This window comes from Populus nigra, chromosome 7, assembly GCF_951802175.1.
Source record: "Populus nigra chromosome 7, ddPopNigr1.1, whole genome shotgun sequence".
Classification (NCBI taxonomy): domain Eukaryota; kingdom Viridiplantae; phylum Streptophyta; class Magnoliopsida; order Malpighiales; family Salicaceae; genus Populus; species Populus nigra.
In genome coordinates, this window is record NC_084858.1 from 11,186,592 (window position 1) to 11,295,949 (window position 109,358).

General features: G+C 34.3%; 7 protein-coding genes, 1 long non-coding RNA gene and 1 pseudogene across 22 annotated transcripts in view; 5 read left to right on the forward strand and 4 right to left on the reverse strand.

The window, feature by feature from the left end:
- LOC133699890 (probable mitochondrial saccharopine dehydrogenase-like oxidoreductase At5g39410) overlaps positions 1-1,240 on the reverse strand; it is a 3,726-nt gene extending 2,486 nt beyond the window's left edge. Inside the window, exons 1-2 of the mRNA XM_062123397.1 lie at positions 833-1,240; positions 358-682 (exon numbers count right to left, since the gene is read on the reverse strand). Coding sequence (XP_061979381.1) covers positions 358-682; positions 833-1,194 — 687 coding nt within the window. The 5' untranslated portion in view covers positions 1,195-1,240. The remainder of the gene's footprint in view (positions 1-357; positions 683-832) is intronic.
- A 32,775-nt stretch (positions 1,241-34,015) lies between these two features.
- On the forward strand, positions 34,016-35,333 carry LOC133699558 (UDP-glycosyltransferase 13-like; annotated as a pseudogene).
- Positions 35,334-35,963: 630 nt separating this feature from the next.
- Positions 35,964-44,201, reverse strand: LOC133699556 (uncharacterized). Of its 5 annotated transcripts, XR_009843295.1 has the most exons (8): positions 43,849-44,200; positions 43,530-43,621; positions 42,841-43,132; positions 41,990-42,219; positions 41,022-41,823; positions 37,971-40,195; positions 36,532-36,583; positions 35,964-36,432 (listed from the first exon to the last, which is right to left on the reverse strand). XR_009843295.1 is itself a non-coding variant. In XM_062122849.1 (6 exons), exons 4-6 carry the CDS (start codon positions 42,215-42,217, stop codon positions 38,094-38,096), a joined length of 3,132 nt encoding a protein of 1,043 aa, XP_061978833.1. In that variant the 5' UTR covers positions 42,218-42,229; positions 42,841-43,132; positions 43,530-43,621; positions 43,849-44,201; the 3' UTR covers positions 37,793-38,093. The 5 variants fall into 5 exon arrangements, 3 of the variants coding, with proteins under 3 accessions (XP_061978833.1, XP_061978834.1, XP_061978832.1); XR_009843294.1 differs by having other exon boundaries at positions 35,964-36,583; XM_062122849.1 differs by lacking the exons at positions 35,964-36,432; positions 36,532-36,583 and having other exon boundaries at positions 37,793-40,195; positions 41,990-42,229; positions 43,849-44,201.
- A 2,157-nt stretch (positions 44,202-46,358) lies between these two features.
- LOC133700024 (uncharacterized) lies at positions 46,359-47,534 on the reverse strand. Its single transcript, XM_062123586.1, has 2 exons — positions 47,390-47,534; positions 46,359-47,204 (listed from the first exon to the last, which is right to left on the reverse strand). The coding sequence occupies exons 1-2, from the start codon at positions 47,532-47,534 to the stop codon at positions 46,438-46,440; spliced, it is 912 nt and encodes a 303-aa protein (XP_061979570.1). The 3' UTR covers positions 46,359-46,437.
- Positions 46,359-53,461, reverse strand: LOC133700022 (pentatricopeptide repeat-containing protein At3g29230). Of its 3 annotated transcripts, XM_062123584.1 has the most exons (4): positions 50,231-53,461; positions 48,481-48,782; positions 47,390-48,288; positions 46,359-47,204 (listed from the first exon to the last, which is right to left on the reverse strand). In XM_062123584.1, exon 1 carries the CDS (start codon positions 53,312-53,314, stop codon positions 51,500-51,502), a length of 1,815 nt encoding a protein of 604 aa, XP_061979568.1. In that variant the 5' UTR covers positions 53,315-53,461; the 3' UTR covers positions 46,359-47,204; positions 47,390-48,288; positions 48,481-48,782; positions 50,231-51,499. The 3 variants fall into 3 exon arrangements, with proteins under 3 accessions (XP_061979568.1, XP_061979569.1, XP_061979567.1); XM_062123585.1 differs by having other exon boundaries at positions 48,591-53,461; XM_062123583.1 differs by having other exon boundaries at positions 48,481-53,461.
- A 26,192-nt stretch (positions 53,462-79,653) lies between these two features.
- Positions 79,654-82,864, forward strand: LOC133699857 (uncharacterized). Of its 5 annotated transcripts, none has more exons than XM_062123352.1 (3): positions 79,654-79,910; positions 80,787-80,844; positions 81,571-82,864. In XM_062123352.1, exon 3 carries the CDS (start codon positions 81,706-81,708, stop codon positions 82,504-82,506), a length of 801 nt encoding a protein of 266 aa, XP_061979336.1. In that variant the 5' UTR covers positions 79,654-79,910; positions 80,787-80,844; positions 81,571-81,705; the 3' UTR covers positions 82,507-82,864. The 5 variants fall into 5 exon arrangements, with proteins under 5 accessions (XP_061979336.1, XP_061979337.1, XP_061979339.1 ...); XM_062123353.1 differs by having other exon boundaries at positions 79,654-79,905; XM_062123355.1 differs by lacking the exon at positions 80,787-80,844.
- Positions 82,865-83,009: 145 nt separating this feature from the next.
- On the forward strand, positions 83,010-86,667 carry LOC133699859 (uncharacterized). Of its 3 annotated transcripts, XM_062123358.1 has the most exons (3): positions 83,010-83,892; positions 85,183-85,332; positions 86,138-86,607. In XM_062123358.1, exons 2-3 carry the CDS (start codon positions 85,258-85,260, stop codon positions 86,441-86,443), a joined length of 381 nt encoding a protein of 126 aa, XP_061979342.1. In that variant the 5' UTR covers positions 83,010-83,892; positions 85,183-85,257; the 3' UTR covers positions 86,444-86,607. The 3 variants fall into 3 exon arrangements, 2 of the variants coding, with proteins under 2 accessions (XP_061979342.1, XP_061979341.1); XM_062123357.1 differs by lacking the exon at positions 83,010-83,892 and having other exon boundaries at positions 83,900-85,332; XR_009843331.1 differs by lacking the exons at positions 83,010-83,892; positions 85,183-85,332 and adding an exon at positions 85,339-86,007 and having other exon boundaries at positions 86,138-86,667.
- A 2,294-nt stretch (positions 86,668-88,961) lies between these two features.
- LOC133698310 (uncharacterized) lies at positions 88,962-90,035 on the forward strand. The gene is made up of 3 exons (XR_009843058.1): positions 88,962-89,316; positions 89,450-89,550; positions 89,647-90,035. It is a non-coding gene; the product is annotated as an uncharacterized LOC133698310 (long non-coding RNA).
- A 16,199-nt stretch (positions 90,036-106,234) lies between these two features.
- Positions 106,235-108,865, forward strand: LOC133699856 (EID1-like F-box protein 2). Of its 3 annotated transcripts, XR_009843330.1 has the most exons (5): positions 106,235-106,393; positions 106,503-106,543; positions 107,260-108,021; positions 108,409-108,459; positions 108,533-108,865. XR_009843330.1 is itself a non-coding variant. In XM_062123350.1 (4 exons), the coding sequence occupies exon 3, from the start codon at positions 107,269-107,271 to the stop codon at positions 108,013-108,015; it is 747 nt and encodes a 248-aa protein (XP_061979334.1). In that variant the 5' UTR covers positions 106,236-106,393; positions 106,503-106,543; positions 107,260-107,268; the 3' UTR covers positions 108,016-108,021; positions 108,533-108,865. The 3 variants fall into 3 exon arrangements, 2 of the variants coding, with proteins under 2 accessions (XP_061979334.1, XP_061979335.1); XM_062123350.1 differs by lacking the exon at positions 108,409-108,459 and having other exon boundaries at positions 106,236-106,393; XM_062123351.1 differs by lacking the exon at positions 108,409-108,459 and having other exon boundaries at positions 106,249-106,393; positions 106,489-106,543.
- Positions 108,866-109,358: the final 493 nt, after the last annotated feature.

Genomic DNA, 109,358 nt, shown 5'->3' on the forward strand with positions numbered 1-109,358 from the left:
ATGTTTCTTCTAGTGAAAATAAACCAACTTAATTCAAAGATTGAAAATGGAAACACGAACTAGACAATTACTTGAAAAATGGTTATAATTTACGAGACTTATTAAAGTGATTTCATTAGACAGGATTACAGTTTAGCATATTATCACAGTGTGAAGTGCAACCAAAGTTAAGAGCATTATTAGCGTGTTCTCGATGCCAACCTACCAATAATTAACATATCATAACATAGTTACGTGCAAACAAACAACATAAACCACAATTGATTTATAATAATGTTCACAATCAGAGGGATTGACCTACACTTTTGTTTTGCTTTCATTAAAAGGAAATCATAAGACAAACAACAAAGTTCTTACAGCTGGCCTTGCTCTTTTGGGCCTTGATCGCCTCAGCTCCACCAACTGCTCGACATTGGCAACCCCCAGAACCGCGGATTCATATGTGCCAAAATTCCCAACAATCCTTTTCTCCGACTCCAGACTCAAATAGGCCTCAATTTGGTTTGGTGCAGCCGGACCCACCCAATGCCTGGAATTAAACATCCATCCCAATTCAGCCGGAACCGAATCAAACCCACAAGCAGAAACCACTAAAGAACCTGTCTCCATCGCCTTCTCATGGTACTTCACCTCCATTCTCTCCATAAACTCAGGCTCCCCACATATATCCAAGTAATCACAGCTAGCATTATTTTCAACAAACAAAAAACCCCATAAAAAACTAAACAAAAAAAATCCAATTTACAAGCATCATTCTCTTCATTTAAGTTACAACACCAATTATCCATAAGAGCACAGAGACATATCATAGAGAAAAAATAAAAAAGGGTACCCAGTTTCTGCACAGGCAGCGACAACAGGCTCGCCAAGGAGGCGAAAGGGACCGACACAATTGAGGATGAGCTTGGATTGGGAGCAGAGGTGGTGAAGAGAAGCAGGGTTGGTGGTGTCAGCGGTGAGGATAGGAATTGGAGGAGGGTGGTCGGGGTGGGAGGCCCATTTGAGGGTTTGAGCTAATTTGGTGGGATTGCGACCAGCAAGGGCAAGAGATTTAAGAGGAGAAGAAGGGACATTGAGGAACTTGAGGGCTTCTTTGACAACATATTTTCCAGTGAAACCAGAAGCTCCTAAGATTATTAGATCATAGAGAGGTGGTTGTGAGACTGGTTGAGACTGGTATGAGTTAGCTTCCATGTTTTTGGTTGAATCTCTCGGGAGATTTTGGTTTGCTACCGTATATAGAATTTTTGAAGTGTTTTTTATTTAAGAAAATCCTTTAATTAAATAAGAATTTATGCATTTATTTAATTAAATAAATTAAAATTATTTTTATTAATAAATACAAAATAACTATTAACAATAATTTAAAATTGAACTAAAAAAATCAAGAAATAGATATAATCAAGATATTTAACGCAATCCATGTACCCTATTGTTTTGCTTATTAGAATTATTATTTTATTTAATCTAATGATAATAGAAATAAACATACAAGATTAAATAAAATCAAAGAAAAAAAAATTTTTATGCTAAAACCAAGTAAAAATTAAACGATATATAACAAAAAAAAATTGAAAAGTTGAGAATGGATGTGAATGTAGACATCTGATCTCAAAACACAAGATATAGATTCGATTGTATTTAATAATTTTGTTTCTTGAAACCAATTTTTTATTCGATAAAACAATAAAAAAAAAACTCATAGAAAAGTGATTGAATAAAATTAAAAAGAAAAAAAATTAAATAGAGCTAACACAAAAAGAATACTTCTAAATATAAAAAAAATGGTGAAATCTTCTTCGTAAACTAAGTAAAAATTCTATTCTATTATATTAAAAAAATCATAAATTTTTGCTAAAATTGAAAAATAAAACAATCAATAAAAAAAATCAACAAAAACCTAATATTGAATTATGAAATTAAAAAAAAACTAAAGAATAAAAAAATCAATAGACAAAAAAAAAAAAGAAGCCTAGATAACTTAACACGCCTTGGCTTAATAAACTCCAAGCCCACATGCCTGGGCAAACTAACTTTTTAAAAGGCAGACAACCTGAAAACCCTTTATTTGTTTGAAAAAAATAAAGAAGCGACACATCATCTATTTTGGTTGACGATGTGTCGCATGCTAGCCTACTTTCAAGCTATTGAAGGGAGGGCCATTGGTCTTTTTGTCTAAAAAACTTTATTCTCAACCATTTCTTTAATTGAAAACACTTAGAAAACACTTTACACATCTCACTAAACCCATTATTGCCCTAAATAACCTTTAAAATAGCCAAAACCACCAAAATCAACTAAAAAAAAAAGATGTTTCAACTCATATCTATCATCTTGGGTGATGGGAAGGGAAAATAACATATAAGCAAAAACTCCCCTCATTAAATGGATCTTGTTAACACTAAAATTGACTTCTTTCATGGTCATAATCGATGTTAACCGAGAATTTCTCTATTTCACCAAATTTCAGCCATTCTTTATCTCTTCTCTCAAAGGTCTATAAACACTCCAAATTTAAGCAAAAAACGATGTCATATGAGGGAGATATGATTTTTCAAAGATGAAACTGAATTCTGCCAGCAAACAGGTTTCATGAAGAAACGAGTCCAAATTATGTTCTGAAGAATCTAAACTGATTTCCAGGTTTTTATTTCAGCAATTTAGCTCTTCTAAGTCAAATCTTGAAGATTTCATGCAAGACTATTTCTTCTTTTTTAGGAAAATAGTTATTGAAGCACTTAAATATAAACAGTCTACTTAAGGGAGGACTATTTTGTAAAATAGAGACTAGGGTTTCCTAGGATATAAAAAGAATGAGAGAAGAGAAGGGGGGCAGCCAGCCAAGAGGAGAAAAATGCCCCCCTCCTCTAAGAAACTTGAAATTATGCATTCTTCTTTCTTTTTGATTAGTTGTTCAACAAACATGCAAGGCTAAATACTTTTTCTTGGTTGCAAAGACACGGAAACCTTCGGATTTCAAGAACTGTGAGATTTATTTTACCTTTTCTTTTCAGTTTATATGATGAATATGTTTGTTCTCCTATGCTTATTTTTCCTATGATTGTTTATTTTAATTGCTAGAGCGGACTCTAAGTTATTATTGTAGACAATCTATTGTTAAGTTTGATATCAAAACCGAAGTTGTGGTATATGAACTTGTGAAGCAACTGAGTTTAATAATTGTGGCGAATCTACATTATTAATCTTAGGGAGAACATTCAATCAAATCAAAGATAGACTGCGAACAATTATGTTTTCTTGATTAATCAACTTATCTAATTCTTAAGGCTGCCATTGAACTGAATTACTAGTGCGGACACCGTGGTTGTCTGATGGTTAGAGTTAGTTATACGGCAGATCCATTAACTAACCAATGTTAAGAAGAAATAAATATTCAGAATATAAATTGATGTTTCATTTCCATGATCAGTTCTGATTTCTGTAGGTGGATGTGTGCTTGCAACCAAGGTTTATTCTCTTGATAATTTTCTGATTTTATTAATTTTCGTTTGATAGTTTTCTATTTTCTTTTGCTTTAGCCTAGATAACATCCGAACCCTCCCAAATTGCATATCATCTAGCATAAAAATTTGACTTGAACCTTTCTCGTGGGATCGACCCCTTGCTTACTCTATATTATCTTGTGTGTTGTGTTTTAAGCTAGGGTAATTAATTTGTGCGACCGCGACATCACAACAAATTTTGGCGCCACTGCTGGGGAAGTAACTTTAGTTAATTCTTATGTTATTATTTTTATTTGCTATGATTGTTATTTATTTTTAGAGAAACAGAATTTTTGCTTACTGCAGTACTGTTCATTTACGGCAGTGGTATTGTTCAAAACAGATTTTTTTGTGGAATTAGGTATCAGTCTTTTGTTTCCTAAAGGGAAACGACGTACAAGACTGGTGGTAAAACCACTAGCCCCACCTTATCGAGGCCAAATTCCTCTGTTTTCTAGGGTTTTTAGGCAGTTTTAGTTTTTTAGTGTAGGATTTTCGTACAATTTGCATTGTTTTCGATCTCTTATGTGGTTGGTTTCTTTTGAGTTTTCTTAAAAATTTATGCATGTAACCTATTCTATTAATCATATTCAAGTGTAGGTGGATCCCGAAATAGAAAACACTTTACGCAAGTTACGAAAGGATGCTCGCGTCAACACCATGGCTGTTGAATGACAACAAACACTCAAGGAGCTTACTGCTCCTAACGTGGAAAATCAACCATTGTGCATTAACATCGATAATAATGTAAACTTCGAGCTCAAATCTGGTTTTACACATTTGCTACCAACATTCAATGGTCTTGCAGGTGAAGATCCTCATACTCATCTTAAGGAGTTCCATATGATTTGTGTTGGCATGATACCAATGGAGTTGACGAATAACATGTTAAGTTGAAAGCTTTCCCTTTCTCTTTAAAAGGGGCAGCAAATGCATGGTTTTTCTCTATTCTCCTAGGTTCCATTGGAACTTGGAATGCCATGAAGAAGATTTTCCTTGAAAAGTATTTCCCAACATCTCGAGTTGCCAACATAAGGAAAGAAATATGTAGGATTCGACAATCTCATAGAGAAACACTTTCCAAGTATTAGGAAGATTTGAACAACTGTGCATTCAATGCCCTCATCATCAAATACCTGATCAGCTGCTCATTCAATAGTTCTATGAAGGATTGATGCCTACTGTCCGTAGTATCATTGATGTTGCAAGTGAAGGGGCATTGGTAGATAAGATACCCGAGGCTGCACGCCAATTGATCTCAAACATGGCAGCCAACTCGAAATAATTTGGCATGCATGGAGACTTCGCAAACAAATGAGTAAATGAGGTAAATATTTCTAACCTTGAAAATAAAGTTAATGATCTTACTTCTCTTGTGCGTTCTTTGGCTTGTGGAAATATACAACAGGTGAAAGTTTGTAGCATATGTTCCTTACAAGGACATACCTCAGATATATGCCCAACAATGCAAGAAGATTACATTGAACAGGTTCATGCAGTTGATGGAGAATTCAACGGACAGTCCTAACGTAAATATGATCCCTTTTCCAACACGTACAATCCTGGATTGAGAGATCATCCAAACTTATGTTATAGGAACCCACCTCAACAAGGCAATCAAGGCCGACAATTCCATCCTCATGAATTTCAGCCCCAACAAAATTATCAAGCAAGACAACCCCCTCCATTCACAAACTCCATGTTATGGGGTCGTCATCCAATGATGATCTTCGTGAGATGATGAAAAATTTGGCTTCTAACACTGTGACCTTGCAACAAAATGTCATGTCTTTTCAACAGGAAACAAGGTCAAGTATTCACAACTTGGAGAATCAAATGGGGCAAGTAGCTTCAAGTATGGGGAAATTGGAAGCACAAATGAATAAAAAATCACCCTTTTAAGTATTGAATCCAATAGAGAATGTTAGTGTGATCATGCCGCGAAATGGAAAAGAACTTGAAGAGAAAAGGTCGAAACAAATTGAGATGGAGGAAGAAGAAGAGATAGAAACCGAATTGAGTACAAATAAGGAACATCGTCCTGCTCTACAAACTGAAACATCAACCAACACTCCAAAGGTAACTCATCACTTAATGAATTCCATTTTTAAAACAATTCCACCCTTTCCTGTGAGTTCTTCTAGGTCAAAGAAAGATGACAAAGAAAAAGAGATTTTAGAGGTTTTCAAAAAAGTAGAACTCAACATTCCTTTGCTTGATGCCATCAAGCAAATTCCCAAGTATGCCAAATTCTTGAAGGAGTTATGTACTACCAAAAGAGCTTTCAAACTGAAAGGTCATGAAATGGTAAGTATGGGTGAAGTTGTATCTGCTGTTGTTCAAAAGAATATGCCTTTGAAGTAAAAAGACCCAGGTGCGTTTACTGTCCCATGTGTTATTGTAATGTTACATTCAAAATGGCCTTGTACGATTTAGGTGCATCCATTAGTATTATGCCTAAACATGTTTATGATTCTCTTAGTCTTAAGCCTTTGAATAAAACTAGCATTGTAATACAACTTGCGGGTCGTAGTTTTGTTTACCTATTTGGTGTGATAGAAGATGTCCTAGTCAAGATTGATAGTTTGGTCATTCCATGCGACTTTTATATTCTTGATATGGAACATGATTCTTGTGATTCATCAAACAACAATCCTATATTGTTTGGGAGACCATTCTTGAAAACTCCCAATACAAAAATTGATTGTGGTAAGGATACTTTGTCTATGGAGGTAAGAGATGAAAAAATTGAATTTAATTTTCATGATGCAATGACATATCCTTATAGCAATGTTTATTCTATCACATGTTATGACCAAGTTGATAAATGTGTGCAGCAAGTTTGTGATTTTGATAGTGAGGATGGATTAAGCGTAGCTTTGAGCCATATCTATGATTTTACCAAGATAGAAGAGATGGAGAGGCATATATGTGTTCCCCGAAATGTGCATGACTCAACATTGGATTTGCAAGCTTTGAAAATTATCCTCCATGATGCAAGAGTCATTTACCCCATCACGGACAGTGAATGGGTGGCGCCTATCCTTTTGGTGCCAAAAAAGATTGGAATTACGTTGGAAGAAATACAAAATGAATGAGAATGCAAGGATTTACAAAGAAAAGACTAAGAGTCTTCATGACCGAATGATTACAAGAAAAGAGTTTAATGTTGGAGACAAAGTCCTTCTTTATCATTCGCGTTTGAAACTTTTTCCTGGAAAGTTGCGCTCTCTGTGGATTGGACCCTTTGTTGTTTCTAATGTTTTTCCTTATGGTGCAGTTGAAATTACAAGTTTAGAAACCAGCAAAGTACTCAAGGTCAATGGGCATCGCTTGAAACCTTTCTATAAGGATTAGTATAGCATATACTTATGATATCTCATGGAATTATGGTTGGAAATTATGTGAAAAGAAAGAAGAAGTGATGCTTGATGAAAAGATGGGCAAAGTTGCCAAAGGTAAAAAAAAAAAGTGTTCGTTTATGTTCTTAAGATTTTATGTTGAAAAAGCTTGAAATCAAAAGAAGTTAAGCATTGGTGATTAAAGATGGAAAATTTATGTGCTTTGATGGAATATCTTGTTTGAAATATTATTTTTCAGAATGCTCTACTTTCTTTGATTTGAACCTTTTCTTTTACTCTATTTTACCTCACCTTAACCTTAGCCCTATTACAACTAGAAAATAAGACCTTTTGATTCATGCATTGTTTGTAATATGTTAGTAATGGAGATAAGATTGAAGAGCAAGCTTATGGTAGAACATATTCATTGATTGAATTTGAGAGATTTAAACATAAAAGCCTTAAACACATGAGTGTTGGAGTGTATATCAATGAAAGGACCTATCACTTTGGCATGGCATAGATTTCATTTAAATCCTGACGATTAATTGAGTTTCGAAGTTTGCATGTAAATAAATTCATGAAAATTTATACTCTTTATCCTTCTTAATTGTGTTCTTGTTTATAATGCATATATTCTTGGATATTGATGAGAGATTAGAAGATTAGTCATAATGATTTAATTTAATTTAACTTCAATTTGATTTTACCTATCCTTTCTTGAGTATGAGCAAGAGCTAAGTGTGGGGGTGTTTTGACTATGTTTTATATATAAAATGCCTCGATATTCTTTATTTTATGTTTTGAAGGCATTTTTAGATGAAAGATGCAAAAAGGAGTAAATTGGAGATAATTGGCAGATTTGACCTTCAATTGATGTTTTGTGCAAAACCTAAGCTCTAGAGGTTGAATGAAGTGATTCTAGTGGCATTAAAAAGCTAACATCCATACCTTTCTAAACATTTAAGGCAAGAAAATAAAATAAGGAAGAGCATGGAAATCACAGCCTTCAAAGTCAAATCTCGCAATCTGTTAGTGTTGACCTTCGACCATTCCAACTTGAATATCTAGAGCTAAAGAAGTCTAATTAATGCAAACTAAATTTTATTGGATTCCTTATCAAAGGTCTATCAACGCTCCAAATTTTAGCCACAAAAGATGTCATATGAGGGAGATATGATTTCTCAAAGATGACAACTGAATACTGCTAGCAAACAGGTTTCATGAAGAAACGAGTCCAAATTACGTTTCGAAGCATCTAAACCGATATCCAAGTTTTTATTTCAGCAATTTAGCTCTCTAAGTCAAAGCTTGAAGATTTCATGTAAGACTATTTCTCCTTTTTTAGGAAAATAGTTATTGAAGTACTTAAATGTAAACAGTCTACTTAAGAGAGGACTATTTTGTAAAATAGAGAATAGGGTTTCCTAAGATATAAAAAGAATGGGAGAAGAGAAGGGGGGCAGCCAGCCAAGAGAAGAAAAATGCCCCCTCCTCTAAGAAACTTGAAATTATGCATTCTTCCTTCTTTTTGATTAGTTGTTCAACAAATATACAAGGCTAAACACTTTTTCTTGGTTACAAGGACATGGAAACCTTTGGATTTCAAGAACTGTGAATTTATTTTACCTTCTCTTTTCAGTTTATATGATGAATATGTTTGTTCTCCTATGCTTATTTTTCCTATGATTGTTTATTTTAATTGCTAGAACAGACTCTAAGTTATTATTGTAGACAATCTATTGCTAAGTTTGATATCAAAACCGAAGTTGTGGTATATGAACTTGTGAAGCAACTGAGTTTAATAATTGTGGCAAATCTATGTTATTAATCTTAGGGAGAACATTCAATCAAATCAAACATAGACTGCGGACAATTATGTTTTCTTGATTAATCAACTTATCTAGTTCTTAAGGCTGCTATTGAATTGAATTACTAGTGCGGACACTGTGGTTGTTTGATGGTTAGGGTTAGTTATGCGGTGGATCCGTTAACTAATCAATGTTAAAAAGAGAAAATATTCAGAATATAAATTGATGTTTCGTTTCCATGATTAGTTCTGATTTCTGTAGGTGGATGTGTGCTTGTGACCAAGGTTTTTTCTTTTAATAATTTTCTGATTTTATTAAATTTCATTTGATAGTTTTCTGTTTTCTTTTGCTTTAGCCTAGATAATGTCCAAACCCCCCCAAATTGTATATCATCTAGTATAAAAATTTGACTTGAACCTTCCTCATGGGATCGACCTCTTGTTTGCTCTATATTATCTTGTGTGTTGTGTTTTAAGCTAGGGTAATTAATTTGTGCGATCACGACATCGCAACAGAACTCATTGAAGATTAAGGGTTTATAGATGGGATAAACACTTATATGCAAGGGATTAACAAGAAAATTGACCAAGAAGAAAAGAAAGGGGGGAGTTGAAAATCTTCAACTAGTTAAAGATCAAAATCTTAATTCGTACCGGGTAAGGTGTTCTAAACATGATCTTAAAAATTCTTTTCAAATTCGATAATGAATTTACTTGCATGAAGGATTGCCGGGAAATGAATTACAAGATTAGACTTTGTAAGGTCACCTAGTTCATGCAAGTAAAAAAGAGTATTCAAATAAGAATATGCAAATAAGTGTTAATTGGGTTTAAAAGATTTACAAGCAAAATATAAGTTCTTTGTTAGAATTCTTATGGATTCGATAGAAAATTAATACTTATTTCGTGTACATTACATGAGCATATATATATGTACACACACCACACACACACACATCTTTATCAACATAATGATGTGTTTATTTATGTAACAGGTCCATCAAATATCCAGGGAGATCATTAGTTTAGGACTCAACTTTGTCAAGTTTATGTAAATATTTAACTTAAACAAAAAGAAATTAACGTGTTTATGTAGTATACTTTTCTGTAAACCTTGATGTATTTATACAAATTCAGCTTAACATGTAGTATTTTAGTTATCTTGTAATTAACACTTTTGAAATGTTTAAGAACACTTATTATGTTGTAAATGCTTTCTTTACATGTTATTATTCCTTTTCTTTTAAATTTTATGATATGATATGTGGACTATGTTCATATTTAACTTACTCGTATATATATATATATATATATATATATATATATTGTATGGATTGTATAAGGTGTTGAAATTATGATGTTTGATATAAGGTCCGAAATTATGAGACCTTGTGATGATGGGTTAATTGAATAAATTGATAGTAGTCGATAACTTGAGATGTCCTAAATGTAAACAAAACTCTGCCAAATTTTTGGTAAATTAAAAAAATTACCCTCAAATTAAGAGGATGTGTTGGGATCTTTTAACATTGATCAAGTCGTACAGTCGGACAGTTATAGTTGGTATCAAAGCCCTGGCATGGGTTTTGGGAAGATTTCAAAAGAGGTTGTTGATGTTCATTAATTTATTATAGGATGGTACGTACCCGTCAAGAGATTAGAACATATCTAACATCTGCAGGGAGGGGGAATAGAGATATAAACTTTCTGAGGGGCAAGAAGAGAGCCTTTTGGAAGATACTACTTCACATACACCAGTAGTATCGATGACTCAAACAGGGCATGAAGAATCGATGGGGCTAGACAGGCACCATGGCAAACTAGGGATGTTCGGCTGACCATATCAGCCCTACGGGAACGAGTAAAGGAGTCCCCTCAGATTACACCTGCATGGCCATTTGTTTCTTATGTTGATCCAATGCTCCTGGCCCAGCTAGTCAAAGCAATAATAGAAGGTATGATTAATGCTGCCACTCCTATGCCAGCACCCCCACTCGCACCCATCATACCAACCATTTCACAAGCAGCTAACCATTTCACCCCCACTAATGATGTGATACATCTAGTTCGTTTGGTGAAAAGTATGAGAGGAATGGGTTGTGAACCCTACTCAGGTGAACAGGATGCTGAAGTGGCAGGAAGGTGATTTAGAAAGGTGGAGAAAATAATGATTCAAATTAAGATACTGATTACTACTTAAAAGTGCATTTTTATCAAGGTTTTATATCATCATTTTGCACTTGAAGTATGAATAACTCCTTAACTAAAGCATGTTTTATAATAACAAGTCTGATACTATAAGATACCTTAAATTTATGGTAAATGTTCATCTTAAATACAGGCCTATCACATAAATCAAAGGATTGATTGATGAGTTTAACTATTGAAATTGAGAAGACAAAGAGAGGGTTAAGCTTAGAAAAGAGATGATGGTTCAGTCCAAACTGGAACAATATTCAATCATTGGGTCATATCTGGAGCTGTAGATCTTGGATTTCAATTTGGTTTATATGGCTAGAAAGCTAAGACATAGGCCTAAAACATTTATGGAGTCCAAGATTCAATTCTGTTGTTTGGAAGTCCAAATCTTAGCAACAAAGGAGAAGTTAGAATTTGTCTTGCAGCCTAGACACTGTTCAGTATTCAGCCCATATCTTGAGTTCTAGAAGTCCAAATGCACCGATTCTTTTTTTGTTGGAAAGCTGAGACAATTTCCTAGAACTTTAATCGGGAAAATCTGTTCAAATTTTGACATTAGCAATGACGTTTTGTTCAGACAAAAAGATAAGGATTACCAAGTCAAGATGTGGCCACCCACTCAACAATTAGTCATCAAATCAATAGTTCTAAATTTTTGTCTATAAAAGGAGGCATTTTCCATGCATTTAGGCATCTTGGTTTTTAGATCAAGATTATGTTCTTGCTCTCTCTTTATATTTTTGTAATGCTTAAGTTTTATTTATATTAATCTCTTGTTTATGCTTTTCATTTCCTTTCCTTTACTTAGTTAACTTATATCTTATTTATGTTCTTATCTTTTTTATTTATGTTTCTCTCTTTTATTATGTTTAGCTAAGTTCATTATGTCAAGGTGAAAAGGTTACACTAATGGTGTAAGAATAAGTATAGCATAGCATAAACTCAACATGGACTTTAATGTTTGATACTAACATGGTTTGTATTTGTTATCTTGTTCACTTTTAATACTTTGCTTGTTAAATGGTTAATCTAGATTTATGTTAATACTAACATGTTTGGCACAACAAATACTTGGCATTTTCATAGCCCAAACTGTACGGTATAACTAACACATGTGCTATGAAAGGAACTTGATTTGTTGTTAACATAAGTTATAATAATGAATACCTGACAACATTTACAAGTAGTAGCATTATTCAAATAAGATAACTATTGTAATCATGTTAACAATTTATAATCCGATTAGAACCTCCTTTATGTGTGGTTTATAGTTGAGTAATATGAGTTTATACTATACTTGTTTGAAATACCATTAGTGGATCCTCTAACTTTGACATTTGTTTTTATCCTTGTTTAATCCTCACATTAATATCACACCTCAAAGTCCTCTTTAACTTCTTATTATTGTTGTTGTTGTTGTTATTTATAATTTATATAGTGAACCTCCTTGTGGTTCAACCCCAATCTTGTCGGGTTATTTATTACTTCGACACTCCTGCACTTGGAAGAAGACATTAACTCTTTGGTCGTGTCAGATACCACATGATCTGTGGGTAGATTGTGCTACACAATTACTATCAGACATTGTTATGACTTGGTGGGAGACAGTTCAGTTGAGGAGGGCTACAGAATAGCCTGGGATGATTTCAAGACAGAGTTTGAGAATCAATATTACTCCAAATATCATCGAAAGATGAAGGAACAAGAATTCCTAGCCTTGAGATATGAGGGAATGTTAGTACTCAAATACGAGAGACGATTTCATGATCTTTCACTATTTGTACCACATTATGTCCCATCAGAACAACACATGATAGAAAAGTTAAGGGATGGCTTCAGACAAGAATTGAAGCAGGGGTTGGTTGCTTTACAATTCAAGACAGTAAGGGAATTGGTTGAAGCAACACAAACCTTGGAGGCTTGTATGGAAGAAGGCCAATAGAGTCACGGAGATGTAGGAAAACGAAAGGATATGGAATTTTTAGGCAGGCCACCGCTTCCAAAGAAAGGTAGAGGCGAATAGTTCCTTCAATTTAAAAAGAAAGGGGAGACACCAATTAGCTCCTGACATGATATCGGTGGGAAGTCGGGAAGTGGTCAGACCCGCTCTAGGGCTATAGCTGCGAGGGGCCTAATGAACAGAAGGAAATTGTCTACCTTCGATGTGCTCAGTGTGAACAAAGACACCCCAGGAGTTGCTTGGTTTCTCCTGGACAATGCTATATAAATCGAAGAGAAGGTCATAAGTGGATAACCTGCTAGTACTTGGGAAGAGGATGTCATCATTGTGGTGAGAAGGGTCACTTTAAAAGGGAATGCCCCCAGTTAAACACTGAACAGCCTCAGAGACATAGGCAGCAAAGTCAGAGTCATCAGCAATCCATCACAGTAAACAGATCGGGAAGGTCGACTCAATTAGGAGTTAACTCAAATAGGGGATGACCTAGAGTGCAAAATGAAAAGGATCAAGGAAGGGTTTTCCATATGACTCAGGAGAATGTTAGAGCAGTATCATATGTGGTGGCAGGTATGCTGCAAATGAATAACTATCAAATGCATGTTTTGTTTGATTCTTATGTCACTCACTCCTTTATATCAAATAAAAATGTAACCAAATTAAGTAAGGAAACAAAAAGGGTAGAAAAAGGATTTATTATTGGGTCACCTTTGGGTGGAACTGTGGAAACAAATGTTGTATTTGAAGGGGTGGAAATTAACATTAATAGGTGTGAGCTAGAAGAAGATTTAATACCCCTTGAATTAAGTGATTTTGATATAATTCTAGGTATAAATTGATTGGGTAAAAATAAGGCTAATCTAGACTACTTTACAAAAACAATAACCTTCAAAGGGGTTAAGGGTGAAACAATGGTCTTTAAGGGGGAGAGAATTTCCAACTTTACAAATATAATCTCGGGTATGGTTGTGAGAAAAATAATAAAGAAAGGTTGTACAACATACCTTGCCTATGTGATAAATTCAAAAAAGAGTAAAATAGGATTGTCTGACATTCCAATTATGAGGGAATTTTCGGACGTATTTCTGAAAGAATTGCCACTAAAAAGAGAAGTTGAAGTCACCATTGACATATTGCCTAAGGTGTCTCTTATAACCCAACCACCGTATAGAATGGCCCTAAAAGAATTGGATGAGTTGAAAATTTAATTGCAAGAGCTTTTAGATAAAGGGTTCATATGACCAAGCAACTCACATTGAGGGGCACCCATATTATTTATGAAGAAGAAAGATGGAACGTTGAGGCTTTGCGTAGATTACCGTCAGCTGAATAAATTGACGGTAAAGAACAGATATCCGCTTCCGCGGATAGATGATATGTTCGATCAGTTGAAGGATGCTAAAGTATTCTCAAAGATTGATTTAAGATCGGGATACTACCATATGTGAATCAAAGGGCAAGATGTGCCGAAAACTACCTTCATAACTCCCTACGAACACTTCGAGTTCTTGTTGCTACCCTTTGGATTAACTAATGCTCCAGCACTTTTTATAGATTTAATGAATCGAGTATTCCAACAATACCTTGATAAGTTTGTTGTCGTATTCATCGATGACATCTTGGTTTATGCTCCATCCTATGAGGAGCATGAACAGCACCGAGACAAACACTACAGACTCTGAGGAGCCACCAGTTGTATGCCAAGTTGGATAAATGTGACTTCTGGTTAAAAGAAGTTACCTTTTTGGGGCATGTAGTGTCTTCAAAAGGCATTTTTATGGACCCTCAGAAGGTGGAAGCAGTTTTGAGATGGGAAAGGCCTATTACGGTAACTAAAATTCGTAGTTTTCTCGGATTGGCAGGGTATTATAGAAGGTTTATCAAAAGGTTTTCAACGATAGCAACTGCATTGACATGACTCACCAGGAAGAACAAAAGATGGGAGTGGTCAAAGGAGTGCGATGAGAGCTTTCAAGAATTGAAGAAAAGGCTTACTACTACCCCTGTACTAATCCTTCCATCCGGAACAGAAGGCTTTGTAGTCTACAATGATGCCTTAAGAAAAGGATTGGGTTGTGTCCTAATGCAGCATGGAAAAGTAGTTGCCTATGCATCGAGACAACGAAAGACTCATGAAGTCAACTACCCAGTTCATGACTTAGAATTGACAGCAATAGTTTTTGCTTTATGAGTATGGAGGCACTACTTATATGGATCCCGGGTTCAAATTTTCATGGATCATAAGAGCCTTAAATATCTGATGTCATAGAAGGAATTGAATATGCGACAACAAAGATGGGTGGAATTAATTAAAGACTACGACTGTATTATAGATTATCATCCAAGAAAAGCGAATGTAGTCGTGGATGCTCTCAACCGTAAAAACAAGGTGATTAGGGGTGGACCAGTGACTTGGAATGAGGAAACCATGATTGAGCTAAAAAGATTGGGGGTACTATTAAATGTGAGTCCGGAAGGATCCTTAATAGCTCAACTAAAGGTGAAGTTAGGATATTAAGAGCAAATATTAGAGGCACAACAGCTTGATGATGAAGTGTTAAAAGTAAGAATCAAACTGGAATTGGGGGGTGAAACTCTTTTTCAAATGGGTGATGATGGAATAGTGATGTTGGGGTGACGTATGTATATGCCTGACAACAAAGCCTTTAAAGAAAAGTTACTACGAGAGGCTCACGAGTCTAAGTTCACAGTACATCCAGGTAGTACTAAGATGTACCAGGATCTGAAACAATACTACTGGTGGCCAAATATGAGAAAAGAAGTGGCTGGCTACATGGAAAAATGTAGTATTTGCCAACAAGTAAAAATAGAACATCGAAAACCGGCAGGGCTGTTACAACCATTACCAATCCCTGAGTGGAAGTGGGAGATGATCACAATGGACTTTGTGTCGGGACTACCCAGAGGAAAGATGGGAAATGATGTAATATGGGTCATTGTGGATCGACTAACTAAGTATTTCTTTTTCCTACCTGTAAAGATGACAAATCCAGTTGACAAGTTCGCTAAGATTTATGTGAACAAAGTTGTAAGGCTTCATGGAGTCCAACATCAATTATTTCAGATCGAGATCCAAGATTTACTTAACATCTCTAGCCGAGCATACAACGTGCTTGAGGAACAAATTTGAGTATCAGTACTGCCTTTCATCCGTAAACTGATGGCTAATTTGGGAGAGTTATTCAGATCTTAGAGGATTTACTAAGGGCATGCTTTGGAATTTGGTGGAAACTGGGAGGAGCACCTGTCACTAGTAGAATTCACGTATAATAACAGTTATCAGACAACAATTGGAATGGCCCCATTTGAAGCTTTTTATGGTAGAAAGTGTAGGACACCTTTGTGTTGGGAAGAAGTTAGGGACAAAAAGTTGTATGGGGCAGAATTACTACAAATCACTACTAAAAAAGTGAGGATTATTAAGGATCGAATGAAGGTGGCTCAAGATAGACAGAAGAAGTATACAGATATTCGAAGAAGACCACTTGAATTTTGTCCTGGACAAAGTATTTCTAAAGGTAGCTCCATGGAAGCACATGCTGAGATTCGACATGAAAGGGAAGTTAGCTCCGAGGTTTATCGGACCATTTGAAATCTGAAAACGTATCGGACTTGTAGCATATGAAATAAACTTGCCCTCACAGTTGGCCAAGGTTCACAATGTATTTCATGTTTCTTTGCTGTGAAAAACCGATGTAAACCCTTCGAGAGTGTTACCTCAAGTGCCAGTGGAGGTAAAAGAAGACTTAACACTTAAGGCAAGACCGATAAAAATACTCGATTGGGGCGAGAAAGAACTTTATAATAAAAAAGTTCGCATCATCAGAGTCTTATGGCGAAGCTCACAAATTGAGGAAGAAACATGGGAGAGAGAATAAAAAATGAGACGAAAATTCCCCGAGTTGTTTATAAACTCATGTACATAACTCTAATTTCAAGGACAAAATTTTTATTAGGAGGGGAGAATGTAAACCCCAGGAATAAATAAATAAATAAATAAATAAAAGTGAAGAAATTCATGCATATGGTTAAAAAAATAAGAATTCAGAAATTTTTGAATATAAATTTCGGGGCAAAATAATTCAAGACATTATAATAAATCCAGTACTGTTGAGGGTCAGATGTAATTGAAGAGAATAATACACTTAAAGGAATAGGGGGCCTAAATGCAAATAAGGGAAATTATATAGTATAAATACCCTCTCCTCACCAAAAAATCTGCAAGAACCATAAGGAAAGAAAATAGGAAGTTTTGTATCCATTCTTGCAAAATTAAGAGAGAAACACTAAAATTTCAAGAACTCATCCAAGATTAAGGGTTTATAGATGGGATAAATAATGTAACCATATTATTCGATAGTTTCACCCACATCTACCTAATGTTTTGTCCATGTTTTATATATAAAATGCCTTGATATTCTTTGTTTTATGTTTTGAAGGCATTTTTGGATGAAAGATGCAAAAAGGAGTAAATTGCAGGTAATTAGCAGATTTAACGTTCAGTCGATGTTTTGTGCAGAGCGTGAGTTCTAGAGATCAAAATGAAGTGATTCCAGTGGCACTAAAAAGCTAACATCCATACCTTTCTGGAAATGTAATGCAAGAAAAATAAAAGGAGAAAAATCATGGAAATCACATCCTGCAAAGTTAAATCTCGCATTCTGCCAGTGTTGACCTTTGGCCATTCAAAATTTAATATATGGAGCTACAGAAGTCCAATTGATGCAAACTCAATTTTCTTGGATTTCTAATTCAAAGCCCTATCCACGCTCCCAATTTCAGCCAAAAACGATGTCATATGAGAGAGATATGATTTTCCAAAGATGACAACTGAATTCTGCCAGCAAACAGGTTTCGTGAAGAAACGAGTCCAAATTACATTCCGAAGCATCTAAACCGACATCCAAGTTTTTATATCAGCAATTTAGCTCCTCTAAGTCAGAGTTTGAAGATTTCATGCAAGGCTATTTCTCCTTTTTAGGAAAAATAGTTATTGAAGTACTTAAATGTAAACTGTCAACTTAAGGAAGGATTATTTTGTAAAATAGAGACTAGGGTTTCTTAGCATATAAAAAGAAAAAGAGAAGGGGAAGCAGCCAGCAGAAAAAAGGAAGAGCAGAAGGAGGCAGCAGCCAGCAGAGAATAAACACAAATTCTCTCCTTTACAAACCCAAAAAAAATCATGCTCTTTTTATTCTTTAGAAATAGTTGTTCAATAGTTATGCAAGGCTAAGCTCTTTTCTTGGTTGCAAAGACACAACAAACCTTCGGATTTCAAGAACCGTGAGATTTATTCTTCCTTCTATTTTCAGTTTATGTTATGAATGAGTATGATTGTTTTCATATGCATATTTTCTATGATTGTTGTTGATGATTGCTAGAGCGGACTCTAAGTTATTGTTGTGAACAATCTATTGTTAAGTTTAATATCAAAACCGAAGTTGTGATATATGAACTTGTGAAGCAACTAAGCTTGATAATTGTGGCGGAACTACGTTATTGAACTTAGGGAGAACATTAGAACAAAGTGACACAAGCTGCGGACAGCTTGTATGTTAATCTTGATGAAATTATCTAGTTCTTAAAGCTACTATTAAATTGAATCATTAGTGCGGACACTTTGATTGTTTATTGGTTAGGATTAGTTATACGGCGGATCCGTTAATTAATCAACATTAAAAAAAGATAAAATTTCAGAACATAAACTACAATTTTTGTTTCAAGGATCGGTTCTAATTTCCGTTGGTGGATATGTGTTTGCGACCAAGGTTTGTTTTCTTGATAAGTTTCGGTTTTAATTGATTTTGTTTGCTAGTTTAATTGCTGCCATAGTTTAGATAATCACAAACCAAATCCCCCCAATTACATAGCGTACAACATAAAAATCTGACTTGAAACTTCCTCGTGAGATCGACCCCTTGCTTGCTCTATACTATCTTGTGTGTTTTAAGCTAGAGTAATTAATTTGTGCGACCGCGACATCGCAACAATAAACACTTGTGTGCAAGGGATTACAAGAAAATTGAACAAGAAGAAAAGAAAGGAGAGAGTTGAAAATCTTCAACTGGTTGAAGATCAAAATCTTAATTCGTACCGGATAAGATGTTCTAAACATGATCTTAAAAATTCATTTAAAATTCAATAATGAATTGATGATTTGATATTGAATTATAGGTTAGGGTTCTTATATATGAATTTGAAAAAAAAAGTATTTGTTGTTAAAATTAAGTTAATTCATGTGTGGCATATAGTTTTTGAAAGTATTGTGTGAAGGGAAGGGGGTGACGAATCTGGACAGACTCGTCTTCTAACTTTTGGTGAGATTTCGGATAAGAGGATGAGGGAATTAGGATTGGGTTCCTCATAGAAATTGTAGATTTGGATGTTAGCTAACCAAGGAAACTGATCTTGCTCAATTTGGAGATATAGAACTACAGTTATGAGTTACCAACCGAGACTGAGTCATGACTGATTCTATAGGGCAGTAGGACTGATTAGTTGATGAGCAATTTTGACTATCTTGGAGGCAGAACTGGGTTTTCCTTCCTCAAAGAACTTTTAACCTCGTGTCCTAGCTTTCTAACGAGATCAATCTCACTTAAAATGGAATTCTAGAACTATAGATATAGTTAAAAATCTGATGAGTGTTTAGACAGTAACAGATATAGCGAATGCAATTACAATAAATATCGTGTTCAGCATAAATAAAGTCTAGCATATTTACAAGATTAGCTTCGGCTAATGACATCCGTGTTAGGATTGTCGGGACATGATTTACAAGATTAGCTTCAGCTAATGGCATCCGTGATAGGATTGCCGGGAAATGAATTACAAGATTAGACTTTGTAAGGTCACCTGGTTGATGCAAGTAAATAAGAGTATTCAAATTAAGAATATGCAAATGAGTGTTAATTGGGTTTAAAAGATTTACAAGCAAAATATAAGTTCTCTGTTAGAATTCTTATGAATCTAATAGAAAATTAATACTTCATTCGTATACATTACATGAGAATATATATATATATATATTAACAAGTCCATCAAATATCCAAGGAAATCATTAGTTTAGGACTCTAGTTTGTTAAGCTTATGTAAATATTTAACTAAACAAAAAGGAATTAACATGTTTATGTAGTATACTTTTGTGTAAACCTTGATATATTTATAAAAGTTCAGCTTAGCCTGTAGTATTTTAGTTATCTTGTAATTAACCCTTTTGAAATGTTTAAGAAAACTTATTATGTTGTAAATGCTTTCTTTGCATGTTAGTATTCCTTTTCTTTTAAATTTTATGATATGATATGTGGACTATGTTTATATTGAACTTACTTGTAGGATATATATATTGTGTGGATTGTATGAGGTGTTGAATTATGATGTTTGATATAAAGTCCGAAATTATGGGACCTTGTGATGACGGGTTAATTGAGTAAATTGATAGTAGTCGATAACTTGGGATGTCCTAAATGCAAACAAAACTCTGCTGAATTTTTGGTAAATTAAAAAAAATATTACCCTTAAATTAAGAGGATATGTTGGGATCTTTTAACATTGATCAAGTCGTACAGTCAGACTGTTACAGTAGTCCCCTTTCTTGCAATCTTACCCTTGCTTAACAAATTTGAAGAAGATCTTCAATTTGACCACAAAAAGGATGAAGTTAAAAAGTTTGACCACAAATCTGATAAGATCTTAAAAAACTTTGTGTGAGTCTACATTGAAATGTGGGAAAGGCAAAGGTTATCGTATTTTTCTAGTTTTTTTTATTATAATTATATATCTAATTTAACATTTTAAAATTAATTTATACATTTTTTTCTAGTTTATGTCTTTCCCAATTTCTTTTGTTTTAGAAAATAGAAAGATTTATAAGAAAGGTATTTTTTTTGGGGACAAAATACTACTAAAATAAACACCATCAAATTTAATATATATTTTTTGAAACCACAAAGGTTTTTTTTCATAAATTATAGGGCATAAATTATAAACTAACTTAACAATGATGTTTTGTTCAGATAAAAAGATAAGGATTGCTACCAAGTCAAAAGTTGACCACCCACTCAACAATTAGTCATCAACTTAATAGTTCTGAATTTTAGCCTATAAAAGGAGGCATTTGCCATGCATTTAAGTATCTTTGTTTTTAGATCAAGATCATGTTCTTGCTCTCTTTCTTTTTGTAATGCTTATGTTTTGCTTTCATTAATCTCTTGTTTATGCATTTCATTTCATTTCCTTTACTTAGTTAACTTATACCTTATTTATATTCTTATCTTGTTTATTTATGTTTCTCTCTTTCATTATGTTTAGCTAAGTTTATTATGTCAATGTGAAAAGGTTATATTAATAGTGTAAGAATAAGTATAATATAAAGTCAACATGGACTTTAATGTTTGATACTAACATGTTTTGTATTTGTTATCTTATTCACTCTTAATACTTTGCTTGTTAAATGGTTAATCTAGATTTATGTTATATAACCCTTAGTACAACAAATACTTGGCACTTTCATAGCCCAACTGTATGGTATAACCGACACCTGTGCTATGAAAGGAACTTGATTTGTTGTTAACATAAGTTATAATCATAAATTCCTGATAACATTTACAAGTATTAGCATTATTCGAATAAGATAACTAATGTAATCATGTTAACAATTTATAATCTAATTGGAACCTTCTTTGTGTGTGGTTTCCAGTTGAGTAATAAAAAGAGTTTATACTATACTTGTTTGAAATACCATTAGTGGATCCTCTAACCTTGACAATTATTTTATCTTTGTTTAATCCTTGTATCAATATCACATCTCAAAGCTCTCTTCAACTCCTTTTCTGTTATTATCTATTTCTTTATTTGTAGTTTATACAGTTAACCTCCCTGTGGTTTGACCCCGGTCTTGCCGCATTATTTATTACTTCGACACTCCAGTACTTGGGAGAAGACATCAATCTTTTGATCGTGTCAACATGCAATATTTAATTACGTGATAGCATTAAAATCAATATAGATGCAAATGATTCATGATAATTAAACATATATTGAGAGTTAATTTAATTAATAATTATGTTTTCCAAGTAAGAAATAATCAAATATGGGTTTGAAAATTAGATATTTCTGCTACTTAAGTTAATTAGTCATGAATCTATCATAGACTAATTGCTGGTAATAAATTTAAAACCAAAAACATATATTATGCATTGTATAAAATTGAGGTCATCAATAATCAAGTTTAATCATAGAAAAATATAAGATATTCATGTATCATAATAGGATAATTTTAAGCACAAATCCTCATGATAATTTAAAACCCAAGAATATTAACTTCTTAAAATTATAAACTAAACTTGTCTCAAATTCGGAAAATGAAAAAAGATAAAAAAAATTCTTAAAGAATTATAGAACCTCTCATTCTCTTCTTGTGCATTCTGAATGTGATCTCTCTTTTTTTTAGATTAGGGCTAGTTTTTATGGAATTAAGGAGGTGGAGAAGTTTCTTGGTTAATAATTAATTCCTAATTAAATTACTTTAAGGTCTCTTTATACTAATATAATTTTAATGACTTGTGTATTGACCTTGACCTTCTAGAGAGGTTTTCTAATAATGCGGGATGCTTATCATATCATTAATGAGTTGTCATGTCATCATCCGAACCTGGAAAGATGGGTTGGACTCATGCTAGTTTGTTGAAAGATTTTAGACCCAACTTTAAACATATTGTTCTCTCTCGTCTAGATGATTTAATAAGCCTACCATATATGGATCAAAAGCTTGAGATGTTGATGCGATCCAAGCACCAAAGGATTCATTAAAGGTTCCAGTTGGTCTAGTTATAAGGCTTAGAGCTAAGAGGTTCAAAGAGATCTTCAATGGACTTCTTTAAGATACGTGGGCTAAGGTGGACTTCAAGAGAATATTAAATAACAAGGAGCAAGCCGTTATTAATCTTATTCATGTTCAATAGGGACTTGTTGGTGGAACCAAGACCATTACACAAGGATTGGGAGAAGAAGATTAGATTCGGATGGTTTGACCTTTCGCTACCTTTTTTTTATCATAACTAGAGCTACAGGTCGAATTTTGAGGTGATTATAGTTGGTCTGGAAACTAGACTTCCATATCTTTCCAACAGTATATGGCACAACTTCTAATTTTTTAAAACGACAGAGAACCATCTGTTTGAAGTTGGGTTTTGTTGCTGCTAGACAGAATGCGGAAATAACCAAACTTGTCTTATTAAATTAGTTGGCTATTAAACTTTATTTATTTTGTGAGGAAACACTTGTTTGGGTTTTAGACTTGTTTGTTTTATTTATTTTAATTATTTTTGGCTAGTTTTAGCTTGGTTTTATATGTGACCCATTAAGGAAATTAAGGTTTTTGACTTGGGGTATAAATACTCTTTAGAATAATTTTCAGCACTCTTTTTTGCCTAATAATATTTTGATTTTTGTTGACCTTTAGTTGTCAATCTAGGTTCTTGAGTGAACTTTCAACTCTTCATAGAATTGACCAATATTTCTTGTGAATTTACACTCCTTTTGCTCGTCTCTAGGTGTAGGCGTTGTGATTGAGTTGGTTTATAGTCTTGTTGCCTTAGAGCAGGTCTTCCATTGTGATATAAGCTCATCCTATTTTCATCAAACTTGGATTAGATAGATCTTGAGTTCAAGAATTCTATTAAATTCCGCTAGGGTTTGCATTAGATGTCTAGTTCCCAGCCCAGCTTGATCGTATAACAATTCCATCTAAGTAACTCAAATCATAGTTGGATGTTTTAGGAATCTGAACCTCAACTAAAAGTAATGAGGCAGACCAATAACCCCCCACCTAATTTAGAATTAGGTTTATACTCTCATAATTAAAATGCATGGTGGCATGAATCCATATTCAATGTACTTATGCATAAATAATATATATAAAAAATACATGTTAAAATTAAATCACTAACAAATAAATGAGGCACAATAAAGCAAGGCATAAAAAACAAATAACAATCAACAAAGCTTACTCTAACCAAAAAGGTTCCTAACGGAGTTGTCATTATATCGTGTCATGCACAGTGTCGAATGAAGGGTATGGCTCCTAGGTCAAAAAAAGGTTTTGGAAGTGTTGGGAAATAATAATAAAAATATGATTAATATGGTCCAGGAGTAGCCATCCAGTCTCATGGTCACTAAGAAACCTAATTGTAACATCCCCCATCTTTCATAGGATGTTAAATATGGAATTACAACAATAAGTTCACATTTTTAAACCGAGTACACGTTTAGTCTGTGACTTATTTTCATGGCAATTGTTTTTGTACACATCATCATATTCCTCTTTGATAGTCAATTTTTTTGAAATTTTAGCAAAGTTTCCTTTAAAAAAAGACATACGAAGTTATCGATAATTTTTTTTATTTCATAATTTTTGTAACCATTCATCTTAGAACTCATTCCATATTATCTTAACCATAAATCAATCTCAACCTCATATATATAGAGAGAGAGAGAAAAAGAGAGAGAGAGAGAGAGAGAGAGAGAAGTATAATCTAAACGCACATGGCAATTTATACTGAGGGTAAATAAATATCGTCTTACATAAAGTATTTACTTAAGAACTCCGTTACATAAAACAACATAGATAGGATAACATCATTAAAAAAGGGAAGTAATGGAAAGAGTTTTTAGTTTAGGGAACAAAATTAATTACATGTACAATGAAATTTTTAATTTCCTAGAGTTTGTTGATCGCCTAATTACTTGGTCCACCAATATGCGAAGGTTCTGCAACATTGATTAATTAAGCGTATTTTGTATTTCAAACATAGCTTCACTTTTAAGTGTAAACGATAACAAGAGTACACATTATTCCTATCCAATCTCATAGAAGATTTCATGAATGATGGTTACACTTCCACGATAATACACCCGACATTTACACATGCATCAATAAAATAACTAGAACATGCTCAATCATCGAAATTTTATGGAGACTTTGCTATACTAGTTTTTATAAGTGATTTCAACAACCCATCTCTCCCTTTATTTACTTCTACCAATCTAGTGGAAACATTCTAGACATTAAACTTTCGTATATTTCAAGAACAACCACAATTTCATAATTTTTCCAAAATTTTCGATAGTGGTCCTAAAATTGGCTTTTGCTCATTATGAAGGCGATTTCATTACATTGGTTTTCTGAAACTTCAAAAATAATCCCTAACATTGGCTTTCGCTCATTACGAGAGCCACTCATATTCTTTGGTTTCTGAAAACTTTGGAAACAATCCCAACATTGATTTTTGCTCATTGCAAAAGCAACTCAAATTCATTGGTTTATGAAAACTCCAGAAACAATCCCAAAATTGGCTTTCATTCATTGCGAAAGCAACTTAAATTTATTGGTTTTTCAAAAACTTCAAAAACAATCCCAATATTGGCTTTTGCTCATTGCGAAAGCAACTCAATTATGTTAACTTCACATCATAATTACGATTCATCCACATTACTTTCATGCTTAGCATTTATAATTAATCTAAAATTTAGATTTAACTCCCTGAGTTGTAAGCGAGATTTCACTTACCTGTTTTTCCAGTCGAGTCAACTCCACCGATAGAAGATCTTATTCTCGGTGTTCCCCCTAGACCATAAAAATATTTTCCATTAGTACATTCTTTAAAAATTTACTTATTCATTCTTTATATAAAAAACACTGCTTTTGGCTTCATATTAAAACTCATTATGTTCAACAATACATGAAAATGCACAAGAACACTGTTTAGTGTTTCTCTCCTCACTAGAGTTGTAGAACTCGATTTTATTTGGGGTTTATTTATTTAGTAAGCTAAGTCACAAACACACAACTTTGATGAAGAGGTTAAAACCTAGTTCTTCTATTTACAAGTTTAAATTTGTCGAAATACCATGGCACATAGTTTTGTCTTATAATATACAGTCTGACCCTTCTCTAGTGTTTTATCCATCTGGAGTTACATAACTCCACATGGAGTAAGATCTGTTTCTTGTAAACGTTAACATCATGGACCATATTTTTCATGAATACATCTACCTTAAATTTTTCAATTGTAAACCTAAATTTTCAATTTCAGGTCTAGTGCACATTATGTCTAAATTTTTCCAGTTTGACCTATCTTTGGGTTTCTACCTATATCTAGGGTTGTACAACTCCGATTTGGGTAATTCCAATCCCATTGAAAATTTAACATCCAATTCCATAACTTTTAAAAAGGGTAATATCTTAAATCTGCCTTTAACTAGATCAATTTTTTGTCACAAGTTAGCTAACAACATTGTCCTGATTTTTTATTTGGTATGCCTAACACACAAACAATCATTTTCATGCATTTTTTCCCTTCTTTCTAACATCCTTTGTATACAAAAACAAGTTATTTCCTAGAAATGATCATTCTTAATATTTTACACATTCAAAATTAAACTTGACAAGAGCTTGCACCACATAAATTTGTTTATATGTTCAAGTTTCAACACACCATGGTCTTTTGTATGATCCTACACTTGTTTATTTTAACATGCATACATAATTCAACATGAAAAAATGCCCTCTTTCATCTTCATCATGTCTGGTCGAAGGCTTCAAGCCTTCCATGACTCATTTTGTTCTTCAATATCTTCTAACATTATCAAGCTTTCTTCTCCTCCCTTTTTTACACTCTATTCTCACTTCTATCCACCATAGAAAATTCTTCAAGAACCCTAATCTAAGAGTTAATATTTTGTATAACACTCATCCAATATCTTAAAAATTGGTCTAAGAAGGTTTTGGGTTTGTCTTAGCTGTATTTTCTGCTCCTCAAAACCTCTTCTCCCTCAAATCTTTTGGCCTCTCTTCATCTCCCTTCTACAGCTACCAACCTCCCCTCCTTTTCTTCCTCAATTTGTTTTGTTTTTTTTTATTTAAATCTTCACTTAAACCCCTCATTTTCTCTCATGTGATTTCTCCACTTTTTCTTTGAGAATAGGCGCTGAAGAGAAGAGTGTCTCTTCCTTTTTCTTCCTCTTATTCTATTATCAGCCCTCCTTTTCATCCTAGGGCTGATGGGTTTTTCCCCTTTTTTTTGTGTCCCTCACTTACTCATGCCTTTTCGATTTAGTACTCTCATCTTATCTTTCCCATATTAGGCCCTAATTTCTCCTTACTCACTTATGTATGTTTCATGGTTTGTGCTAAGCTTTGTATTTTTACTAATGGGTTTCTTTTTTATTTATTTAATTTCATGCATTCATTTTCTAGAGGCTTACACTAATGGTCTACAAGAGTCTGGGTAAAGGAGTTTATGCATAAGAAAGATACATCACCCCTAGTGGACCCTACTGATGGTAAACTGCATTGTTGATTGCTTGTTTTTTTTCTAAAGTCGTATTTCTATTTGTTGGTCTGTCTAAGGTTCAAGAAAATTTCCTTTTCGTAAGGAAATACTTATCTTATCAGGCTAAAAACCTAATCATTCTAAAGTTAAAATTTATGAAAAATCATATCCCAAATGTTTTTTTTTTAAATGATATACTACTAGTATCCATGTTGGATAATCGGGACAATTGAATGAGATTAGCATTAATTAATAATGATAACAATAATTGCTTTTTTAAAGTAGTTATTTATAAGCTAAATTAAAAATAATAACATGTCAATTATAATTGCAATTAATGTTTAAAAATCATAAACAAATTGACCATAGTTAGGAAAGAACAATCATTCATGGAAGGATGCCAAAAGTACAAGAGTTTCCAAACCATGATACACATTGTTGATTGATGTTGTATATAGATCAAAGAAAATAATGCAGTGTAAGGTCGCATGAAGATATGAAGTAAAATGTTAAAGACAGGCTTAATAGGAAGTTATTAATGAGAATCTACCTATTTAAATTGTTAATACGATTACAAGTATATGTCCATTATCCAATTATATTATAAGAAATTATTTATACACTTACATTGAATTTGGTTTGTAACAGGGACATCTCATAGCCATGGTGCTTCGAAACTGTCTTAAGTATTTTGTGATAAATTATGTAATAGTATAAATAGGCGACCTGCATTTTATAATAACTATGTAATAGCTACGAATCGTCATTTTGCATTTTTGTAAAAGATTATGATGATAACTTTCAAAGTCGTGGATGTGGATTATGGCGTGTATGAACACTTCATGTTATTAATACAATGAGAATGTGTCTCCTTTTGTAATGCTATTTTACGTTATATGTATGTGTGATGTATTGAATCATTTAATGATGTTTAATGGTTGAAATGATATATGGTATTACACAATGCATCAATGAAACATGATACTATATATAAAAAAATCACCCCATTTCTAGCATGTTATAAATAATCAATATATCATGAATCTATTGAATTTTACGAGACATTAAAAGTACTACTGGGATGTATTGTAAATTTGGACTCATATGCCTTATGCAAGATCTTTTATTTAACAATTTCATTGTTAGGTACATACATGTGTTGTCTCATCATCATCACTTTATCATCTGCAATTCAAAAGGGGGTTTCAATTCTGGAATTCACTATACTTCTCATCTTTGATACCTCATTATCTCATTGTTATGCTTGTAATATATATTCTCGATATATTGGTGGTACCTTTAACTCTGCTATTAATACCCCTTTGGAATTCATGTTCAACCGAGCCTCCAATCTCCTCAACTTTGTTAGTGTTCATTCCTCCCATATTAGTGTTTTGCTCAAAGTCACTTATGTTTTGCGACTAAGAGCATGAGCTACCACGTTCACTATCTAGGATGGTGTTCTATAGTATAATCATAGTCTTTGATGGGTTTTATCCATCTCCTTTTCTGCATATTCAACTCTTTTTGCAACATTAGATAATTCAAACTTTTATGGTCTATGAAGATTTGGACTCGGGATCCATAGAATTTAATGAATCAGTACTCCTAGGAATTTACTAGTTCAACTTTTTTTTTTTTTTGCGGGGTTTTACATGTTTATACAAGAATAATGGTCATATATCAGCCTGGGGTATAGCTAATCCATATCCAACATACATCATCATGCATAATCATATATCCATATGCATTTATGAATTATTGAATTTGCATGAACATACTTGAAATATAGGTCACTCTATCAGAGTCTATAATACTAGGCTTTGAAAAAGAATTAAGAATAAAGAGAGGGCTTAGCTTGAGGCCCACTACCAAAAAGAGCTGGAAGATGTTAAGAATAACATAACTCAGATGGCTAGCTTACTCGAGCAACTCATGCGAGTGTAATCTAGGGAAGGGACACTAAGTCAGCAATCAACTATATTACTGCCTCTAACAGCTCTGGTTATCCTCAGCTCACAAAACTTTGAGCAAATCCCGCTACTGGACTATAAAGAATAGCGAGCATCCCAATTATGATTACATCTGCTCAAATGTCGGCCATAATAAATCTAACAATAGAGGGATTCCACGAGGTTAAATCCTCTTATCATCCCAAACAAGATAAGTGGGTTGCCTATGAGGAAAGATTGATGGTTATTAAGGGATTTGTTGTCTATGACCCGGTTAGAGTAGTTGAGATATGTTTGGTACCAAATGTAGTGATGCCCAAGAAGTTTAAGGTGACAGAATTTGTGAAATACACGGTACTGGAATGCCTTAAGATACACTTGAGGTCATACTACAACAAAATGATAGAAGTCATACACAACAAGAAGTTGCTTATCCGTTTCTTCCAAAACAGCTTAACCGATTCTATGTTAAGCTAGTACATGGCCTTGGATAGCACAAAGGTCAAGAAATGGAGTGATCTTACTAATCATACTTCTAGTAGTGGAGGAGTAAATGTTGTGGAGTTTAGAAGAAAGAAAAAAGGTTTTAAGGGTAACCATGGATAAGTGTTTACCAATAAAAAATGAATCAAGTTCAAGAAACAATGATAGGTTTTGTAGGTTCCACCGAGTAAGGGGATATAACATCAATAAATGTGAAAAGTTTCACTAAAAGGTGATATAAACGATGATTTGTGGTATGTTACAAATATAGGAGGAAAAGGATGATGTCGTAGGCATGATAAGTTTTCAAAGGAAGAAAGCAAAGATGTGTAGGCTTCAACATACTGAGAGCGGTCTGCCGAAGCTCATCCTGATAAGGCATGTCATTACCTACAATGGGAACTATAATGCATTGCCTTACAATTACAAAATTCTCCTAATATTAAAGGTCTTGCTCCTGTGTTTCAGACCGAAATTGATGGATTAACTCAAAATGGCAGATGTTTTATGCCTGAAAAACTAGAAAGACAATGAAAAGCCAAAAGCCAAAAAGGTTGTAGATGTCATCAAAGATATGAAAATAAACAAACCTATGAATAAGGAGGAAGTTGGTGAATTCTTAAAGCTGATGAAGCACAATGAGTATAGCGTGGTAGAGCAGCTAAAGAAAACCACTTTCAAACAAATGAATGTAGAGCTACAGACCTTTAAAATGAGCAAAGATAGATCCAAACAAAAGATATGCTTCTCCTCTACCAAGAACAGGTGGTCTCCAATGATGTGTACATTAGAGTTGCTCCAATAAAGCTTTGAAAATACGTGACTTGGTAGTTGATGATCATGATACACATTTTACAAAACCATTAATCTTATTTGTGTGTCCACATTTCAATCCTTCTTATTGGGTTCTTATCAAAAGTTGGTCAAGTTTCTCTTAAGATCAAAAGGCTAGAAACTAGCTCATTGATCTCCAAGTTTGGAAAACCACCAAAACCTCCAAAAATCAAATTTGTTGTAAAACCATCATTGTAAAACTAGCATAAGTATAGAGCTCACAACTATAAAACATACTCCAGAACCCTCTTATTTTGATAAAAGGACTAAGCTTTGATCAATATATGTTTGAATTCATCGAAAACCCTAGCAAGACACTATAAATACCCCCTTGGAAAATCAGAGTAAAAAGGAGAAAAGATTGATAAAGGAACTCTATATGTGAAGATTTAAGAGTCTAGCACACGAATTTCTTAAGTTTTGAAAGGGAAACAAGCTTGTGGAAGCAAGACTTGACAAAGAAAAGCAAAGAGGGTAGTAGCTACTCTAGGAGCTTGCATGTATTGTTTTCTAATCTAAAAGTGGAGTCCATGTGGCTTGCTAAAGTTTAGAATGCTTGGCAAATGGTGTTATGGTTGCCCTTTTTATTAATATTATAGTCTGATTATGTTTTTTTAAAGCTCTTTTGGATGTTTTAGATAGTAAAGTCTTATAGTTAAATTGTTTCTTCTTGATAAACTAGTGTTGTTTTAGTTTAACTTAAGCAATGCATGTTGAAGCAATGATGTTCATCTTGGTTTTCTTGGTCTGTTCATGACCAAAATGAGTTTAGAAAATTAATTTTGAATCCATATTTAGTGAACAAGTAAACTATTTTAAGTTGATAGTTTTTGGATTTGGTATCTCTTGCATGATTTTGATGATTTGATGTTGTTTGTTAGTTCTTTTAATTCAAATATTCTTAGTTATGGTAATGTGGTTTATTGGAACTAAGGAAGTATTTTTAAGAGGCATAAAAGACCATTTTCCGGGTTTGGCAGCTTGATCTTCATTTCTAGGTTTGTTGGGCAGTGTTCTTCGTGTTCTTGGGAAAAACATTGTCTCAACCCTATAATTTGGACTAGTTTTGGTTCAATTATTTAAATAGAACCCTTCGGGCAACTTGAGTAGTCAATAATCTAGGGTTTATTTGCATTAATAACATATTTTCAATAGGTTTTAATTCTAGGGTTTTGGTTTTGAACCGAAACCTATTTTGACAAAATCATGGTTTTTGAGTGATAATTGAAAGGCATGAATGCTAGATTATTGATCCTTGCATGATTTCTAACATGTTTGTGTCCTTCGTTTGTCTATATCTGGTCTGATTTGAAATCCATGTTGTTAGGTTTATGTTGAATGTTCTTCGGAGTTCTTCATGTTCTTCGTTTTTTTGGGTTTTAATTTGTTTTGATAAAGAGTTTTTTTTTTACAATTTTAGAATTTACAATAAGTTTGTAAAATTCCTTAGGGATTTGACCAATATTTCAATAACCTTAAAAATTTTAATTCCTAAAAATTAATGGTCAACATTATTATATAAATGTTGGACCTACAAACAGGCTGGTATTTAAGAACCAAAAGTTGACTAGAAAATTTTCAAAATCATTTTGGATACTAACCAATTTTAATTTGGAGTATTTTTCACCATAATATATGAGTTGTAAAAAACATTTTCACCTCCCAGGATAGATGAACCCTTGTCAGGGCATTTATATGAATTCTTCATATAAGAATTTATTTAAGCATACGAGCACATAATAAATTCGAAATGCCAGATTTATTCATGAGTGTAAATCTTTGTTCCGAGTTATAGACGGACCACTGGTTAGGAACTCATCAATACTTATAAACCACATTCAAACCACATAATGCAGCTTATCTCAGGTAAGATGCGTTGGGAGTGCTAATACAATCTCTAACCATAATCAATCACTTACCCTAGAATTTCAAATAAGATCAGTATACTCTGGTCTCCTAATGACCCTAAACTAAACAACCAGGTGGCAACCCCTTGACATCCTGCAACGTCGCGCGTCCTACGTGCGTCATTGATAAAGAATATAGTGGTGGTAGTGTGGTCGATAGTGGTGTGGTGGTGGAGTGGTAATAGTGATATTGGTGCTACTAGTGATAGTTGTTGTGGTTAAATGATGATATATTTTGAGTTAACAAGTTAACTGTAATTTATTTTTAATAAATAATTGAATTTGTGTTTAATAGTATGTTTCAATTTTTTAATTGTGTTCACTGTTTCTTATATGTATTTGGATGGCTTAACTACTGAGGATAATAGATTGAGCATTAATACGATCCAAGTAAGGTTATATTCAAATTTTAGCATAAAATTTTCTATTGTCTAGTTTTACACTATCAATCTAACTTTCAACTCAACCGTTGGATCGGGTTGGGATCTTTACAAGAGTTTCTAGACATGTTATACATTGGGTTAAAAATTTAGGTCAATCAGTTTTTGTTAAGGGATTATTTCAGATGGTTGAATTTGTTATACAAATCTTGTCAAATTTATCTGAAACTTCGTTTACTTTTTGGACTAAAACTAAAGCTACAGAAGGAATTCTGCTAAGATTCCGATTAGGTTGGAAAATAGACATTTGTACCTTTCCAGTGATATGTGATAGGCTTGCTAATTTATTCGAATAAGAGAGAACAATGTATTTGAAGTCAAGACTGAAATCTATCAATATTGTGTGAAAATTGAAGTAACATTGTTTTCTTGTGTATTATAGATTTCAGTCAATACAAGAATTCCTTAATGCACTTGGAAACATGTATGGTAGATATTGACTTACCTCTTCTACAATGATTTCATGTCAAACAAGGAGACATTTATGACAACAACTATTATCCATAGTTTGCAAGAATTCCATATCCATTATGGAATGTATATAGTGGCAAAGATGCTTGATATTCTTTTTTTATTCTTTTCCTTATTTTATAGTACTTGCTTATTCAAAAAGGAAATTATGGGAGGCTATTTAAATGAGATATTTCAGTTATTTTTCCTTTTTTTCTAATAGTTGAAAAAATAAAGAAATTTTAGCATTCAAACATCTTTCAAGCAAGAAAAAAGGATTAATGAACGGCACAAGGGGATACTCATTCTTCTACAAGTTTCAAATTTGGCTACAAGGGATCCAATACAAAGAGATAGGTTTTGGGGTTGTTTTGATAACTTGTATTAATTTGAATATTTCTTAAGGTTTATTTATTGTTTTAATTAATGTTTTGGATAATTATATTCTAGTTTTAGCAATTTTATTTTTGTTGGGTTTATTTTAGCCTAAAATCAATGTTTAAGCTTGTTTTAGGCATTAGGCTTGTGTTTAACTAAGTTTTAGTTATGGACCATTGGTTTGCAACCCAATATACGACTATTATGATTATTATTCTAGAACTATATTATGTTTTATTTTACTATGAGTTTGGGTAATCTTTAGACATTAAAGAAATTCAATTTTACTTAAGCAAACTTCTTTTTTTTTTTGTAAAGACAAAAAGTAAATCCGATTTATTAAGATATAACTAACCTATAAACTAACCTTGTAGCTCCTTCATTCACAATAACTAACCTTTCCTCAAATCAAGCACCAGCAGTTTCATCTCCTTCCACTTGAAAACCCTTCGAATGAACCTTTTTTCGAACATTTCCAACTCATCAAGAACTCCTCTCACCTTCTTTCCCCACTTCTGTCTGCACTAAATCCACCCCTTTCTGTTTTTATCACGGACATGAGCTTGGCTTCGACGGTTATTCCCATCACTGAAGCTATTAGCCGTCCTAATTATGTTCTCTTCACGTCATCTGCTAAAATGCTGACATTTTTTCTATGTTACCCCACTTTAGCCGACTCAAAAGCTATGGATGAATTAGATGAGATGGATGTCAACAAGATTCGGGGCCTGGAATTGATGCCCAAATCATGGATTCCCCCACCACTTCTGAAAAAAGGCAATAATATCCTAAAGACCAGTTTCATAGAGGATAGTAGAAAAGTCGCAGAATCAAGTGGAATTCTAGTTAACACGTTCGAAAGTTTTGAGCAAGAACCACTCAGAAAGCTAAATGATTGCCAACTACTCCTGGAAAGGCTACCTTCAGTTGTCGCCATTGGACCACTCCCACCCATGTGATTTTGAGAAGAGCCAGTTACAGCTAACTTGGCTTGATGATCAACCAGCTGGATCAGTTGTGTATGTTAGCTTTGATAGTAGGACTGCTTTGTCGAGGGATCAAGTCAGAGAGTTGGGTGAAGGGCTGGTAAGGAGTAGTAGCAGGTTTGTCTGGGTGGTGAAGGATAAAAAAGTTGACAGAGAAGATAATGAAGGATTGGAAGGGGTAATTGGAGATGAATTGATGGAGAGGATGAAAGAAGAGGGATTAGTTGTTAGGAATTGGGTAAACCAGGAGGATGTATTAAGCCACCCAGCAGTCGGAGGATTTTTCAGTGATTGTGGTTGGAATTCAGTGATGGAGGCTGCATGGCATGGAGTGACGATCTTACCTTGGCCCCAACATGGGGACCAGAAAGTCAACGCATAAATTGTGGAGAGGATTGGACTAGGGACCTGGGTGAAGAGTTGGGGATGGGGTGAGGAGATGATAGTGAATAGAGCAGAAATTGCAGAAAAGATTGGAGAAATTATGGGGAATGAATCATTAAGAATTCAGGCATTGGGCATCAAAGAAGAAGCGAGGAAAACAGTGGGAGTTGGTGGGTGTTCTAACAAAGGTTGTCTGAACTCATCAACATGTGGAGGAAGTTCTGAAGTTACGAGAATATCCTGTATCTATGTTTTGTATCTTGATTTGTCTGTGTCCAGATAAATGAAAACGCAAAATTAAAGAGAAACGAAATCCAACCATGCCACAATCACATCAAAGCTAGAATAATTTCAAGGAAGCATAAACTCCCCCCTTTTGTTTTGGGTTCTTTCTGTTTTTTTTTTTTTTCAAACAAAAAAGTTTCAACAGATGAACTTGTCAATTTATTACTGATCAGGGGCTTCAGTTGCAGCTTTTCCCACAACACTCATAACCAAAACGCATCAAACAAATTACATCTTGAACGAAGCACTTCTCACCTCATCCTAAGAGCGATCCTTCTTCCTGAACCAACCAAGGCTAAAGAATGAAGAAAATGTTACGAGAAACCACCTCCCATTTGCATTTCTACCCAAGAGCTAGTCCAAAGAAATTAAATTCCAATATCAGTTAGTCGAAATATATACTTGCAACAAGCTTCACCCTAAAACGAGTGATACTACAACTCATTCTGTGTCACACCTGAGTATTCTAACCAGGACCTAGAATGACTAATCTCTCATCATTTGTTATGATTTTCCCAAAGAAAATAAGATAACTTAATTTGAAGTTTGAAAACATAAAGAAAAACAATGAACAATTAAAATTAATGGTTATCATTGACAAGACTTGTTAAAGTGACTGCGTCACAGTATTAAACATGCAGTGCATTGCAGTATAGCATATTATCCCAGTGTAAAGTGCGACCACTAACTAGAAGCAGGATTTGCGCAATTTAGATTCGAATTTATTGATAATCTGTACAAACAGATACATCATGGAATCATGTGCAGCCATGCAACATACAGCATCATTGATTCACAAGAAAAATTACAATCAGTGGGATTGGTCTGAATTTTTATTATGATTTTTCATCCTTCTTTTGGAGGATGTCTTATCCTCTCTGTTGTGTCTTTTAATCCTTTTCTCTTCAATAAAATTTACCCTTTTACACAAAAGGAAACAATTCCATAAAGTATTAAAGATAAACTTCAAGAAGCTTTCTTTTGGAGGATGGTCTTACCTTTAGGCCTTGCTCTTTGGAGTCTTGACCGCCTCAGCTCCTGCTACCTTTCCACATTCAGCACTCCTAAAACTGCTGATTCATAAGTCCTAAAATTCCCAACGATCCTTTTCTCTGACTTCAAGCTCACCTAGCCTCATGTTGGTTCGGTACAGAAAGGCCAGCCATTGCCTACAAGTAAACATCAAACGCAATTCATCCAAACTAGATCAAACCCACATGCAGAAACCAACAAAGAACCAGCCTCCGCTGCTTCTCATGGTACTTCACCTTCATTCTCCCCATGAACAAAAGCTCTCCACATATATCAAAGTAGTCACACCTAGCAGAATTTTCAACATAAAGTTCATAAAATAAATATCAACATTGAAAAATACATGCTTTACAGAATTCACACGTTATAATGCCAACACTTGTATTAAATTCGTTTTCCACATGTACATATTTATGCTATACTGTTAAAAAATTTCTACACTCTAGCATTCCCTATTTTAAGTTGCAGTAATTTAAATCAATTTGGGAAAGAACTGAACTTGTAAATAGAGGAAAGTGGAAGGGAAAGAAACCTTTTGACATGTACTACTCGGTTAACAACGTTTGTAAAGACTTTCCTATAGTCTATACCTTCCCTCTAAGAAAAAATTATTTAATTCCCATTATCACGCTTACAAATTCAGATAAGAGGAGAATATTACTAAACATTCCCTTTCCTTCACTTCCATCTTCTTATAATTTCTATTCCTTACCCTTTCTTCCAAATTTCCCAAACACGGTTAGAAATCAAACCAAAGTACGCATATGCACACAGATACACATGAATGCACACTAAAACTCGGAGAACCGAAATGGGTACCCAATCTTGACTGACAGTTTTAGTGTGCATTCATGTGTATCTGTCAGTTGTTCGTAGGTCCAACAACTAACTTTTAAATTTACCGCCAAAGGGATCCCCGTATTTCTCGTTTGTCTGTCAGTTGGAGATGCAAAAACGACGGCGATTGAGGGGTGCGGAGCATGTTTCAAAACATTGTAAATGGAGAAGGGTAAAACTAGAGGGGTTTTTTTTTTTTTTTTTCAAGAGTGCTTGTTTTTGTTTTTACTTTCTTAGAGTGAATTAAAGCTTATTTCTAATTATTAATTAAGAATAAAAATATAATTAACTCCGAAAGTAAGCATGGAAGACGTTGTCAACTGTTGAGGGAAAAAAACAGAGAGAGTAAACAAAATTAGAGTCCATTTCTTTATTTGCGAGGAAATATGAAGAGCATCAACAAGTAGATTAAGGGGTACAAGACCAAGACCTTTGAATATGTATTATTATTACGTGTAGGGCAAGCCACCTAACAGAGCCCTGATAATGGTAATCTTGTTAAGACCGCTGGCTTACATAGGAGATTTCAGGCCACGTTCGGACTCTACTGTGCACATATATATATTAAACAGAATTTTTTTTTTTTTTTACTCACAACATGTCATTTAAGGAAGCAGATAACATACAAGTTATGGAAGTCACGCACAACAGAAAGAACAATGCAAGACAAAAGAACACATTCTCACTCTCTGAATTTGAGAACTCAAAGGCTAACCATGTCTAGTAACATTACACACTAACAAGTAACACGTTCATTTTATGTCAGTAGAGACCAGTATCACTTATTTTTTATCATCAGTAAAACAAGCTCACCAATAAACTGAAGAGTGAAGCATACCAAATCAAAGATTCAGAAAATAAGGCATGCACGCAATATGAATCTCCCTGGCATGAAAATTTGACAGGCTGCATGACAATTCCTTTCTGAAATCTAAATGACTTCCTCTCTAGTTTGTTGTTGTTAAGGGTTATTAATGGGATATCTCTGTCGTGGAGGACGCCTTGTCCTCTTTCCCCATCCTGTTACCTCAAGTCCCAGTTCTCCACAATCAGGTTGCTGAGTTTGCGGTGGACTCACTGCTGTTACTATTGGAGAGGCAGCAGCTGGGGCTGCACGCTTTCTCCCCCTTCCTGCCTTTCTTTTAGGAGAATTTCTCTGTGACAAACCTGACCGCCAAGTGCCACCGGTTGCTGTGATGAGCCCTTCAATCATCTGAAGATCCTCAGTCACATCATTCCTAGACAAACAGACAAGACCAGGAAGTACATCTCTTTGAAAGTCCTTCCGATGCTTTCCTCTCCTGGCCTGACCTCTCCGAGGACGTCTTGGCAATGATGTTTCATCTTTTATGCTTTCCAAAACCATTGGCTCAAAATTATGCTCTTCTACCACGGTTTCAGTTAAATTTAAGGTCATATACTCAAAAAAATCAACCACATCTGATTTTGGATCTTCACAATCAGTAATATTCTCGTGCACTGAAATTGATCCTACATCATTCTCAATGTAACCTTCATACAAAGAAACTATCTCTGTGAACCACTGTAGTGAGTCATGGCATGGAGCATTGTCTTGAAACTTGCATGCACCAGAAGATGAGATAGAAACTAAAGCCTCAGCTGCAGCCATCAAAAAGCCTCCACGAAAGTCCTTGGATTCATCAGTTATTGACTGAAATGGTTCTTTAACTTTACTCTCTAGAAATTCACCACCAGATATAATGTCTATTTCATTTTCAAGGACAACTGGCGCCTCCAAATCTATCTCAATTGCAATCTCATCCTTGGTTCTTGGAGAACAAATACTCACTTGAGCCTCTTCTTCAGTCACACTCACATTCAAATCAATTGGGTGTCTTAAGCTAGCTCTACAATCAACTGAATGCCTTTCCGCATTTAAAATCTTTGTGTTTTGGGTCTCCACGGATTCAGATTCCATAGGATCCTGATTCAGATCAGTACGAAGTAACCCACCTTTGATAAAGCTAGCATCATTAGTCTCTGAAACACAACAACTAGGCTTCAGGCCAGAGCTGGCAGAAGGCTGATCCTTGGACATGTGCTTTTCAAAAATGGGAACACCAAGAATCTTCCTATTGCTTGAACAGTCACCTCCTATTCTTCTGTCTTTGGCATCATGCACATTTGTTGCTGATGACGAATCCTGGATATAGTTTTGATTGAGGCCCTTTATTGTTCCAGAATCGCAAGCAAAAAGCTCATCATATTTTCTTTGCAAGGAATCCAAATTCACCTTTTGAGAGTCGGGCATTTCAACAGAAGAATTTCCTTCACAAGGTGAAATAGCTCTCAGCCAAGATAACCCTCCTAGTGGAATTTCTTCCCTCCTTTGAATACCAATGGAAATAAGATTTGAATCAGAAATTGCTTCATTTGGGCAACATTTTGGAAGTACTGCATTGAGGTTTACTTCCTCTGCAGATTTTATATTATCCAGCCAGCCTGAACCCCTTGGGTTATTTGGAGGCCTATGCTGAGGAGCTAGTTCAGAAGCTGAATAACTAGCACTGTGACCATTCGAGTGACCTGCTGATGCATGGTAAACTCGTTTTTCCTTGGACTGAGACTGAGAAACGAAGCAGAGGTCATTTTTATAGGACAATTCAACTTCAGGACCTGGAACAAAATCCACTTTTTCATTAACAATCGACCAATCTGTAGAAACTTCAGGGCAATGAATCAATGTTGCTGAACTCTTATTTGATTCAGGAAAGGTATTAAAGCAAGGGTTTCCCTGAACATATATTGCATTCCGTCTCAAGCTAGCTGGAGGCTTCTTCCAAGATGAAATGGAGGATGACTCGGAATTTACTACATTAGATGGAGGAGCAGGTGGCTGCAGAAGTGTATCTGAAAACATAACAGATGCATCATGATTTCTATCGGAGATTTCTACACCAAAAATTGTCTTCTTTCTCAATTGTTCTGGTTTATTCTGATCAGGCTCATGGGCTTTCATGCAGCCAACATGCAATGACTCACTTTGTGTAGGCAAATATTCTCCATAAAAAGTTCTATTGAAAGTTCTGGTGCTTATATGGCCTGAAAAAAGGATCAAACCATCAGTTGAAACTGAATTAGTACTATTCAGCAACAAGCTTATTGCGAGAATTTTCAATTGTGCCTCTTATATTCTGAACCACCTAAAGGAAAAGAAAAATTAATGTTCAAGATTTTAAGCATCAGTCACAAAGAAGAAAATGATGTAATCTTAGAAAGTAAATAACTTTAAAATACCATAATGTTAACTCAGTATCTGTGAACAAAAAAGCACACACACCTTCACATGCAAGCACATTCAAGTGTTCAAAATATGCAGTCTTCTTTTCCCTTTGTTATAAGAAAGTAAAAGACATTCCTTAAAATGCATACGGAATCAATAACAATGAGAAGTTTCTTATACATTTCTCAGAACTTTCAGAACAGGGACTCATAGGTTTCTGAAAATTCATGTAAATCTCAGAAGAGCCATTGCCTTAGAAGTACTTTGATGCTTTTGGATGTCTAATAATAAAATGGTTATGCCCAGAAAATCAGTAACTCTTTTTCCTTCCAATTTATTATTTTTAATAATTCATTTCCAAAAAAAATTCCACAGATTAACTGATTTGCTATATTTAAGAATTTCAAAAGAATTGAGTTGTATTGGATTTAAAGTAAGAAAATCAATTCACCCATTTATCAACAAAAGATTATAAACACGCTACGAAAAATAGTGAAGCAATGATTTTGAATAAAAAACATAGCTACTCGGCTACTTGTAAAGTAGTGACTGATACAAATTTGCACATCCAAAAAAAAAACAATATCATTGGCTGATATCAACCAAAAAAAACACTCTAAAGTGGCTTGCTTAACAAGTCCTTACCAGGGTTGAAGTTAAGAGGTGGTCGGCCTTTCTTCCCCCATTCTTTATCTAAATGCTGATTACATTGGCTGATTCCCTCATCCTTTTCTTTATGTCTTTGAGAAACTTCCTTGGCCAAACATTGGAAGCCTGGGGATGAATTTGCAGATAAATCCCGCCCCTGTATCTCCTCTTTAGAATAGGTAGCCTTGCCTAGAGTATCAAAAGAAATTGTACCATGTGCCTCCTCAACCTTGAAAGGTTCATTCAAATCTGCAAAACCTGGGGTCCTACTTAAGTGTGTAATGGAACTAAAAGCATCACCATTGCAGCCAGAGTACACACTACTTGGGGTGGACATATTGCAATTTTTCTCATAAGTAACGTTACAATTCCAATTTGGAGGGTGAGTTTCCACCCCTGACCCTACAAATGCCCCACGTGCGTCATCTTCATCATTTATGTATTTGTCACCAGGCAATTCAAGGTCAAATAATCTCCTCTGAAGCTTCTTGTGCTTGTATTCATCCTTAAGCCTGGAACCACCGTGTGTTGAGCCACATCCGGATTGCATGTTCTGCACATTAATGGAACCAAAATGTGATTGGACACTATCAGCACCTGAGGCAGATGGTATATGACAATTCATAGCCACTAAAGGCAAACTGGGATTGTGACACCTCCTTCGGTCTCCTTCATGTGGAAAGGCAAAAGGATTTGATTGCAATGTTCCCACATGATCAAGGCATATGACTGATTGTTTGCTCCGGACTTCATTCATTATGTCCATTTGTATTTTGTGAAGCCGGTGCAGTTCATGGACCTGCATAATCAAATTTCCATAAACATAAATATAATTTTATTCTCAATCAAATTTCAATTATTTATGCAAAATAAGGGCATTTTTACACTATATTTCATGAGCTCTGTCAGAAAGTATAAAAATCCAATTTTATAGCTCAACAATATAGAGTGGAGATAAAACATACCTGATGTTTGAATGTGTTTTCATGCCTCAGTATGGTTTGCCTCAAGTGTTCCTTGTCATATCCAGAGTATCTATCTATTTCTGGCTTTGCAGCAAGCATGTCATGGTACTGCCCAAAGGCCTTGTTTTCATGATGTGAAGGCCATCTAACATCCCCACTACTGTCATCCAGATCCCTTGTAGAATGATAACCCGGTATATACATCTTATACAGAAATTCAGTTCCCATTTCTGCAAACACCTGAAACAACTTAGTAAAAACTCCAAATAAACCTGCCAACCCTGATATGAAGGATATCTCTTTTTCTTCAATCACAAATGAAAAATATTTACTAGCCCACACTATATATTTTTGTTACACGAAAGAAGCTGCAGGATGGGGAAATATGGTCCATGATTCTGACAAATAAAACTCATTGCATATTGTAACATGTATATTGTATGGTTGCATTGAAAAAATAATTTGTTACAGCACATAAATCCTCATTCATCAATCCTGACACATAGAAAGAACCACCACCATGTTATACAAGCTGCATTATCATATTATTTCCTCGTACACGAATGTCATGCTCAGTTTCGCTGGTGAAATTGAATTCCAGTCAACATTGTAGTAAATATTCCATATAAGGAAAAGACCCCTTCATCACTCAATCTAGAAACGAACTAGCACATTATGAATAAATCTTGACAAATCTGGTCCATAGATAAAGTCAATGAAAAACAATTTATCTCCATATATAATACATTATGGAGAGAGGTTACATTCCATAGTCAAACAAAAATAAAGATGCATTCCTAATATGTTTGCAAGAAGCATGAAGGCAACAGCTTAGAAGGCCACAGAGATACCTGTCCGTCAAGAGCTTCTCCCTAGTTGCAAGTGTTCCGAGCCAGATATTATGCTGAGTGTCTTTAAGTGAGCCGGTCTATTGTACAGTAGTTGTTAAGAGTCATATCCAATGTACCAATGGGTTTTGCATGCTGAGTGTCTTTAAGCAAGCTAATCTATTGTACAGTAGTTGTAAGAGTCACAACCAATGTTCCAAATGTGTTTTGCATGCTGAGTGTCTTTAAGTGAGCTGATCCATTAGAGCCTGCCATAATTTATGTTACAGTAGGGCGAAATGGGCCAGCCAATGTACTGAAAGAAGTTTAGAAAATAAATTAGAAACAGCACCAAAAGTAATTCATTTATCCCTGTTGTTGAGGAAATGCATTTTCCAAGCTTTAAAGAAACACTGTGTTGATACAAAAGGCAATACAAGTGTATTTGGTAAGGAAGGGAGATAAGGAAAGTCTTATCTGAACAAAACATGAGAACTGTGAAAGTTTCAATTGACATTCGACACCCATTTCGAAGGTAACTGACTGTAATGCTTCATAGCTATACATGACCATATAATGGCTAATAAATGGAACAGAGAACCCTTACCACTACAAAATACGCTAATAAATCTCTTAATACTATTGCAATTAATGTTATTAACTTCAACGATCAACAAATACTGATGGCACTGGAAACTCTTGCCAATTCTTACTTGAAATTCCAGTAGACCATCATTCCTGCATTATTGATAATCTGAACTCCAGTTTTCTTTAAGATCTTCCAAACAGAAGCCTGTGATTCCAGCTGTGATAATCAAGGAAAGAAAAGCAATCGGTTATATTCCTCCACTAACAAATAAGAAAAGAATAAGGGAAAATAATGAGAGACCGACATGACAACAGCCATGCACACATGTTTAAATAACTGGAAGTTGACCGTGATTAGTATATGGATTAAGGTTAAAGCATAAATGAGAGACCAACAAACAGCCAAATCAATCATCCATTAAAACAACAAACAAGAAGATTTACCTTATATATGGCAGCATCCTCCACCACCCCATAACAAAACTTGAGCTCAAATTCAAAGAAAACCCTTGAAACTCAACTACAACTATATCAAAAATTCCCAGTTGAAGCAAAATACAAAAGTAGGTGGGTGCCTTTGTAATGTCATTGAAAAATCTTAAATCACAATCAATAGAAAAAAGAATAATGAACTATTATATATACTAGACAGAAGCTCAAATCTGCTAGGGCTAGTTAGATAGAAAGATCCGCACTATCCCAGATAAGAATGAGAGAGAGATCTTCCTTTTCTCTTCTTTTTCTCCCTTTCTCAAAGCAACAATGACTTCGAATTTGTCAACCTTGTGGTCTCACATTATTATTGTAATATACTTCTGTTTCAGTGTTTTTTTATTTTCTTATTACTATTTATTTATTTATTTTTATTGATAATATCTTAGATACGGGGGGGCGGGGCATTTGTTTTCTCTTTTACTAGATCCTCTCTACCTTCCATGCTTTCTGGGTACACGTAAGTAAATACATTATTATTATTATTATTAACAAAAACTCCAAATTACGTGGCTAAATCCCTTTCACAAAACACTATTTACGTGTTTTTTTCTTAATTTAATTTCTTAATGTATTATTTTAAAAATTATAATTTATAACTTTTTTATTTTTTTATTGAGTTATATATCGATATTATATCTCATATATTTAACTTTTTTTTTTCAATTTTAACCTTTTATTTTTTGTATTACTTTTTATGAATTTATCTTAATTTTTTAATTTAGATTCCTGATCTAACAAGTTGACTCGAATTATTTTTTTAAATTATTTTTGTAATTAATTTGTTTAATTTCATCTTTCAACATTAAACCATTACAAAATTAAATTTCATGATTTTTTTAAAATTTTCTTTCTACACGGTTGTCATGATCTCATAACACACACCGTGGATTTATCAAGTTAACTCTGTTTATTTTTTTTAATTGATTTTTTTTTAATTTGAACCTTTAAAAACTTAATTTTTTTATTTAGTATTTTTAAAGTATTTTATTTAGTCTCGTCAGCGGGCTTCACAAACTAATTAAAAATGATTGAATAATTTTCTTTTTAATTTAATGCTCCATCTTGGGAATGGAGCGTGGTTTCATCACTGGAAGTTCAAAGTCATAAATTTTGTGTTTTAAACTCGGAGGTCTGTAAGCAGAAGGAAGAAGCGAGGAAGCACGGGGATCTGAGAACCTCAATTCATAGTTGGATTTCGAGATGTTTGATCAGGTCCTCTAAACTTATTGAATTCTGGTCAACCTAACCAAGTTGTAAACCTCAAACTTGTCAAGTGACCTTTTCAATCAGTAATACTAGTTTTTCTTTTCTTCTTCTTCTTCTATGATCCACGTTTTAAAAATGTTTTTAAAAAGTTTAAGGTTTTTTTATTTTTTAAATTAATATTTTTAGATCATTTTGATGTGTTGATATTAAAAATAATTTTTTAAAAAATAAAAAATATTATTTTAATATATTTTAAAATAAAAAATACTTTAAAAAATAAACACAACCACGCTTCTACAGTACTGTAGAAAAAGAATTGTTTAATCACTATTGGGTCATCAAGCATTCCTCATGGCTGCCTAGCGACTATGGTGCTTGTGGTTGAACATTGAATAATATAAAAAAGACACCATCGAATCTTCACCCTCTGCCTGTCTAATGGGTGTTTAGTTTTTTTTTTTATTAACTTCTGTAGTTGTCGCTTGGAAAGAATTATATATTATAATTTTTTAAATATTTTTAAAAAGAGTTTTAATAAAACTCGTGAAAGAATAAGCAATTTAGCATTTGTTAATAAGGAGATTTAAGAGTCACGATATATCTATTCGCGTGCACATATATTTATATACAATATATATATACACACACACACACACACACACATTTGAGTCAATTGGTATGAAAATCATCTCAATTAGAAGCTAATAAAAATATATTTATCACTTTATATTTGTTGTATTTATCCCTATTTTTTTTGTTCTTATCCTTATTCGTTTATTATTTTGTAATTTTTAAAAATAATTTCTTTTTCTTTTTTGTTTTACACTTTACTTGTTTATCACTTTACCTGTGATTGATTTATCATCATTATTTTTTTTCTTGCAATGTAACTTTTTGCAACTCTTCTTTTTTTTTCTCTCTTTTTTTATCACTTTTTTTTATCTTAATTCTTCAATATTGACAATGATTCTTTTCAATTCTTTTATCTATCTATTTATTTATTTATTTATGATATGCATAATAATAAATATTATTCAAATCTATGAAAGCCTTACATTAATTTCCCACCAAACAATTAAATTGGATTAGCTACAATTGTGATTTTTATATTTAAGAAATGAAGTCAAGCTATTGTTCTTAAAACTCTGGTTTTGGTTGGTCATACATATATCAGTCTCCAATAAATATTTGACATTTGTGGAACAGAAGGAGCATCTTAGAATTAGAATAAAATAAAATAAAATAAAATAAAATAAAATAAAATAAAATAATCCTATTGTGATCTTGGCAGTCCCATTTACAAGCTTATATGCCCAATTCAGACAAGTTCTCTCAGCAGACATTTTTTAGGCCCATAAGCCAGAGAACCTCCTCCCAAAGCCCAACAGTCCCTTCCTTGTTAAGACCAATCACACTTGGGCTACAAGCTGCTATAGCCCAATAACCAGATTGTATTTCCTCTTTCAACTGCCCTTTCTCCCACCCACAATATCCATCAAAGAACCTGAAATCGCCGAGCCCAACTACATTCCTCCTCGCCATTTCAGCTGCGCAACCAGCACTCTCCCTAGTCCCATAGTACACTCCCTTCATCACTTCTTCGAAAACCCCACTCTTGGCCACCCTATCGTTATCATAACCCCTCTCTGGACTGACTAGAAACAACCCTTCCTCTAATGGCCCGCCAAAGAACAGTGGCCTATTGGAGAACGCCCCCGCGACATCAAGCGCCGTTGATCTCATTTCCTTGATCGACATGAGGGACGGCCGGTTGAGTATGATGCCATATGGGCTCGCTGGCCCACTTGACAAGAGAAGGATGACCGTCCGTTCGAAAATGTGGACCCCGTCAAGCTTTTCTGTGGCAATCAGCAGGCAACCTTTCTCAGGTTCATGGATGGTATGAGCCCATTTGTCCCCAATTGTGATTTGTGGTGGCTGCTGATCCACAACAATATCAGGGTCTGCTGTTGAGGAAGGTTCAGTGGGCCTCAGTGCTTGTTCATTGGCAACCAATCTTGCTCTAAACGATCTCCAGTCAGCTTCAAGTAAAGGCCGACAGTCATCAGCAGATGGTGATGGTGGTCGCATGTGGCAACCTGGCATCAACATACAAAGTTATTGATTAAACTACACATGATCATAACTTATAACAAAGATATCTTATAAGAATCAAGGGATCAATGAATTCCCAACAAAATTAGATCAAGATGAAGTGAATCAAGGTAATGGAAAAGAAAAGAAAAAAACTGACACAAAGATATGCATGAAGAGGTGCACTTACATGTTATGGAAGTGGAGAGAGCAACTCTTTTGCTCTGAAATGTATTAGAACTTCTCTTGGGATATGAGAGAACTCTAGCTTTGATTGAAGGGATAAGTTCCAAGGTCTTGGTGAAGGAGTTTGAGGTGAGAAAGCAGGCTTCCATGCTCTCTTTCTTTCTTCTTCTTCTTAATTCTTTCTTGGTGTACCACCAAATGAATATGATATTGGAATTGGATAGTAGAGAATGATCCAAATGTGAGGTTTAATCTGAACCACAAGGTGATCTGATCAGTCCCATCCAATTCCAACCAAGTTGAGTCTCTGATGTTTCTTTCTAGCTAGGTAGGGGCCAATGGATACGACTCTTTACACATGGCATAAACAGCACAACTGACGTGAAAGCTACACCTGGACGATCATTTGGGTTAGTGGGACTTTTTGTAGGTTTTCCAGTACTGATGTGTCGTGTTTCCAGCCAGTTATCTGTCGAGCAGTGAACTTGAAGCACCTCTTGTGGTTGAAAATGGTTTCCCTGGGTTTTTGTGTAGGCAAATATTCTCCATAAAAATGTTAAGCCCAGCTTAACAAGATTGAGAAAGAAGAGAGAACAGAATTTGAGAAAGAACCGAAAGAAGAGAGAACAGAGAATTGAGAATAATCTTCCGTGTTTTCTTATTGCCATACAAGGAATACAATTGTTCTTTATATACGGCTACAATGATCAACTAACTCTAACTAATTAACTGGCATGACCCCTGGCTCACGCGTTCCCTACTTCTTCATCTTCAAGCCTTCATGTTGCAGTCTGCTAACATATCTTCTTGCTGCTAATGTTCTCTTTTATTCCTTCTTGTGTCATTCTGCCAAGTGATTTGAGGTGTAACAATCTTCTACTGAGAGTCTTGTGCTTGTTTGGCCTGAAAGAAAGGATCAAACTATCAGTTGAAAATTAATAATGTTGGGAACGTGTATGCACACACACCACATGCAAGCGCATTCAATTGTACATAACATGCTGTCAAAACTTTGCACGTCCAATAAAAAGGAGCATCATTGGCTGATATCAACAGAAAAAACACTCTAAAAAGTGTTGCTAAATAAGTCCTTACCAGCATTAAGGTTAAAAAGTTTGTCTGCCTTTCTCCATTCATTATCTAAATTCAGATTATATTGGCTGATTCCCTCATCCTGTTCTTTAGAGGGTTCTTTGAGAAACTACCTTTGCCAAACATTCGAAGGAGCATGAATTTGCAGATGATTCCCGCCCTTGTATATCCTCTTTAGAGAAGGTAACCTTGCCACCATATTCTTCCTCAACCTGGAAAGGTTCATTCAAATCTGTAAAACCTCGGGTCCTCCTTAGTACATAATGGAACTAAAAGCATCTTATACAGAAATTCAGTTCCCATTCCTGCAAACACAGCAAACAACTTAATAAAGCTCTAAATGAATCTGTCATTGAAAAATCTCAAATCATCAACCATGTGAAAAAAATAATTATAATAATTATATATACTAGAGAGAAGCTCAAATCCATCTGATGGGGCCAGAATCTGATATGTGAATGAGATAGAAAGTTCCCCACAATCCCAGATAAGAATGAGTTGCATTATCTAATTTAGTTTTTTTTTTCTTCTATAAATCAGTTCAGTACCTAATATTGCACCAAAAATCAGCAGCAACAGATGCATTATATGCTTTACAAACCCTTAATTTGGTCATGAATCCAAAGAAACAAACATGATTAAAAAAATGCCTAACTAGTTTTATAGCTTGCATTTGTAATCTCTTGAGTGCTAAAAGTACTCCTATTGCCATCTTTATTTTCCACATGTGACAAAGCATAAGGGTTCACAAGTAGCATGCCAATCTGTACATTCCAGCGATTTCGTGGCTAAGTTAACTTTGGCATGTTAAATCCTTCATAAACATGTGAACACTGTACATCAATCCTTCATAAACATCAGGCTTGTTTCAGTTAACCTAATTATTGGCCTGAAATATGAAATCAAATTTAAATTCAAGGTTTGATTTTTTAACCATTTAAACCTCAGCCCAAAAATAGGTGATCCTGTATATCCTAATTTACCCACGTAAAAGATTCCATTTACAAATTAAGCTGGTGTTTAAGATGTGTGTAGTTTTGTGTTTAATTCTAAAACTCATCAATCTTATATTATGTGCAGTGCGAATAATGTTCAGATTCAAAATTCAGTAAAAAGTTTATGGATATTAGTTTGCGATTGTCAATACCAAAATAACAACACAGAATTTGAACTGAAGCAACAATGCAATAACAATTTAGATGTTACAGTTTTGATAGAGCTTGGAAGTAAAAGGAAAAGAACACCAGGCTAGCAAACTAATTCTTTATGGCAAAGCACAAAATACAGGAAAAACATATCAGGAAGAAAAACACGATATATCTATCTCAAAAAACTGCATCTCAAAGCCAAGCAATCAGCCAATCATATTTCACTCTCTGAAATGCTATATTGGTAGGACCAAAACAGCATGCACTTCAAGAAGCATTCAACCAATCACTGTCTCAATTTGTAAATCTATATTTAAATTTTACCAGTTAATTAACATTTCAAGAATACCCTAAATGGCAAAAGATAGCATCACAAAAACATAGCAACACTTGACTGAGATAGAAAATGTAATAGCCTTTATAGGATAAGGTCATTTGTACTATAAATAAAAACAAGTCATTTGACTGAGATAGAAAATGTAATAGCCTTCATAGGATAAGGTCATTTGAATAAACATGTTAACACTATCCCATAAATGGTCCAAGAATATTTTTCAGATAAAGTTGCAAGCTTACCTGGAACTACTGTTTATTATTTTCCTTACCATTATCTTCATTCTGAACTGCAATCGCTACTTTCTTCAACTCTTCCTGGGCTACTTTCTTCAACTCTTCCTGGTAGAGTTCGATAGAGGCTTGACATTGCCTGCTACCAAGCTCTGGTCATGCAGGCTTCAGCAATGCTCATCTTTAAACATCTATCGGAGTTTCCAAAAAGCTCCTACATTCTAGGCAAGTTCACAGCCTGTTTGAGGCAGGACCTGCTTTTCCTGCTTTATAGCCAGAGTAACCTGACACCAGGATGAGAATTCAGGATGGTGTTCACCTTCCTTGATGTCATCATACTGCTGAATTTGTTTGGGAACAAATCATAAGGATTATTTTCTTAGTATGGCATGAGAAGTTATATGGGTTTATTGTCAATGCAGACTGCAATTGCTCAGCTGATTTTCCTACATTTCTAATTTTGGTGTTTCTATCTTTAATTCCTTTTCTTTGAGATCTTCTATCTTTCAAAGATTTCTAAATCTAACTGTAATAGTTAAGTTTTTATGCCAGAACAAAAACAACATTACATCCAAAGTTGATAGGTTTTGTTTAAGCTTGGTTGTGTTTTATTTAAGCAGGATTTTGGGGCGGGTAATCTTGCATAGTTTTTCCTTCAATACTTTTTTTGTAACAATGAACACTGTTGCTACTAAGTCCCCGTGCTTACACATGGGCTATCCAAGACGTCACTATTGTCCTAGCCAAAATGAGTATCAGCATAACAGCAAAAGGTCAGTATCTTGCATCAAAGATGATAGACATTCATATAGAAATGTGGTTAACAGATCACAGTAACAGTTTGAACAAGTCTTGCATATGTACCAAGATTAGAAAACATTGCTACAGTTTAGCAAAGAATCCATCTGAACATAAAGCCCATCTACTTCTGCAGGTACATGATGGAACTAGCTGACTCCCTTTAGGGTCTGATAAATCTCTGAATCACGATAAGTTTTCTATGATTCACAGTATAATTTTCCAAAATACAAGTAAATTGACAGACCTCATTGGTGAAGCATAGCTTCCACCGATGCATTGGAAACACAGTTCTGATCACCTGCAGAGACAAAAATATCTGGCAAAGAGATCATCCAGATCTGATGGTTCCAACGTTATCATGGAATCTAGTATCTCCTCTACAACTCCTACAGGCCCCAGCATTATGCATTTTGTGCATCCCCAAAACAGTGTTTCCTACGCTTCAAATGAGGAAATGAATACAGTTGTTTAGCAATGCTTCCAGTTGAGCCAAAGACAACCAACCCCTACAGGTATACCTTTGGGACAACGTGAACTCGCTTCAGGTCCAGACCCAGTCTGTTAATCATTTGATAAATTTTATCTGATTTCGGGTGTGATTTATCAAATACTGTAAATTCATGGACCTCATCATCCACCTCAATGGAACTAGCCCCTGATGGTTTCTGTATTCCAAAGTTTTTCATTTGCAGCCTTACATTGGCAACACTGCTCCAGTCTCCCGCAGATGCAAAAATATTTGACAACAGAGAATAATTACCAGGATCTGATGGTTCCAGCTTAAACAAGCAATCTAGTACCTCCTCTGCAAGTCCCACAGCATTATGCATTCTACAGGCCCCCAAAAGGGTACCCCAAATAACAACATTTGGTTCTACTGGCATGCTTTGCACAAGCCTATAAGCTTCTTTAAGACGACCTCCACGACCCAAAAGGTCCACCATGCAACCATAATGCTCAATGTGGGGAACAATGCCATAATCCCTCTCCATATTATTAAAGTATCGAATTCCCTCATCAACAAAGCCTGCATGAACACAAGCACACAAAACAGCAACCAATGTAACTTTATCAGGCCTGAACCCTTCTTGCCTCATTATAGAAAAGAGCTGTAGCGCTTTCTCACCGTGCCCATGCATGGCTAACCCTTGGAGCATGCAATTCCATGAGACCAAATCTTTTTTTGACATCCCATTGAACACACTTAGCGCCCTGTCCACCTGACCACACTTTGCATACATGTCAACCAATGCATTAGACACATTAACACTGCACTTGTACCTAATCCTCTCAATAGAAGTATGAACTCTCGTCCCTAAACCAAGGAGACCAGACTCTGCACAAGAAGCCAATATGCTAATAACTGTGCCATCATCAGGCTTCAAACCGGCCTCCTCCATTTGCTCAAACGATCTTATGGCGTCCTTTGCTAGCCCCTTTCCAGCGTAGCCAGATACAATTATAGTCCAAGAAACCAAGTTCTTGACCGGCATTCTATCAAACAACATTCTAGCCATTTCCATATCTCCTGCTTTACAATAACCGGAAACCATCGTCGACCACGACACCACATTCCTCTCTGGCATGCTCTCAAACAATCCAAACGCTTTATTCATCTCTCCTGCCTTCACATACCCATCCAGTATTGTATTCCAACTAACAGCATCTTTGATGGGCATTTCATCAAACAGTTTGCAAGCTTCACTCAATTCCCCTACTTTCAATAACCCTCCAATCATAGAATTCCAAGAAACCACATCTCTTTCATTCATCACCTTAAACAACCTCATTGCAGACTTCACACCCAACAAACCACATTTACAGTAACTATCAATAAGTGAATTGGGCACAAACAAATCCTGAAAAAACCCATATTTCTCCAAATGGTTATGTATCATTTTCACAAGAGGCAACCAAGACTGTCCATCACAAGCCTTTAAAAGAAAAGGGTACGTAAAATTATCAGCAAAAAGCCCATTCCTTTGCATTTCAAAGAAAGTTTCAAAAGCCAGTAAAGAATGGGAATTTTGCACGCAGGCTCTTATAAAAGTATTATACAAGTGGACATTAGGGTCAGGGATTTGTTTGAAAACATTAATAGCTAAAGTCATTTCTTGAGAAAGAGAGAAAGCTGAAATTAACTTGGGCGCTACATAAAGGTCTTGGTGGAGATTTTGTTTGAGGATTTGGGCATGAACTTGTTTTATGTGGTTTAAGTTTGTACATTTGTGAAGGTCTTGTAATTTTTGTTGAAAGATCCTTCTTGTTGAGACCCATGTTGGGGCTCTTATTGGTACTGAAATTTGCATTTGTTTAGACATAGAAGATGGCTTGCATTTTTGTAAGACAAATTCTGCAGGTGGATGAATTCAAGGATGGCAAAAAGGAGAAGCTGAGGAGACCATGGAGGGAGCTGGGTTTGGTTGAGGGTCTAAGGATTTTCTAGTTTGGTCCTAATATCATGAAGTCTGTCTGTTATTTGTTTATTGTGAGCCCTTGGGCTACCACATGTTAAAGCAAGCAAGCCACCCACTTGAACAAGGAAAAAGAAAAACTTCAATGAACACATTTTTTTTTAATTTTTTGTTGAAAAAGAAAAACTTAAAAAGAAAAGGAAAACTAGAAAATTATTTTCTATTGTTGAACACACCCTTAAGCTTCTTCACGTTTTCAAAGAGAAAAATATTGTTGGATAAAAGACAATGAATGATAGAGTGTATGATGAAGAAGTAAACAAAGTGGATGAATTCATATTATTAGATTATTTATTTATAGTGATGATGTTTATAAATAAGGAATGATTTTTTAATTGGATTTTTTGTTTTAGATAAATACGTGATGCTCGTCTCAGTGAGTGAGAACTCAATTTGAAAAAAATAAAAACAAAATTAAAAATTAAAATTAAAATATATTATTTTATAGTTATGCTCGCTCCAACGAGATGACTTGTGACCTAGGAAATTTGTGGCTTAGGCCGGCCCGATTTAAAAAAAAATTGAAACAAAGCATGAAAATATTTGATGCTTATATTTAATCCAAAAGGGATAATCCTTATAAAAAAACTAAATTGGACAAAGTTAAAAAAAAAAAAAAAAACTCTAGGCAACATGTGTTAACCTATAGGTCACATAGTAATATTTATAATATTTTTTATTTTAATGATAGCAATTAAATAAAAAAAATAGACTAGCTTAGATGAAATTAAGTTTAAACATGTTTTATATGAATATCATATCACTATGCATATGTAATTGAATGAAAAAAATTTATTAACAAGTCCAAAATGCAAAGCAAGTAAAGATTTAGCTATTAAAGATTCATTTCTCAAAAGAAATATCTTTCAATTTTGTGAAGAAGGGCTTAGACTTTGTCATAACCCATTTTTGGGTTCTCCCCTCAAATTTACCCTTTTTCTTTTAAATAATAATAATAATAATAATAACAACAACAAAAACTAGCAACTTGACAAAAGTAGGATAAGAAGGGTTTCAAATGTATAAATGAATCAAGTTAGAGTTTTCGACAAAATTAAGAGACTAATCGTACTTCATTATACCCAAGATTGAAGAGAAAATGTTGATTTAATGTCAAATTAAATGATTATTGGATGAATTTGCATAAAAAAATTAAGTACAAGGACTTAATTAGATTTTCAATAGGCCAATTTGATTTAATCATGGGCTAAATTAAAAGTTTAATTATGTTTAAGGATTAGTTTTGGTCAAATTAAAAGATTCCATTAGGTGCAAGGATTTAATTATACTTTTAATGAGTCAAATTAATTTTATTAGGAACTCAATTGGTGAAAAATTAAGTGTGGAAGCTCAATTTGGGCTTAATCAATAAGATTGAAATTTTAAAGGACCAAACTTAATTCTTACAAAGTCAATTGGTTGAAATTAGGGATAAAATTGCAAGAAAATCAAAGTTTAGTGTCAATTAAAGGTCAAATTAAAGAAATTTACAACTAATAATCTTTTTGAAAAAGACGTTAAACTTCGAGAACTTAGGGCCCGTTTGGAAATGCGGTCCAACCCGCATTTCCAAACACTTTGAAAATTGTTTTTGCTTAAAATCAATATTTTTTTAGTGTTTTTGGATTGTTTTGATGCATTGATATAAAAAATAATTAAAAAAAATAAAAAAACATCATCTTGATGCATTTTAAACGAAAAATACTTTGAACCGCAACCGCTATCACAATCTCAAACATGCCCTTACTTTGGTTGAAAACAAGGGTGAAATTGAAGCAAATTAGAAGTTAAGTGGTTAATTGAGGATCATTTGCATAAATTTACAATCAATGATCAAAATAAAAAGACATTGAACTTCAAGGTTGATATTTGAGTTTGATAAGGGTAAAATCACATAAAATTAAAAGTTTGAAGTCAATTAGGGATGCAAATAAAAGACAAAGGACTAAATTGAATTTTAGTCAAATTCCTAAAAAAGAATGAAATTATCTACATCTCTTAGAATATTACATCTAGATGAAATATATTCACAAGGCTAAAACATTGAATGGTTTAGCTTGAACCTTAAGAAACATACAATCTCTATAAATTTGGTAAACATGTCATGCATCAATGAAATAAGGACTTCTCATGAAAATTGTGAATGACATGTTAGCTCATAATTGATTAGCCTACCAATTACTTGGAAGTAATATATGATATTTTTTCTAAGAAATGACTTGAAGTTATGGACTTCATATACTAACTAAATTTGAAACTTGGTTGATCCACCTGAATGAATAAAACCCATTGGATCTAAGTGAGTTTTTTAAAAAAGACTAACATTAAAGGAAAAGTACAAATATACAATGCAAGCTTTAAGGCGTAAGAATATCCAATTTTGATGGTATAATCAACATATTTGATTTCATTAAAAATATGGATAAGCCTTGTGTTTACAAAAGATTAGTGAGAATAGTGGTGTTTTCCTAATATTATATATAGATGATATATGTAGCAAACGTATCTTTACTTTAATTAGTAAAGTTTTGGTTATCTAAGAATTTATCCATTAAGAAATTGGAAGAAGCCTATATTGGATATAAAGATCTATGGAGATAGATATAAAAGATTGCTTAAATTATCTCAATCCATGGGTATAGATTAAATGCTAAAATAGCTTAGTATGAAAGAATCTAAAATTTAAATTGTACCCTGTTTTACCAAAAACTAGAGAGACAATATAAATTCAAGGTCAAGTTACATGATTATTGAACGAATCTGTATAACAATTAAGTTTAAGGACATAATTAAATTTTTAATAAGCCAATTTAATTTAATTATGGGCCAAATTAAAGATTAATTATGTTTAAAAATTAATTTAGGTTCAATTAAAGGATTTAATTAGGTGTAAAGACTAAATTATACTTTAAATGGGTCAAATTAATTTTATAAAGGCTTAATTGGTGAAAAATTAAGTTTAGGAGCTCACTTTGAACTTAATTGATAAAATTAGAATTTTAGAAAAATTAATTGGTGAAAAATCAAGGTCAAGTTACATGATTATTGAACGAACCTGTATACAATTAAGCTTAAGAACATAATTAAATTTTTAATAACCAATTTTATTTAATTATGGGCCAAATTAAAGATTAATTATGTTTAAAAATTAATTTGGGTTCAATTAAAGGTAATTAGGTGTAAAGACTAAATTATACTTTAAATGGGTCAAATTAATTTTATTAGGGCTTAATTGGTGAAAAAATAATTTTAGGAGCTCACTTTGGACTTAATTGAGAAGATTAGAATTTTAGAAGACCAAATTTAATTTTTACAAAGTCAATTGGTTCAAATCAGGGGTAAAATTGCAAGAAAATCAAAGTTTTAGAGTCAATTAAGGGCTAAATTGAAGAAATTCACAGCTAATGACCATTTTGAAAAAGACGTCGAACTCTAGGGACTCAATTGATTGAAATCAGAAGTGAAATTGAAGAAAATTAAAAATTTAATGATCAATTGAGGGTCAAATTGTATAAATCCAAGATCAAAGACCAAAATGAAAAAGGCGTTGAAATTCAAGGCTGAAATTAGAGTTCGTGAGGGGCAAAATTGAACAAAATTGAAAGTTTGAAGTCAATCAATGGTGTAATTGAAAAAAATCATGAATTGAAGAACCAAAATGAACTTTACCAAAATAGCACTATTTTGGGATAATTGTTTATCTTCTTCTTCAGGTTTTCACCAGAAAAGGCTGCTCAAGGGGCCATCTTCCTAAAGCATTTAATGATTCATCTCTCCACCAATTTTGGCAAAACTTGCACATAAGCGATGACCTGACATCTAACTATACCCCAATGTGGTTTGTTCTAGCCGATTGACGCCACAGCGGCCGTGGCACCGCCCCAAAGTAACCAACCCAACCAGCCCATTCCTGCAGTAACTTTGTTAGACCATGATAGCCACTTTGAGCCAATGGTTAAGATTCTTCCGAGTTGAATCAAGAGCCAAGATTTGACACTATTAAAGATAAAATATCCATCTTCCACCTCTATACATAGGGGTGGATTTCATGGCCTAAGCATAAAGAAAATCAGGTGCAAAAATTGAAAAAAAATCAATCCCCCTAATTTTTCTGTCATTATTCTTTCCCTTTTTCTCTGCCGTTTCAGCCACCACCACCATCATCACTATCTTATCCACCACAAGTCACTATAACCACCAGCCGACCACCTCACATCAGGAGGAGCCACTGCAAGAATCTCTCTCTTCTCTACCAACTTCTTTTTTTTTCTCCTAGTTGAAGGTTTCTTTTTCCCTCACAGCCAACGCCAACCACCAATTCCTTTATCAGAGCCACTATACTTCTCCCTCTCCATCAACTGCTTCTTCTTCCTACATAGCAACAACAACAACAGCAGCAGCTCCAGTAGACAAATAGTCACCAATATTTCAGTTTCTTCCTTCTCCAGCACTACCACTAACAACAATAACATTGACTCCTCCACAAACATTGCCACTAGCTTCACGTCGACTTCCTGAACTAGCAGCTCCTTCGATACCAAGTAAGCCTCCCCCTCTCTTCTTCTCTTTCCAACATCTTCTGTTCCACTACATGTAAACAATGGAACATGAATTATAATTCATGTTACACTGTTCATGCAACGTAGTCACTAGGTTGGGCTAGTGAATAAGTTGTGTTGGGTTGGACCCATGTCAGCTCAGCCCAAATAGTTGGGTTGGGTCCGGCCTAACCAAAGAAAAATAAAAAAAATAAGCATGTTGGGCTGCTAGTCAACCTAGCCCAGCTGAGTTCGCCCTAAATGGCTAGGCCGCCTTAAATGGCTGAGCCAGCCCAACCCAAAATATTTAATAATAATATAATAATATTATCATAATAATAAAAAAAATTCCAAAAATTCTGAGGTCATTTTAAAAATATTTGTGGGCCCCCTCACATGTTTTTCCAATAATTTTGCATAATATCGGACTGTAGACTTATACTATAAGATAAGGATCTAATATTTAAAATACTTGTTTTCCTCCGAAATTTCAAAAAAAAAATTAAAAATTTGAAAAAAAAAAAATTCATTAAAAAAAAAGGTGTTGTTTTGTATATGACCATATCCTAAAAGGTTTTTTTTTTCAAGCATATTTTCTAAAAGATAAAAATCAGGAACGACTCCAACAACACTAGGAATCACTCCAGCAACCATTTGCCTCCAGCCAAGCAAGGTAGCGTCGCCTCCTCCTTTTGTTTCCCCCCTCCCTGATCTGGTCATGCATGATTTTCATGTAATGATCAGATAATTGCATGGTTACTGGGCTACACCAGCAACCATGCAGGCCTGGACTAGACCCCGCCCAAAAGGCTAGGCCAGGTCCACTAAGAAAAAAAAAGGGTATGGTCTGCTGGGCCGCCAGTCATCCCAACCAGACTAGGCTGGGGTTGATCCAGTTGACTAGGCCATGCCTAAACCATATATTTAATAATAATAATAATAATACTATAATATTATTTATTATATAAAATACCAAAAAAAATAAATTGTTTTTGTAAAAGTTCTTTAAAAAAATTTGTGATTTTCTCCCATGTTTTTATACTAATTTTGCATAATATTGGATTGTATTTATACTGTAAGGTACATATTGGATATTAAAATACCTGGTTTTCTCTGAAATGTTTCTAAAAAAATTTCAAAAAAATCTCAAAATATTTTTAAATTAATTTCCTCTTTCAAAAAACAAAAAAAAAACAAAAAATATTTTGTTTTCATGTATACGACCAAATCTTAAAAGTTTTCCAAGCATATTTTTATAAAAAAACAAAAAATTTGCATCTTTCTCATGTTTTAAAATTACAAAAAAATAGTTATTGTAACCAGTTTATAGTCATCCATTAGGATTTGGCCAAAATGTCAAAAACCCTTCACTAATCATTATGTTCATTTTATATCAAGGTTTAAATGTAGACTTTAATATTTGGGGCTGTAAAACTACACAATATAGTACACTTTTAGGTGTTAAAGATACAAAATACAAAATAAATACGATGCTAAAATTTGAACTTTGGAATGGTTAGGACTTCACCTAATAAGGTAGAGATTTTCTCATGAAGGGAGACCTGCCTTAGACTTTAGAAAAAGACTAACGAATAGAAACTTGACTTAGATAAATAATCAAATAACAATGCAACTTACTTCAGGTAGGGTGCATTAGGGGTGGTGCATCTTCTCATTGCACAACTAGTCTCTTACCTAGACTCTCATAGACAATAGATTTCCTAGTAACCATAATATTAGGTGGTGACTCTTGAACCTTAATCATAATTTTATAATTAGATCCAAAACTCTTTCTTTTCCCAACACAACACCTCTTAGGAGGCATCTTAAAACGCGTCATTTCGACATTGCCCCACGACAAGATGATAACTCCACTGGGAAACACCTTGTCTGGCCGGACTAAGTTTTGCTTGTTTGATTATTTGTTTGTTTTGGTCTGTTTAAATTTAGCTCGTATTTTTACTACTTTAGCATGCATTTTTACTTCATGTTCATGCATAAGTATGTTAGGTATGGATTAATGCCCTCATGCATTTTAATTTAACAAATAAAGTTAATTCTAGGTTATGTGGGGAATAACGTTCTATCTTATGACTTTCAGTTGGGGTTCAGATTTGTGAAACATCCAACTATGAACTAAATGTTTACTCGGTAATAACGGTCACATTGTGCCCCTAACCATTCCTTATAAACCCCTATACTACTTTTATATAAGGTTGTCACCAGGCAGTTCATAGACCTTTTGAGACTAGGTAGAAAGCTTACCCTTATCTAATGGCCTAGAACCATCCCTTAGAGTATGGACTCCTTAAATATTCATTTTGCATGGGTTTTTGCCATTTATACCTAATGTGTATGTACACATATTTGCATTCATACGCATTTATTCATTCATTATAAATAACATATATAAATGCATTAGGTTGAAATATAGATTCTAAAAAATTTTACAACACCCAACTTCAACTGAGAAATATGGAAGATGAAGAGCGTGATCACCATGATGCTTATTTTTAAGAAGAGTTGGAGTCTCTAAAAGTTAGCGTGAATCGCCTTACTATCTTACTCAAGTAAGCGCTTAGAAATGCCTTTAGTAAAGGTCCTTCCAACAGACCCATCACCTTTTCTTAGACCCCAACAACAGCTCAGCTCGAAGAAATAATGGGTGAATAAGGTTAGAAGCTCGAATACAATCCAATATTTGTTCAATCAGAAACATCAACGCCATCCCCTGCAGTTTTAGATGCATTCACCAATGAGTCCCACAAGACAAAGTTATCTGATGATATTAATAAAGATAAGATGGTAGCGCTGGAAGCCAGTTGAAGGGGTAGACTTGTATGACCCAGTATAGACTGCAGAGATGTGTCTGGTTCTAAATATGGTGGTGCCGAAGAAGTTACGTGTTCCTAAATTTATCAAATATACTGGAACATAGTTCCCTATCATTCATCTCAAATCCTACTACAATAAAATGACAGAAGTAGTACATGATGAGAAACTACTGATGTATTTTTTTCAGGATAGTTTAAGTGGGGCAACATTGAGCTAGTACATGAGATTGGACAGTACCAAGATTTGGAGATGAAATGATCTGGTAGATGTATTTGTCAAGTAGTATAAGTACAACATTAATATTGCTCTCGATAGAACCACCTTGTCCAATATAGAAAAAAAGGATAAAGAAAGCATAAGGAAGTATGCCTAGAGATGGAGAGATTTAGCTGGTCAAGTGCATCCCCCACTTTTGGACAAAGAAATGATCACTCTAATTGCCAATACATTTAAGGCATCATACTACGAGCATGTGATGGGTAGTTCAACGCAAGAATTTACTAACATTGTGGCAATGGCCGAACGTATAAAGCAAGGAGTAAAGAGTTGTAGAATCTCTGCACCTATAAAGAAAAAGACCTTCGAAGGAAAAATGAGGGAGGTCGACCATATTGAAAATGACTATAGGGGTAGCAAAAACCAATTCCAAAACTACCACACACTACCCTAAATTGCCAACATAAATTTCAACCCTTTAGTTTCTACTAGAAAACCCAAATTAAGAGTTTTCAAAGGGTTCAGAAACAACTACCTCCATTACTACTACCCTTAAATGAGATGTACCAGAAGCTGCTGAGCAAAGGCATGTAGCTCCCAAATCTTTGACACTTTTGCAGCCACCTTACCCCAACCGGTATAAACCTGACTTCACCTGCTTCATACCATGCTAGCACTGCAGGACATAACATTCATACATGCAATGCCTTCAAGAAAAAGTTCATGCAGTTAATTAAAGATGGGTGGATAACATTGGAAGAAACTTCGAACGTGAATACGAACCCTCTACCCAATCATACTTCAAGTAGTAGCTAAGTAAATGCATTAGAAGCGAAATGCCCGGCAAAAACACCGATGGTAAGAGCATGGTACGAAGAAGGCAACATGAATTCTTAAAAACTTGAATTTAAAGGGGTGTCTTTGGTTTTTTGTCCATACTATTGATGAGATTCCTGCAAGAGTTTTTGTAGGAAGGTTGGTCGAAGGGGAAGTGTACGAGAGTTGGAAAAAAGTGCATGTTCTCATTGTGTCCAAAAAATTAACTACCTCTGTCTAATCATGCTTGTAAAGTTATTTTGATTTCGTTATGTTTCTACCTGTTTTAGTCTTATCGGCAATCTAGGCTCATATTGCCGCAAGACTTTCTTTGTTAAATGAGTCCTTTCTTTTTAATAAGATTATATGTTCTCTTTTGTTCATGATGTGCCTTTATTTTTGTTATTTCACACAAATAACACACTTATACGAGCACATCATTTACTAATGAAACCACTGCACCAAGAATTCTTTGGTACGTTTCCTTTTTCTTTAAAAACTATGTATGATCCCATGTTTTCATAAGGGTTTTTGGAAAATCAAGGTTTTAGTACAAAAACAAAAATCAAATTGATGTTTTTTTAACAGACGAGTTCTGAAAATTCAAGTGATCTCCTAGAAAGATGACCATACGCCTAGAAAAAAAACTGAAGAGTAATTGATGCAACCATATTATTCAATAGTTTTACCCACATTTACCAAATATTTTGCCTATGCTTTATATATTAAATGTCTTGATATTCTTTGTTTTATGTTTTGAATGCACTTTTGGATGTAAGATTAAAAAAAAGTAAATTGGAAATAATTGGTAGATTTGACCTACGATTAATGTTTTGTGCAGAGTTTGAGCTCTAGAGGTCGAAATGAAGTGATTCCAGTGGTGTTAGAAAGCTAACATTCATACCTTTTTATACATATATCTCAAGAAAAATAAAAAGAGAAATAGAATAAAAATGGCAGCCTTTAAAGATAAATCTTGTATTCTGCTAGTGTTGACCTTCGACCATTCTGACTTGAATATTTTGAGCTACAAAAGTTAATTTGATGCAAACTTAAATTTTTTAGATTTCTGACTTGAAGACCTATCAGCCTATCAAATTTTAGAGGAAAAATATCACATATGAGAGAGATTTGATTTTTCTAAGATGACACATGAATTCTGTCAGTAGACAAGTTTTGTGAAGAAACAAGTCCAAAGTACTTCTTAAAGCATCCAAATCGATATCTGAGTCTTTATTTTAGCAATTTAGCTCCTCTAAGTTAAAAGTTAAAGCTTGAAGATTTTATGCAATGCTATTTCTCTTTTTTTTAGGAAAATAGTTATTGAAACACTTAAGTGTAAATTGTCTACTTAGAAAAGGACTATTTTTAGGAAAGAGGTTAGGGTTTTCTAGGATATAAAAAGAAAGAGAGAAAGGAAAGAAAAGGATGACTAAAAGAGAAGAAAAACACACCCTTTCCTCCATAAACCTGCAATGATGCATTTCTTCTTTCTTTTTGATTAGTTATTCAATAGACATGTAAGGCTAAACTCTTTTTCTTAGTTGCAAGAACACATAAACCTTTAGGTTTCAAGAGCTTGAGATTTATTTTAACTTTTCTTTTCAGTTTATATGATGAATATGTTTGTTTTTCTATGTTTATTTTCTATTATTGTTTATTTTAATTGCTAGAGCGGACTCTAAGTTATTATTGTAAATAATCTATTACTAAGTTTGCTATCAAAACCGAAGTTGTGGTATATAAACTTGTAAAGCAACTGAGTTTAATAATCATAGAGGATCTATGTTAGTAATCTTAGGAAAAACATTCAATCAAATCAAACATGGATCACAAACATTTATGTTTTCTTTATTAATCAAATGTTAAGAAAAGATAAAGATTCAAAATATAAATTGATGTTTCGTTTCAATGATCAGTTCTAATTTACGTAGGTGGATGTTTACTTGAAACCAAGGTTTGTTTTCTTGTTAGTTTTCTGATTTATTTAATTTTACTTGATTGTTTAATTCTGCTATAGTCTAGATAATCTCAAAACCCCCCAAATTGCATAACATCTAGCATAAAAATCTGAACTAAAACTTCCTTGTGGGATCGACCCTTTACCTGCTCTATATTATCTTGTTTACTTAAGTTAGGGTAATTAATTTGTGTTACCGTGATATTGCAACAGTAACCCAAAGACCATAAGATGGCTTCAAAGCTAAGTTTTAGCTGAATGGATAATGAGAAACCATTTTGCATATTTGCATAAAATAAAGCAAAGCTTACCAATTATGAATGCATGCGTTTGAAATAAGAAAGGGCTATCTTTGACAATCCTTTAACAAGATAAAAAATCATTTACAGTCCCCATTGAGCCTAGTAAATCTTTGTTGAAAAATAACTCTGACTAGGATCACACCCCATATTAGAGGGCAAGTGCGAGAAATAGGAAAAAAGATCCTCAATGAATAAAAAGTGCCCAAACAAAGATGGAAGACATGAAAGAATTCAAAGGGTCCAAAAGGTTTGAGCATACCAAAAAAATAACTAATATGATGATACTGAAAACCAAATGAAGAAAACAAAGAGAAAAAGCCCAAGCCTGACACTAGAGGGCACGATAAACCATTTTGCAAATCAATTCAAAGGACAAAAAGGTCTAGAGTAAGCAATGGTAATTCTTAGTCTTGAAATCTATTAAACATCTTTTGAGCCTATAAATATCCTTTTTCTTCGTAACTAATAGTCAAAGCCTACGTTATATGCCCAATCAAGCCCTATCTAATCAAAGAGGCCATCGGGATCAATAGGTAATGTTTTCTTATGCAAAACAAGTTGCATTATATATACAAATAAAATTGATGCTTTGAAGATGGTCCTCTAAAACCCTCAAATTGAAGTTTGAACTTCTTTTACCAACAAAATGTCACTTTACATTTTCATTAAAAGTAAAACAAAAATTTTCAACACTTATGAAGACCTGTCCATAGGAATCATTTGAATTTTTTCATAATAAGTTTGCTTTAAACCGATATAAAAATGGTTTTTATGTTTAGAATAGCTTTGAAATTCTAAAAATTCTTCATGAAAACAACTCCTTGTAAATAACCAAATCTTCTTTCACATGGCCTTGTCCCTAAAGAAAATTCGAATGAAACATTTGAGAGTATGATCAAGTTGGGAGGCAATCCAAAAAACACTTAATAAGGCAAGTTCCATGATTTTCTTTCTAAGAAAATAGAAAATGTAGGGTAGAGTTGGCAACCTTTGAGATAAATATTTGTACCATACCCTTTAGAGACCAGGATCACAAGTTGTGACTTGAATAAGTAAAAGTGAAAAAGCCATCGAAACTTGCTATAAAGACTTAAACTTTCAAGAATGAGGAAAGTCAATGAAGAAAATGGGCCTATATTTCTCAGGTGAGTATACATGCATATTGATCATAATGCATTACTTTCATCTTTGACAAACCAGTGTCTCATCAGCAAATCTCTTTCAGGCGCGTCTTTGGGCCCTCATCTCCTAGGTGTTGTGTTTTTTAAATCTCCCTCCTTTTGAGTGCGTTTTTAAGCTCTCATCCCTCAAATAGTGCACTTTCAGGCCCAACCTTTTTTCCTTTCAAGTACGCCTTTGAGTCCTCGTCTCTCAAGTAGTGCGTTTTCAAACCTTACCTCATTTTGAATGTGTCTTTGCACCTTCATCTCTTAGATAGTTTGGTTTCTAACCTTATCTCTTTTCGAATGCACCTTTGAGTCCTCATCTCCCAAGTAGTGTGTTTTCAAACCCTACCTCTTTTCGAGCACACCTTTGAACCATCACTTTCTTAGATAATATGCTTTTTAACCCTATCTCATCTTTCTTTCTGAACACGTTTTCTAGCCCTCGCTTCTCAAATAATGCGATAGCCCTATCTCTATATCATATCTCTTCTTAAGTGCGTCTTTGAGTCTCCATCTCTCAAATAGTGCACCTTCAAGCCTTATCTTCTTCTTTTAAGTGTGCCTTTAAGCCCTCATCCCTTAGATAGTGTGCCTTTGAGCCATATTTTTTTCCCTTTAAGTGCTCTTTTGAGCTCTCATATCCTACATAATACACTTTTGAGCTCTATCTTGTCATCCTTTCAAGGTATATCTGACCAAATCCTTTCACCAGGTAAATCGCATTTTTCACTACTCGAAAAATCTTCGCATTTTCCTTCCAGACAGGTCGCCCATTACAATAAGACTACTTTGAAAAATCATTTGCGTTTTTCACCACCTAAAAACTCTTTGCATTTTTCACCTGAGCAGGTCACCCATTATAATAAGACTATTTTGAAAAATCTTTGTATTTTTCACCTAGACAGGTCATCTATTATAATAAGACTACTTTGAAAAATCTTCATATCTTTCACCACTTTGAAAATCTTTCATTTTTCACTTATGCAGGTTGTCTATTACAATAGACCATTTCTTGATCTGGAAATCCGTTATCACCATTCCTTTTTTTTCTTTACAAAGCTTACTATCTAAATCTCTAACGTGACTTTATAATCTATTTTTGAGTTATTCCCCAAATTCACCTTTTTCTTTCCAAATAAATCAAAAAATAAAATAAAGATTAGCATTTTGGCAAAAGCAAGCTGAAAGGATTTCACATGTAAAAAAAAAATTAGGCTGCAATTTTGGATAGAATTGAGAGCCTAATTGTAACCTATTTTACCTAAAACTGAAGAGACAATGCAAATTTAAAGTCAAGTTACGTGATTATTGGATGAATCTGCATAAAAATTAAGTCTAAAGACATAATTAGATTTTTAATAGGCCAATTTGATTTAATCATGGGCCAAATTAAAGTTTAATTATATTTAAGAATTAATTTAGGTCCAATTGAAGGATTTAATTAGGTGCAATGACTTAATTATACTTTAAATGAGTGAAATTAATTTATTTAGGGGCTTAATTGGTGAAAAATTAAGTTTGGGAGCCCAATTTGAGCTTAATTAAGAAGATTAGAATTTTAAAAGACCAAATTTAATTGTTACCATGTTAATTGATTGAAATCATGGGTAAAATTGCAAGAAAATTAAAGTTTTAGGGTTAATTAAGGGTTAAATTAAAGAAATTCACGGCCAAAGATCATTTTGAAAAAAGGCATTGAACTTTAAGGACCTAATTGGCTGAAATCAGGGGTGAAATTGAAGAGATTTGAAAGTTTAATGGTTAATTAGGGGTTAAGTTGAAGAAATCCGAAACTAATGACCAAAATAAAAAAAGGCGCTAAAATTCAGGGTTGAAATTGAAGTTTGTTAGGGGAAAAATTGAACAAAATTGAAAGTTTGAAGCTAATTAGGGGTTTAATTGAGCGAAATAAGAAATCAAAGAACTAAAATGAACTTTATCAAAACTACGCCGTTTTGAGGTTGACTATTCATCTTCTTCTTCAGCTTTTCACTGAAAAGCTTTTTAAGTGGCTTCCTACCCAAGATGTTAATGCTTCATCTCTCCACCAAATTAAATAAAAATTACATGCAAACGATGGCCTGACATCTTAGTACACCCTAGTGTGGTTTGTTTTGGCATATTAACACCACAGTAATTATGGCACCGCCTTAAAATGGTCAACCCGACCAACCCTTTCCTACAACAAATCTAACAGCCCATGATTGCCACTTTGAACTGACAATTGAGATCCTTCTGGGTCGAATCAAGGGCGAAGATTTGACACCATATAAGATAAAATGTCCCTCTTCCACTCTTTTATAAATAGAGGTGGATTTTATAGCTTAAGAGAGGAGAAATCAGAAGCTAAAGTTTGGAAAAAACAAATCAATCTTTTCCCGTGTTTCCATTTTTCTTACCCCCACCACCTCTTCTTCCTCTTCTTTTGTCGCGCCAACGTTGCCAGCACCAATACCAACCACCCTCCGATCTTCCCTGTAACACCAGGAACGACTCCAGCAACCATTTGCCTCTAGCCAAGTAAGGTAACACTGCCTCCTCCTCCTCCTACTTTCCCCCCTCCCCAATCTAGAAAATCATGCAATGACTAGATAATTGCATGGTTGTTGGGTGGGCTAGCAACTACGCGAGCCTGGACTGGACCCGATAAAAAAAAGAGGGCAAGGTTTGTTAGGCCGTTAGTCGACCCAACCAACCTGGCTGGGTGCGGTCCAATTGACTGGGTCAGACCTAGCCCATATATTTAATAATAATATTATTATATTATATATCATAAAAAAACTAAAAAAATTCAAAAAAAATAAGTCTTTTCAAAAAATTTGTGATTTTCTCGCATGTTTTCTACTAATTTTGCATAATATTGGGTTATATATTTACATTGTAAGGTACAAATTCAGTATTAAAATACCTGATTTTCTCCGAAATGTTTCTAAAAAAATTGCAAAACAAATTGAAAAAAATCTCAAAACTTTTTAAATTAATTTCCTCTTTCAAAAAAATAAAAAATATTTTGTTTTCATGCATACGGCCAAATACTAAAAGTTTTCCTATAATATTTTTATTAAAAACAAAAAACAAAACATCTTTCTCATGTTTTAAAAATACAAAAAAAATGGATATCGTAACCAATTTATGGTTATCCATTAGGATTTGGTCAAAATATCAAAAACCCTTCACCAATCATTTTATTTATTTTATATTAGGGTTTAAATGTAGACTTTAATATTTGAGGGTGTAAAACTACATAGTAGAGTACACCCTCAGGTATTAAAGATACAGAGTGTAAAATAAATACAATGCTAAAATTTAAATTTTAGAATGATTAGGAATTCACCAAATAAGGTAGAGACTTTCTCACGAAGGGAAACCTGCCTTAGATCTTAGAAAAAGACAAACGAATAGAAACTTAACTTAGAAAAATAATCAAACAACAATCTATCTTATCTCATGTAGGGTCCACTAGGGTGATGAATCTTATCCTTGCACAACCAGTCCCCTACCCAGACTCTCGTATACTATAGGTTTCTTAATAACCATAATACTAGATGACGACTCCTAGACCTTAATCATAATTTTATTATTAGACCAAAAACTCTTTCTTTTCCCAACATAACACCTCTTAGGAGGCTCTTTAAAGCGTGTCATTTCGATGTCGCCACGCGACAAGATACATGAGTGATTAACTTTAGTACAAGTGAGATATTGTTAATTTAATATGCCATGTAGCCAATCGGTTGGTTACATGTGAAATTATTATATTAATATAAATACATATTTATTATTAATAAAAGTTTAATTTATCTTTAATATTCATATAATATTAAATTAATGAATCTAGAGTAAGATAAATTTCAAAGGACAAAAGCAGTTTATTCTCATAAGTTGAGGTATAAGGGATATCTAGAACTAATATGTGAGTTCTTGTTATAAAACATATACAATGAACTAACCCGCATGATAATTTCATATAGAGAGATCACTTATATTTATAGAAAGGCTCATATGACGATTGCGTAAGTAATCCTTAGACTTAAGATCACTAAGTCATCTTATATAGAGAATATTATGTTTAGATCCTGCTACATGTTATCTTAATCAAGGTAATGAAAGGTCAGACATTGGGTGTAGCATGAACTATATGAAGGTATTTGAGTGATTAAAAGATGATTCATGATCTTAGGTGAATTAAGAAAAATGATCAATTTATTCTCAAATAATACTAACTAAGAAATATTTGGCAAAGGTGGAATGTGATTTGAAAAGACTTGCAAATCTTATTCAAATAATCAATGACTATTATGTAGGGAACAAATATTATTTAACATGGTACGTATACTACATGCTTTATATTAAATCGAAACATAATTGAAGAAAGGATATTGATTACATTGAGTAGCTGATCACTGAAAGGTTAAATCAAATCATTAATGACTTTTCTAATATTTGGGGGTCATGACATGTTGCACGATGCACCTGATTTTAAAATATAAATTAATCAATTGATAATAAATTAAATTGTTTAATTTATTTAATTCTATTTAATTATAATTCTATTTTATATTTGGATCAACATATTAGAAACATAATGGGTCACACACATTAAGAACCTTTAGTTGGAAATTAAACTGTGATGATTTAATTAAGTATGACTTGATTAAATATATTTTAGAAATTAAAGATTAGAATATAATTGATATAGGGATTATATTTCTAGACCTAGAAAAATCAAGTAAGGACTTAATTGATTAAATTTATAAAATTATCCTTAAATAATATATGGATATTATTTAAGGGGCAAATATATATTTTGTCATTTATAGGGTTTTTAAGATTTCTTATAAATATAAAGCTAAGCCTATTATTTTGTAAGTGAAAAAAGAGGAGTGATTGTCTATTAAATAGAAAAACTATGTAAACACAAAATTAGAGTTAGCACTCTCATAACAATCCCTCTCTTCTAAATAGAGATTTATGAGATTTTTCATGGGTGGGTCGTATGGATTACCGTTAGAGGCTGGATAATTGGATAACTTATGGTTTGCTACAACCTAGTGTTGCGATGTCGCGGTCGCACAAATTAATTACCCTAGCTTCAAACACAACACACAAGATAGTATAGAGCAAGCAAGGGGTCGATCCCACGAGGAAGATTCAAGTCAGATTTTTATGCTAGATAATATGCAATTTGGGGGGGGTTGGACGTTATCTAGGCTAAAGCAAAAGAAAACAGAAAACTATCAAACTAAATTTAATAAAATTAGAAAATTATCAAGAGAACAAACCTTGGTCACAAGCACACATCCACCTACAGAAATCAGAACTGATCATGGAAACAAAACATCAATTTATATTCTAAAAATTTATCTCTTCTTAACATTGGTTAGTTAACGGATCCGCCGTATAACTAGCCCTAACCATCAAACAACCACAGTGTCCGCACTAGTAATTTAATTCAATGGCAGCCTTAAGAACTAGATAAGTTGATTAATCAAGAAAACATAACTGTCCGCAGTCTATGTTTGATTTGATTGAATGTTCTCCCTAAGATTAATAACGTAGATCCGCCACAATTATTAAACTCAGTTGCTTCACAAGTTCATATACCACAACTCCGGTTTTGATATCAAACTTAACAATAGATTGTCTACAATAATAACTTAGAGTCCGCTCTAGCAATTAAAATAAACAATCATAGGAAAAATAAGCATAGGAGAACAAACATATTCATCATATAAACTGAAAAGAAAAGGTAAAATAAATCTCACAGTTCTTGAAATCCGAAGGTTTCCGTGTCCTTGCAACCAAGAAAAAGTGTTTAGCCTTGCATGTTTGTTGAACAACTAATCAAAAAGAAGGAAGAATGCATAATTTAGGGTTTCTTAGAGGAAGGGAGCGTTTTTCTCTCCTTGGCTGGCTGCACCACTTCTCTTCTCTCATTCTTTTTATATCCTAGAAAACCCTAGGTCTCTATTTTACAAAATAGTCCTCCATTAAGTAGACTGTTTACATTTAAGTACTTCAATAACTATTTTCCTAAAAAAGAAGAAATAGCCTTGCATGAAATCTTCAAGCTTTGACTTAGAGGAGCTAAATTGCTGAAATAAAAACTTGGATATTGGTTTAGATGCTTCGGAACGTAATTTGGACTCGTTTCTTCACGAAACCTGTTTGCTGGCAGAATTCAGATGTCATCTTTGAAAAATCATATCTCCCTCATATGACATCATTTTTGGCTGAAATTTTGAGCGTTTATATAACTTTGAGTCATGAATCCAAAAAAATTTAGTTTGCATCAATTGGACTTCTGTAGCTCTAGATATTCAAGTTGGAATGGCCGAAGGTCAACACTGGCAGATTGCGAGATTTGACTTTGAAGGCTGCGATTTCCATGCTCTTCCTTATTTTATTTTCTTGCCTTAGATTTCCAGAAAGGTATGGATGTTACCTTTTTAATTCCACTGGAATCACTTCATTTCAACCTCTAGAGCTCACGCTCTGCACAAAACATCGACTGAAGGTCAAATCTACCAATTATCTCCAATTTACTCCTTTTTGCATCTTTCATCCAAAAGTGCCTTCAAAACATAAAACAAAGAATATCAAGGCATTTTATATATAAAACATAGGCAAAACACTAGTTAAATGTGGGTGAAACTATTGAATAATATGGTTGCATCAAATACCCCCACACTTACCTCTTGCTCGTCCTCGAGAAAGGATAGGTAAAACCAAATTGAAGTTAAATTAAATGAAATCACTATGACTAATCTTCTAATCTCCCATCAATATCCAAGAATATATGCATTATAAACAAGAACACAATTAAGAAGGATAAAGAGTATAAATTTTCATGAATTTATTTACATGCAAACTTCAAAACTTAATTAATCGTCGGGATTTAAATGAAATCTATACCATGCCAAAGTGATAGGTCCTCTCATTGATATACACTCCAACACTCACGTGTTTAGGGCTTATGTGTTTAAATCTCTCAAATTCAATCAATGAATATGTTCTACTATAAGCTTGCTCTTCAATCTCATCTCCATTAATAACATATTACAAACAATGCATGAATCAAAAGGTCTTATTTTCTGGTTGTAATGGGGCTAAGGTAAAGGTGAGGTAAAAGAGAGTAAAAGAAAAAGGTTCAAACCAAAGAAAGTAGAGCATTCTGAAAAATGATATTTCAAACAAGATATTCCATCAAAGCACATAAATTTTCCATCTTTAATCACCAATGCTTAACTTCTTTTGATTTCAAGCTTTTTCAATATAAAATCTTAAGAACATAAAGGAACACTTTTTTCTTTTTCTTTTTCTTTTCTTTTTCTTTTTTCTATTTTTTTTTATTTTTACCTTTAGCAACTTTGCCCATCTTTTCATCAAACATCACTTCTTCTTTCTTTTCACATAATTTCCAACCATAATTCCATGAAATATCACTAGTATATGCTCTACTAATCCTTGGCCAAGGGAAAAGGAAAACATATATAAAGTTAAGGCTTATACATGGATAAAGCAAAGAAGAGATAAACAAGCTCAAAAGAGGTTTACTAAGGATAATATGCTTTAGGTTGGCTTTTTGGCTCAAGTGGTTAAAATTCCTAATGCCTTTATCATCTTCATGTATGTATGTAATATGAATGTAATCTCAACAAGATATGAAGCAAGTTCTAAAGATACATATCATTGAAAGAAGGCACAATCAAAGAATATAATGTTGAAGGCTCAAAAGCTTGCATTGGTATAACACTATAAAGTCAACATGGCATATTCTCAAAGTCAATCCCTAAACCAATTAAACCTTAAAACTTGCATGAACACTCCTTCATTCGATTTATATCTTCATCTATCTCAACTAATTCTCATACATAATACTCATATTCACAAAAACCAATGGGAGTTCAAAAGATCAAACATACTTTTTTTTTTATTTTGAAAAATAACAAAGAAAACCAAAATTAGAAAACTAACATTCTCCCAATACCCCCACACTTAAAACATAACATTGTCCTCAATGTTGAAATAAAAGAAAAGGAATATTGGAGAATGACAAAAATAAAGTAAAATGCGAAAAATAAAAGACAAGGGAAAAAGAAAGCAAATCTGTTTTTTTTTTGTGCTAGGTTGCCTCCCAGTAAGCGCTTTTGTTTTATGTCATTGGCTCGACATGTTGCATGTTTATTCTTCCTAGATTGGTTCAGCTAACTCCGCAGAAGCGGTGAGTTCTATCGTCCAACCTTCATAGAAAAGTTTCAAGCGATGCCCATTGACCTTGAGTACTTTGTTGGTTTCTAAACTTGTAATTTCAACTGCACCATAAGAAAAAACATTAGAAACAACAAATGGTCCAATCCAACGAGAGCACAATTTTCCAGGAAAAAGTTTCAAACGCGAATGATAAAGAAGGACTTTGTCTCCAACATGAAACTCCTTTCTTGTAAGCATTCGGTCATGCAGACTCTTAGTCTTTTCTTTGTAAATCCTTGCATTCTCATAAGTATCATTTTGTATTTCTTCCAATGTAATTCCAATCTTTTTAGGCACCAAAAGGATAGGCGCCACCCATTCACTGTCCATAATGGGGTAAATGACTCCTGTATCATAGGGAACAGTTTGCAAAGCTTGCAAAGCCAATGCTGGTTCATACATGTTTTGGGGAACACATATATGCCTGTCCATCTCTTCTATCTTGGTAAAATCATAGTCATAGCTCAAAGCTACGCTTAGTCCATCCTCACTATCAAAATCACAAACTTGCTGCACACACTTATCAATTTGGTCATAACGTGTGATAGAATAAACATTGCTATAAGGATATGTCATTGCATCATGAAAATTGAATTCAATTTTTTCATCTCCTACCTCCATAGACAAGGTATCTTTACCACAATCAATCTTTGTGTTGGTAGTTTTCAAGAATGGTCTCCCAAACAATATAGGAGTGCTGTTTGATGAATCACAAGAATCATGTTCCATATCAAGAATATAAAAGTCGCATGGAATGACCAAACTATCAATCTTAACTAGGACATCTTCTATCACACCAAGTGGGTAAACAAAACTACGATCCGCAAGTTGTATTACAATGCTAGTTTTATTCAAAGGCTCAAGACTAAGAGAATCATAAACATGTTTGGGCATAACACTAATGGATGCACCTAAATCGCATAAAGCTCTTTTAAAACTAGCATTACCAATAACACATGAGATAGTAAACGCACCTGGGTCTTTTTGTTTCAAAGGCAGATTCTTTTGAACAACGGCAGATACAACTTCACCCATACTTACCGTTTCATGACCTTTCAGTTTGAAAGCTCTCTTGGTAGTACACAACTCCTTCAAGAATTTTGCATACTTGGGAATTTGCTTGATAGCATCAAGCAAAGGAATGTTGAGTTCTACTTTCTTGAAAACCTCTAAAATCTCTTTTTCTTTGTCCTCTTTCTTTGACCTAGAAGAACTCACAGGAAAGGGTGGAATTGTTTTAAAACTGGAAGTCATTGATTGAGGACTTACCTTTAGAGTGTTGGTCGTGGTTTCAATTTGTGAAGGAGAAGGATGTTTCTTTTTTGTACTCAATTCAGTTTCTATCTCTTCTTCTTCCTCCATCTCAATTTGTTTCGACCACTTCGCAGCATGATCGCTCTAACATTCTCTTTTGGATTCAATGCTTGGAAGGGCAATTTTCCATTCATTTGTGCTTCCAATTTCCCCACACTTGAAGCTACTTGCCCCATTTGCTTCTCCAAGTTGTGAATACTTGACCTTGTTTCCTGTTGAAAAGACATGACATTTTGTTGCAAGGTAACAGTATTAGAAGCCAAAGTTTTCATCATCTCACGAAGATCATCATTGGATGATGACCCCATAACATTGGAGTTTGTGTATGGAGGGGGTTGTCTTGCTTGATAATTTTGTTGGGGCTGAAATCCATGGGGATGGAACTGTCGGCTTTGATTGCCTTGTTGGGATGGGTTGCCGTAGCGTAAGTTGGGATAATCTCTCCATCCGGGATTGTACGTGTTGGAAAAGGGATCATATTTACGCTGGGGCTGTCCGTTGAATGCTCCATCAATTGCATGAGCTTGTTCAATGTAGTCTTCTTGCATTGTTGGGCACATATCCGAAGCATGTCCTTGTAAGGAGCATATGCTACAAACTTTCACCTGCTGCACATTTCCACAAGCCAAAGAACGCACAAGAGAAGTAAGATCATTAACTTTATTTTCAAGGTTAGAAATACTTACCTCATTTACTCGTTTATTTGCGAAGTCTCCACGAGTGCCAAACTGTTTCGAGTTGGCTGCCATGTTTGAGATCAATTGGCGTGCAGCCTCAGGTGTCTTATCTACCAATGCCCCTCCACTTGCAGCATCAATGATACTACGGTCAGTAGGCATCAATCCTTCATAGAAATATTGAATGAGCAGCTGATCGGGTATTTGATGATGAGGGCATTGAATGCACAGTTGCTCAAATCTTTCCCAATACTCGGAAAGTGTCTCTCCATGAGATTGTCGAATCCCACATATTTCTTTCCTTATGTTGGCAACTCGAGATGCTGGGAAATACTTTTCAAGGAAAATCTTCTTCATGGCATTCCAAGTTCCAATGGAACCTGGGAGAATAGAGAAAAACCATGCTTTTGCTGCCCCTTTTAAAGAGAAAGGGAAAGCTTTCAACTTAACCTGTTCTTCATCAACTCCATTCGGTTTCATGCCAACGCAAACCATATGGAATTCCTTGAGATGAGTATGAGGATCTTCTCCTGCAAGACCATTGAAAGTTGGTAGCAAATGTATAAAACCAGATTTGAGCTCAAAGTTTACATTATTGTCGATGTTTATGCACAATGGCTGATTTTCCACGTTAGGAGCAGCAAGCTCCTTGAGTGTTTGTTGTCGTGCAACAGCCATGGTGTTAAGGCGAGCTTCCTTTCGTAACCTGCGTAAAGTTTTTTCTATTTCGAGATCCAAATGCACTTGACTTTGATTAGTAGAACGGGTTACTGGCATAAATCATCAAGAAAACTCAAAATAAACCAACCACACAAGAGATCGAAAACAATGCAAATTGTACGAAAATCCTATGGTAGAAAACAAAAACTGCCTAAAACCCCTAAAAAACAGCGGAATTTGGCCTCAATAGGGTGGGGCTAGTGGTTTTACCACTAATCCTGTTTAGAACGTCGTTTACCTTCAGGAAACAAATGGCCGATACCTAATTCCACCAAAAAAATCTGTTTTGAACAGTACCACTGCCGTAATGAACAGTACCGCAGCAAACAAAAATTCTGTTTTTTTTTCAGAAAAAGAAATAACAATCACAGCAAATAAAAATAATAGCACAATAATCAACTAAAATTACTTCCCCGGCAACGGCACCAAAATTTGTTGCGATGTCGCGGTCGCACAAATTAATTACCCTAGCTTCAAACACAACACACAAGATAGTATAGAGCAAGCAAGGGGTCGATCCCACGAGGAAGATTCAAGTCAGATTTTTATGCTAGATGATATGCAATTTGGGGGGGGTGGTTGGATGTTATCTAGGCTAAAGCAAAAGAAAACAGAAAACTATCAAACTAAATTTAATAAAATTAGAAAATTATCAAGAGAACAAACCTTGGTCACAAGCACACATCCACTTACAGAAATCAGATCTGATCATGGAAACGAAACATCAATTTATATTCTAAAAATTTATCTCTTCTTAACATTGGTTAGTTAACGGATCCGCCGTATAACTAGCCCTAACCATCAAACAACCACAGTGTCCGCACTAGTAATTTAATTCAATGGTAGCCTTAAGAACTAGATAAGTTGATTAATCAAGAAAACATAACTGTCCGCAGTCTATGTTTGATTTGATTGAATGTTCTCCCTAAGATTAATAACGTAGATCCGCCACAATTATTAAACTCAGTTGCTTCACAAGTTCATATACCACAACTCCGGTTTTGATATCAAACTTAACAATAGATTGTCTACAATAATAACTTAGAGTCCGCTCTAGCAATTAAAATAAACAATCATAGGAAAAATAAGCATAGGAGAACAAACATATTCATCATATAAACTGAAAAGAAAAGGTAAAATAAATCTCACAGTTCTTGAAATCCGAAGGTTTCCGTGTCCTTGCAACCAAGAAAAAGTGTTTAGCCTTGCATGTTTGTTGAACAACTAATCAAAAAGAAGGAAGAATGTATAATTTAGGGTTTCTTAGAGGAAGGGAGCGTTTTTCTCTCCTTGGCTGGCTGCACCACTTCTCTTCTCTCATTCTTTTTATATCCTAGAAAACCCTAGGTCTCTATTTTACAAAATAGTCCTCCATTAAGTAGACTGTTTACATTTAAGTACTTCAATAACTATTTTCCTAAAAAAGAAGAAATAGCCTTGCATGAAATCTTCAAGCTTTGACTTAGAGAAGCTAAATTGCTGAAATAAAAACTTGGATATTGGTTTAGATGCTTCGGAACGTAATTTGGACTCGTTTCTTCACGAAACCTGTTTGCTGGCAGAATTCAAATGTCATCTTTGAAAAATCATATCTCCCTCATATGACATCATTTTTGGCTGAAATTTTGAGCGTTTATATAACTTTGAGTCATGAATCCAAAAAAATTGAGTTTGTATCAATTGGACTTCTGTAGCTCTAGATATTCAAGTTGGAATGGCCGAAGGTCAACACTGGCAGATTGCGAGATTTGACTTTGAAGGCTGCGATTTCCATGCTCTTCCTTATTTTATTTTCTTGCCTTAGATGTCCAGAAAGGTATGGATGTTACCTTTTTAATTCCACTGGAATCACTTCATTTCAACCTCTAGAGCTCACGCTCTGCACAAAACATCGACTGAAGGTCAAATCTGCCAATTATCTCCAATTTACTCCTTTTTGCATCTTTCATCCAAAAGTGCATTCAAAACATAAAACAAAGAATATCAAGGCATTTTATATATAAAACATAGGCAAAACACTAGTTAAATGTGGGTGAAACTATTGAATAATATGGTTATATTTTCAAAGCCGAAGAAGATCATATCTTTAGGTAATAAATCTCTAAACAACTCTAGATCTATCTAACAGGATCATAGGGGCGAATAATTTTGTTTCATAGTTTCCGCTCTATGTATGATATTAGGGTAACCTAACAAATATTATCTGGACAATATTACACTTTAATTCTTCATCTCCATAAAAAAACTCATGGGTTATAAATAAAACATAAATCCTTTAAATAAAAGGTTTAGAATCTCTATTCTCTATTGGATATTTATTTCTAGTGTATATTTCTGTAAAATTATTATATTTTTTCTAAAAAATCATTAAGTTATCCATAAGAGAATCTTCAAATTCACCAAATAAAATTTGTTTACGAGTAATAAATACAAGACATTAGCCATCTCAAGAGGAAAATGGATCATAATTCCAAAATTAAAATATTAACTAATTATCTAAAATATAGATCTTATCTTTAACTTCCTTGAGTTTTTTGAAACATCATCATGTGAGAATAATGATTTGTGTTGAAATTTTTTAACATTAATAAAATAATTATGTTTTCATTCTAAAAGTGAGTTACAAAAAATTGGTGAAAAGGAAATCATGAATGAACACGGGTACTTACTAAAATTAAGGTGTCGTTTGGTATGGGATTAAGAAAATGGAGATAAATTCTTACGAAAGTAATTTTTAAAAGCATAAAAGTTACTTTTTGAAAATGTTTTGGTGTGTTAATAAATTAAAGAGTTAAGAGTTAATGATAGAAAATAATTAAGAGTGATGAGAGATGAATAACAAATTATTTAGTGTATATTTTGAGATAGCAAACAGCGCACAGAGATAAATAATAATAATAATAAAAATAAAAATTGTATGGAAGATAAAATTTACTCTCCAAAAACACAAAATTAAAAATTGAGAGCTAACATATTTGGATTATTAATTTTTCCCCTCCACTTATTATAAATACTCATTTTTATGTTTGAGATTGTAATTACATTATATTTTTTAAATTTTTTTTAGTTTGAATTTTTTTTTTTATAATTATTTTAATATATTAATATTAAAAATAAATTTTTTTTAATAAAAATATATATTATTTTGATATATTCTCAAATAAAAAATACTTCAAAAAACATTCTTCGTCATAAATTTAGATAATGTTTTTTAAAATATTTTTTGATCAAAAATATATAAAAATAATATATATATTTTTAAATTATTTTTAATATTAATATATCCAAATATTTTAAAAATATTAATTTTAAAAAAAAATTAAAAAAAAATTATCACAACTCAATTTCAACTTGATTTCTCAGCTACAAAAACAAACCACCTCTAAACAGTCACGAAGATGACCGACACCAGTCACATATTATAGAGCAGATTAAAACCTTACTGGACGTAGTGGCCTTCTAGTTTGATCTCTACTCGGCTTAAATTCCAAAAATTTGTCTGTTGCTTCCTCTTCTCCTTCAAATAAACAAAACAGAGGGAGAAAGAAATGCACGTCTTTAACAGAACCCTCTTAGTTTTTGTTCCTTCCCTCTCATCATTTATCAAGAATCTCTCTTAAAATTCCCTTCTTCATAAACTGGTAAGGTGCGTACCGAACTTCTTTCTTTCTTTCTTTCTTTTCTTGATTGGTGTTCAAAGTTGTTCTTTTTTTTTTTAATTATAGAATTACATCAAGCTTGGATTTTCGTGGATCAGTTGTTTATTTTATTTTATTTTACTTCTTTGAATGCTAGGAATGTTTCTTTAAGGATAAAAAAGAAGTGGGCTTTGTTTGTTTTCTCTCAATCTACTATTAGTTGTTGAATTTTCTTGCTCCTTGTTGTTTGTTGAATCTACTAAAGGTTAAAGAACTAAGAATTTAGAGTTGTTTTTTTTTAATGTTTTTGGGGCTAACGTTAGCTGAAAATTCGTTACGGTTTTTGTTAGGAGTGGATTTAGTCTGGCACTGTTGAATCGAAGGCTTATGAAGCATTTATTCGAGTTTTAATTTGTGTTATATGGGTGATTTTGAGCTTGAGCTTGAGCTTGAGTCTGAAGGGAGGGTAGTATTTGATTTATTTCAGATTGTTGGTCTATTATTTCATTCTAAATATCATCGTTTGAAGGGATTGTTCTCTTGGCAAAGATGAACAAACATAAATGCATGGTTCTGGGAAACAAAAAATGTCCCCACACGCCAGCTCGTGCGCATCTAAGCACATATGCGTTCAAGTTAACATTCATAAGCAAACTTGGATGCAAAATGAGGACTGGTGTGGTAGAAAGTTGTTGCAATTATTGAATCAGCTCTCTCTACATTCACATCCCTTGCAGTGCTGAAGTTGGTGGAAGATAAGAATCTGTATTTGTTAGATACACTAGAAACAAGTTTTATGGTTCAATATTCGCAACTGCATAACTGTGATCTTTGTTTGCAAGTTTGACTTAATACCTTAATTGGTTTCATGATCCATCATGCAGAGATTGAAAGTATAGGGCTCAGTTAGGGTAGCAAAAGGATGTTTGCTTGTGCATGAAGGTGAGTTCTCAGCTGTTCACATATCTAATAAATGGATAACATCTAGATTTGATGGTCTAAGATAAGAATTTTTGGGATAATTAACTTCTCTGGGTAATGATTGATAGTTTGGCATTAGAATTTGCAAATATACATCTTGTTCAGTTTATTGGTATGTGTCATGGTCACTGTTTGTTGTACAAACTTCTGCTTCTGCTTTGTGAACTGTAGCTGCTAGCTAGCTGGCATTGCATGCAGAGAATGCAAATTGATTTAAGGATGCAGCTTGATCAAATAACATTGAAGGTTAACCAGTGAATGTATTTGTCTAAATGGGAAAATGAAAGAGCAGCATGTTTGCTCAAGTAATCTATCCTGACAATTTTTATATTGGCAAACATGCGCTCATTTTTGGGTCATTTTAGCCTTTCTTTTCTAGTTTTCTTTTGAGATTACAAGAGATGGTGTTCTGTTTAGAAGCTCTGACACCATGAAGTCAATTTTTCATCATCCTCTTTTTCATTTTGGATTACTAACCCCTTATCCTGTTTTTTCTAATTAGCTTTCTTCTTTTTGGAGATTTTAGCTTATTATGATGAAACCATGATATTATCTGCTTTGACATACAAGATTAAAAGCTAGATCTCTCTATTATACATAATCAGATTGATGCCAAACTGAAGCTGGCAGCCTAAATTACATGTAATTTAGTTTGGTTATCATTCTGATTCTTATTTTTCCTTCCAGGTGAAATACTCGGAAATTATTAGCAAGAGAAGACAATCCAGTATGAATATATGGTTAATGTCACTCCTTGTATGGTTCAGCTTCTACAACCATTGAAAGTGATGTTGTTTGAATAGTCATTTGTCACCAATCAAAATGTTGAATTTTGCATCCAATTGCCTAGCTGGAAGTGTTAGTATGAACAATTCTACAAAGCCTACTCAAGTCCCATCAGAATACTCAGACGACGAGGCATCTTCTGTTAGCAGAGAAGAAGCTCTAGAGTGCCCAATATGCTGGGAATCCTTCAATATTGTGGAAAATGTGCCTTATGTTTTATGGTGTGGCCATACTCTTTGCAAAAATTGCGTCCTAGGGCTTCAATGGGCTGTAGTGAAATTCCCCACATTACCTATTCGGCTTCCTCTCTTTATTTCTTGCCCGTGGTGCAATTTATCATCTTTCCGCTTTGTTTATAGAGGGAACGTCAAATTTCCTCGCAAGAATTATTTTCTACTTTGGATGGTTGAGAGCAAGAATGGTGACAGAGACAAGTCTCCTGGCACCTTCTTTGAAGATCACCAACAGCACTGGTCATCAGACAGTAATTTAGCTCATGGAAGTCGGGTAAGCCGTGGTAACATCAGGAGAGGACACTATATTCATCACTCTGAACCATCAGGGACACACCATGATCATAATCATGTCAACAGTTACCTCAATGTGGAGAGAATACATTCTTCCCTTCAGAAATCACTGGCTTTCTTTGTTAGTCTGACAGCAAAGTTCCCATTGGTCATCATATTCCTTTTGATCATCTTATATGTAATACCTGCCAGTGCAAGCATTTTGGCCCTGTACATTCTTATCACTGTTCTGTTTGCCCTCCCATCATTTCTCATTCTTTACTTTTCTTATCCTAGTTTGGATTGGCTTGTGAGAGAAATCATCACTTGATATGCAATTTAGTGTCGTAATCTGTAACCATTGTGAATAGAAGTTTGCACCTAGAAAGTCGCACATCTTTTTCTTGGTGACGTGAACTTGGTAATTCAACGACTTTCCAGTCTCCAAGATCACATTCGTTGGCATCAAAGCTCCTCGGTCCCACTATCCCATATCTTCCATGGTAAGAAGCTCTTCTGCTCTTGTAGGATTTTGCTGGTGTTAGGGCTGTTTGTAGTGGCAATGGGGTTCGGTGGTAATAATGGTCCCACCAAAGTTGTTTCCTTATGGATGTGTAATGCTCTTGTAAGTATCTGAAATATTAGTAAAGTGTGAGGGCTATCACCCAAAGCTTGATTTCTTGGTTGTATCTTTATTATGGTTCTATTTGATTTGTGTCTAACTAGGAATTTTTTGTTTTATGATGGGTTTTGAAACAAAGTGATAAAAACCAGAGTTATTTCATTTCAGTCTTCTGTGTGGAAATACTATTCCAGCCGAATGCTTTTTGGATATCTGAAGCTCTTCTGGGAATACAGTTGAAATAGGTTTTTATCCATTTCCCAGATGTTACTTCTGAACAGGTCAAGGTTTTGTTTGTAGTGGACCGGTTCTTTACCTATCATGTTGGTGCAAGCAACTTGGTTCGCTTGGGCTTGAAAAGAAGCTGTAGAACATGAGCTTTCAGTGTAGAATTGGTTGTCATCAGGCCATTCACTGGATTATCTGCTCTTGGTTATGCTTCGTGCGCATAGAGTTGTCTTAAAAATTGCCATGGTAGTGTGGAGTGGATGCTATTTGTGGGAACACATGGTGAACCTAGTGCCAAATTATAGCTGATCAGGATTCGATGCTACAGCATTGCCTGCATTCTTAGCTCTGATTTATTTGGGGGGTAACCCTCCTAAATTAAGGTCTTAATTTGCTACAGAAAATACTATTTTGATCCTTTTCTTTTCCCATCCACAATAAATCCCCAGAAAATCCAACGCAGACATGGCCGGGGAAGTTCCAACTCTGGATTCTGTTTAACATTATGGACACCCCACCACAACCTTTTAGAACAACCATGGCCTGATAAAAAATTTCGACTGTTTCAACAAAAATGGCAGTAGCCTTAACCATTTCATGCCCTAAATCCACAACCCTGTAGAAACCATCCTCTTTAAAAGACTTAAATTCTAGTTTTCTTGGTGGGCCCCTGAAGGATGTTTCTTCTCAGTTAAAGCCCAGAAGGGAAAGAACAGACAAGTTCAGCTTGGTGATTGCTGCTCCAAGCAACACCTCAACCAGCACCTGCACCAACAGTGGTGGCGGCTGCGGCAGGTTTTATCCGAACTTTACAGGGTTTCCTTTCCCTCTTGGTCCTTTCCTTATAGGCGCACTATAAGGACTGAGGTAACTTTCTCTATCTTCAGCTTGGTTGTTAAGGATTTTGTTCAAGAATAATGGAGAATGGCTTAAGTTTTGATAATTATGACTTTAATATACTTGTGCACATATGTCCTTTGCTGTGTGTATTGACAAAACTTGTCTGTTTTCAAGTTTTATCACTCCCAGTCTGTTGTACTTGCCACCTCACAGAATTTATGTACCTGTAAAGTCACTGTTTGATGTATGATCTTGTTTCTGCTTTTTAATTCTTGATGTGCAAATTAGTGGTGGTTGATGTTTTTGCTTGCTTGGCGGGCTTATACTTTATTCTGCATTGCTGCACATTGCTAACTATAATCAGGTAAACCATCATTCTAGCAGGTGTTTTGCACTTCACATTTACATCAAACAAACAGTGAAGTAGATTGGGCATATGGAACCTTCTTCTTAGTTAATATGTTTTCCTAATATTGAAAGTTTTTGTAAAGGAAAATATAAAGAACTTATACTTTAGGAGGTCTCCAATAAATGTCTTCTATATAAAGAAACACAGGACTTCTTAACTTTGTTCAGCTACTTAATTCAATGCTTTATAAGGAAAGCTGTTTCAATTTCAATTTATGGTTGAACTTTGCTACTTCTTTACATACCATTAGAAAATTATGGAAGTTCTTTATTGATAAACTTCGAAAATGTTGTATTTGAAATAGCCCAGAAGAATGGCAGGTATGTTAACAGCTTCAAAGAAGGATGCTTTTTCAAGCAATTTCTTTTCCTTGTAGAGCCTTCGGGTTCTACCTGTTTGAGTTTGTCTCATTCTTTTAAAAAATTTAATACAAAATCACTTTGTAGAATTAAAATTTCATGAATTTCTAAATTCTGCATTTGGAATTGGAAACCAATAAACATATTTGGATAATGCAATCTGGATCATAGAACCCCTGAATAATGGAGTTCCATTCCATGACTGAATATGAGACCAAAGACTTCAGCCTAAGAGATGGATAATATGTCGAGTAAATTGTTCCGTTTCAGTGTCATATGCCTTGATAAAATGGGAAGCATCTCTAGATGAATTCGTGGAGCAGCAGTTCCTTCAAAATGAGGTCCTCATTTTAAGCCCCACTTGGGGAAATTCCATCAGTCTAGAAAAAAAGAAATATTCTTTGTTCTGATTAAACTACTCCAATTAGTAGAGAAAGAGTTGTATTTGATATGCATGGAAAACATAAGTATTGTAAAAGGCACAATTCTTTTCTATGCTAATGTAAATTGTAGCTAGAAGGTCTGTTATCTTCTGTTTTATGTCTTTAGGCTGTGAAGGGTTGTATATGGCTATTCGAACAAGAGCAAGCATTAGGCTTCAGCAGTGTGTCAACTAACATTCGAATGACAGCCATCAAACTCAAATCTGGAGGATTATGGGTCCACGCACCCATTGCTCCAACGAAGGAGTGTATTCAGGTTCTATCTCGTTTACCTTTTTACTCTTTAACAAGATAATGTTAGTCTTATTTGTTGCAATGAAGGATTTGAGGTGTGTGGATTTTAGTTTGTTTCTGTAGCATAAGAAATGTCTTTTTGTTACCTGTTTTTGTTCAGTCTTGTGAGGGCATTCAAGGACCACCATATGCCATTGATTGCATTGTCAAGTCTGGTAATGGGTCACCGAGTAGTAGGGGCAAAACTGATCAATCTTTTATGGACGAGGCAATAACACCACTTTTACCGATAGATAGCAAAATGGTGGATCCTTGCCATAAGTTATAATTGATTTTTTTGTCCTCAACTCTACAGCAGCATATGATACATGAAGTAGGAGATGCAAAATGACTATTCCTGTTGAACCTGTTAAAGGAGATGTAACATCTATGTCTATGTTTACGTTGCCTACATATATGAAAACCAACAGTTGGATGCAAAGTTCCTGAAAAGGTAAAGAAACGACTTTGATGGAATGTTAGAGCTCTCATAGCTGGGCTGAGATGATTATATAGACCTAAAAAGTGAGAACTACTGACTATCACTCTGCCTGGTTATGGTATGCTGTGATTATATAGGCCTAAAAGGTGAAAACAACTACAGACCATCAATCTGCCTGGTTATAGTATGCCGTGATTGGTACTATCAAACCAAAAGGTAAACATATGATGAACACATCTGAATTATCAACCTTCTAGAGCGCATAGAGCCAGCCCAAGTTTTTTGAACTTCAATATGATCAGCTTTTTCTATATTATGACATATTTCTTGCTCGTTAAAATTGCAGATCAGGGATTGGATTGATAGTATTGTCCGAGACTGGAAATTCAAGAGGATAATTCCTGCTCATTTTGCTGCTCCAATAAACACAGGCAGGTCTGAATTTTTAGCCGCGTTTTCATTCCTAGATGACTTCTTGGGAGAGCGATATGTTACTCAGCCTTCACTTTCGCTTCTATTTTCATCAATTATGAGGAAGGCGGCGAGTTACTTCCCACCGGATGACATGAAGACCTTATCATCTCTTGATCAGTTCTTGGTCTCGGTGGGAGCAGTGAAGAAGACTGTCTCAGGCCGGAAGAAGACAGCATGACAGATAAATTTAGCCAATGAGTTTCGCTACCATAAATTTACAAACATGTATATGCAGTGTTTGATAAATCATCATTGCCCTAGCATAAAATACATAGATTTGATGTCCCTAGCTGTAGATGTTTTAAATGATATATACGAGATTCAAAAGGTTGAAGTGTCGAAGTAGCCTTGTTCTTGGGGTGCTTTATACCATTAAAAGCAGATTATTCCTCCATCAAACAAGTTTTATTTGTTTTCTACGGCTTTATCTTGCCATTTAAGCAAATGAATAGTTATTAGTCACCGGAAACCCTGAAGGGTTTCTTCTGCTTAAGGACTATATCTAGTGACAATTGATTGAGAGCTATAGCTCATTGGCTGAGGCTCGAGTTTTCTAACAATGACAATACTAGTTGATACAAGTAGAGAGAGATATTTTCATGGAACAGTGAGACTAATTTAAGCCTTCAAATGACTGGTTTGATTGAAACCAAAGACACCCATAATTTTCTAGTTGTTGAATTGCATACAAATTTTGCCAATATATATATATAAAAGGCAAGTACATTGATTGAAAAAAAGCATTTAACAAATATATTTTTATGGGTCCAACACTCCCTGGAAGAGGAGATGACTCGAGGCAAAGGGCAGATACGTTGAAACATTGAAAACAAGCAGTCCAAATCCTAATAAATTATATTGTAGTTGGAGGGTCACCTTCTTCTCAACTAAAAACCTTTTAGAACAACTATCTATGTGGAGGTCCAGTAATAAAAATTTGAGATCAAAAAGTTTACTCTTTTTATAGTCGCAGGTTCGAGTCCTGTGGTTACTTATATGATAGCCACTAGAAGCTTACATGATTGTTAACTTCAGGGCTCGTGGGATTAGTCGAGGTGCGCATAAGCTGGCTCAGACACTCACGTTAAACTAAAAAAAAAAAACCCTTTAGAAATAATTATAAGATGTGTAGTTTAATTGATCATGTTTTAGTTTTGTTCTCTAGAAATCATTGATGCGAGTCTCAAAAACCTCAGGCCACTAGAGGCTTATATAATAGTTAATTTAAGGGTTCGTGAGATTACTCGAGGTATGCGCAAGCTGACCCGGACACCTACATTAATAATAATAAAAAAAAAACATGTCGAAATAATCTTGAGTAGGGTAGCTCAATTGGTTAGACTCTGAATTTGCTTTCTAAAGATCATTAATTCAAGTACCACAAACCTCAGGACTACTTGAGACTTATCTAATCATTAACTTCAGGGTCTCGGAAGATTAGTTGAGATGTGTATAAACTGATGAGATATTTACGGTTATATATATAAAAAAAAAAACCCCATGTCGAAATTGAAATCCCATTCTCACACGGGCACAAAGCACTCAATATTGATCAACATGAATAAACATTTCATGGGGTAGAGCGAGAGAGATGAACACTAAAAGAAGATGCTCTGAATCTTAGAACATGGGGGACCATGAGAGAAGCAATATTCACCTCCTTTTTCATCCCTGCCCATCTCATCTCAGAAATCATTCATCAAACATTGCTTTTCCCCCACGAAGGAATTAAGGGCTTCGGCCTTTAAGCCTGTAAAACTTGTTCCTTTCTTTCTCTGAAGCAGCTAGGCAACAAACAAGAACTAAGCTAGTTACTGTATGAACCAGAATATATTGTAGCTTGATCAATTAGGATGTATCGCGATTGATTTGTCCTGCCATCATGAAATCTTAAATCTCATGTATCACAATATTTCCATAAATCTTGATGAATTAACTATAGATAATACTCTAGATTGATTGAATTACTTGTCTTTATATAGAAAAAGGGAATCCTTTACAGATTGTGTGTTTTCCATTAAGGGAAGAAATTCATGAGTTCGAGTAGAAAGCACCCAGATTATAAAGCCAAAGGAGAGCTTTATCTTGATGGCTAGCCTGGGTGATATTAATTAATTCGGCATAATAAGCATAATGGTCCAGCTTTGAGCCAATATGTTGCCTGTACAACTAGTCTTTTTCAAGCCAACAACTCACCCTTTTCACAATAGCAAACGAATTTCTTACTTTTGCTTCGAAAGGAGAGAAGAAAAAAGATTATTTTTTTTAAAAAATATTTTTAAAATATAAAAACAAAGGTGATATTAAAAGTTATCCTTTTCAAAACCCATGGTATACTTCACCGAACATCTAAAAAAAAATATAATCTTGATCGACACACAATCTTACTTGAGGAGATTCATAAAATAACAAAGGATTGTTAGAAGTAATAATCAACACCTTATGTTAAGCTTGGAACAAAGAATAAAGGATAAGATGTGACGTAGGAGTTTAGTAACACATTATATAATATTAATATTGAAGAAAGCTTAGAGTTGAGATAGATTTGACACACCATAATTTAATAGCACAGTACTGTATTATTATTTATTTTTTAATAAAATTTTCAAATTTCTATATTGAATGACGATAACATACATAATAAATAGAGAGGTGATCAACGATCACCGCCTATATGTTTGTTTTGGTGATGAAAAATAGTTTTTTAGGTGACAGACATTATCCCCTAACCTTTTATTCTTATTTCTTGCCAACAATGCTTTATTATGCAGCGAGAGAGAGAGATAAGCTAGCAGACATGCCATTATCCAAGGATGGAATTTCATCATAAAATCAATCCTTATCTTAAAATTCATCCAATTACTTGAAATTCGTAAAATTATTATTATACTATTCCATTTGGCTTCACTATTCATGTGGGATTGCGATAACATTTTTCCATGGTTTACAAGAGATTTATACTGATAAAAGGTAAATGAGCTGTTGTTCGCTTCTCAGGGTTGAAGATTGAGATTTCCCCACCTCGAAGTTTTTCACTCACTGTGATATCAGGTTAGATTTTTGTGAGTTCTCTTCCTTGGTTTAATTTTAGCATAAAATCTTGAGTGATACCGGAAATTCTTTTCTGCATGGTGCATCATTCATATACCACCATCGATCATGACTAGATGTGTATGGTTTGCAGGGGTTGTAGCTTTTGTTCTCTTCATCTGTATGTGTCCTATCTATGGCTGAGCAGAGCATCAGTCTGGCAGTGATCCCCAACAATTGCTGAGGCTGCTGGAGGTGATTCAAGAGGAGGAGAGTGTTTGGTATTAATTATTTTTTATAATTTTTTTTATTTAAGAATATATTAAAATAATATTTTTTTTATTTTAGCAGGAGATAAGAAAGAAAATCAGGTCATGATTTGTAAATATGAAAAGCAACATACATTCGAGAAGAACGCAAGGTGTCCATTTCCAATAAGGATAATAAAGAAACCACCAGATGACCAAAGTTTGGCAATCTCCGTATTGGAGGTAAGCTTTACGTGAATAAATTCAACAGAGAAAAGACATTTAAAAGAGAAGTTACTATTACAAGTGATTCGCACCGTTTTACTTTACTTAAGTTCTACTTTACTTAATACGCACCGTTTCTAATATTTGTAATGTAGAAGGCACGAGACCCTACTCTCGTTTTTCTCTTGATGCCTATATACAAAGGCAGTTGTAACAGAATATGATTATCGAAAGAAAGGAAATATTATTCTGTCCTCCCTCTCTGCATTCCTGCTTTCTCTCCTATTCTTCCTCATTCTGTTCCACTATTCCTCACGTCTGTTAAATTTTTTCTCAATACATTTGTTCCTTCATCAAGTGGTATCAGAGCTTTTATCTCCAGACCTTAACAATGGCTCATGACACAAGGTCCTAATATATGAAGAAGTTAGAAGGGGCGATAGCTACAACTAACAAGGAACAAGCTTAATGGAATGACAAGATGGCAAGAATGTTTGAACAACAAGGGCAACAACAGCTGTCCAGCGACACCCGACTTTTAAGGTTGAAGGAGCTTATTTTTGGTATTTCCCTTCAACAGAATACACTATTGCAGAAACTGCAGTTGTCTACAGTGGAGACAAGCTCTAACCAAGAGCATCCACGCAACAGTCAAGAAGGAATGATAGGTAGGAATGATTAGCAGTATGGGGGACACTACAAGTTTCATAAGCCTAGGTGCGATTTTCCATTTTTCAAAGGGGAAGACGTCCATAAATAGTTGTATAAATGCAACCAATATTTTGAGATAGAAGAGGTCCCTGGCGTTGAAAAACTCAAACTAGCATCTTATTATTTGGACGGCATGGCACTGTATTAGCATCAAAACTTCATGCGCAACAATGGTGGCAGGTTAGTAATTTGGAATGAATATGTGGAAGCCATCTGTGGAAGGTTTGGCGGCCATAAGGACCTTCTAGAAGAACTCAAAGATCGGAAACAAGAGGGTGATTTGGAAACTTACATCAAGGACTTTGACATTCTGTGGAATCGTGCAAAAATTGATGAACGGTATGCCTTGATCTTCTTTTTAGGTGGATTGGAAACTGAAATAAAAAATTTGGTTAAGATGTTCGAACCAAAATCCCTTAAGCAAGCCTATAACCTATCCCGCCTACAAGAGAACACTAACCTTTATAAGAAACTCCATAAACATTCAACCAAACACCCCACCATACTTGTTAACAACAACAATAGGACAGCTCAACCACCACCTTTTTACAAAACTTATAGCTCTCACGATACACCACCCTCTAAATTGCCACGATTATTACCCACCCCTCAAACACCAGTTACTACTCAGCCTATGAGAAGACCAACCAGAACTCTCAGGAGTACTGAAATGGAAGAATGAAGAGCAAAAGGTTTGTGTTTTTTATGTGACGACAAACTCACTCCGAGGCACAAATGTAGAGCAAAAAGGCTTTACTCCATTTGTTTAGTAGAAGATGAGGATGAGAACGAAGACAGTGCATTAGAGTCTGTTAAGGAGATGGAGGAATCAAAAGACATGGACCCGTACATTTCCATGAATGCCTTAGAAGGGGTTCCAGGCTACTACACTCTTAAGGTGACAGGAAAGGTGCATAAGCTACCCATCTTTATTTTGGTAGATTCTGGGAACACGCACAACTTTATGAATACTGAGGTCGCCAACAAATTACAATGCAAACAAACTCCTATCAACCCAGTAACAATTAAAGCGGCCAGTGGGGGAAAATGGTATGCTCATCCATATGCAAAAACTTCAGGTGGAAGATGCAAGGTATTTATTTTGTGACAGATGTCTTTGTGATGGAACTAGATGCCTATGATATGGTCTTAGACGTTCAATGGTTGGCTACCCTTGGAGACATTATGTGCAATATAAGAGTATATGGATGAGTTTCGATCGGCAAGAGCAGAGGGTGACACTAAAGGGAAATGAGCTTGTAAAGTTACAAACAGTCCAATATGGACAAATGAGTGGATTAGTGGACAACAATAGTGGAATAACAGGTATTAGCCTATGTAGTTTATTACTAGTTCAGGAAACAGAGAGGGCAAAGGCATTGCTGATGGGGAAAAATCTCAACGAAGAAGAAAATAAAGCCCTACAAAATCTACTATGTCTCTACTAGGACGTGTTCACTCCTTTGACATGGTTACCCCCTAACATACCCGAATATCACACCATTCCATTAAAGGAGGGAGCCCAACCTGTAAATCTATGACTGTACACGTATTCTAGTTTACAGAAAGATATGGTGGAAGGAATGATCTCTGAAATGATTAGTGTTGGAACAATCCAACCAAGCTACAGTTCGTTTGCATCCCCTGTCGTGCTTGTGAAGAAAAAAGACCTTACCTGGCGGCTGTGTGTCGACTATAGGGCCCTCAACAAGTTGACAATAAAAAATAAATTCCTTATTCTGTTAATTGAAGAGCCACTAGAAGAGTTAACAGGGCCAGCAGTGTTCTCAAAAATATATTTACGCTCCGGCTACCACCAAATTTAGATGAGCTCAAAGGACATCCACAAAACAGCATTCAGAACACATAATGGACACTAGTTTTTAGTGATGCCCTTTAGTCTTACTAACTCCCCTGCTACCTTTCAAAGCCTGATGAATGAAGTGTTTAGAGGTCATTTGAAGAGGTTTGTTCTAGTATTTTTTGACGACATTTTAATTTACAACAAGTCTTACACAGAGCACTTGGAGCATCTATAGGTAGTTTTTGCAATACTCGGGACATACAAACTGGTAGCAAAGGAAAGTAAATGTGTCTTCGGTGATGACAAGGTAGAATACTTGGGCCATGTCATCTCTAAGGCAGGAGTGGCTCCCGAACTAGAAAAGTTACAAGCAATTAAGAAGTGGCCATTACCTCAGAACATCAAGCAATTATGAGGGTTCCTAAAGCTCAAGGGGTATTATAGAAAATTTGTAAAAGGATATGGCATTATTTGTCGTCCCCTCACCAAACTTCTTAAAAAGGATGCTATGGGTTGGGACCAGGAGGCAACTTTCGCTTTCGAAACTTTAAAGAAAACAATGATTAATCCTCCAGTTTTACCCCTGCCTGACATGAGCAAGCCTTTTATCATCGACACTGATGCATTAGGATTGGGCATTGGGGTAGTCTTAATGCAGGAGGGGCATCTTATAACATACATCAGTAAGGCGTTGGGGCCAAGGTAGCAAGGGTTGTCAACCTACGAAAGAGAAATGTTGGCCATTCTGCAGACAGTAACCAAGTGGAAGCAGTACCTATAGGGTAAGACTTTCAAGATCAGAACAGACCATGTGAGTCTTAAGTACTTGTTGGACCAAAAACTATCTTTTCCCTCTCAATATTTATGGTTGTCTAAACTGTTGGGCTTCGATTATGAAATTTAATTTCAAAAGGGAAGAGAAAATGTAGCAGCAAACGCTCTTTCTAGAGTCACTAGCAATGAGCTTAATGCTTTAACATTGTCCACAGTGTCAATCCCTTTAGTAATATATATCAAAAGATCAGCTCATAAATATTTACCATGATACATCCTTGGGGGGACACTCTGGGTCTACAATCACAACAGCCATGGTTGCCAGCATTTTCTACTGGAAAAAATAGCAAAAACAAATAAGACAATATGTGAAAGAGTGCCCAACTTGTCAACAATACAAAACCGAGAATGTGGCCACTCCAGGATTGTTACAGCCTCTACCAATTCCAATTGCACCCTTCATAGACATCAGCATGGATTTCATAACTGGCCTACCGAAATCAGAGGGCAAGGAAGTGATATTTGTAGTGGTGGATAGGTTCAGTAAATATGCACACTTTATGGCACTTTCATACTCTTATACAGCTCACACAGTCGCCAAGACCTTGATGGAATCAATCTACAAACTGCATGGATTGCCAGCGACCATAGTAAGTGATCGAGACTTCATTTTCCTTAGTCAGTTTTGGAAGGAATTATTCAGCCTACAAGGGGTCAACCTTCATTACTCCACAGCGTATCATCCTCAATCAGATGGGCAAACTGAGGTTGTCAATAGGTGCATAGAAGGCTATCTTAGGTGTATGACAGGGGAAGTTCCTTCACAATAGTGTAAATGGTTGGCTTTGAGTGAATGGTGGTACAACACGAACTTCCACATAGCTACAAAGTTCACCCCCTACGAAATACTATATGGGTTTTCACCTTCAATACACATACCATATTTCTCCAAAGATTCAGTAGTAGAGGCAGTTGATCATTACCTTCAAACAAGGGAGAAATGTTATAGACAGTACAACAAAATCTAGTCAATCCCAAAATAGAATGAGGCAATTGGCTAACAAGAAGAGAAGCGGCAAGGTCCTATAAGTGGGTGATTCAGTTTACTTAAAGCTACAGCCTTACAAACAGAAATCAATGCTTCAGCATCACCACAAGTTAGCAGCTAAATATTACGGTTCGTACGTAGTAATAAAGAGGATTAGGGAAGTAGCCTACAAGCTAGACCTTCCATCCTTGTTAAAACATCCATCCAGTCTTTAATGTCTCTCTATTGAAAAAGAGCGTAGGAAATAGGGTGGTGCATAAAAGCTTACCAAACGGACCCAGAGAGCCCCTGTTACAGCCACAAGCAATCATGGATCGCAGGATGATCAAAAGAGGTCAACAAGTTGCTACACAACTCTTAATCCATTGGCAAGGGTTGACCCCGACAAAGGCCACCTGGGAGTTCATAGATGAAGTAAAACTTAGGTTCCCAACCTTCAACCTTGAGGACAAGTGGTTATTAAGGGAGGAGAATTGTTGCAGGTAAGCTTTACGTGAATAAGTTTAACAGAGGAAAGGTATTTAAAAGAGAAGTTACCATTACAAATGATTCACACCATTTTACTTTACTTAAATTTTACTTACTTAATATGTACCGTTTCTAATATTTGTAATCTAGAAGGCACGAGACCCTGCTCTCGTTTTTCTATTCATGCCTATATACAAAGGCAGTTATAACAGAATATGATTATCGAAAGAAAGGAAATATTATTTTATCATCCCTCTTTGCATTCCTGCTTTCTCTCCTATTCTTCCTCATTCTGTTCCACTCTTCCTCACGTCTGTTAAATTTTTTTCTCAATACATTTGTTCCTTCATCACTCCGACAGAGGAAAAGAGGACATCAGTGGTTGAAGGCCCAGCCTAGTCCCATTTCCAAGTAATAGTCCCGAGATCATCAAGCGAGAAGTGTCAACCAAATTAGTTTTTAGCCAAACTCCATTGTTCACAGAAGTCCTGGCTGAGAGGGTAAAGCCAACAGGTTTATTAGCGAAGTCTTTTGACAATCGAAGCTCAATGTTGAGAGAAGTTCTAGCTAAGAAAAATTCATCAGTTGTGTTGTCTCAGGTAAAATCATTCGATGGGAAAATTCTTGTTTCAAGAGGAGTTCTGGTCAATAAAAAAATAATGACACAAGAAGGGTCGACTAAATCAGCTAACAGCCAAGATTCCTGGTCAAGTGAAACTAGGACGAGGAAGAAGACATCAACTGCGGGGAGTTCAGAGGTCAAGTCATCAACCAAATCCGTTGGCATCCAAGGTTTAGGATTAAGTGAAATTCAGACAAAGACGAAGACTTTAGCCGTTGGGAGGAAAAAGAATTCAGAGGTCAAGTCACCCCTAAATATCACTATGCAGGATTTAACATCATCTTTTGAAAAACCGAAGGTCTCTCTAAAACAAGTGTTGTCGAAATCTAAAGAACTGAACTCATCTGCGAAACAAACTAGTTCTTTAAATCCAAAATTATCTTCTCCTGATGCTTCAAGAGTTTTAGGTGGCAGAAAAAATAATGACATCAATATCAAACAGAGTAAGGGACCTCTAAAATAGCTGCAAAGAAAGTACAAGCATCCCCAAAGGCTTTATTTTCTCCTAAAAGACCAGTCAGTGGTGTTGCTAAAGGACTAGCGTCCCCACGAGCTTCATTATCCCATAAACCTTTTCTTATTAGAGTTGCAAGCCTAAATGCAAAGAAGCACAAGGGCTTGAAACTCACACCTCAGACTAAAGAAACTAATTCTAAGCAGCTCAAGATTAAGAATTCTGATCCTGTTTAATGCAGTGACAAACTTAAAGAATCCAATGGCAACATGGTCAAGGGGAAAACGTTGTATGTCATCAAGATGGAAGCTAACAATAAACATGTGGAGTCTGATTGTAGATCTTATGAAAACGTAGTGAGAATTCGCTTCCTTGTTCCTTGATTAATTACTTTAGTGTCATTTTAATTACTAGTATCAAAGTGAATTTCACGGTATAAATGTTTTTATAAATCTTATCAAGTTTATTTTGAGAGTCAAAGATAAGAGAAGAGAAAAGAGAAAAACTATTTTTTTCAAAGTAAAACTTTTTTTTCCTCTAATAGATTATGTCCCTATATATATAAGTAGAGGAAACAGTTATTTCTTCTAATAACTCCTCTAAACATTTGGATCAGGCTCATCCCTCATAGGCGGACCCGACCTAACCCAATAACCAACATCTCTCACTCACTCATTAAAGACTTGATCTATCTAATACATTATATTTTAAACTTGCACAAGAATTTCATACTAGATGAACAGATTGTATGACCTGAAGCACATAATGAAAATGAGCTCCAATATAGAAACCTAATACAGGTCATATAGAAGACATCAACCTCATAATTAGTTACTCCTTACAATGTACTACTATACCCCAAACATTTTTAGTTACACATGACTAAATATAATTCAATCCCTCAAGAATTTCATACTTAATCCATCCTTATAATTACAAGTATTCTAAACCATATCAAATTTATTTGAGTGATATGATCCTGATTGATGAATACAAGTAATAGATGTAGAAATAAAATTACTTTTTATTTCGCACTCATATCAATCAGATTTGAATTAACTCACTTTTTTAGGAGTATTCCTTTAAGTCGAATCATTTCATAAGCATAATATATACTCTTAAAGTAGCAATCATTTATACATCATCTCATGACACAGTCAAAAATCACAAAGGGTAAGATTTTGAGATCTTAGATATGATCTTTAGGACACATAATAAAGAAGCAGGGATCTATTCTTTATTCCTGTAATGGTCATTAGTACATGTAGTATGAAATACATGCTATAGTGGACCTTACTCTTTTCTTTTCTAAAGACAAAGAGTGTATGTCATTGCTTTTCTTGCACACCAAATAGATCTTAGTTTTGTTGCCAAAAAACATAGACTTCAAATCAAAAATTCTCATTGGCTTACTGTCATTAGTGGCAGATGAATAATTTCATTCTTGGCTTCAATCATAATAGACACATGAATTGTGGAATTCATTTATGTTGATTCTTTTATTTCAAAACCTCATCGTAGTCCCAACCAAGGTGACTTTTTAATAATTACTTTGAGTTAGAACTACTTTCATTGCACCCAAGTTGCTTATTAAGCATTAAAACTCAAATAATCTCATATTTATTCACCTTACAAGCGTTAGAGGTGATTGCTTATGTGAGTGAGCCAATTTAAGTCTATCGACATACTTTAACAAATTGTACCATACTATACTCACAATTTATTTCATAAAACAAATAATGAATAACATGATATACTTATGGCATTTATTCATTATTCAATCATTGTAAGCCTTCATGTGATCTTTAAAATTAGTTATATTGCTAATTACATTCTACATAGGCCAATGGATCTCACATGTCTAATAAATGCATCCCTTCTTATTGGTTTTGTAAGTGGATCTGCAACTATAGATTTTGTAGAAATGTATTTTAGGATCATGTCATATTCAGTAATTGCTTCTCTAATATAGTGATATCTCATCTTGATGTGTTTGGTCTTTCCATGGTATTTTGGATCTTTAGCCACAGCTACTGTAACAGTGTTATCACAGTAAATTATCACTGAGTCTAATGTTGATTTGATAATTTTCAAATGATACATGAAACTCTTTACCCAAACAACATCTTGTATTGCTCCGGAACAAGCTACATACTCAGCTTTCATAGTAGATAAAGCTATGCAGGATTGTTTCTTGCTCCTTCATAGTATTGCACTATTAATAAGCATGAAAGCATATCCTGAAGTTGATTTGGATTGGTCGACATCTCCTCCTCAATCAGCATCAGAGTAACCAATCAATCGTAAGTATTTCTTTCCTTGGTAATATAACATGTAATTCAAAGTTCCTTTCAGAAATCATAGAATATTTTTAACTACCATCTAGTATTTCTTACCAGGGTTTGATTGATATCAACTAACTAATCTAATGGCATAACATATATCAGGATGTGTGCACATTATTGCATATATCAAACTACTAGCGGCACTAGCACAAGGTACTCTGGACATTTTCTTTTTTTCTTCTAGAGTCTTGGGACACATATCACAGCTCAAGCTCAAGCTTTTATCAATAGAGGTGTCCATTGGTTTGCTATCTTGCATGTGGTAGCACTCTAACATCTTTTTAATGTAAGTCTTTTGAGTTAAACTAAAAAGCTTTTTAGCGTAATCTCTTATGATTTTCACACCAAGAACATAGCTAGCCTCACCCATGTCTTTTATTTCAAAGTTTGATGATAACCATGTTTTAGTTGTTTGAATCATCTCTTTGTTATTTCCAACTATTAAGATGTCGTCTACATATAAGAACAATATTATAAAACTATTGTTAGAATGTTTTAAATACACGCAATGATCTTCTCCATCATTGTAAAACCATCCTTACGGATAGCTTAATGAAACTTAACGTTCCATTGTCTAGAAGCTTGCTTAAGACTAAGCTTGTAAACTTTAAGCTCTTATCCTTTAATCTCAAATCCTAAAGGTTGATCCATATAGATCTCCTCCTTTAGTTCTCCATTAAGAAATGTAGTTCTAACATCCATTTGGTATAACTCTAAGTCCATATTTATGACTATAGCTAAAATAAGATGAACTGAAGTAATCCTCATAACTGGTGAGAATGTATCTTCATAATCAATTTCCTCTTCTTGAGTGCAGCTTTTTGTTACTAGTTGAGTCTGATAACATTTTATTGACCCATCTGCCTTACATTTTAAAAACCTATTTATTTTCAATGGATCTTTGTCCTGATGGTAAATTGACTAAGTTTCAGACTTGATTAGATTTTATCGACTCTATTTTTTCTTCCATAACTTTAATTCATTCTTTTATTTTAGGACCAGGCAAAGCATGCCTGAATGTTTTAGGCTCTTCATCATCTTGTGGAGAAATCATGAATGCTTCCTCTTCAATATCAAACTAATGATGAGAAATTGGTTCACGAATGCTTCTATGAGGTTGAGATTGTGCATGATCTTGCTCCATGAGAGTAGGGATAGAAAAAATGTCACTTCTATTATTTCCAAGAGGATTAAGAGTTTCCTCTAAGTCCTCTATTGAATGGCTTGTTGTGCCATAGTCTAGATTTTCCATTTCATATAATTGAAAAGCTTTATTAACCTCACCTGTCGTTGGAAAATCATTTTCTAAGAATATAACATCACGTGATTCAATTTTCGTCACTCTTCCATAAGTTTTTTCACCAATAAATACAAATCCTTTGGAATGTTCAGAATATCTTATAAAAATACACTTCTCCCCCCTATGACCAATTTTCTCATATTCATAAGAATTATTGTGAATATAAGTTATACACCCCCATTGATGCAAATAACCTAGATTAGGTTTGTTGTTATTTCATAGTTCATACGAGATGAATGAGACAGATTAAGTATATAGGTAGCAGTTAACAGTGTATCTCCCCAAAAAGAAATTGGTAAGTTAGTATGCGTCATCATTGACCTAACCATGTCAAATAAGATCATATTCCTCCTTTCTGCTTCACTATTTTGTTGTGAAGTATAATGAATAATTAGTTGTCTAGTTATACTCTTTTCATCATAATTTTTTTAAAAAAATTGTTTTGATAGGTATTCACGTCCTTAATCAGTTCTTAAAGCTTTGATTTTTTTGCTTAGTTTATTCTTCACCAGATTAGTGTATCGAATGAAGCAATCTAATGCTTCAGACTTGTATGGGATCAAATAAACATGACCAAATCATGTGAAATCATCTATAAACATGATAAAATAATTCACATCATGTCTTGCCTTCACATTCGTTAGGCCAAAAAATGTCTGAATGAGAAGGCTATAATGGACTACTGGCTCTTTTAGCTTTGCCAAATGGTAATCTAGTTACTTTTCTAGCAAGGCAATACTAGTAAACAAGCAATTCTTCTTTAGTAAGTGATCCTAAAAGACCAACGCTTGCCAAACTATGTAATTAGTCTTGCCCAATATGTCCTAATCTAGCATGTTAAGTTATGATATTACTATTATTAGTAGTGTTGGAATTTTAAACAGCATAAATAGAAGCATCATCATTAATAGATATATTAACGATGTCTAACACCATAAAATCATTTAATACAAAACCAAAACAATAAAAAATATTATCCAGATATATTTTCACACAACAACCAACAATAATACTATAAAAGTCCAATTGTAGTAAAGCAAGAACAAACACAAGATTTCGTCAAACTTCAAGAGCATAGAGTACATCATAAAGATAAAGTGTATGATCACCCCGCAAATCCAGTTTGCAGGTATCGATCCCAAGCATAGCAGCGAAAGCATTATTCCCTATATATATGTATCTACTTCCCTTTGGAATTCGATGAAATTCTACAAAGGTTATCCAATCCCTTACTATGTGGTCAGTTGCTCCTGACTCTACAATCTAGAAAGGAACAGATTCAGTAAACATTAAATAACTGCTAACGCATAAGTTAGAGGGATGATTGTGGTTAAACATTACCTTTGGTTTAGTGTAATCATGAGCAAAATGACCAGGTTTACCATAATTGAAACAATTCATATTCTTGTCTTTCTTATCGTCGTGTTTCCCACACTTGTGCTTGTGTCCACTGTTATTTTTTTCTATTCCTCTTTTACCATATTTGGGACATTTTCCCTTGTGCTTTTTATATTTAGAGTCATATGCTCCTTACATCTTAGTCTCAGATATAAAAGCCTCGTTTACATGCTTCTCAGTGTGAAGTCGATCTTCTTTAAGCTTAATATGACAAGCAACATCATCAAATGTATTGATGTTGTCAATGTGGGTAAGGTTAACACGCATGTGTTCCTCATTGCTTGGCAAAGAGCAGGTCACAACTTGGACTTATTGTTCATCAATCATCTCATGCCCAACACCCTTTAATTCACTAATCATATTAGACTTGATTGTAAGATGCTACCTCATCGTCTGATCTGACGCTTCTTGTAACCATTAAATTTAAGGAGTTAACCGATGAAGTCTAGTAGTAGAGGTTTCCCCATACTGAATCTTCACTACATCTCAAACTTATTGGGCTGAACGATGCCTTTCAAAACGCAGTATTATATCATTTCTCGTGCTACTCAATATTAGAATGCGAGCTATATGATCCTTGTGCTTATAGTTTTAATATGCTTCCATATCAAGTCTGTGCTGGGCAATGTTTTCTTGTTCAGGTTTAGCCATCGATTGTGTGATTATTTCTAGTATTTCTTACTCTTCTAGGAGATACTCTTAATCTTACGATGCCAAACATCGTATTTCTTTTCACTTAGCTTGTCTTCATTGTTCAAATCAGCAATAATACTCTTAAATACAACCATATTAAAAGTTGTTGACACCAATTATAAATATTAGTATCTAATACAATTTAAATGACATTTATTGCCACTCCATTCTAAATTAAACAAATAATAATCTAACACATTTAATAGAAATGAAAAGAATGTTATACACTTAATCAATTTCCATTTGTATGATTTAATTATTATTAAAAATTTCAATGAGTGCAAAATTATAGCTATTAGTTTTAACTAACAATTCCCACTAATCAAATTACATATATTTTCATATACATGTATATAATGTAATTAAAACTTAAATTACATAAAAATATACAGTTAAAAAAACAACCAATTATCTTAACAACAACAAAAATACTGAAAATAATACAAAATAAGAATAATAAATTTCAGAATTATTTTATGTTATAGGTACATAATAAGGATCTCCAATTACTTCATCAAAGTCATCTTCTTCAAGTTCATTCTGCTCGAACCATGAAATGAATTTAGCAACAGCATCCAAATGATATGCGTTTCTTAAGGTATACCCTTTTCAGTATACTAATGTTCCCTCTCAAGTAGCATTTTATCAGTGAGATTGTTGAAATCTAAGAATTCCAGCCTATATTCAAACGATAGTCGCACTGACATCTATTCCTCAGACAGAGAACCGAGAACGATTAACATATGATATTCCATGTAAACACCACTCATAGTCAGTCTACTCATTCAATGATACATATAATCAATTTACTCTTGAATTTTATGAACAAGATTAATGGTATAACCCAATAAATAATAATTTGTTGTTGTCTATCCACTACAACAAAAAAAATTCAAAAAGCACATAAATATTATAATTAATATTTAATCAATACGTGTATCATTTTTTTGTTTTTGTTAAAAGCTAAATTGGCACCATAAGTAATTAATATAATGCATTTGCAAATGTTTATATTAACAATTAATCAATATTTAATTGCCTCTCTCATGTTTTTTTTCCAACTCAACTGTTAAATGGCTATTATACATCCCAGATGTGTTCTAAGGTTAAGGCCATGGTGGGTGTTGTCGAGACGGTAATCTCCCTCCAAGATGGCAAACCCCCCTGCAAATATGCCTCTTGAATTGGAAATTAATTGCTAGACCAAAACCCGAGTAAAGTTTATAAAAAATAAAATAAATAAATAAAAAGTCAAAGTGAATGTTTTTTCATTAACAATACATTAGTTTTGCAAGGGATTGGTAGGAAATTGTTTTTTAAAAAAAAACTAAAATGCATGATTCTTTTACTGCCACCTAAGAATTACAATACTGTTGATTGAAACTAAATTATAATTTCTAAATTATGATTTTTTTTTAATTTGAAAGATGTTATTTTTTAAAATAACTTTATATTTTCATGAGGATTTAATTGACATTGCTGAATTTATTAGGGATGAATTGGTCTTCACATAAAATTTTGGTATAGTATAATGACTTTTTTACTCTTAAAAGTAGAATAACTTATACTATCACTTGAGGTATTCTTAGCGTTTTCAGATTTGATTGTACAGTGAATTCACAAACTTACACCTAGATAAAAAAAAAAAAAGTGTGCAAGGATATTTGTGTATTTTTCTTTTAGTTTTTTGGGTAATTATCAAATTAAAAAAGAAGTTGTGTCTTTTACCAATTATATAATAGTATTTAAATTATTAAACTAGAAGCGCATGGGGCTCTATAATTTTTGTGGTAGTGCGTGTAACCAAGTTACGTGGCCAAATGGTGGTTTCCAAGGTAACAATGAGATCCTCTCAATGATGCTTACTTGACCATGCAACATATGTTTCTTCTTTGCCTTTGGTTCGCCATCAATGACCATTTGTTTTCTTCTTCTTTTCCCTCTCACTTTAGGAAAGCGCTCAGTCCATAAAAAAATAATTCATGTGGTCTTTTAATTAGTTTTGTCTTCATATTGGTCCTTGATCTTTTAATTAATATTTTTTATTTAAAATAATTTATATAAAAAAACAAAATTTGTTTTCAATTTAGTACCCAATTGATTTTTTTTTTTTTTTTTATCTTTGAAATTTGGTCTTTACAAAACACAATACAACCCTTTAATTATTTTTTTTTTCAGATTTTTTCTTTGGTCTTTTGATTAGTATTTTTTTATTTGAAATAATTTATAAAATTAGATTTTTTTTCAATTTCATTCCCCATGGATTTTTTCATATGTTTAATATGGTTCTCATTCTTTTAATTTCTATTTGTTTTATTTAAAAAGATTTATAGAATTAGTTTGCTTTTTTATTTTATTCTTCTTGGGTTTTTTTTCTATTGAATTTTTAAACTTTAATTTTTTTAGTTTGATTTTATTTTGCGATTTCTTCCTTCAACATTAAATTTTTCGGGTATTGACCTTCTTAATTGAGCATATGTCTAGAGCTTAACAGTTTACGATATTAATCTGAGATTAGGAGTTTCCTTCGAGCTTACTTGGTTTTCTCATTCCTTTTTTTTTTAATATTATTTTTGGTTTCATGATCCCATATATTTTTCCACTTTCAATGAGACTTTTTTGACCATTTAAGAGTAACCCGAGTTGCTTTTATTTTTTTTTGTCCTTTTGTCTTTACTAGATCCACCTTTTTAAAAAAGAATTTTTTTAAAATTAGATTAAATTATTTTATTTTATCTTTCAACATTAAATCAACCTGATATTGCCTTGGTTTTTTTATGCTCTTTGTTAGATCTTGCTTTTTTTAAAATGTTTTTTTAATTAAATTAATTTATTTCACCATTCACCATTAAAATTGTTTTATATTGAGCTTTTTAGTTGAGCCTGAGTGTGGAATTTAATGATTTGCAGCTTTGAGTGATTGACCTGAGTTTAGAAGGTTGAACTAGATTTGATTGGTTTCCCCTTTTTTTTTTAGCTCATTTTTTTTGTTTCATCCTCAAATATTTTCTTGGTTTCTTTTTCCACTTCCTATGAGATTCTTCATTTGTTTTGAATACAAAAAGGTGTTACCTAGAGCTTTTTTTTTTTTAGGTTTGTCCAATTTAGTTTTTTTATGAAGATTTTTACTTTTGAATTAAATGTAAGCAACAAATGTTTTTCATGCTTTGTTCCAATTTCTTTTGAAAACCGGGCCAACTTTAGCCCCGGGTCCCTTGGGTCACAAATCAACTTGTCAGGTTGAGCATAGATTTAAATAATATATTTTGATTTTGATTTTTTTAATTTTTTTCTTTTTCTCAAATTGAGTCCTTACTCTCTTGATTTTTATTTTTATTTTGGATTCTTTTGTGAAATTGGGCCTTAAAAATTATTAATTTTGTCATTCAATTTAATATTTGATGATATTTTAGGTTTTGACTCTCAATGTTTTGATTTTTAATATTGATTTTTTGTTCTTTTATCAAATTTTAATTTATTTTTAATTTCATTGTTAGATCCATGATTTTAATTATTTTTTTTAATTTTATCACTTGGGTGTGCTGGTATTTTTTTCACTTTTTTTTTTATTTCTTTTCCAGATTTTATATCTCATTGCGTTGATTATTAGGGATTGACAATTGCTATTGTTTTTTAATATTGAGTTGTTAATGTATTTTTTAAAATATAATTACAACACTTAAGCATTGATTTTTCACCCTTCAAAAAAAAAAAAAGAAAGAAAAAGAAAAAGAAAAGGACCCAACTTGCGCTTCGAAGCTATCTAGTAAAAACTAAGCATGTACTTAGTAGTGTGGCTGGCGTCGATGCAAAAATAAAAATGATTGTGTTGGGTTGACATTAGATTGCTTTGATATGGAGTTGGACGGAAAGTCCAATGAGTATTGATCTCGACGTGCCTTATATGCATCTTCTTACCTTTCAAACCTTGTACATAGTAGTATGATTGGATTCTATCTGTGAAGTAAACAAAGATATACTCGTGTGGATTTGCTGCACTAGCAGAAGAAAGCTTCATGACATGATTTTTCACTCTTCCATGATTTATTGTTGAAAACTGTTTACTGATGAACTGAGGATGGGTTTTCTTTTTTCAACATTGCCATATTGTTGAAATATAATCTCAATTTCATCTCTTTTGTTTGCTTAATTTTCTTTCTTCTAATGTAATCTCCCTTTGCTGCTTTGGGGGCATCTAATTACAAAGAGGCTGGTCTTCCAATAACAAGCAGTACCTGTAATTAATAAGTTAATCAAGAAACGTTTTGATGCCCAGAGAAAAAAAAAGGAGAAGATGAAGAAGATAATGATGATGATTTTAAGCTATTCACTTAACATCATCATCACCAGGAAGAACATCGGGTTGATCATCTGAAAGAAGAAGAAGAAGAAGAAGGAGAAGAAGGAGGTCTTGATGCACAGACACTGTAATTAGATACAGTGTTTGTGCGATTTCAATATGCAGAAAGGATTGGTAGGAGACTCTGCTTTGTTTGGAACAGCCGCAGCAGATGTTGTCACCAAGATCCAATCCTTTATCTTCACCTTCATAAATACAAGTCAATCTCTGAAGACAGCAATGCCCCCATCAAATCAAAGAAAAACAGGTGTAAGAATCCCTCCTTGGACTGGACAGTGTCGTGCCCACTCCTATTTACTCTGGACCCACATGACTACTGTCCTTTTCTCCCAAATAACCCACCAACCACCTACTAACACATGAACCATTCTAGGCTGCCAGCCTCAAAATTCTCCCCCTCTTTACTCTCTCACGTGGCGCAATATGAGTTGTTTTTATTCAAGTAAATAACAAGCATGTTATTTTATCTTTTCAAATAACATAAAACTATTTTATGGAAAGCCGTCATGTCTCTCTCTCACTCCAATCTGAGTTTGCTTCGCTTTCCACGCCTTCTCTCTCTCTCTCTCTCTCCCCCTCCGTGGAGAGCGTTGTTTCGGACCGAAATACCCTTGTGGAGAAAGCGACTCTCGAGTTGTTTTTGTGCTTGTAAGTGGTCAAAGCTTGTGGCTTTTTTCGTTAAAGTTTTTTTTTTTTTCTAGTGTTTCACAACAACCTAATCCTTGCTTCGGTTATTTGTGTTGATTTGTGTTTCTAGGGTTTTTGAGGCTATGAGAAGAGGATACTTCTTTTTCTGAGGTAAGGAATTTTGGGTTTTCATTTGATTTTAATTACGATCCTATCCATTTCTAGCTTCTTTGCTCTTCTTGGTTGATTTTGATGTGGGCTAGGGTTTTCTTACTTCAACTTCGAGTTCTGTTCTTTCATGATGAAGTGAATATGTGAAGTGGGTTTCGTTTAGATTAAAGTGATCGTGTGTATTTTTTTCCGATTAAAATGGCTCGGAGTTTGATAAAGGGTTGTTGTGGATCTAAGCTTTGGAGGGTGACTGACATCGATAGAGAAATGAAGAGAAAACAGTTGTCTTAGTTTGGTATGGGATGCTTGAGATGATGGAACCTAGACAAGTTTTAATAATGGTCAGGATTAGGTGTTAAGCTATACTGTGGCTAGTTTCCTATTAGTGTTGTGAATGTTTAAAGCATGTGTATTCTCGAACTGAAGCACCAGATTTCTCCTTTGTTATGCAATATATAGCTGGTATTCATATTCAATACTTACATATAGATTAAACTTGAACCTTTTTTTTTTATAAGCTTCTGTTTTTCAACTAAAGTTTGTTACAATTGTGTATCTTTTGTGGCCATCATGAAGATTGTGATGCTGTGTGCTTTCAAATTTACTTGAACCTAGTCTGACTTTTTGTGTCCACTTTTCAAATTTGGTTATCAGATGCCATAACTGTTACTGTTAATTATCATCTTCATTTCCTTTCTTTCTTTCCTTCTTACTAGGTGGAGACAATGATTTTAACAAAGCAATATCGTTGTATACACTCCTCGAGTTGTCAATGCACAAAAGGACATCTAAGTGAAGATGTGATTTTTTTAGTATTTCAACAGCTGAACTGGAACCCTAAGTTCATTGCTACTTTGTCCTGCGTATGCAAATGGTTTGATGATCTTGCCAAGCGAGTGTTATGGAAAGAGTTTTGCCGAACAAGGGCTCCAAAGATGATGCTTGATCTGCAATCTAGTGGAAGTCACAGTGTTGATGGGAATTGGAGGGCACTTGGGAAACTGCTTATTTACTGTTCAGGATGTACAAAGGGTGGCCTGTTCAATAACATTAACATCCCTGGTCATTTTGTTTATAGGACTCGGTTTTCTAGGACTTCTGGGAAGAGCTTTCTTTTGCCACAATGCAGGACAGATGTATTATACGTGTCTGATCCCTGTGAACATCTTGACCAGGGGGATGAAGGGGATGTGGGGTTTTTTCGAGGAATTTTCAAGTCATTTTCAATGTCAAAGGTTCGGAAGATGCTAATTAAAAGGAAGGCCCAGCTTCACCCAACAGAGGTGTGTCCTTACTGTAAGGCGAAGTTGTGGAGTATGCAGCAAGCTGAAATGATACCACAGAGTGCCAGCTGCAGACTAGGTGCCTATGATGACTGCATTGAGTATTATGTATGCCTCAATGGACACATGCTTGGAATATGCACTCTCCTACCTTTGTCTGATTCAGAAGAGGCCTCTGAGTTGGAATGAATGCAGGTATCCTCCTCAACTGAGGAATTTAGTATTTGTTAGATAAAATTTTGGGGAGATTTTGACTGTGGTCAAAGAGACATCTATTTGTCACAAACAATATGGTAATAATTTGTTAGACAGGATACAGTCTCTTTGTGGTCATGGAGGCTAGGAAGATGTATGTGTTTCCCTTTATGAAATTAGATCTACATGCAGATCATTTTGTTCAATAACTAACAGTAAGGAACTGAACCACAGCTTTGCTAACAAAGCATGCCTTCATGAATTTTGGTATTCCTACTCACTTTGTACCTCATGATAATAAAGTCATTTTCTTGTACATCATCTGTGGTGGAGAAATTCATTTGCGTTATGGTATGTTGTTAGTAGACTGATCTGTGTATGGTATAGGACATGCCGTAGAGCAACCTGTTCATTCTACACTCTGCCTGTTACTGACATGTAAGGTATTTCATGTGCTTTTCCTTACCAGCAAAAATCTATAGCTTACAGAATCTTCTTTTTTTCTCAACAGTTGTCTAGGCCTGGGTTTGTTTCTTGTTGTGGACAGAGCAAATTTGGATGGAAAGTGATAGGCTTCTTGATAGCTTTATTACCCTGGAGCTGAAACCAATCATCACAATTTAAACTTCGATTCTGCTTCCTGGTCCCGCGTAGGCCAATTGTTTCATAGAGAAGGGTTGGAGTCTATTGCTGACCGTGGTTTAATCATCTGTTACTTATTGTGAGCGTGTAATACTGTAGTGTACATTTTATGTATTGCCCATATTTGTATTTGGATGGCAGATTGGTAACTGCAATAATTCACAGCCCCATGTTGTCAATGATCAGTTTGTTTTGCCTGTTAGATTTTCTATGAAAATCTTAATATGATTTAGAAGGTTAATCACCTGTACATGTTTTGCATGAGCGATGTGGTCTTTATCAGCTAGGGAGAGATGACAGTCTATTTTTATTTTTGTTTCTCACTGTGGCGCCAGAAATGCATGATAGGAAGTTAGTTTATCTTCTCACTTTAGGGCTGCCTTGCCCCTCTGGTTGATTTTATGGGTTGCCATATGAAAAGTTATTTGCTGTGTCATTTCAATTTTTAATAAACAGACGAAGAAGCAGTGTGTTGTTCATATTGAAAACAGAAGACCCCAGCTTGGCTTATGAAGAAAATTGTCTTTTTCCCCGTGTCCTAGCCTTGAGATTTATCTTCCTTGTTCTGGACAAACTGGAATGCAAGGCCCTTTAATTGATTAGATATGAATGATGTACCCGATTTCTTTAATTAGGATGATGGTTGTGCAATAAAGTTGCGCTTAGAAAGTTGGTCCTGAGTTTTCTTGTTGAGC

What these genes read in the sequence shown, in the direction of transcription:
- LOC133700022 (XM_062123584.1), bottom strand. Translation starts at nt 53,314, where the DNA reads ATGTCTAAACAAATGCAAATTTCAGTACCAATAAGAGCCCCAACATGG.
- LOC133699857 (XM_062123352.1), top strand. Translation starts at nt 81,706, where the DNA reads ATGTTGAATTTTGCATCCAATTGCCTAGCTGGAAGTGTTAGTATGAAC.
- LOC133699859 (XM_062123358.1), top strand. Translation starts at nt 85,258, where the DNA reads ATGACAGCCATCAAACTCAAATCTGGAGGATTATGGGTCCACGCACCC. An exon ending in CAACGAAGGAGTGTATTCAG is followed by an intron (nt 85,333 to 86,137) that starts GTTCTATCTCGT and finishes TTAAAATTGCAG; the next exon opens with ATCAGGGATTGGATTGATAG.
- LOC133699856 (XM_062123350.1), top strand. Translation starts at nt 107,269, where the DNA reads ATGATTTTAACAAAGCAATATCGTTGTATACACTCCTCGAGTTGTCAA.
- LOC133700024 (XM_062123586.1), bottom strand. Translation starts at nt 47,534, where the DNA reads ATGGAAGCCTGCTTTCTCACCTCAAACTCCTTCACCAAGACCTTGGAA. An exon ending in TCTCTCCACTTCCATAACAT is followed by an intron (nt 47,205 to 47,389) that starts GTAAGTGCACCT and finishes TGTTGATGCCAG; the next exon opens with GTTGCCACATGCGACCACCA.
- LOC133699556 (XM_062122849.1), bottom strand. Translation starts at nt 42,217, where the DNA reads ATGGGAACTGAATTTCTGTATAAGATGTATATACCGGGTTATCATTCT. An exon ending in AAAACACATTCAAACATCAG is followed by an intron (nt 41,824 to 41,989) that starts GTATGTTTTATC and finishes TTGATTATGCAG; the next exon opens with GTCCATGAACTGCACCGGCT. An exon ending in ACCTCTTAACTTCAACCCTG is followed by an intron (nt 40,196 to 41,021) that starts GTAAGGACTTGT and finishes TCCTTTTTTCAG; the next exon opens with GCCATATAAGCACCAGAACT.